This window comes from Uloborus diversus, chromosome 2 (genome assembly GCF_026930045.1).
Source record: "Uloborus diversus isolate 005 chromosome 2, Udiv.v.3.1, whole genome shotgun sequence".
In the NCBI taxonomy this organism is placed as follows: Eukaryota; Metazoa; Arthropoda; class Arachnida; order Araneae; family Uloboridae; genus Uloborus; species Uloborus diversus.
Window position 1 is genome coordinate 149,847,378 of NC_072732.1, and position 123,261 is coordinate 149,970,638.

Genomic DNA, 123,261 nt, shown 5'->3' on the forward strand with positions numbered 1-123,261 from the left:
AAATGTTTAAAAACGAGATGAATCTAGATTATTTCTATTAGCTTGGTTCGGGTTAAAAAGTAGAAAATAAAAAAGACTTCTGTTTATAATACCCGAAAATTGCTGTTGCTCTCTTAAATAGATATTTATGTAAATTCTAAAGCAACTAATAAAATTAAAAATAAATATCTTTATAGATATATCTTTATAAATATAATATCTTTATAGTCTGACCACCGATGAGATTGAAAGTCAAACATCCAGTTTACAGGCGGAAATGGAAGTATCTATTAGCTTTCAGGGATACCAGCTTTTGTAGATGTGTGTTAGCCTCTAAATTAAGCAGTATATATATATATATATATATATATATATATATATATATATATATATATATATATATATATATATATATATATATATATATATAAAAGAAGACCCCCCCCCCCCCCGAAAGTCGGGTCTAGCTACGCCTCTGCCTAAATGCCAACAAGACCAGGCATCACCACAGCATATCTCGAGCTGCCTGGGATTGAACTGGAACGACATATTCGACAGTCCACTGCTAGTGTCAGATTTCATAAGGGTCAACAGCTTCATCGATTTGGTGTGACTCCGTCAGACTAGAGCCGCTATATAGACAGGCCGGCGCATCAGCTTAAGTTTAGCCATTTTGGATCGGATTTTTCATTGTTGCACTGCTTGGGTTACCACAGCAGTTTCGGGTTTTGCCAAATTTGCCGAAAATAATACTTTATTTAATAAACATTTCACGTGTCGCTAATAATCGCTCGCATTGAACAATCACTAAACGCAAACAATCGCCAGAAAAGACAACCACTCAAACTCGCGCTCCGATCCAAAAAGGCTGATCTTAAGCTGATGCGCCGGCTCGTATATATAGGGGCCTTACGTCAGACCAATGGGAGATTAAAAACAACAACAACAACACGGTTCAGTTTTCTGTTATGTGGGCACTTCCCACTAGAGCCGTTGTAAATATATATAGGGTCCTTACTTCCCACTAAACATCAAATGAAAAAAAATTTCAAATGAAATTGGCAACAGCAACCATTTTAATATTTTCATCGTTTGTTTTCATTCATTATTCAAATCAATAATAAATTGAATCTGAAGAGCATATACGACTAAATATTTTCTAAATTGTTTCTTAGAAGATTAACTTTTCAATCTAAATTGTTGTATTTTTAACTAGATGGCAATTTGAAGCATACAAGTATGTATCAATTATGCTTAATTTTAGTTTTGTTTTGAGAATGTAAACTAAATAAGCGTACAGTCGATCTCTTTACCGAACGCTACAGGAACACGGTAATAGCGTAATAAACTTAACGTACTAACCAAGTAACTATGATTTCCTCGTTAAATCAGTGTTCTTTATAAGTGAATTCAGTTGTATTAAAGATTTATAAAAGTTTTGTGGAAATTGATAGACACTCACATCTAGAAAATATTTCGGAAATTAACTTTACGTGGAACAGGTCAAGTTGGCGAAAACAATTCCTATTGCTGAAGCAACCCTTAATGGCTTAATTTAATTATTTGGTGTATTTTTCTTTTACACTTTAATGTAACTTTTAGTCATTAATTAGTCAATTAATGGCTTGTTTTATTTAAAAAATAATTATAAATTTCAGCAATATTGATTTCGGTAAACGCTTGACATGCAGCGAAGCGCTTTATTTTGAACAATTTGGAGCAACATTTTCAAAACTTGCGTATTGTTCTACATAGTTAAACTAATTAAATAAGATTTAGTTTTACCATCATTATAGCCGGGAAAAGATAGTTTGTACAGTGAAGGAATTTTACATTGCAATGAGCATAGCGTAGGAAGGATAGCAAATTTTCCTGTTTTTAGCCTATTTAGCAGGATAAAATAACTGAACCAAGTAAATAAAAGGTTTTTTTTAGATCATAAATTTTCAATCCGAAATGAAAAATGCTTAAAGATTGAAATATAAACTGATGTTAAAAGCTGGGGGAAATTTTTTTCTGGACGTCATTCAGTCAATGCAAATATTCTGCGCTTTATTTTATGACTTCATGCATTTTTTCAAACCTGAATTAGCCCAATAATGGTTAATTTTCAATAAAAGGAAAAGAAAGGTATGATAATTTAGTTTATAGCGAGGTACATGTTCTTTTTGAAAAAACTATTAACTTTTTTAGATTCAACTATTTTGGAAATTGATTCAAAGATATTTTGAGAAGAATGGCAGGAAAAGAAAAGAAGGGAACTTTTAAACAGCTTTATGGTTTGTATGTTTTTACTTTTCTAAAGCATTGCTTTCTGTTTTATAGCATAAAAATGTTTCACTTACAAATACGTTAAAATGTTTTAATTAAATTTGATTTAAATAAATCGAAAATTTAAAACCTTTTTCTCTTTGAATAAACTACCAGTGAAGTTCCTACAGTTTCAAAATATGTTTTAAGCAGTTTTTCAATGGAATTAGAATAATCTTCGTATAATGTTGCAACATTTTCTTGAAATAAAAATTTCAAGATTAATATTTCCATTATTCTGGTATATAAAAGTTGTTTCTAATTCAAAAACCAAGAATTTGACTATATGAAATTCGTGAGCATATACTTTACTTTAAAAACAGATTTTGGTCTATCAGCAGTATTAAATTAGCATTCTACATCTCATTAGTTAAAAAATAAAGGAAAGTCCGCGGGGGTTTCTTTTTAAGGAGAGAAACCAGTTTAGGCACGTCAAAAAATTCATTTTTTTTTTAAATATCACAAAATGTTGGTGAAACTGTTCAGAAAAATGCTGCTAAACTTTCAGTGAAAAATTCCGATTTGTTCCGATGCTGTGAGCACTTTAGTGACTAGAGATTCGAAAACGTTCACAGTATTTTTTTTTCAAACACGTTTTTCTCGAAACAACTTTTTTTTCAACTGGTGAGCATGCTAGCTGAAAGAGCTATTGACTAATTGTTCTGAAAATTGCTGTGAATATTTTTTATTCTATTATACTATATATGAACCTAACTCTAGGATGATATTAGTAATAAAAATATTTTTTTTAATGCAAGGAATGTGAAGAAAAATGGGAGAAAAACATGACTTTGTAGTCAAAAACTTCAGAAACATGCAATTCTCAACTTATTTGATTACAATTAGGTTCATATTCTGAGGAAGTATGTAGTTTACGAGAAGGAAAAATTGTAATGATTACAGATAAAAATTGTGGCTTCGGTAATGCCCACCAGTAACAAGCTCTGATGGCAGCAGCCCATGAGCAGCATCTTCTAACTCCACTATTTTTGGTGGAAATGACTTGAAAAAAAAATTACAAGGTGATCAAAAGATGAGTAATATATCCTCCAAGTTCAAACAAATTCTGATTGTTATTATTTTCCAGTTAAAAAAAACACTAAAAGCACAAACATTTCGGCCTCCCTTTTAAACTGGTTTCTTCCTTAAGCTTCCTAAAATGAACAAAAATACTTAATTTCCTTTAGGATATGATCATTGTATTAAGAAAACATGAAAATGATACTGACAGGATAGCGCTTAATTTTCAACTCCTTGCTGAGCAGTCAAATTGCTATTGTCCTCACTTGATTGAAGTAGGCTTTCCGGGTTACTTTTGAGGTCCACCGAGCCTCTGAACGCGGTTCCTCCTCCGGGGCGGTGGCATCCATCTCACCCGGAGTCGACTTTATTTACACCCGATCGTCTCGATTTTACACAGTCATCTCTAGACAAAAACAGCGTTTAGCATTAAACATCCAGCCTCTGGCATTCATTTGAATTTTGACGTCTTGAATTCAAGTTATGTTTTCGCGATCACGAATTGAGATAGGATCCATTTGCAGAAACAGGAAGCCTAACGAGTAGAGTCTAATCGCAACTCGTGATTGCGAAAAACATAATTTGAAGTCAAGATGTCAAAATTGAAATGAATGCCAGGGGCTGGTTGCTTAGAGCTAGATGCTAGAGTTAGTGTGCTTGATGTTTTTTATTTATTTTAAACATAGTTTTAAGAACTATGTATTTTCAATTTCGTGAAGATTCCTTGTTGATTTCAATAGCTCTACCTTTTATGATATGACCACATATAAGACAGTGAGAAGCAAAGGGATGTAAGTGGGTTTAAGTTTTGAGTAAAACGAGTGTTTAAAGATAAGGTCCTAGGTAGGCTTTCGTTGAATTTTTTTCTTAATCATGCTGTGTAGCATCACCTTCCAGAGCTACTAATACTACCTCTGGCGCCCGAAACAGAGGAGAGGTTCACTTACCATTTGTACTGGTTATCTACAAATTTTTAATTTTGTCACTTACTTCCCTTTGCTTCTCTCTGTCTCATATAATGCTCTAAGATTCTCAGCTGATAAAAGAGTGATTCTCCGTAAACGTGACATTTTCAAATCACAAATTCTTTAAAAATAAAAATGCTTTAATTTTTTCAAATGCTTACTGAGTCTTTATAAGGAGCTTAATAAGAGAAAAATAAAGGGAACTAACTCACTTTAACCATATTACATTTTAGCTTTACTGGTATATAAAATGCCTGGGGAGAGACATTTTACTTACACAGAGCCTGTTACCGAGCTCCAGAATTTTGTTTAAGGTTAGAGATGTTATTTTTTTTCATTCGTATCCCGTAATTAAATTGCACATAACAGAAACAATCAGAAAAAAAGTACTTAGTATATAAAACAGAAATAGTGAAATATTGTGCAGGAGAGTAACAGAGAAAATGTTACATATCTCAGTTTTGATTTTCCGAGTTAAAAAAGGCCATCAGGCAAATCAGAACTACAAAATATTTTAGGAATGCAATAAAATGGTGAGAATAAACATTGTTTCTATACTGCAGATTCAAAATTCCTTCCTTTTTGTTGAACTCAATCCTAGGCCAGTAGAGTGTCATGAAGACCTTGTTGCAAGATGTACCTTTATTACCTACTAGTGGCACCCGCACGGCTTTGCCCGTAGTAGAAATCTAAAAGGTCTTTTGGTTCGCCTGTATATTTACAAATAATGTATGATGAATTTCTCGCCAATTGGCTTGTCCATGTTACGGTTCCACGCTATGATAACTTGGTAATTTACTCGTCCATCTTATGATAATTTTTCTGGGGAAAATGTTCTTAAAATTTGAATAGAAAAAGAACAAAATCGAATTTTCGAAAAATCGCTTCGAGGCGCACACCCCCATGCTACAAACTAATTCTTTGCCGATTTTCATGAAAATAGGCTGAACAGTGTAGGCGCTATGCGCGTCACAGAGATCCTGACAGACAGAGATCCGGACAGATATCCAGACAGAGAGACTTTCAGCTTTATTATCACACTGTTAAAAAATTTTCGGAAAATTTACGGTAATTGTTACTGGCATCCATGTTGCCAGTAACTATTACCGTAAAAATCAAATGTTACTGTAAAATTTTACGGTTTCCTCGGTAGGCCACAGCAACCAGTTGGCGCTGGGATCGCTTATTTCTCCGGTATAAATTACCGTAAAAATCAGCGATGCCTTAGCGATGCAATTTTACAGTAACAATTACCAGAAAATCTTCCTGAATTTTTAACAGTGTAGTAAAGAAATAATTAGATATGTTCAAATAATATTACTTTACAACTTTAAGTGTGCAGAGTTTGATAAAAAAATTTTATTTGTGAAATTTTAATGTAAATTTTTAAAATAATTTAGCACATTTAAGAAAACGATTCGAAAGGTCAGGAAAATAATTTTTTGATTTTTTACAAAATTTTTCTTTTGAAAAATAAATGAGTTCTTGTTTTCAAATAAGTGGAAATGCACTGGAAAATTTATAAATGTTAAAAAATAAAACATGGATATATCTTGTGTTTTTCTACTCGGTCACGATATTGCTAAGAGTTTAGAGAATGCGCCATAATCAATGTCTTATATCGATTAATAAATGGATAATAGGAATCTGTTCAGTTGTAGAAATTTTTGGAATATTATATAGGGTATTCCGACTGGCGAATAAAAAGTTTGTTTTGGTGTTTATTTCCTTTTATTTTTATTTTTTTTTTTAACAAGGTTTCAAAAGCTTTTTCTTTGGTGAATTGGCTGCTGTGACTTCATTCTATACAATTCAAAAGAAAACGATACGAAATTGTGGTTTTCCCCCATTTGTTAGGCATGTTCATTTAGCATGGCATGACTAGTTAGGCATGTGTTGTTGCATTTTTAAAACTTTGAGCCTCCAACTTTCTAAACCCCCAAAAAAAACCTGAAGCAGAAATATAAAAGTTCTTTCAGATTTTTCTCATGATAAACGCATATCAACAAAAGCATTTCTTGATGGCGTTTACTCAATGCTAGTTTGCGAAGGTATTATAAATTTTTGAAAGTGAAATGATGCTTAAGAGTTCATTCTCTTATTAGACTAGATAACAAACATCAGAGCCGGCCTTAACAAAAGTGGGGCCCGGTTGGAGAATCTTGGCGGGATCCTTTATGAATAATTGCCTTTAATTTGAGACACAAAAACAAGAATGAGAGCGAACTTTTAAAAAAGTTAGACAAGTTTAACACTGAGAAATTCTTGATGCGCAATTTAGTGCTTTAAAAGAAAAGTTATGTACCAAATGCTGAAACTTTAAAATGAAATTCTAAACTATCTTTTTTGGTGATGTCAGCAATAGGAAAGAGGTGGGGAAACGGGCGACCTTCCCTGGAAAAGTTTATAAATTGAAGTCTTAAAAACTCAGTTTTAGTCAAAAGAAGTTCGAGAAGGGAGAGGGGTTCAAATTCCACTCCCAGAAGAATTTTGAAAACTGACCCCAAAATAAGAAATTTAGGCAAAGAGCAAATTAAGGGAAAGAGAATAGAAATTATCGACTGCGGGTGAGGGGAATTAGTTCAAAACTGAAGTCAATTTTAAGCTAACTTTGACAACGTTAGGGGATCGGTGATCCTCCGGAATTTTTTCAATATTGAAGTGAAAACGCAGTTTTAGGGTATTTTGACAACGACAGTGGAAAAGGGGAACTGACTTTTCGAAACTCACGTCAATTTGTCTATTTTCAGGAAAGTTTTGCAGAGCTGTTCCGTGGAATTGTCTTAAAGCTAAATTTCAAGCTATCAATTGGAATCGTAGGGAAAGGGATAAAAGATTCGGGGCCGCTTTCCTAGAAATTTATCGAAGTTAGAGCTTTAAAATCGCAACTTGAGGCTGCGTTTGGAGAGAGGAATCTTCCTCGTTAGGATATCCCTTGGGAATGTTTTTAAATTGAAAACTTTAAGGCATAGGTTGAGGCAATCTTTGGAGAATTGCTAACGATCACGTTAGATGAAAGAGTAGAGTTTGGAGACGTTCCTTGACAATTTTTTGACATTGAAGTTTTAAAAACCAAGTTTCAGGCTAAATGTTGAGACTTTTCTTTCTCAATTGCATAATAATAAGAGTACTGGTGGTATTTGGAGCAAGTGGAATCCAAGATTATGCAGTACATTGTTGTAAATTGTATATAACAGAAAATTTCATCGTTGTTGAATCTTTGCACTTCTTCCTCCAAAAATAAATAAAACAAATATATACACTGAATTAAAAAAACAGCTTTGGGGCCCACAAAATTTAAATGCTTCAGGACATTTTGCTCATGCGATAGTTAGCGCCGGAGATGAGGCCTTTATTTTATTACTCACCGTACTGTAAATTTGTTCTTTGAAGTCCCAGCCCCATTACATTTACATAGTTCCCTTTTTTCCTGACCGGTTATAGGGATAAGGTATAGTCGGTATGGCCATTGATCTCAGCTGTCCAATTGTGTGAACTGATAGTTTACCTTTTTTTTCCGGAAATTTATTTGCCACAAGTAGTTTTAGAATATAACTCCTGATGCTTTTAGTGAATTTAAAATCAGCTAAAAGCGTTAGGGACCTTACAACTTGCGCACATGGGAGATGTTTCGATTTTCATGCGATGTAGTTTGTAGTTCACGAGATAGCAGTTCGTTACCAGTCTATTTATGAGAACTTTCTCTCTTCTATTTCTACATTTGATATAATTTTTTGAGGGTAGTTTTCTTTGCTTGAACTTATCATAATATTTGCTTTCTTTCCATTTGTTTTCTCTTTTATTTTGACGGTCTGCTTTACTTTTGTATTGGCTGTCTTTCCATGTTGTGCATTGTATGCTCGGAATATTGTCATTAGTCACTGCTTCTTTAGCGAGCATGTCTGCTTTTTCGTTCAGTTTTATTCCAGTATGGCTGGGTAACAAGCTCCTTTGCCCCATTAATTATTGAACTAAAAGCAGCTCCACTCTGCCAGATTAGGCGTCAGTTAAATATTAAATTTGAACTTATTTTTTCATACATTTTTTTCTCGTTTATCTAAAGGAAAAAAAATCTTTTAGCGCGGGGCCCCAGCTAACGCGGGGCCCGATTAGACTCTTTTGCTCTAATCGGCTTAAGGCCGGCTCTGACAAACATGAAGCAAGGATAAACAAACGCATAAAATTATGCATTTTTTATCGACCAGGATTTTCCAACTGTTTTCGAAGAAATAACATACAAACATACATATATTTGCGTGTCTCACGAGACTCTCCATTATCTATCACGACGTAAACAGATCTGTAGTCAAACTACGGGGAAAGAAAAATCGATAGACACTACACTGTTAAAACCAGGGGTTCCAGACGAGAGAATATATTCCCCCTAAGGTGAAGGCATGGTACCGAAGGGTGCCATACTAGCCAAGAAACGCAACAGGGGTGCGAAAACAGCAGGCAATCGCAGAATGAATCGTTACGCATGCGCATTAACTTCGACATTCATTCAACCACTTCAATATGGCGGACGCAGGATAAGTAGCTCGATGTTACGTTTTCACATTGAATTAAGTAAAATATTGGATTAAAACTCTTCTAGGATTAAAAGTTTCGAGGATTCATCTCCAAAATAGCAAGTAAGTACAGCTTTTGATCACTTTGTAGCTTTCAGGGCTTTCAAAAACATAGTTAAAAGTGTTTTTAAAAGTACGTTTACTGGTTTTTATTGTTTAACGGTTACTGTAGTGCTGTCTCCAACATTCAAACCGATACTAAAAATATCTATCATTATTTTCTTGAGTACTCGATAAGCAACGTTTAACCACCACATTATTGACCACATAAGATAATAATCAACAAGTGAGATGAAATAATGAAAAAAAATGATTCTTGTACATCGTAGATTATAAAGCAGAATAGCAAGCGGGAAAAAATGAACTAAAAAATAAAACTCGTTCCGGCTAGTTTTTTTTTTTTTTTTTTTCATTCAAGTGTTTGAATCATTTCCTGTTAGCCGTTATCTAATTAGTGTTATTTTGTGAAGCCGATAATATAGCGTTAGAAATCTCTTTTGGTTTTTAAAAGTGGCGAAAAACTTCTAGTCTTTAAATTTAAATACATTTGTAACAGCTCTTTGATACCAAGTAAAGGGGGTAGATATTTATTGTTTTATTTATTTTTAATATTACTGAAAAAAAAATCATCAATACGTAGAATTTTTGACACGTTTTTAACGGCCCCAGAGTTGTTATTTTCATTATTATTATTTAATTTATTAATTTAAAGAAAAGGATAAAAATTTCACTGGTCCGTAATTCTTTTCATTTGCTTTTATCTGTCGGGGGTCAAAAGAGGATGAGAAACACCGAGTTAGAGCACGATCAGATGAATTAAAGCAACGCTTCTTAACTATGTTGAAAACTCTGAAATATGATCAAATGCTGTAATTACAAGTTTTAATCTTTTCCAGTGCTTAATTCAACGTGAAAAATGTCTAAAACGTAGAATATCATGAATCAAAACTAGATATATGTAAAAAAAAGAACAACTACACAACTGTATTCAAAAACACACACAATACAGAAGAGGGGGGAGTAGGATCTACAGTAGAAATCAGTAAGGGTGCCATTTTTCTCTTAGAAGATTCTTTCCGGTCACCCCAGCTGCCTATCTTTTAGAAGGTGCCTGTTTTTCACCCAAATAAGAGGTGCCATTTCGGCTCCATATTGGGTGTCGCTGGTGAACAAGCTTTTCACCCCTGAAAGGTACCAAACGCAACCTGTAGTTTTAACAGTGTAGTGCTAGGTGAAAAAACCCCTCTTAAAATACAATTATAGTTTTCACTTTCCATAAATATAAGATATGTATTTGCTTTTAAACTGCATATTGAACTTCCATAATCAATTCTTAAACAGTTTGTAGGTGTTTATATTTCTAATAATTATTCATGCCTGAAATCTTTAGCTGTATAAATGACATTTGCTGATAGAGCTAATGTAAACTCTTTGCTTTCAGAAATATTTCGTCCTTGCATTAGTAAAGCTAAAAAAGGAGGAAATGATGAAGTCAAGACAAAACCATGTAGAGAGAAAGAGGATGAAGAAAGTAAAGAGAGTAACAAAGACAAAGATACACGAAAAGCAGAAAAAATGAAGAAAGGAGAGAGACGGAAAGAAAAAGAAATCCAGAAAGAAGAAGATAAAAAAAGAAAAGATGAACAAAAAAGGAAAGAAGCCGATGAGAAAAAATTAGCGAAAATTAGAGAGGAGGAAACTAAAAAAGAGGAAAAAAAGCAGAAAGAGGAAGAACAAAAGCAGAAAGAAGAGAGAAAGAAAGAAGAGGAGAGAAGAAAAAAGGAAGAGAAAAGCAGAAAAAAGGAGGAGAAAAGCAGAAAGAAAGAAGAAAAAACGAACGAGATATATAGAAAGAAGGAAGAGAAAAGCAAAGATGAGGAAAGAAAAAGGGCTGAAGAGGAAGTTCAAGAAAAAATAAACGAACAACAAAGGAAGGAAGAAGAACAAAGACGAAAAGAAGAAGAATTAAAAAAAGAACAAGAGAGACGAAAAGAAGAATTAAGACGAGAACTAGAAAGATTAAGAGGACCGTGGACCTTTAAACATCCAAAAAACGGAATCGAAGGGGCAAGCCAAAATGTGCCAGTATGAGGCTGAAGACGTGGGCCATGTTTTGGATAGAAAAAGTTGTAGAGCAATTTTAAAATGATAACAACTTAGTATAAAAGCATCTCAATAAGTTGATAACATAATCCTTTGCACATAAATATTTTATGGAAAGACGCGTTGTGACTTTTTTGAAAATATTTTTTATTGTGGAAATAAAAGTTAGTTAAGAAAAAAATGCATTTTCAACTTCATTGATGATGCTATGAAATTTTTGGGGAACATTTTCGCTTTGCCAGTTTAAACCTAAAATAAGATTGGGGTAGACCAACCACAGTAAGTGAGCACTTACATACAATTTCTTTTTCAATAAATTTTTAAATATATGTTTTCACTGAAAAAATCGGGAAAAGCTTTTAAGAGGTTTTTAATTAATATATTCCTTAATTAACGTCATTCGAAGACGCAACCCAGCTAAGAACACTCTCGATCAATTCTCCTTTCGAACATTTTTTTTTTTAAATCGGTACATCTATTTAGGTGCTAGAGTGCCACTGGCAGATACACAGACATGTCAAACTTATATAGCACCTCCTTTGTGTGTCGGGGGTTAAAATTTTTTTATTTTTAAATCGGTCCATCCGTTTAGGCGGTAGAGGATCACATACACATACATACACTCCTGTTTGTGAAAATTGCAACACCATGAAGGAAGCATCATAGTTGAATGAAATTTAATACACAAATAATATTATTAGTAATAAAATTTAATACAATAGAGTGGTAATGGATACAAATAAATGATTACATTTTCAAACCAAACAAACAATAAAAAGAGGTAGAAATTAGCATTTTGTGTGGCCACCACGCGCCGCAATAAGAGCTGCTACACGAATCGACATGGAGTGAAACGAAGTTGGAAAATCTGCCTGCGGAAGAGTATTCCACATTATTTGTATGCGCAACCAAAGTTCGTCTGTCAAAGCAACAGGACGAGGATCACGAGCGAGACGCCGCCCAACACATGTTCAATCGGTGACATATCAGGGGAATATGCAGGCCAAGGAAGAGGCTGTATTGTCCGTTTTTCACTAGTTGAGACTTGGCCACGCCCCCAACACGTGGTATCGGAAGATTCTAAATGCGTCTTTTGGGGATGAGGCTTCAGACCAACACTGAGAAAGGTTGCAATTGGCCATCGTTATCGCGCTGTAAGAAGACAAGTGTTCTATAATTTTCTAAGAAATTACCTCCCACCTTCTTTCCCGAAAAAAAGGTGTGCTACTAAGACATTTGTTCGACTTAAAAGTATTTTAAGATTTGCAGTGTATTTCTATACGTTTTGGGTTAATTTATCATTGATTTTGCGAAGGAAATCCTAAACTTTCTGTCTTTCACGCTAAGTAAACATTTTCTGAAAACACGGTGAACAGTTTCAGGTGAAATTGGAAGGGAAATTTTTCCTTCTATTCTGCTGAAACTTTCACAGCTCTCAAACGTGGGTTTTTCATAGGTATTCTAATTATAAATCTCTAATCGCATATTGTTAACTTTGCTGGTCAACCATTTCTCACCTTATTTTCGATCCGATTTTCTTCTTTAAAGCGTTTATTAAATATTACACAGTGCTTAGGGATAAATGAACTACTTTTGCAATATTTCGAACTGTTTTACTTCGAATATAATGAAGAATTAATGCGGTTTCGAATTTTATTTGTTGTTACTTTGCGAATACGAGTCATTTTTAAAATAATACGTAGATTTGTAAAGTGAACAAGCAAAAATTAATGCCAAAAGATTTTTTAACTATCACCGTATTGAAAAAATAAAATAATAAAAAAAAAATTAATTTGAATTTTGTCATCTTGAATTCAAATTATGTTTTTCGCAATCACGAGTGTGTGTTTGTATGTGTGTGTGTGGGGGCATGTGTGTGTGTCTGTGTGCAGTCATGAGTGTGTGGGTAGTTGTGTGTATGAGTGTTTGTGTGCGTGGGGGCGGGGTATGTGTATGTGTGTGTAAGCATATGTGTTTGTGTCTGTGTGCAGGCATGAATGTGTGGGCAGTTGTGTGTATGTGTAGGTGTCTGTATGCATGCGTGTGTGTATGTGTTTGTGTATGTGTGTAGGGGTATGTGTGTGTATGCTGGTGTTTGTGTATGTGTTTGTGTGTGCGTGTGTGTTGGTGCGTGTATGTATGCGTGTGTGTGTAGGATATGGACGCAACCTGGAGACGGTTTTCGCTAGAGGAGCAGCATCGTGAGGCCGGCCGACGCGACGGGTGGTGCTGGCAGAGAGTGGTGCCGCGCCGGTGGGAAAAATGATAGCACGTCAAAAACAGTCAAATGAAAGCAATAAGCAATCGGGATTGCTCAAAAAAAAAAAAAAAAAGAAAGAAAGAAAACGAGAGACGATAACTTTAATTTCGAATTTTTCTGAAAATATTTCTCTGTCACCTCATTTTTGGCCAGTCAATATTTTGTTTAAAAAAATGTTTAATTGATGTAATCATGTAGAGATAGTATGAAAAAGTATTGAACTACTTATGAAAAAGTATTGAACTACTATTTCGATTCCTAGGCACTTCATTTTTAACCATACACATTTAAAGCCAACGAACAATTTTGGAAGCCTCAGTAGGTAAGTTGCACTCTGTGTGACACATTTCAATACTTTAGTACTATTTTTTTTTTCCAATATGGCTTTTATTCTTCAGAAATGAAAAAAGGAACAAAACAAAAATTAAAGCTTTTCACATGCCAATATGGTTATCTACAGAATAATTGAATAAGTGCCTGAAACAACGTTTTATGTTACTGTTTTAACCTATTTATTTTTGTAAATACGAAAAAATATACATGCTTTTTTTATTCAAGTTTTTTCGATTACTCTAAAAGTAATTCAGTTCTTCCAGTACTTTTACAGAACAGCGTCACGTGTGGGGATCATAAAATGGGCAAAAGTTTGTTGCCCGTATTCTAATACAGATCCTAACAAGGGAGGGGCGATGGGGCGACCGCCCCTTCCTTGAGTCGAGATGCAGAACTCTTCCACGGCATGTCTTTGATACTGAAGTTGAAAATTGTTTTAGCCTATCTTCAATAGTTTGACGAAGCTCTTGCTGTCTGGAAAATGAAAGTGTAGCACATATCGTATTCTTAACACATTACTGATAGAGATCTGAACTTTGTATAGGAAGTATTTCAAAGTTCCAAAAACTCAATTTTAGAAGATTTTAGATGATATTAAATAGAGTTATAGGGTTCAATGGCTCTTCTCAGGAAAGTTTGGAAAATTGAAGTCCCCCCCCCCCAAAAAAAAAGAGGAACTTTAATGGGACACCTTTGATGGCGTTAAGGTAAGGAATGGGGTTTGGTACACTCCTCCGGCAATTTTGTAGAAAAGGAAGTCCCTCCCCTTCCCAAAATAACTGAAATGAGACGATCTTTCATAGTGTTTGGAAAGGGGGGGGGGGCGGAGGTTTGCGAATTTATAAAAGGGTAAGGGTGTGAAATCAATCGCCCCCTCCTTGAATAGTTTCTGGATCCGTCCTTGGCTCTGAATGTAAAGTGCGTTATTTTTATCAAGAAACGTTGCTATAGTCAACTTATTCAGTTGTTCAACATATCCCACACTGGCAAGGAAACTGACTCAACCACAAGAAAAAAAACAGCAATGGAGAAAATTAAGGTTTGACGCAATAGTAATTTTCAGTGATTTAGTCTCAAACATTACAATATGCGCAGTCAACTTATTATGTGATGTTTATTAATTACTTTTTGAAGTATAGATACATATAATGCATACTTTAAGCTCGAAAAATATTCTTCCAAATTATGAAATTTTAATGATGTGTCATTATTGATGAAATCGTTTCTACGCCCCCCCCCCGCACCATTTAGGTGAGCTAACTTTGCGGTTTTTGTGTCGAGAAAAAGCACTAAATTTAGATTTTAAATCAATAGCCGGTACGGTTTTCCCAGATTTTGAATTGTGTCACTTTCCTTGCCGGAGTGCGATATGATTCTTTATTAAAAACATACATGATCATAAACAAATTGTGACTAGAGCTATCCGGGAAGGAGGGGGGGGGAGCCGGTCTTCTCCCTTAAAACAATTGTTACTGCGATTTTGGTGACTTAAAGCAAACCTAAGGCGTCGTTCACAAATGATGTCACGCTTGAAAGGGGTAGGGAGAGAGGGTTCGGGGTTCATGAACTTCGGACAGTTAGTCTCAAGGGGGAAGGAGGGGATTATAAGAAATATGACTTCACATATTTTGGTCCAAATAAAAGCGTTCGTTATAGCAGTATGTTCATCGAACATTGCGTGAGACGTGACGAGGGGCCGAGAGGCTAAGGTGAAGTGTAACGTCCTTTATGGACAATCCGTGTTTACGTTAGGCTACTGTGTTCTGAAGTGTTATAACTAACTTCGTTTCTGCCTCCCCCCCCGAAACAAAGTTGGTTACCCCCCCCCCCTGCCTTGAAAATACTCGCCCTGGGGGTAGTCGTCATCTCTTAAGCCGGACCCAACCGATGAACCTATAATTTTAAAACAGTATTCAAACCAAAGACACTTTTTATAACGCATCGCAAATTATTACATATTTCTAAACATTAATATTCATGCAATACTTAGAGAAATAGCTTTGATTTTAATAGTCAATTGCTTTAAATATTTCAGATTGATTTTTTATTGTTTTCTCATTTACTTTTATTTCTCACATGTGTAAATCCTTTCTGGAACAATTGCCCAGTCCCCGCCTTTGGTTCAACCAAGTTTTTTTTTTTGGGGGGGGGGGAAGGGGGGGGCAACTTTTGTTCGAATAATGTTTTCATAATTTTTCAAAAATAACTGCTACTGTAGATCTACTGACTGTATATCCGCTCTATATGATCTGAAATTTTGTACAATCCATACAGATGCATCAAAAAGACCCAACCCGTAAGAACTACTGAGTCACCCCCCCCCCTCAAGAAAAGGGAGAGGGAAATGGAGAGAGATATTCAGTCTTCAAAACGAACGCAACCCTTAAGCATTTCAATGCCACAGTCTGTGTGGCAATGAAGTTTCCTGCCCCCCCCCCCTTTTTTTTCATCAGCGCACTTGCAATTTCGAATATAGAACGTTAGTGTTTAAAAGGATATCGTTCAAAATTCGGAAAGCTTATCCTTAATAGAAATGTTTCATTCGGAAAACAAAATACCTTACTTTTTTTTGTAAATACAATATTTTTGTTCTGAAATTTTCAGTTTAAAAAGTATAGATTCCCCGTAGGCGACAATTACGCGAAGCTAGAAACGAAAGGAAAGAACACAAAGACATTTTTACAAATTTAAATGCTCGCCAAATTTTGGGTTGTCTCAATTGAAAGCGGTAGCGATCACCCCAGCGCTAAACTTAGCTTTGCTTTCGGGAAGGCGTTCCAAAGTCTCTTCTCCTCATGAACGCACAATACCTGCTGCGAATCAAGGTAGGATTTGACATCCTGGCGACATGTGGACGGGCATTATCCTTCTGGGATACAGCCTCTGGCAATCCTTGCAGGAAAGAAATAGCTTGGGGCTGTAAAACTTCGTTTATGTATCGGGTACTGTTCAAATTGCCCACAATTCGTAGCAATTGTGATCGTCCATGATATGCTATTGCACCCCAGACCATAACTCCGGGTTTTCGTTCACTGTGGCGTTCGATAGTGCACTCCGGAATGTTCGGCGCTATGCCGTTCACTGGCATAGCGCCAGACACGAATTCGGCCATCATGGTGCCACAAATTGAAGCGGGATTCGTCAGAAAAGACGATCTGCTGCCAATCAGCACGCCAGCTCCTATGCACATTGGCCAATTGTAGCCGCAGGCGGCGATGGTTTTGCGTGAGAGGAATCCTGTATAAAGGAATTCTTACGCGCAGCCCACGCTAGACGTCTCCGAATTGATGAAGCACACGATGAAACACCTGTAGCTGTTGACCACTGTGCTGCCCATTGTCTAGTAGAAGCTGTGCGGTTCGTTAGCCCCATACGCACCAGGTGTCTGTCATCGCGAGCTGACGTCACATTTCGGGATCCACTCCCGGATTTCCGAGCTGTCCGATCCTCGTCCGTCCAGTTTCCAAACACGCATAATTGTGCTGCTGTTACGTGCACACGAGCTTCCCGGCTACTGCACGATAAAACAATCCAGCTTCACGGAGACTGACGATTCTTCCCCGTTCAAACTCCGAAACTTGCTCAAATTTCGCTTTCTTTCGTCGAAGAGGCATAATAAGGATTCAGTTAACGTTTACTCTAGATTTAACCACCGATAATCATACACGCTTCGGTACAGCCGTCTATTTATATTCGGTTCGATCCGCCGTTCAGAGGGCGCACTCAGCATACGCATGCGCTACTGGTCTGCAATTCTTATCCTTTGCATGTCATGCCCTACTTTACATTTTCTGCAATTTTCTGCTCACTCGAGTAAGTCCTTCGTTGTGTTGCAATTTTCACAGACATGAGTGTAGATACACAGACATGTCAAACTTATAGCCCCCTACCTTTGTGTGTCGGGGGTTAAAAATTCATGACATTACTTGAAACAGTAGCATTTGTCGCTTGGCTGTGAAAGCAATTGACCTTTTTTTCCCACACAAATCACAGCAGACCTGACGCATGCGCAAATTGGCACTAAGTCTCGGCTTAGGAAGACGAACAGTACACTTATACCAGTAAATCTTAATATATAAAAATTTTTTGTGCGAACGTTTGTCACCATAAGGCGTTTAAACGGCTGGACTGATTTTGATCAAATTTTTTGTGTGTAATTAAGTTGTGGCGAGCATGGTTTCAAAGCGCGATGGATCGAATCGGAAAAGTTTTTGTTAATTAATTAATTAATTTAAACATTGGATGGTTATATCTGCCAAATGATTCATATTTCTTCTTCTTCTTCTTCTTCTCTATCTTGAGGTATATGCTTCACTCTAACACAGTGGCTTCACCTCTATTGCTCCAAAATATTTCCTGTTTCTACTTGAAACAAAAGGAAGGACAAGCTTCAATAATCAGAAAATTCGACAAACCAATAAAGAACGAGAGGCTGAGAGCAGAGTGCAAGAAAGATGCAAAAAGGAACAAAGCTTAACCCCAACTAGGGGAAAGCCTAGGAAGGAGAACACCAAAAGGAAAAGGAAATTATGAATCAATAGCATTGAGCAAACCAATGAGAAGGGACATCAAGCGGCGAGAAGCATGAGCGGCCGAGAAAACAAGAGAAAAGGACAAGGGGACACATCCCATATAGGCACGAATTCTGTCTCTTTCCTTATTATATTTATTGCAAACTAGAATGGCATGGTCTACTGTATCAGGAGTATTACATGTTAAGCACAGAGGGGAGTTACTATGTTTGATTCGGTGCTGGTTGAATTGAGTGAGAGTGGTACGGGTCTGAGCTCTTGATAGCAGGACATCTTCATATCGATTTTTTGTTAAATTGTGTTTGCTGTTTCCTTGACCATTTAAGTGGCTGTATCCGGTATAGTATTTAGATCTGTTCCAGGAAGTTGTAGCTTTATCTCTGTACTTTTGTTTCAGGTTTTGTATTATGTCTTCAGGGGCAATCCAGTGGAGAATAATATTTTCCCCGTATCCCATGCTAGCCAGTCTGTCTGCAGTTTCATTTGCTTTGATACCCACGTGGGCAGGGGTCCAAACGAATTCGAGTGCATGACCGTTTGAAGTGTGATTGGCAATACTTTTTGTAATCATCGTGATGATGTGGGGAGACTTATTGTTAGCTCTTTCGAGGGCAGAAAGGACTGACAGACTGTCCGAGCAGAATACTATCTTTGGACCTGTGTTTCCGAAACGAACAATAGCGAGTCATAGAGCGAGCCCTTCAGCGCCGAAGATGGAGTTCATGTTTGAAATTTTTCCCTTTATATTTTCGTTTGAACTCGAATTGTGGACCCCTATTGCTGTAGAGTATTGGGGTTTTTGATGCATCAGTTGCTACAATATGGCAGTCTTTCCAGTGAGTGGAACAGTAGTCGTCGAAAGCTTTGCTAATTAGTTGCCTTGGAATATCTTCTTTTTGGAAAGGAAGGGACTTGAGGGAAATTGTAGTTCTGTTTGGATTAATATTTGAACGAATACAAATAGGTATGCATTGGCTGGGATAGATGTTTAGGTCTGTCAGTAAATTTTTGTTCCGAATTCCTAAAGGAGTTTTTTCTAATTTGGTGGGAATTTTTTTAATCTCATAAGAGAGAAGTGTTTTCCTGATTGGTGAGAGCTTGTTCAAGGCAACTTGTCTGATAAAAAACATCTCAGATTTGAGATCATGTGTTTGGCTGCAGGATGTCTCATTTGCTTCTCTAAGCAGGATAGGGATGGGTTAAATTTTGGGAGACCAGTTGCTACTCGTAGAGCAGCATGGTATATTATTTCAATTTTATTTTTATTTGTCTGGGAAGAAGATGAGTAAATGTGACTGCTAAAATTAATCTTGCTCTTGATGCAGCTGTTCGCAATTTTTAGAAGATCTTTTGTTCTTGCTCCCCATCTGTTCGAGGCGACAACTTTTAGAATGTTAGTATTGTAACGGATTCGGTGCGACTTCCACTTTCTTGAAACGAAGACACAGTTCTTGATAAAAACACAGGAGCTTTATTTACACTCTGTACAGGAGAAATCGTTAACAACTGCTAAAATAATCACCAGCAATTAAGCAAATATCACTCAACACCGTAAACTCAACGGTTACACTCGTATTTACTTCCAAATACGAAAACAACACAGCGAAATGCCTCGCTATAAACAGAGCTAATACACACTCTCAGTACAAATTCTCAATCGAAACTAAACTGTTTATCCATCGCTAACGGCTTATATACACCGAAAAGAAATCTCTCAAATATTCCAGAAAATGCTACAACGTTCTACAACTACACTTTCATTGATAAAATTAGTGAATGAAATAAGAAAAAAAAAGAATAGGGGGTTGTATACTTTAGCCATATGTTAAGGGGTTGTATATTCATTACGGGAAACTATTTACAGGTTACGTTACTACAATAATTACAATTTACAGGATTTGTAACATTGCCCCCTTCCTAAGGAATGCACGTCCCGGGCAGTACAATCCCCAGAAAGGGTGCCTAACTTCTATCACAAGTTTACAAATATACACATTAATTAATAACTAACAGATACAGAAAACACAATAATAACAAGAAATATTACTAAACATTAAAAGCAAAAATTATCTACAACTTTTATGTTATCAACCATGGTTGTTTACGTAATACTCATGAACTATGGCCATAGTATGGGGCTAACCGATCATAATGTACAAACCTAGGTTTTGCATTAGGTGATTTTTGGATCCTCACTACGACGTCATTTAGTCGGTTAAGGACTTTGTAGGGTCCATCCCAATGCGACTGTAATTTGGGTGACAGACCTTTCCGTCGGATGGGATTCCATAACCAAACCTTGTCGCCTTCGTTGAATTCATGTCCAGTAGACCTTGTGTCGTATCGGGTCTTCATCTTCTCCGCCGCGATGTTGATTCGCTCTCGTGCGAAGTTATGAACGTCTTCCAACCGGGCCTGGAGATCCTGGATGTACTCCTCAGGCGATGCAGGCGCATCCGGAGGACGACCGAAGACGAGATCACAAGGTAGCCGAAGCTCTCGTCCGAAGAGCATCTGAGATGGGGCAAATCCGGTAGTCTCGTGGACAGCACTGCGGTAGGCCAGCAGGAACAAAGGTAGCTTCCTGTCCCAATCCTGTTGATTTCTGGAGACCATAAGTGAGAGATTATTCAGGATTGTGAGGTTAAATCTCTCCACCATGCCGTCCGATTGTGGGTGTAGTGGTGTTGTCCTAGTTTTCTCAATTCCGAAAATTTGACATAGGCCCTTAAACACAGCAGAGATGAAATTCCTCCCTTGATCGGAATGAATCTGCAAAGGTGTTCCGTATCTCGAGATCCAATGTTGGACTAGAGTCTCTGCTACGGTGGTAGCTTCTTGATCTGGAATGGGATATGCTTCTGGCCATTTGGTGAAGTAGTCGATGGAAACAAGAATGTATTTGTTCCCATCAGCAGTTCTTGGTAGAGGACCCAGGATGTCGATCCCAATTCGTTCGAAAGGAGCTCCAACGTTGTACAGATGTAGCTTCCCTCTGCTTCTCTTCTTCGGTCCTTTACGAGCAGCACAGGCGTCACAAGAATGGCACCACTTCTCCACGTCATCCTTCGCCTTGCTCCAGAAGAAGCGCTCCCGAACTTTATTGAGGGTTTTCAAGACACCAAAATGTCCTCCAGTCGCACTACTATGTATTTCTTTCAGAACATCTGAAATCCTTGATCGGGGAAGTAGTAACTGCCACCTAGATGTTTTGCCGTCGTCAGATTCCCATTTCCGGTGTAGCACGCCGTTCCGTAAATGGAGTGAGTTCCATAAAGCCCAGTATCTTTTTGTTGCAGGACTGAAGATGGAAACGTCCTGCCAGCTAGGGCGTCGACTGTCACTTTCCATGAACTCTAAAATTGGTTTTATGTCGGGGTCTTCAAGTTGATCTTTTCGAACTTGGTCATCACTCCATGGATCAAGTTCTGATGATGTTGGAGTCACTGTCACCTGATAGGCGGTAGGGCTAGTCGTTCCATACTCTTTCTCGATTCGAGAACAATAGTGGCAGTTCTCAGGACAGGGTCTCCTTGATAAAGCGTCAGCATTACCGTGAGATAACCCTTTTCGATGCTTGATCTCCATGTCATATTCCTGGAGTCGCTGTATCCATCTGGCTATCTGGCCTTCCGGATTTTTGAAGTGCAAAAGCCAAGTTAATGAGGCATGATCTGTCCGAAGCAGAAATTTTCGGCCGTAGAGGTAATGATGGAAGTGTTCTACAGCTTTCACTATGGCCAGTAACTCCTTTCTGGTGACGCAGTAATTTCGCTCCGACTTTGATAAGCATTTGCTCCAGTAAAAGATGACATGTTCATTTCCGTCAATTTCTTGGGATAAAACAGCTCCGATGCCCTCGTTGCTCGCATCAGTGTCCAGGATGAAGGATTTTTCAGGCTGAGGATAGGCGTTGATGTTAAAGCCTCCTTCAGTCGTAAAAATGCATCTTCGCATTCTTTGAAACATTCGAACTTTTGCTTGCTCTCCGTCAGCTTATGCAAAGGTCGTGCAATGTCGGAAAAACCCTTTACAAACTTCCTGTAGTACGTGCAGAGCCCCAGGAAACTTCGCAGCTGATGGATGTTTTCGGGACGACTCCAACTCTTGACCGCAGATATCTTCTCTGGATCGGTTTGTACACCCTCAGAAGAGATGATATGACCAAGGTAGTTCACTTCCCGGCGGAACAAATTACATTTGGACGGGCTTAACTTCAGATTGGCTTCCTTAAGCTTTTGCAGCACCTTTTTAAGATTTGCCAGATGTTCTTCGAAACTGCGTCCCACGATGATGATATCGTCTAAGTAGACTAGACAGGATTCGTAGGAAAGTCCTCTTAACACTGTCTCCATAAGACGCTCGAACGTAGCTGGTGCATTGCAGAGGCCGAAGGGCATCACTTTAAACTGCCATAAGCCTTGTCCAGTTGTAAACGCTGTCTTCTCTTGGTCATCAGGGTGTATCTCAACCTGCCAATAGCCGCTCTTCAAGTTCAGGGTCGAAAACCACTTGTGTCCAGAAAGAGTGTCCAAGGTGTCGTCTATCCGTGGAAGAGGGTAACTGTCTTTCTTGGTGATTTCATTCAGCCGCCGGTAAACGACACAAAATCTGGTGGAGCCATCTTTCTTTCGGACCAAGACGATAGGAGAGTCCCAAGGACTGGACGAGGGTTCGATGACATCATTCTCCTGCATCTCTTTCAGGAGGGTCTCAACCTCTTCCTTCTTGGCGAACGGTAGTCGTCTTGGATGCTGTTTAATAGGGGGGTGTTCTCCAGTGTAGATCCTATGCTGCGTTAAATTCGTACGGCCAACATCCTCCGATGTAGATGAAAACAGATGCTTGAAATCGTCCACCAATTGTTCCGCAGCAGTTCTTTGATCTTTCGATAATGGCGCACCCCCAATTAACTTCGATTTCAAGGACAGAAGACACAGTCTCGGGGGAATTGATTCTTCTAATGATGCAGTTTACTGGAGTACAAGTTGCCAGCACTTCACCTTTCCGGATATTCCTTGGCCTTTCACTCACGTTGACGACTCGCACAGGAATTACATCTTTAGAAAGGTCCACCAGCGTAGATGCTACCAGCACTCCTTTTGGGCTATTGCTTAAGTTGGGGTATTCAATGAGTCCAAATCGAAAACTATTGCTTTCTTCAATGGAGCCAGGTATTAATGATTCTGACCTTGAGGGAATTGATAAATCTGTTTGGGCAATTATTTGATGAGCGGATTTTACATCACTTTCTGCGGGAAAGACTGCTATGTCTTCTCTCGTCGAGTGCAGCTCGTTAGTCTTGAAGTCGAGGTTGAAGTCATACTTCTTTAAAAAGTCCAATCCGAGAATGAAGGGGTCTATGATAGCAGCAACGAATGCGGTATGATGGTAAATGGCATTTCCAAACACAATTTCTAAGTTCACTTTACCTTCAATCTCGATCTTGTCACCTGTCACAGTTTGGAGGGTAACGCAGGGCGGCGTCCACAGAATGTTGAGTCCAAATTGACGAGCCACATCTGTTCTAATGATTGTAACATTGGCTCCGGTGTCAATAATCAGTTCGCAGGGAAACCCGTTTACATATGCGTAAACAAACAGTCCATTACTGCCGCCACTCGTCGATGAAATCTGGAAAACTTTAAGATGGGGCTCATTCCAATTTGGCGACCTCCGCCCCGCGAGATTGCCATGGCTTAGTTTTCCTGGACCTGAGAGGGAGAGGTGCTCTTCCCTCTGGTATCTTGGCGAGCTTCACAGTTTCTTCGTACGTGACCCTCGCCGCCGCATTTCCAGCACTTAAGTGGTTGTCGATTTTGGTCCTTGGGCGTCGAAATCCTTTTCAGGGTTCCTGCAATTTCTTTTATTTGCTTTTCAAGTTCAGCAAAACGTGACGAAACCGGATCAAGCTCATCAGTTTTCACGCCGCGGATTGAATGGCGATCCTTGAGGGTTGCTTGCTGGGCGGCCTCCAACTTCAACGCATACACAACAGCAGAATTCAGGTCTTTGACATCCGCCATCCGTAGAACTTTCTGGATTTCCGAATCTCGAACCCCGTCGATGTAGCAGTTGAGTGCCAGGTTGTCTCGAACATCCGCAGGACAGTCGCAAAAAGCAAGATGAGACAGTCTCTCGATGTCCGCCGCAAGCTCTTGCAGGGTTTCCCCGGTTTTCTGGAAACGGGACTTCAACTGGAGTCGGCTGAAATCTTTCTGGCACTTCTCACCGAAGCGAAGCTCCAACGCAGATGTGAGGGCGGCGAAATCCAGGCGCTGGCCGTCCGGAAGGGTCTGAAGAATGTCCGCTGCGTCACCTCTCAGGGATGCTGCAAGATGGCAGGCCTTGTCAGCAGAGTCCCATCCGTTCGCTTCCGCCACTATCATGAACTGAGTTTTGTAAACCTGCCACGAAGTTTTCCCATCAAATGTGGCAAGTTTAATGGACGGTCGAGCAACCGATGTGGGAGCGCCAAACTGTACAGAGCTGCTTTCCGCGGTTGCCAATCTCCTTTCCAGGTCTTTAAAGATGTCTTCTTTAAGTTGATGAAATTTTCTATCTTCTTCTTCCAGTTTATTTTCTACAGCATTGCATCGGCCTTCAACGGAACTTAATTTTTCTTCAAATTTCTCTTCGATTTTATTTTCCACTGCGATGAATCGGCCTTCAACTGCCTCAAACTTTCCTTCAATAGCATCAACTCGATGCTCTATCTCATTAAATTTATTCTCCATCAGAGTCTTTAACGAAGTAAGATCGTTTTTAATTTCCTCTTGGTTAGAAACTAGGTCATTTTTCAGCACCGTTAAATCACTTTTCAATTGGTTTTGATTAGCCGCCATATAATTTTTTAATTGTTCTTGATTAGCCGCCATATCACTCTTCACAGAGGTGATTGCGTCAAGAAGTTGTTTTAATTGTTCATCCATTGCGCTAGTAATCACCATAAAAATATAGTCCTAATTCAAAAAAAGTCTTTATGAAAAAATGTCCAAAGTCACACTTACTCCAAGAAAGTCCAGAAGAAGCCCCACGATGGACGCCAAATTGTAACGGATTCGGTGCGACTTCCACTTTCTTGAAATGAAGACACAGTTCTTGATAAAAACACAGGAGCTTTATTTACACTATGTACAGGAGAAATCGTTAACAACTGCTAAAATAATCACCAGCAATTAAGCAAATATCACTCAACACCGTAAACTCAACGGTTACACTCGTATTTACTTCCAAATACGAAAACAACACAGCGAAATGTCTCGCTATAAACAGAGCTAATACACACTCTCAGTACAAATTCTCAATCGAAACTAAACTGTTTATCCTTCGCTAACGGCTTATATACACCGAAAAGAAATCTCTCAAATATTCCAGAAAATGCTACACCGTTCTACAACTACACTTTCATTGATAAAATCAGTGAATGAAATAAGAAAAAAAAGAATAGGGGGTTGTATACTTTAGCCATATGTTAAGGGGTTGTATATTCATTACGGGAAACTATTTACTGGTTACGTTACTACAATAATTACTATTTACAGGATTTGTAACAGTATATTTAAAAACTTTTTTGGCTAAGTAGTGTATGTGTGATTTGAAGGTGAGGTTATTATTGAAGTAAATGCCTAATATTCTGATATCTTCCCTCCATTCGATGGTTTATAGATAAATTACGATCTGTCTTCTTTCTTTTATTTGAAAAATTAACTGCCACACATTTCTCCGGTACAATCGTCATGTGCCAAGTTTTACACCAGGAATATACTTTATTTAGCGAATTTTGAACATCATTAAGTGTGTTGTCAATGTCCACACCTGAGCCTAAGATAAAAATATCATCAGCGTAAGTGATTATTTTTACATTTTTAAGATGTAGCAGGCAAAGATCTTTGATGTAAATTTGGAAAAGAAACGGGCTCAATACCGCGCCTTGGGGAACTCCTCTTTGTGATGTTATATTAGTTGAGAAATGTTCTCAACTAATATAACATCACAACCTGAGCAGATCTGTGGCTGATGAAATTGTGTATCCATTGTGCAGTTTTGCCTTGTATTCCGTTTTGTAGCAATTTCCATATTAGACCATCATGCCAAACTGCATCATAGGCTCCCTTAAGATCCAATGCGACGAGGAAGGTGAATCGACCTTCATTTCTTGCTCGGAACAACTCATGATGGATTTCTGCCGAAATTACATCGCAGCCCCTAAAAGGTATAAAGTCGTATTGATTGGGAGGGAAAAGATTCTGTTGAATACTATGGTTTGTCAGCCTGGTCAAGATCATGCGTTCGACAGTTTTAGCGAGAGTAGATGTGAGTGAAATTGGTCTGTACGAGTTAATGTCTTCTTTATTCTTCCCTTTTTTGTGAATTGGAACTATATATGCATTTTTAAAGGAGTTTGGGACCTTTCCGGTGTTTCAGAGATGGTTAATTGTATTCAGAATTTTATTCTGGTTATTTGCTGAAATAATTTTTAATGCTTTTGCAGATATTTTATCAGGTCCGGGGGCAGAATTCCTGTTTTTATTGATTGCTTCCTTTAGATCGTTTAAAGTGAAAGGTGCATCTAAGTCACAGTTTCCACTGAGGTCTAGGGGAATAAATTCGTTGATTTTCTGATGCATAAAAAATTTACTGAACGCATTCACTTGGGCAACAGGTGAATGGAGCTCTCCCGTAGGCGTATTTAGGATAAAGTGAGATTTTGTTTCTTCTTACGTTCTGTTATTAAGACTCTTTAGAATTTTATATATGCTGTGATTTTCCTTTGCCATGTTCATGGTCTTATTCCAATAAATTCTTCTTAAACAATTACATAATCTTCTTAGTTTTGCCCCTATTTGTTTGTATTTTTCCCATGCATCACGGTTTAGAGAGTTTCTTGAAAGTCGATGATATTTTCTTTTTTGGCCAAGGAGAAAGCTGCATTCTCTATTCCAACAGGGATTATTGCCGCTTGTTTTTATAATTTCATTCTTGCTATTTTTAAAAAGGGTTTTTTATATGATATTATTAAATTCGTTGATATTAATGTTGTTGGCATCATTAAGGTATTTGTTTAAGTCAGAGTTGAAATTCTTCCAGTTTATTTTCCATCTGTTTTGGTAATGACTCCCAAGATGCGGAATATTTATTTTGATAGGGTCGCTGTCAAAGGTATCGGCAATTACTTCATATGATAGATGATTGTAGAGGTCCAATGATGGGATTGTTAAGTCCAGAAGAGCAGGTTTATTGTTGTTTGAGTAGTATTGCAGTTTAAAAGAACCAAGTTGTTGTTAATTATCCAGTCGATTACTGTTTCAGCATCCCGGGAGTCATTATCACTGCCGAGGGAAGTGTGGTGGATATTGAAGTCCCCCATAATTAAAAAAGGAGGGGTCAAATATTGTTGAAAGGCAGAGAGCCAGTTTTTGTTCCAAGAGCCGGATGGAGAGTAGATATTAAAAATTTTTAGGTTTTTTTTTTTTTTTTTTTGTAAAAAATTTAAATTCCAAGTACTTCAATATTGGAGATAGGTAGGGTGATGTTAATAATTTTAGCAGAATATTTTGTACTGACAGCGATAATGAGCCCGCCCCCAGGACGGTTTCCTCTGTCCTTACAAAAGATGGTCTTATCTTTTAGATTAAAATTAATTTGATTATTTAAAAAAGTTTCTTGAATGGCGATAACATCAGCGCCCAAAAAAAATTCCGTGTTCAGCCAGGTGCGCTTGTTAGTGACGCTTCTAGCATTCCACTGTAAGAAGTAGCAACCTGCCATGGTAAGCAAAAGGGAAAACAGGACGAAAAAAGGAAAAGTACAAGCGCACCAGAAAGCGGCCGAGAAAACTAACATTCCACAAGAGTAGAAACAGCAGGGACCGGCCCAAGAGCCTCGTGATCCATCGGATTTTCGTCTTCTAAACAATCCGTGTCTCCTCTTCGCTTCTTAAAGGCGTTCCAGTCGATCATGGAATCAGTGTTTTGAAAGGATATTTTTTTTTATTACCAGAGTTGGTAACTAAATTTTGTAGCATTTTCGCCACGTTGGTGTTTATTTGAAGTATACAGTTTTTCATCACCATTTCAATTGATGTTTGTAGCTGGCTGATTTGGCTGATGAATTCATCCCTAATTTTGGATTCGAATTTTTCCATTCTTTCTTGAATGGCTTTGTCCATAACCTCTTTGGTTACGAATTTATTTTCCTCGCCCTTAGCAGTAATCTTAGCATAAGTGGTGTTGTTACTTTTCATTCTTCTTCTAGCTTCACTTAAACTTAAATGATTGATGCATTTGAATGCCATGATTTCAGCTTCTTTTATCCTCTTTGGGCATAAATTGAAATTAGCTGGATATGCATTTTCGCAATTGATACATTTTGGAGGGAAAGTACATATCTCTTTGTGTCTATCTCCGCAATTTATGCACTTACTTGCCTCTGTGCATTTGCTGGTGATATGGAAGAAAGAGAAACAGTTGCTGCATTGTCTTGGCTTGTCAATGAATAGAGATATTTTTTTTTTCATCATGAACAATTTTATATACTCAGGCACTTTGTGCCCTATGATTGTGATTAATATCATTTCTGTCGGTATCTGCCCTTGAGGGGTATTTTTCTGAAAGCGACGTGCTTCCAATATGATAATTTTATTTTCTAGTTCCAGTTCAGATGTCAGGTCGGTTAGTCCTATGTCATTATTGATGTCCCTAAGGAGGAAGCGAGAGGTGTAGTTTTCAATGATTAGATGGGCTTGGACTTTTATATTAAATATGGTGGTTATGTATGTGATTTCTCTAGCACATTCAAAGCTATCAGTGATAATCAAAAGGCTGTCAGTTCTGGTGAAGTTGATACTAGTTATCTCATTGAAGCATTTGATTTTTGCCATTAATTCAGCCTTGATAAGCTTCGGTTTGTTACGGGGGATTTTTTGTGTCGATACCCGATAAAAATATGGGGAACGAGGTGACACCATTTTCAAATGCTGTTTTTACAATGTCCGCATTTGGTACTTCTTTAGTGTACTTGTGGGGCTCCATGAGGATGGGAGAGCATGCATAAAAAAAGGATAAAGCAAGCAAAAAGCAAAAGGCACCTTACCTAGGAAACGAAAACATGAAGTGGCAAACTCACCACCGAAAAGAGACTTGCTTGCTCCCCAGAGCAAGTAGAAAATTCATTCGTGAAAAACAGTCCTGTACTCGAGAACTACGAAGCCAATAGGAGCGAAAGACCAAGGCCGAGTAGAGTCTTATATACAATAGGCGGACATACAACGGGACCACCTCGCTCGGCAGCCAATTTACTAAACAAAATTTCCGAGTTAGGCCTAGCTCGGATGCATTCCAAAGTCCAGAGTGTTATTTAACCAAATGAACTAGCTAACAAATACCGTAAAACAAAAAGAAAAAGAAACGACGAAGTGCGGTCGCACTCCTATCCTATTTACATTCCTCTCAAACAACCCAAGAACAGTCAAACACTCAAAATACGCAGGTTTCTTTTCACATTCCACTTTTTTTTTCGCCGTCATATTAAAATCCCATTCTTCTTAAATCATTCATATTTATTTTAACCTATTGTTGAGCGAGAACTGAAATAGTTAACTCGTTGCCAAAGGACAATAAGAAAGCCAGCTCTGCTTTTCGTAATGAAATTTCCTATTGTGCTGATAACGAGAGAGAGTGAAGCCTTTATTTCTCGATAGCAACGATTTTAGGTCCAGTGATATATTTTAAAGTAAAGTACCGGAAGAAATCGGGTTTCTTTCACTAGATTCTCGCCAAACGAGTATTTTTCGTCGTAGTGAAACCATGTGACCGGATCGGTGCTTTAATTTTTCCTAACCAAATGATCGGAAATTACCGTACATAACAACATTTGTTTCTCGGTTCAAATCCATCTGAGTTTTGGCACCAATGGCAAGAATACTTTAGGGATTATCATACTAATCAGTACATTATTAAAGGAAAAGATGGTGGAATTTGAAGGCGAAACATTTTATTTTCGTCCAGATAAATTATTACAGGGTAGTTCTGTACACACAAGATCAGTGCTGTGGAAGATTTTTATTTTTGGTGGAAAGAACAAATTATGAAGTTTTCGTTCAAAAGATGGGACTCCTAATCGGTCGGAGTTCGCTTCGCTCACTGATCGGTTGGATTACAGGAACGTGGTGACTTGGCGACATTGGCCATAATAATACAGTTGCGTGATTATTTGTTTACTACTGTTAATGTAGTTTATTGTATTTTTTGTTCATTTGGTGAAATATTTTAAATTGCAAAGATTTGTTTTTTGGTTCTTAAAGAGTGTTTAGACATTTTAGTTGAAGAACGTATTTATTTTACATCGGAAGGGGGAGGGGTGATTTTCGTTTATTCAGGGAACTGTTTTTACATTTATCATTTTTTAAAACGATATCCATTCGATTGTTTTATTCTTTTTCACATGGGGGACGTTGCAGCGGGATTTCCCGTTTTTACTAGATGAGTAGTTAGTTTTTTATATTTAATATCTGAGAATGATTTTTATCCTTTGAGTATGTCTGAAGGAACAAACCATACAATCTATGACGATCTTTCAAGTACGCGAGAAAAAGTAGTTGATAAAACAATTGCTCAGTGGGCATTAGATAAATCAAGTTGTAATAAACATACGCATTCTGACACCAAGCAGCTTAAAACATTTTCTATTTACTTATTTTTTTCAACAAAACGGTTCAAATACTTGATAGTTTATTGAAATTTTTCAACATTTCAATTTACAAAGTTTGAACAGAACAACGGCTGTCGGGTCCTCTAGTAAACAGTAAATGTTTGTCCCCTAATCACAAGTCTAATCATTTTCTTTTGGAATCAAAGGCTCCTTTTTTGCAAGAAAGTTACTATTGCCAATTCATCCAAGGGAAAACTTTTGGAACCTTATTTCCAAAATAGAAGTAACCGAGCTATTCATTAACTGATCGCTTTACACCACAGGGGAGGGAGAGGGAAGACATTCAGCATCTTGCCTCTGGCATTCACTTGAATTTTGATGTCTTGAATTCAAATTATGTTTTTCGCTATCACGAATTGCGATAGGATCCTACTCGTTGGGTTTCTTGTTTCTACAAATGGAACGGAAAAGAAATGAAGATTTGCACGCGCCGCACTGTGTTTCGATTAGTACAAGCTAGGTGGACAAAAGTCATGTTCAGAATTCTAAACTTTGGTATTGGGATAAGGTAAACAATAAACCAAAACAAGGGACTTCATTATTTGTTTATGTCTCACTCACCTACGCCAGGTGAAAATGAGGTTCAAAGTGTGAATTCGTTTGTAATAGCATAAATTAGTTGAGTTCTAGACATCATTTCAATCACATAAAATTAAAGTGTTCATTATTTTTTTATGATCTAATTGTTCAAAATGAATATTATTTGTATTGGTAAGTGCTACTTTTTTCTAATTTAGTTAATCTATCTGTTAATTAAACAATATTAAAAAAATATTTTAAGATGAGCGAAGGATTTTCTGCTCGTTTCGAAACTTTAGTGATGGAAATGACTTGTACCCTTGTGTACCCGGGCAAATTTTTTTGTATATCATAGCTACACTTCCCCTGTTAATAATAAGACGTATTATAGCCTGCACACTCGAGTACATCATTGTTTTTTCTAGAGTACTTTCTTTCGAGGAGGGATTTCTTTAAAGAATGGTTGAAACACCCAAAGGGGGGGGGGAGAAAAAAACTATTTTCTCTTCGAGTTGCTTTCGTCCAAATTTAATTTTGAAAATCTTACAGAGGATTCTGAAAGGAAAATCAGATTGAGGTTGGCTAACTATGCCACCAAAGTTCTGATGTATGGGTTTCTGCAGGAAAATCAAAGCAACGTTTTATGGAAACTAATGCAAACTGGTTGAATAAAGACATCAAGTTCGAAATTGAATGTACTCGGCAGCGACCTTCCACATTATTTCAAGGCTCCACTAATGTAGGAAGACCACGGAAAACTTTTGAAGAGACATCACTTAAAACAAAAAGAGTAGTAACTGAGGACCTCGTTCAATCACGCAGTGTTGCGGAGTTGGTAACTGCTTCAGAAGTGGCTGCTCGTGCAGAAGGGAAAAGAAACATTGCTAAAGCAATTAGAAACATAAATGATTGCCCAGTAGCTGCTACTTCTTCCATTTTTAAGAAATCGAGTTCCTCAGAGAATGCTAGGCAATTAAGTGGAAATGAAGCATTAGCCTTATTACATAGACTCTAAAACTACAACGCACTCGTACAAGCAGACTAGGATGTAGTCTATAAAGATCGTATTAATGTTTAAGTAAAGCAAAACAGGCCTGCTATCCACCAAAGGAATATATTGTCGTCACAGAGACACGTACTGAAATAAAGTTACAAGCCATTTTGGACAAAACAATTGAGCGCTTGGTAGAAGTTCAAAAAGATGTGATAAATAGTGTACTTCCGGATTCTTCGTTTACCCTAATAAGCAAATGGGGTTGTGAAGGAAGCTCTGGTCACAGTGTATACAAACAGAAATTTGAAAACAGTGAGGAATACTGATGACTTTCTATTTGTATTTTCTTTTATTCCCATTAGATTGCTTAGCAGTACCGACACCAACATTTGGCAAAATCCACGATTATCATCTACGATGTTTTGTAGTCCAATCAAATTCATTTTCGCGAAGGAAAACTCTGAATTGACGGTAGTAGAAACCACCAAGATCTTGGAAGAAATAGAAAAATTACTTCCAGCAACAATAATGTGTAGCAGTCAGGAGATTCAAATTTCAGTAAAGCACGATCTTCTGCTGACTAAGACCGATGGAAAAATATGCAACGCTTTGACGGAAAATCGTTCCTCACAGAAATGTTTTATTTATGGTGCTACTCCTACCATGATGAACGTTGCATCTAGGCACTTTGACAGCAATCAAGATCATTTTGGATTTGGTCTGTCAACACTTCATGCGTGGATTCGTTGTTTCGAATGTTTTCTACACATTAGTTACAAGCTGGACATAAAAAAGTGGCAGGCTAGAAGCGCTGAAGAAAAAACAAGTGTAAAACAGCGATCCGAGGAAATAAAACGAAGATTTAAAGATGAAATGGAACTTATTGTGGACAAACCAAAGCCTGGATTCGGCTCAACAAATGATGGGAACACCTCTCGCCGGTTTTTTTTAGCAACCCTGAATTGAGTGCAAAAATCACAGGATTGGATATTCAGCTGATCAAAAAAAAATTTGATGTAATACTCAGAACATTGTCCTCCGGCTATGAAATAAATACTGATGAATTCGAAAAATTCTGTCTAGAATCCAGAGAACTTTATCTCAATCTGTATTCATGGTACTATATGCCAGCTACAGTACATAAAATTCTTATCCATAGTTCAGAAGTAATCAAATCTGCGATTGTTCTAATCGGGCAGCGTTCGGAAGAAGCTCAAGAAGCAAGGAATAAAGACTGCCGCAGGTTCCGAGAGCACAACAGTAGAAAGTGTTCACGTATTGCCACCACTACAGATTTGATTTCAATGTTGATCATAACATCTGATCCACTAATCAATAGGTCAGAGAAATTCCAAAAAAAGAAAGCGGGTCAATTGTGCCCAGGGGTTTTAAAGTTGATTGTAGCATATACAATACAGTATCAACCTCTGTCGACTCTGCTTCAAAATGAAGGAGACTTATCTGATTCATCGTCATCAGACGAATAGTTTTTTTTTTTTTCAATAATTTAACATCATTTATACTATTTTTAGTCTTTTATACTAGTTTTTACTTTGTAGTAAAAAGTTTTTGTTTGTATCTGTGAAATAATTGTATATTTGTATTTATTTAATATCTTCCTTATAAGTGTTTTTTCGTATTAAATATTGATAGGCTTTCCTTTTTAATTAGGCCTATTCTTTTTATTCTCCAGGCAATTCTCTTCAATTCAACTTTTAATTAATAAAAATATTTTATTTTATAGTTACATTGTTAAGTTGATCGATATATATGCAAAAATGACAAAAAAATAATTTTGTCCACCTAGCTTATACTAATCGAAACACTGTGCGCCGTATTACGACTGGTGGTTTTTTAGATTAGGTAATACGAGGCATGTCGATAAAAAAGAAATATTAATCAGAATGTGGTAATGAAGAATGGTTATTATGACCTGTTTGCGCCCGTGCACTTCTACTGAAGGTTATATTTACAGCGTATACCGTTGTAGAATGTTTATTTCTTATCAATCTTAAATTACTAGAAAATTAGTCCGTCAAAATATGACGGGAAAAAATTGCTGCTACATTTGAAGGAAGCCATTGTCTGTTTGATGATATTTTGACTGTTGAAATTTTAACCCTAATTTAAGTGGATTAACTTTAAACTCCAGGAGATAGCGTTCATTGTTAACCCCTTTTTTCGTTTCTTCATTCCCCTGAAATGAGTCTTACCAGTAAAACAGTTAAATGACCGGATCCAGTTCAGCCTCGTCACAATAAAGCCTTTCCCCGCATTTTAAACATTACCAAAAATATTTTATCAAATTATCATGCCGTGGCACAAGTTTCATTGTTGATGACATCAGGAGCGTTACTCGATCATTGGCTATTATATATAAGAGGATGTTTATTAGCAACCTCGAAATTTTGTATTTAGATGAAGTTTTGCTACTTAAATCATTTATATCGGTGCTTTTCTTGGAAAAAAAAAGATTTTACACACACACATACAAATGAATTTTGACATCAACTCAAATTATGTGTATCGCAGTTCCAAGTTGCAATAGGACCCTACTCGTTGCATTTCTTGTTGCTACAAATAGTTCCTGTTCCCTGACTTAATTTATACCCAACCCTCTCGACTTTACACAACCCTTTTTGACAAAAACAACATCCACTACACAACAAACCTCTCCAAGCTTGTCCCTCCTCCTAAACGGTGGCGTGCGTGTGTGTGTAGGTATGTGTTCGTGAAGGTGTATTTTCGATTAAACGGAACCGAGAATTAAAGTATTAAGCCATACAAATCGTACAGATGAAAATACAGTGATGTTACATGTTCACTTTTCATGTTTGAACGTGGACGTTGTTGTTTAAGCACGGTGGCCGTTTATGGTAAGAAAAATATCGGAAAGCTTATGCAGTTATCAGCACATAGTTAGGGCCGTGGTGACCTGACCAGTAAGGCGTTGGACTGGTAACCGAAGGGTCCCGGATTTAATCCCAACCGATAGAAGCTCCTCCGTGTTCGTTAATGGAGACTGGGACGCGTTAAATATGTCCTGGTTACTAAGTCCTCCAAGTGAATCAATACTTCTGGGAGTGCTGAACCAGAGAGAGCTTGACTTCTGGTCTGGATCAAAAAATCAAAGCTGTTTTGAGGGTCCCATTCAACCGGTTAAACCACGAAAATTGCCAAGTACGGAGGACCATGGAGTGTGAATCACACGTTTGGTTGTTTTTTTGATTGACTTCATAGCTTCTCATTTGGTTACCCTGAGGAAAGAAGAAGTTTGCTGAGTAAATGATCTCAACGTGATATTTATGTTAAAAAAAATCGAATTTTTCGGTAATCGTTCTGAAATGCGGACAGAGGGTCGAAAACCAATAACTAGGACTGAATTCGAACGTGTCAGGGATGCCCACAGGGAGGAATTATGGCACAAGTTGCACCATGAATGTTTAGGGGGGGGGAGGGATTTTAATCATTTAAAAATTTATGTATTAAATATATTTATTGATTTATTTTTAATTTAAATTATTTTATTTCATTCTGCTTACATTTTATTTTATTACTTCATTTAGTTTGTGTGTGTGTGTTTGTGCTTATATGTCATTGGCGAAGCACAGACCTTTTCTAATAAAATAATAATAATTATTATTATTATAAATAAATATATTTTTAAAAATATAAATAAAATAAAAAAGAGAGCTAAAACATAAAAAAGAGAAAAAGAGTTGAGAAAAATGGGGGGCGAGGGATTTGCTTCGTTGCCTTTGGGGGGGGGCACTCCTGGGACTCCTAGTGTTACTTCACCTATATGCCTAAATAAATAAAACTAAGAAAACTAAATAATTTAAGCGAATAAATAAATAAAAAAAGAAAATAGATGACATAAGGGCTATTAAAACATACGGAGGACGGAATGGAGCTTAAACGCAGTTGGAACTACTCAGAGCGGAGCGATTCGAAAGAGCGGTAGTTGAGTCATTTCACAGTATTTTGGACAGTTATATCGAGTCCGTAACGTTACTTTTTTCGCAATAATTATTCAACGTACTTTTCGATTAGCACATTATTTCATTTTGAGTTAGTTTGCCCGACCAGTACTCAGGTTACGGACTGTACATTTGTCCAAAATACTGTGAAATGACCCTGTTCCAGTTCTGTGGTTATGATAAATGTTTGCAGGGTCATAAAGCAAATGACCTAATCCTCATGTATATAATAGCCGATGATCGAGTAACGTAAGAGTTTCAACAATGAAACTCGCGCCACGGCATGATAATTTGATAACATGTTTTGCTAATATTTGACATGCAGGGAAAGGCTTTATTGTGACAAGGTTGAACTCGATCAGGTAGCTTAACAGTTTTACTGGTAAGACTGTGTCATTTCAGGGGAATGAAGAAACGAAAACAATTAACGCTTTCTACTGGAGTTTAGGGTTAATCCACTGGTGTTCGAGTTAAAATTTCAGCTATCAAAGTATCACCAAACAAGCAATTGCTTCGTTCAAATGTAGAAGAGTAGAAGCAATTTTCACCCTTCATACCGCCACTTTCTAGTTTTTAATAATTTTGACGAAAGAAAAATGCCTTCGTTATGAAATATAATATATAATAAATGCCTTTGTTTATAATTTAAATAATAGCATATATATATATGATAAACGCCTTCGTTATGAAATGTACTCAATTTTCATTTATTTTAAGCTACACATAGCTTCATTTTGGTTTAAAAAAATCATATTTTAAGTACCAATGTATAAAAATAACTTAGATTCAAAAGTACAACTCAGTTTTTCTTTCGTCAAATTAAAAATTAGGTCATTTGCTTTACGACCCTGCAAACATTCACGCATCATCAATGTATATCTTTTCATCTAGTAGTTGAGGAACGTAAAGTAGTCAGATAACGATAAGATAGTAAGAGATAATTCTAAAATATACAATCATGATCACTTGTAAAAGTCGATTATCTTTAAAACAAAATTCAATTGAAAACTATCTTGCTGCTTCAAAGTCAACACACGCGTTGATCTTTGAATATCAAATTCATAATAAAACTTTCCCTAAAATTAATTTTCAATTTCTATTTCAAAATATCTGTACGTAAAGAAAACATCGAAAATGGTAAGATTATAGAATTTGTTTTTATGTTTGAATGACGCGTTTTTTCTCAAAATTCAGAAAATAGTAGTTAGTAGAAGTGTAATGCATTCGCAAAATTTGTGTGAAACGGAAACTGAAATCGAGCTACTGAGTAGTTTAAGACTAGGCTTTGTCAGACGTCCCGGTTTTTAGACAAAATCCCGGTGTCCCGGCCGGTTTGTTTCATGTCCCGGTAAAAGATACATTTGACCACAGATGACCTAAACAGTCTTAACAATAATTAACTGGAAAGGATTATCAAGGATAATTACTTTGTCATTTGTAACATTGACTTGTAAAAGTTGGACTGGATTAGCTTGTAAGGATTTTTACTAAAAGAGTAAAACCAAAATGGACTTTCTAAAAATATCCTTGCCAATGAAAAGTATATAATAAATATTTTTCAATTTTTTATTAATCATTCAATTTTTTTCTTTTTTCTAAAATAACTTGTAAATATTCATGCAAGATGTAAATTTTTTTTTTATCTGCTTGTGTCATTTCTTCCCTTGTTTTAGGTTCATAAATAGTAACCATTTACTCATAGCATTGAGAATGAACTGCTCTGCAAAATATTTTAAAAGCCAGCCAGGTGTGTGTACACTTTTGAATACTCGAGACGGTGGGAGGGGGGGGGGGCAATCCGGTTGGACATTTCAGAAATTTGGCTAGCCTATTTAAGACTAACAACGATGTTTTTGTATTTCAGAAGGCCTTTTCGGTTTTCGCGTAGTATGGTGTTTCTTTGACAAGAACAGCGGCACGATCGTCTGAACTCAAGCCTTCTTTTCCGTGTTATTGTCTCTTTAGTTATACAGTGGAACCTCGATTATCCAAGCTAATTGGGACCGTTAGTGCTTCGTATATCAGAAATATCGGTTAAAGAAACTTTATGTAAAAATTTGCCAGGACTGCAAGTTTTTTTTTTTTTTAATGCATTAACTAAATGACAACTGGAATATTTTTTTAAAGATGAAAATGAACATTCAAAAAGTGATTTTTATTGTTCTTAAACTAAAATTGGAAAATGACTTGTGCAAATTTTCACAAGTCAATTGAAGTTTTTTACAATGACAAGTTAAACATTTAAAGATACATAAAAAAAAATCCAGCAAAAATTTTGATTTTAAAATTGAAAATTCCTCATGTCATTAAATTTAAGTTATTTTTCAAAAATGTCTGTTACCTTTTTCGTAAATTATTGGCTCGGTTAACAGAAACCTCGGTTAATCGAAGCTTGGTTAATAGAGGTTGTAACTGTACTTATAACTACTTAAAATTGTATGTTAGGTATCATAAGTACCGATTTTGTTTTTTTAATACACACAGTTGTTTCACTCGTTTGAAAATAGATTTGCGACACAAACTATCACCATTAGAAGAGCATTATTCAATTTGAATCTGCAAATTTTGTGACGATTTTGCTTTTTGAATTTTCTGGTGAAAACGGCAATTTTTGTAAAGTGTGAGAAATATAAGTAATCCAAACTTAAGAGTCAAATTACATGCATGCTTTTCATTAACAAATCAATTGTAATTCTAAGAAAAAACCCCCTATTTATTTATTTAAAAAAATTTTAAATAACGATTTTTAAGTATTTCAACAACTGATCATCATATCATTCTACACTTCAAGAAAAATCTGTCAAGGTAATCTTTTTGGAAACAGTAACAGTCAACACAAGTGCACAATAAAAATAATTAGCCCTCTTCACTGTTTAAAGTATCTCGGTAACATTTTTTGCAGGGGCGGATACAGAAAAATCTTTTGGAGGGGGCACGGGAAATTGAATACCCCTCCTCCCCGCCTTCGATGTATCATAACAAAGTTTTGACGACTTTATTTTTAAATGTGCGTGTTTTTTTATTTATTGTTATTATTTTTTTTTAGGATTCCTTAAGATCAATGAATCTACTTCTAAATACATGAATATTATGCACTAATATACTTTGAATATGGACAGAATACATCTTTAACGTTTCAAGCCATTTAAATACAAAACCCAATATAATGTCACCAAGATGCTAGACAATGAGCGGCTTTACCTAGGAACATTGTCATAATGATTATAACACGAGGGCAAGGTTATTAAGTAAACCCATACCTCTCTTGAGTTTTTTAAAATTAATTTAATCATAACTTCATAACATATATAAGGTTCACTGAAGAATTCAGAAACTATTTCTGTGTGAATTTCAAAACAATTGCTGATTTGTTCTTAAAGCCATGATACAGTTGAGAGTTGAGATAACATATTGATACTACATGTCGTTTCTATTAGAAATCATGGTTTTTCTAAGAAACTACCACATGATTTTTTTCATTTTGCATATTTTATTAGCTGAAAAAGAAATCTATTACTTCGCAAATAGGTTCCTAGATCAAAATGACTCTTTCAGGTGCGCCTACACATTAAAAAAAAAATGTTAATTATTGATTCCATCAAAGAAGAATTAATGGACGAATCGCGATAATGCGGTCTCTTGAATTTGAAGTCAATGAGTTAAATCTATTCTGCAACTCTGGGCCTCTGACTCCAGTAATACTTCTTTAGCACACAAAAATGCTTTTATTCAAAATATGCTGTGTGTGTGTTTTGTGTTCTTTTTGATTAGCTATGTAAAAAAAGTGCAAAGGAAAAATCAGTTAAAAAGTAATAAATAAAATAGTGAAATTAATTAATCCTTTTGGGGGGGGGGGGGCACGTGCCCCCTGTGCACACCCTAAAATCCGCTACTGATTTTTTGAATAAATATAATCTGTCGAAGTAGTGGAAACACTTGAGCAACCGTAAAACAATTTGAAAACAAATAAAAAGGTAAATAAAAAATAAATAAATAAATAAAACGAACGCGTTCGAAACGTTTACTCGCGGCGGTAGAGGGGCCCTTTTTTGTGCATTGGCAACGATATACCTGATATTTAATAATTTATTTATTCAGCTGCTGGAAATTATCAAAATTCGAAAAAGAAGAAAGTTATAAAAAATATATATGTATTCAATTTTTCGTTTTTTTTAAAAAAAATACTGAATACTCAGTATTCAGATACTGAAACTCAGCTGTATAACTCAAAACAGTGGTATGTTATCAAAATGGGCTGACTTGGGCTTGGAACTTCATGCGAATGTCAGTGCATCCCTTATGCAAAAAAAGATCCTTGCATCAGAATATTCTTTCGGGACAGTTGTAAATCATAGCGATAAAGCAACAACTTGCTTGAGAAAAATAGAAAAGTTATAATTCTCTTTGTTCAACAGGAAACAGAAAGCTTAAAAACTTTTGCCAATGTTCCTGTCGTATGGGAACCTGGACCAGGTCCTGGAAGAATGCTCAGGAATATCAGGGAGAGGATTGAATCAAAATATGCTATTAAGTTCAGTAAGTACATGTTTTAAAGCTATCGTCTCAATAAAATTATTTAGTTTCAAATATGTTTGCTTACGATACAGAAATTTAGGGAGAGTTTCAACCTTTTTGACGAAATTATCATTCGTAGAAATTACATATTTGTCTTTGTTTTATTTATATAGATTGATGGTTGTGATACGGGAATTCCACTTGACCAGTTTTATGTTCAGCGCTTGGGTTTTTTTTTTTTTTTTAAATTTCTTCAACTTTTCTTCTTTATTCTTCAACTTCATCTTTCAACTTTTCTTTCAACTTTTTCAATTCTTACTACTCCCCGTACATGGGTACAAGTTTTTGAAAAACTTCGAAAAAGGGTCATTCGTGTGAGACCAAACATCAAGAACAAGTGGGTGTTGCATCACGATAATGCTCCTTGTCTCACAACAATTTTAATAAACGAGTTTTTGGCCAGTAAAAACATTCCTATGGGTCCTCAGCCTCCTTATTCGCCTGACTTGAGTCCTTGTGACTTTTTTCTCTTCCCAAAGTTGAAAAATCACCTCAAGGGAAATAATTTTGGGACAGTCGAAAACATTTAAACGGCTGTAACCGACCAGCTGAAGGTTATTCCAGTATCGGAGTTCCAGCACTGCTATGAGGAGTGGAAGAAACGTCTCCAGCACTGTGTGGCCTCAGAAGGAAGTTATTTTAAAGGTGACAGTATAGAATTGTAATTCGTTTTGAATACAAAATTAAAAAAAAATCAGTCTCATTACTTAATTTACAGACCTCGTATATGCTTCGAATTTTTATTCTGTGCATACTGAGTATTGCGAACAATTACACGTTTCACAAGTGGAGAATATGATTTAGAGTGGACACACACATGTTATACAACCTATTTATATTTTGAACATAGAATTTTGAAGGGTAATTATAATTATCAAGGTACATTTTCAATGTCATTGATGTGAGAAATTTTTCCATAATGTAAATAATGTGTTATTGTATGTATATATATTTTTCGGTGTAAATAGGTTTTATTGTATATTTGTATGTGTGTGTATATTTTAAATTAAAATGCCGTACCTATACCAATATAAATATTATTTTCGACTAAAATTTAAACTAATTCGAGAACTTGTGAAAATTAATTTTATTCTTTTCATTTTTTAATTTAATATTTGTGATGGGTACATAGACACAATAATTTATTACATCAAGAAAAAAAAATTTTTTTTTGTTAAGGATTTTCGAAGTGGAAGTTGCGTTGCTGCACTTATAATTTTTAACACTTCTAGGATCCTTTTTATCATTTGATTTCGTCATAATGTTTTATTTCAGCATATTCTAAAATTTAAATTCAATTTTCTAAATTTATCTGCATTGGTATGCATATTGCATCGGCATATTAATCAAAAAAAAAAAAAAAAAGTTTATGGGGTGTATTGTTTTAACACATTGGGCTGGATGGTGGGGCCATCAACTTAAAAATATAATTTATTTTCTAAGTCCGAAATTCACGAAAAACCGTGGTCGGGAGGGGGATCGGCAGGTGGCCATGAGCCACCTGCTGTCGGTGAAGTCCTTTTTCCCCTACTTTCAACGCCCCCCCCCCCCCGTATCTTGTCCAAATCTTCAATTGTTAATAAAACACTTTTTATTTATCCAATAAGTTCAAATAGTTTTTTCAAATATTAATTCATTAACGAAATTGAATTTATATTTTGCTATTTAACAATGGGATTATACATTATTTTATAACCACTGGATTATGTGGTTATAAAATAACGTGAGGTGTTCAGAGCCCTCTAGCAAGTGAAGTATTGGTCGAAACATTGCCAAATTTCATGGGCGCACATAGCAGACCATGGGATTTCGATATCTACAATAAAATAGTACCAAAAGTCAACACCAGAGGGAATTTTGGCGCTGCAAGCATGTACTACTCGCGAATACTGAAGAATTAAATACCAAAAAATGCAGCACACATCAAGGTTTTTACTACAAATGATTGTTGCTTACAAATTAGGTTCAATAAAACCAACAGGAAATTAAAATTTATTACAAGAGAAGAATTTTACCAAAAGTCGTCAGGAAGAAATTTTGGCGTGGCAGCAAGGATTTTTTCTGAATAATATTCATGCAAGATGGTGCACCACCCCATATTGGGCTTTTGGTACTGAGTGTATGGCAGCAACATTTCTTTGATAGCAGTTTTTAACCGACTTCAAAAAAGGTGGTTATGATTTCGTATTGCGGCTTTTTATGAGTGTTTTCGAATTATTCCAACACTGCGGGACCGATTTGAATTTTTTTTTTTTTTGTTTGGAAGGGTATATTTCCCAGATGGTCCCATTGTAATTTGGTCTGGATCTGATAAGGGGTCCCGAAGAAATCCAAGAAACTTTAAATTTCATACTTCATGGTCACGTGGTGTTGCTGTGATCGGTGTATTTTCACACCTGAGGTTTTGGCTTTCTCTTGAACGATATTTAATTTTCGCGGCACATAGATGATTAATTTTCTCAACGCTGCGCCGCATGGTAATTTTTTATTATAGGTGTTACTAATGTATTTATTACTGCGTAGCAAAGCAGTAAATTAAATATATTTTGCTTCTTTAATAGTTGAATCAATTACTTTAATATTTTATTTACTAATAAATAACTTTATTTAGGCACTAAAATATAAAGTTCTTTATATAATATTCCAATTTTTAAATATATTTAGTGTTCAATTGAGGGGGAATTAAATACAGAACACCCCTCCTCTACGATTTAATTTATATTCTTTAATAATGTACATTATAACTGTGTATGATTTCTGAAGTTTGACCAATATTCTAGTTTTACTATTTCACGATGCCGCCAGTTCAATTTGAAATTAGGGTTACATTAATTAGCAGGCTTCAAAAAAAGGAGGAGGTTCTGAACTCGTCGGATTAGTTTTTTCTTTGTACAATGTTCCATAAATACTCGAAAACACCTGTACCCAGGGGCGTGCACAGGGAGGGGGGAGGGACACGTGTTGGCTTGGGCCCGAGTATGGAGGGGGCCCAATATTTTTGTAACTAACGGTGAAATATAGGGGTAAACAATATGGAGAGGGGCACGGAAAAGTCATTTGTGATGGGCTACAAAATTTCTGTGCACGCCCCTGCCTGTACCGATAAGGAAAAGTCTTTTTTTGTTTGAAACAGTATAGTTCCTCGGCGGTCTAATGTTAATCAAGTTCAGGTTTGATGAAATTGAAGGAACTCTTCAAATATCGTACTCACATTTAAATCGATTTGTAATTTATTAACTTTGTATATCGTCTCACTTAATGAACCGTTTTTTATGCTTTTTAGTGGTGGTTTTGTTTAGGGGTGGTCTAACTTAGGTTCCAAATCTTTGATTTACCCTACTTGTTCTTAAGGGAAAAGTTAAGGGTAAAACAATAAATTTCATGCAATTTCCCTCAGAAACGATTAAATATAAAACCCATTGATAAACAAAGGCCATAAAACAAAGGTTTATACTTTCTTTACCTATAGTTAAAGAAAGTACTGAAAATATATATTATTACGAGTAATGATAATGAAAATTTTGAATTAAGGATTCTCTGAAGCAAACATAAAATTCATTCTAGTGAAATTTTTAATCTTCATCTATAGTGTGCTATGTGAAGAAACATGCGACTTTTATCGCGAGTTACATGACACTAATTGCGAAACATAAATTATAATTAACAAAACACTGATTTAAATTACTATGCGATGAATTATTTTAAATACCTAACTAATTGTATACAATCTCTTAATTTTTAATAACCTTTTGAAGTCAGGGCCTCCTATAAACAACTACATAACATAACTAAGTAGGTTTAATTTTAAAGACTAATTTCGCGTAAAGTTAAATTAGTGTTTGATTCAGGATTCGGTGGGTTGTCAGTTACGTTATGTAGTTGTTTATAGGAGGCCCCGACTTCAAAAGGTTATTAAAAGTTAAGAGATCGTATATGATTAGTTAGGTATTTAAAATAATTCATCGTATAGTAATTTAAATCAGTGTTTATTTTATAATTCGGTGTTTAGTTGATTTTTGTACTGGAATTGTTAAATAAATTTCATTTCTATGTTTGGGTAGGAAATAGAATGTAAGTGTAATCAGTTATTTTTTGCTTTTTAGTTCCTGGGTATTTTTTGAATGCGGTTTTTTTTTTAAATTTTATTTAAAAAGTAATTTATATTAGTCATGCATTTCCTACGGTATGGCCCGTGATCGCTCAATCTTTCACCTTGTGACTTTTGGCCATGTGGATTTCTTAACGGTGTTGTGTATCTACGACATGTTCCCGATTTCTCAACTTTGAAAACTAGAAAAATGTTACAGGTAGATGAAATAATCCCCCCCCCCCACCACCCAGATGTGTGGAAAATATTGTGCATTGTGTGCAGTACCTGGAAAATCTCGAAGATGGTCAAATTGAACCTCATTTGTTAGTAAAAATCATATTTTTCGAATAAAATTAATGCATATTTTATCAGTTAGCATTTAATCCTTCAATATTCCCAGTAATACACTTTTTCAACGCTAAAATTTCCCCTGATGACGATTTTCGGTATTAATTTTTTTTTTTTCAGAAATCGAAATTCCATGATTTACTGTGTATACCCTTGAAATTTGGTAATGTTTCGTCCAATACTCGCTAGAATGCTCTGAACAACTCACGTTATTTTATAACCATATATACAGTACCATATTTTATAACCATATATACATAACCATATATAAATTATATTATACATACAGGGTGTTTCTGAACTCTTGGGCAAAACTCATAGTACACATCAGGACAAACAATATAATGGCAAAAATAAGGGTTCCAAACGTCTTCCGAAGGATATAGGCGCAATTAAAATTTAGGGTCCAAAATTTCAAATGACCATAAAAAAACGGAAAAATTAGTCGATTCGTTTGCGGTTTTCATTGAAATTCTTCTTTTTATCAGTATTTTCTTGAAGATAAATTTTGAAGGTAAATTTTTTGGCAATGTTTTAAAAAATGCCGATAGAGGGTACTTTAGACTTAGGAGTAACGAACAACTATTTTTACCGCTATTTTTGAATTTCATTAGATTTTTTCTAATGCTTGGATTTAAACTTAAATTTTAAGCTCAAAATTAGAATCATTGGGCGTGATTGAGTCGCTCAAACTGAACTGTGTTCAGAAGTTGAAATACAATCTGTCACAAAAAAAAAAAAAAAGAATGCATTAACTGGGAAGGAAATGGGCGGTCTTCACGAAACTTAAAATGGATGTGGCCTGTGACAAGATAAGGAAATGATTACAAACTAAGAACAAAATATTGTTTTATTAAGAAGTTATGACACAGTAAAGAGAACAAAACAATACGTTTTATAGCCTTTTTAGTTAAAAGGTAGATCTTAATTTGACAACAAGGGCAGTTTATTCAAATTATAATCCTTATAAAAGTTACTTTACGCTTTACAATTTTTAAACTAAATTTAAACTGACATTTCTTTTTGCTCCTTTCCACAGACGACTATTGGACATTTCACAAATGGTCGGTGGATCACCTTCCTGAGTTTTGGGCTGAAATTTGGGATGCTATTGGAATCGTACATTCAAATCCTTTTGACCAGGTAACCTGCAGCAGTCACTGTACTTCATTGTGGTAATATGCTTCTTTTTAATAAATTTTGAAAAGCACTCGATTCGCATGTGTGTGTGTGTGTGTGTTTTAAGCAATAGATCAGTGAATGAGTCTTCATCTCTGAGTTTTTGATATGAACAAGTTTTTCCCATTTTTGTTGAATTTTAAGTACGTAAAATAAAATTTAAAAATGAAAGAAAGCTAAATGATGGAAATGATAGAGAAAAAGTCACTTTGTAGAGAGAGGAAGTTTTTTTCGTCAAACTGATGGATTTGACTTGGAAAGAATAATTTTCGACAGCATAACGATATTTTGAATTCTTATGTAAAGGTTTTTTTTTTTTTTTGAACAATTCAAAAATGTTTAGCGAAAATGCTTACTACCGAACTTTGATAATTGCCATAACTTGACTGGTGTATTACCAGATTTAAGAAATTCTACGTATTTCAAACATTCTGCACTCTAAGAGCTCTAAACACGAAATTATCTTGCTATGAAAGTAGCTGCAAGCGATTCTATTTTCGCTACACATAATTATTTTAATTCAAAACACTTTTTTCTTATTCTTAGTTTTCAAAATTTATGCTTTGCGATTTATGGAAGAGAGGGTGGAGAGATCCCGATCCCTAGAAAGATATCTAGGGATCGGGAGAGGTAACTGTACCCTTTGCTTTGGAAACATACTACTGTATTTATACATGTGTGTGTATTTTGCTACATCTTTTTACAAAATGCATTTATTATACGTATAGTCATTGCCTTCCCTTACAAAACTATATGAAATGTAATGCCTGTTCGGTAACGGTTAAAACTTGCGTTTTTCATGATGAAATAAATTAAAAAGAAAGACAGTTAAGGGAAAAAAAAGAAGAAAAAAAGAAAAAGAAAATTAATTTAAAAAAAATTAATTTGAATTTTGACATCTTGAATTCAAATTATGTTTTTCGCAATCACGAGTGTGTGTGTGTGTGTGTATGTAGGCGTGTGTGGGGGGCATGTGTGTTTGTGTGTAGGGGGTATGTGTATGTGTGTGGGCATGTGTGTTTATGTCTGCGTGCAGGTATGAGTGAGTGGATAGTTGTGTGTATGAGTGTTTGTGTATGGGGGGGGGAATGTGTATGTGTGTGTAGGCATATGTGTTTGTGTGCAGGCACGAGTGTGTGGGTAGTTGTGTACAGGTGTGTGTGTGTGTATGTGTAGGTGTCTGTATGTGTATGTGTTTGTGTGTGTATGTAGGCGTGTGTGGGGGGGTATGTGTTTTTGTATGTAGGGGGTATGTGTATGTGTGTAGGCATGTGTTTTTGTGTCTGCTTGCAGGTATGAGTGTGTGGATGCTGGGGGGAATGTGTATGTGTGTGTAGGCATATGTGTTTGTGTCTGTGTGCAGGCATGAGCGTGTGGGTAGTTGTCTGTAGGTGTGTGTATGTGTAAGTATCGTGATGTGTGTGTACGTGTTTGAGTGTGTGTATGTGTTTGTGCATGTGTGTATAGGTGTATGTATGTGTGTGTATGTGTGAGTACGTGCGTGTATGTGTGTGTGTACGTGTGTGTGTGTGTGTGCGTGTGTGTACGTGCGTGTATGTATGCGTGTAAGTGTAGGATATGGACACAACCTGGAGATGAATTTCGCTAGAGGAGCAGCATCGTGAGCAGCCGGTCGACGTTGATGCTGCAGAGGGTGCTGACTGGAAAATAAAATGATAGGACCTCAAAACAGTCAAATGAAAGCAATAAGCAATCGTGATTCCTCAATAAGGAGAAACAAAAAGCAGTCATTTTCTGGTTATTTTTAAACAACAGTGCCCACAGATGTGTAAATTGTTTCTACAACATTATTTTTACAATTAGAATTATTTTATGTTGAAATCTTCCTATCTATACATAACTATTGCATTACAACTTCGTATTTTATTTTTTCTACGTTTGTCTGCGGGGGAGGTCGGGATACATTTAAAATACCTTTACTCTGATAGAGACTATATAAAAATGTGAAGACTGCTGATTGGCTATCTTTTAGAAGTGTTATCTGCCTTCTCAGTATCATGTTTTACATACTCCATATATTGTAAAACCGTTTTGAAAAAATAATGCACCAATGCAATGTGACGCAATTGTTTATCTTTTCAAATCTGCCTAACTTTATTTTCTGAAGTTGTTGTATGTTATTCATTTAAAAAAGAAAAAGAGAGAAAGGATCTTATGTGCTTCCATCTATATATACATTGTATAATTTAATACGCAATCTTACTAATTAAACATTTCCGATTAACTTATATCGTTGTAAACTTAAAATACTTAAATTTAAGATAAATGTAACTCCTAAATATTTTGCTGGCCTTTCATTCTAAACTGCCTCCGTCTCTGCCTCCGTTCTAAAAGTAAAAGAGGAAATTATATTTCGAGAAATTATTTTGAATTTTTATTAGGGAAAATGAAATATAAATTAAATTTTCCCTGAAATATCAAACTGAAAACAACTTAGAAGTTTTGTCTTTTAAGTTGCACGCAATTTGCTATTATGTGTAAGTAACTATTAAGCTGCATTAAGTTTTTAATTTGCTGCTTCTACTGAAGATTTTCTTCAGTAAAATAATTTTGAATTAATACTCATATTGTTTGGTAATAGTGTTGCACGGTTTAAATATGATAAAATTAAAATAATAATAATAATATGTATGCACTTAAGCATGCTTAAGTAAGCTTAAATTTCAAAATGTGTAATTCTAAATTTAGATGTGTCATTGTATTTAATGATTAAAGATGTTTCTTTTAATCAAGAAAGAAATTCACCTCAAAAATAATAATTTTGTTACTTTTTAGAGGATCTAAAAATGATTTCCATTTTCAAAAATAAATTAAAATATTAAGAGATTTGAAAATGAGCTGTTTTTTTTTTTTTTTAACGCCAATTTCTAATTAGAATGTGACATTTTGCGTTTAGCAAAATGCTAAACTTTTCTCGAGAATATATTTTGAGGAATTTAAAAAAATTATGCTTCATTTTGATTTTTCATATTGTAATTACATGATTATTAGCATTTTTTGATCAGATTACGAAATATCTTATATGTGTCCAAGAGTCTTTAAATCAGCTTTTATTTTATTTACATTTAAAATATGTAATTTATGTTAAAGAATCCATTACACCTCCAGTATTATTAGACACAATGTGCTACATTTTTTAATGGAAAGCTTGTATATATACTAAATTCATAGATAGATGGCAGCACTGCAGAATGAATAAATGAATTGCACTTGGGAGAAAGCACAAACCAGGAGAATAGCACCAAACAAGTTTTATTAGAATTAAATATTAATACGGGGAAAAAATAACAACAAAAGAACTACGAGGAACTGAAGAACTTGCATTCCATTTTGTGTTTGTCTGTACTCCAAAATATTTCACCCATTTATTGTACCGCTTTAAAAAAAATAAAAATAAAAAAAAGCTGTTATTGTTGCTGTATTGTTGTCATGTAAAAAACTTAGAATGTAAGTCATGTAATTGAACAAATATTAGAATGATGCAATTTTTTCAAGTGCTATAAGATCATTGTGGAGCATATTTGCTAGGAGATGTAACGGACGAAATTTTTTTGATTTTTAGGTGATTGACTTAAGCATACCATTGGAGCAGTGTCCTGAGTGGTTTCGGGGAGCAAAACTGAATTTTGCAGAAAATTTACTCCGATTTAGAGATAACCATCCAGCAATTATATCTGCAGGTAAGTAATTTTTCATTAAGAAAATTCCGAAACGTCTCACATCATTTCCGGACAACGTTTCAAGATTTCACGGATTTTACAAGTTTCCTGTGGGAAACAAGAGTATGCTTCTAAAAATTTTCTTGAATTGCTACAAGTTTCATGAATGTAGACTTTTTGAAGTGAAAAACATTTGTAGCTATCAGTGTAAAAATATACTGTCCACTTCCAACAAGTAGAGCTATAGCCTTGAAAAAGTCCATTTCTTTCAAGGGAGAGCAATCAGTAAGAAGATGAATTGTTAAGCGCAGAGTTGGACTACCATTGCAACCCTTTTATTGGCGAGAAAATCCTGTACCACTTGCTACTTCTTACCTAATAAGTAATATTGTTCCCCAAATGGGCTATACACTGCCAACTAAATCCGCAACTTCTTAAGCCGTTTTCCTCACCCCTATTTCAACTAATGGAATCGTTGAATCTGTCGGGCAGCGGAGCTCAACTTGCCAGAGGTGGACAGTACTGAGCTTGATATCATTGTTAGGTGTTTGCCTTCAGCTCTGTTATGGGTCTTCTAGGTTTACTAAGCCACAAACAAGGGCCAAATGCTGTTTCAGGATATTGAAACCGAGCAAGAATTGCAAACAAATTTGCTGTTCGCCATTTTCCCCCCAGGGATGGAGGTAGGTCTTCCCAGGTATGAAGTGCATAAGAGTTGGTTAAACCAACGGGCTAGGTGTATGAACCTGATACTCAAGGAAATTTGCATTAAGCGTAGTATCAGATTTATTGATGTGTGGAGTAAATGTAAACGCGATTGGATTGCTAGGGATGGCCTGCATCTGAGCTCTACAGGGGTCAAAATGGTTAGTAGTTTGATTTTAGAGGCGTCAGAATCAAAAAACTAAGTTGGAATGGGGGGCATGGTTTTAGGAGCAGAATTCGAAAGGGTATTAACTATTTGGTTTTTAGTAGAAACGGAAATATTGTGGCTAATAAGAGAAAAGATTTTAACAGTTGGGATTCAAATAATCGTGCAGCATTAAATAAAAGTAAGATGGGCTTACTTAAGGTTTTTTATATAAATGCTCGTAGTATTAGGAAAAAGATGGAAGAATTGAAAAGCATAATTATAGATGAGAGGTTGGATACTATTGGAGTTACTGAGACATGGGCTACCAAAAGTGATGATGATTTATTATATATTGCTGGGTATAATTTGTTTAGACAAGATAGAGTAGGTGAAAGAGGTGGTGGGGTTTTATTTTATGTCAGAGACACTTTAACTTGCAATGAATTGGTAATTAATGATAAACCTAATGAGATTGATATGATTTGGCTGGAGTTGATGAGCAATAAGGGAAATAAACTACGTTTAGGGAACATTTATAGGCCACCCAACTTAAGCCAGGGTCAAGATGAATAGATGTTCAGTATTATTAGTGACATTTCAAGCAAGGGGTCAGTCATCATAATGGAAGATTTTAATTTTCCAGGAATTGATTGGAATAATTTTTACCATAGTAATAGCAGAGAAGAGGAATTTTTGAAAGTAATTGGTGACTGTTTTTTAGATCAAATTGTAACTCAGGGTACTCGACAGGACGTGATTTTGGATCTAGTTTTCTGTGATATGGAAGGTTCTGTTCAGGGGTTATGTGTAGGGGAACACATTGGAGACAGTGACCACAACAGTATTAGGTTTGGGATTAAATTTGATACGCACAAAGTAGACAATTTTAGGTTTGTGCTCAATTTCAGAAATACTGATTTTGTGGCACTTAGGCAGAGTTTGAAAGCAGTTTTTTCCTTCTGGATTGGACAATAGCGATGTGAATCTTCAGTGGGCAGAGTTTAAGGAAAAGCTAGCGAAAACGGTTGGGGATCATGTTCCTTTTAGGAGAAAGGGTGTCAACACTAAAATTTGGCCAATGTGGTACTCCAGGGAAACTAAAGACGCTCTAAATTACAAGCAAGCTGCTTTTCATAGGTTTAGAGAAACTGGTCACAGTGCAGATAGGCTCCAATATTGTAAGGCAAGGCGTAAATTTAAGTATTTGGTACGGATTCAGAAAAGAGAGTTGGAGCAAAGACTGGCAGATAACATAAACAGGAATCCCAAGAGGTTTTTTTGCATACGCTAATTCGGGGAAAGTTCGAAATAGTCATATTGGACCACTGGTTGATGAGCACGGAATTTTAATTCAGGGCGATAGTGATATTGCTAATGTTCTTAATAACTTTTTTTCGAGTGTTTTTAACGATAACTGTATCTTAACAGTTGACACCAACAAGACACAAGCTATAGTACAGCTTGAGGACTTTGTATTTTCCAGGGATGACGTTTTACTTCATTTGAAAAAAATTAAAGAGACTAAGGCTCCGGGACCTGATAATATTTATCCAAAAATTTTAGTTGAATGTGCGGAGGAATTAGCAGGTGTAATCGTAAATATTTTCAATGCTTCTTATAACTCGGGGACAGTGCCAGAGGACTGGAAACTGGCTAACATTACACCACTCTTCAAGAAAGGGTCTAAAGGGAGTGTGGGAAATTATAGACCTGTGAGTCTAACTTCGGTGGTTTGCAAAATTTTTGAAACATTGATAAAAATTAAGATAGTAAATTTTCTAGAGACTAATAATCTATTGACTAGTTTTCAGTACGGTTTCAGGAAAGGCAAATCTTGTGCAACTAATTTATTACATTTCTATGACAAAGTTACCATGGCTTTGGACAATAAGAAGCCTGTAGATGTTGTTTACATTGATTTTAAAAAAGCTTTCGATAAGGTACTGCATGTTGCTCTACTTAGCAAATTAGCTGATATAGGAATAGGAGGGAAAACTTTCATTTGGGTAAAAAACTGGCTGACCGGAAGGAAACAAAGGGTAGTTGTAAGGGGAAATTATTCTAATTGGAGTGAGGTTTTAAGCGGGGTTCCTCAAGGATCAGTGTTAGGGCCTGTTTTGTTCATTGTTTTTATGAACGATATTCACAAAAATATTTCTGGGAACATGAATTGTTTTGCTGATGATGTCAAAGTTATGGGGCCTGTAGAAAATGAAAAACAAGCAAATCAGCTGCAAGAGGATCTAGATCATATTACGGAGTGGGCTGATGAATGGGGTATGGCTGTTAATGTTGGGAAATGTCAAGTGCTACATTTAGGGCATGGAAATAAGTGTACAAGTTATTATTTGCAAGGTTCAGTCATTAGTCAGGCAAAGTTACTGATCTGGGGGTCTTAATAAGTCAGGATTTAAAGTTTAGCCAACAGTGCAGCATTGCTAGTAACAAGGCCAATAAGATGCTTGGGTTTATCAATAGATCTATTTCAAACAAATCTAAAGAAGTTCTTCTGCCCTTATATAGAAGTTTGGTAAGACCTCAATTGGAGTATGCTGTTCAGTTTTGGTCTAATTATCTTAAGAAAGACATTAATGTATTGGAAAGGGTTCAAAGGCGAGCTACAAGGCTAATAAATGGACTTTCTCACTTAGACTATGATTCCAGGCTTAGAAGGTTAAAAATGTACAGTCTTGAGCAAAGAAGAGACCGAGGGGACATGATTCAGTTGTTTAAATTTATTAAAATGAAAGATGTTACGGGGCTGAAGTTTAGCACTGAAAACAGGACAAGGGGTCATTGTTTTAAGCTATTTAAATCTCAGGCTAACATGGATATTAGGAAAAATTATTATTATAGCAGGGTAGTGGAACCTTGGAACAGTTTACCGGAAGAGGTGGTAATGAGCAAGGGAGTAGATAGTTTTAAGAGGGCCATTGATCTTCACTGGGGATTGTAAATTGACTAGGACCAGTCTAGCTGGGCCCAGAGCCTGTTGCTGGTCGCCACTGTTGTATTTGTATTTGTATTTGTATTTGTATTTTCTTGCAGTTCTGTCTTAGCAGCTTTGACCATATTTGCTTTAGGAGCTTTCATGGTTAATCAGGAATTAGTCAAGCTATTACTATAAACATATCTAAGTTTTCTTGGTAACTTTCTGATTTATTCCGAAAACATAACAGATATTATTAGAAAGGTTTCTGACTTTTTTTTTTATTTATTAGTTTCAAGAAGGGTACACTGTTAAAAATTCAGGAAGATTTTCTGGTAACTGTTACGGTAAAATTGCATCGCCGACGCATCGCTGACTTTTACGGTAATTTATACCGGAGAAATAAGCGATCCCAGCGCCAACTGGTTGCTGTGGCCTACCGAGGAAACCGTAAAATTTTACAGTAACATTTGATTTTTACGGTAATAGTTACTGGCAACATGGATGCCAGTAACAATTACCGTAAATTTTCCGGAAATTTTTTAACAGTGTACTGACCTTTAATTTGAAATGTTCTTGTTCTTTGCCTGTTATATTACTCAAAGAAACTAGATACCTTAGCTGCTTATTATTTTTTAGAAACGTTCCTGAATTATTTGTTCACTGTATTCTGGTTTAAAATGAAAGTCACCATTCACGCTCTTTAATATAACACCGGGATTAATTGTTCTTTCACGTATTTCTATCTTTGTAACGTCTCGTTAACTGAATATTGGATGAGTAGATTTTGTGCATGAGGAACGTTTTTAATTTGTCGGCTATTTAAAAGGTTCTGTTTTTTTTTCCCTAATTTTTTGAATTGCTTTATCCAACGAAAAAAATTGGACAGGTATGACTGTTTTTTCTCTGATCGTCTGTCTCACAATGGCAGCAAACAATAAGCAGCTAAATACAGTACATTATTAAAACTTGTTTCAGGTTTTATTTATTTATTTTTTCAAGTAATTATTTCTTTTTCTCATAAAAATTTTATCATGTTATTCACAAAGGTTTTTTTTGCAACTCGAGCGCAGTTTTAAATATTTGAAACCTATAATTTGCTTTAATCACCGTACGTAGCACATTTTAAGGAATTTTCCTAATAAATTCTTGTTTTCTTTCTTTTTTTTTTTGTTTCCCAGGAGAAGATAAGGAAACGGAGACAGTTACTTACGCTGAAATGTATGAAGAGGTGCAATTGTATGCAGCTGCTCTGAAGAAGTGTGAACTGAAGAAAGGGGATAGAGCTGTTTGTAAGTTGGACTATCGGGGGGGGGGGGGTTTCTGAGACCTTACTGAAGTATATTGTGCTCTTGTTCTTTCTTTGTGTGAATGTGTTGTTATGCTGTGAATGGTTACCTACTTTATAAATGGGTCCTTGTGGCATGTGCGTACTGTGGAAGCCGGACTTCACACCGAATTACGGTACATTTGGAAAAGTGAAGCAGCGTATCCGAAATTGGAGGCCTTGTAGACAACAATAACAACAACAACAAGAATGCAAAAATTACCATGGCTTCAGTTTGTTTTTTATTTTACCTCATTGGCAGTTCTTTAATATTAAATAAAAACTCTTAGTTAATGGCAAAAATAAAACTCTATTTTAATTATGCAAATGGTTGCCTACTGTATAAACGGGTCCTTATGGCATTTGTGTATTGTGGAAGTCGGATTTCATACCAAATTACGGTACAGTTGGAAAAGTGATGCATTGTATCCGAAATTGGAGGCCTGGTTGACACACGACAACAACAACAATTCAAAAGTTACCTTGGCTTCAATTTCGTTTTATTTTACCTCATTGATAGTTCTTTAACATTAAATAAAAACTCCATGGACAAATTACACGATACATTTCTCTATCCGTTTTTTTCAACCCTATAATTAAGCCAATACCAGGTCGGGGCAAACCTAACCTGGCAGAATTGTGAAGGCTACGTAGATCCTAATCACAGCATTGCGGTGCTGCCGGTTTAGGCTTGTTCCAACTATAGTTTATTACCAAGGATCCTGGTTGTTACAAGCAGTTTGTTGTTGCATATTCATAGTATTTTTTAATCTATAGTTACAACTTATTCTACTATACTTAACTGGAACACTTTATTTTTTTAGGTTATATGTCTAACAGACAAGAGCCTGTGTTTGCATGCATTGGTGTTACTAGTATAGGCGCTATTTGGACTGGAGCCTTACCTTTATTAGGAGCACAAGTACTGTATTTACTTATTTATTTATTTATTTACATGGGGCTTGAGTGTGTCAGCATAAAACGTCTGTTGCTGATTCGCAAATGGTTCTTTAGATTAATTTGTACTGTAAAACCTGTAAAGTTGGCCACTCTTGCAAGTTGACCACCTGTCTAAGTTGACCGCTATTTTCAGGCACAGAATTAGATCCACATCATCTTTTTCAACCTCTATAAGTTGACCACCTGTTTAAGTTGACCACTAAAGTAGTGCACCTCAAGTGGTCAACTCACACAGGTTTCACTGTATAACGTTTGTGAAATTTCGGGTTAATTTAGACACAATTTCGGTGTTTTTGAAACCAGTGGCGCAGCTAGATATGGGTTTTCCAGTTGTCTTTCAAAAAAATTGCAACACTATTTTATTTTTCATTTTCGGGTTTTGCCAAATTATTTGCTAAACAAATTAAACCACACTTTTCATCCATACAGTCAGATAGTCCTTTTCAATCAGTGGGATAGCTGTTAGAATTGAGAAAAACCGTGGAAAAACAAATTGATTTCTTTTTCACAAGCAAAAAAAAAAAAAAAAAAACCGTAAAATAAATGACTGCTTCTGAATAATATCGGAATAGGTTTGACCTACGTATTGAAAATTCGCACCAAGAGATAAAAAAATTATATAATAGGAAGAAAAAAACCCCTAAATAACGAGCACATTCTTGGCAATGCTAAAAACACTTAACAATTAATTGCGTTGATTTTAAACATTTTTGTTGTTTTTCATATTCAGAATTTAACTTTTAATAAAAGTGGTGAATATAATAAGTATTTCTTTTTCAGGCGGTGCTCAATAGATTTGTACAGGTGGAACCTAAAATCCTGTTCACAATTGATAGGTTTCGTAACGATGGCGAAGAAATCGAAATGCTACAAAAAGTGAAAGAAATTGTTGATGGTAAGAAAAAGTTAGTGAATGAAAAAAACAGAAAACAAGAAAGAAATAACGTCAACCTAGAGTTTATTTTAAACTTATGATAACAAATAGGTTCTTTTTTTTTTTAAAGTTAATAAATATCGTCTTAAGCAACAAGTATCATCGAAATGGTCAATACCGTCCAATCGATCGACCGGCGGGTCGATCCAGTAGAGTATCGTAGGACTCGACCGATGCATCGGCCTGTCCGATGGTTCAACAATTTAGCCATCGGCATCGGCATCAGCGGCCGATGCTAACTTGCAGGAAACATCGGCCCATCGGCCTTAAAAAACATCGAAAAGCCGATGGAATTGGCCGATGTTTTTGAAAAAGAAAGGACTTTTGCTGTTTTATTTTTTAGTACAAAGTAAAGGGAGTTATTGTTATTATATAAAATTGTTTACTTAAATTTCAGTATGAATTTCTATTTTAGTCACCCCTAAAAGAGTTTTTAATACTGCATTCAGGTACCAAACAAGTTAATTATTGCGTTGTTTCTTGCAGCTGGATGTACGTATGCATCTCTCCTAAGTCATAACTTAAAAATGGTAAGCTGTAGAAGGATAAATTTTCGCATGTGGGGTGTGCGTACGTTCCAGTTGTGCACTTCCCCTTTTGTTTTCGCTCGGGTGTTCTGAAAAGCCTGTTTACTCATTTTTTGTGGCTATTTATTACTTATTTCAATGCAAAACTAATATAGCATCTCAGACCATGGAAACAAATATGAGATGGCGAAACCGGTTTTTGTGTCATTTTATTAGAGTCCCTTTGAACCGACGGCAATTTGTAATTTTTCGGTATTTGTTATATGAATCACAGTTATGTCTTTTCTGATCGCTTTGGCGGAGTTACAAGTTTGGGGCCCGTCGAAATACATTTTGTGGCCCTATTTCTCTATCACAGAAGTTGTAAAACATTTATCGTAAGCATTTTTGTAACTCCTAAGGTGCCCCTATGGTTATGGGGCCTCTCGCGCAATTGCAACATTTGCTATATTTTAATTCCGCCACTGCACGTCAAAACAAACTCGGGTGCAAGTTTTGAAAGGGTTTTTCTGCTGAATGTTTATGATTATTATGAACTCTATTTTTTACGACTATTTTTTGAATTTCCGAGAACATTTGCGTGCCCCTCCTTCCACTCCCTATATTTCTGAAATTAAACTCTAGTTGTACTTCTGAGTTGTTTAAAACTAACACCGTTCATAAAATTAAAGATATTTTTTTTTTCAAACTTTATCTATTGTTTAGAAAGAATTTAAAGCATTAATGTAAGAAATTGATTAAAGACGTTTTCAATGGTGACATAATTCGGAAATCAAAGGGACTTCTGAATTTTTTCAGTGCTGAAGTAGATTCAGAAACTCTTCCAAGGCGTTGGGGGTAGCGGTTCTGTACTAAAAAATGAGGCCGAGGTTGGGGCCGAAGTGTGAGTTACTCCAAAATCAGAGGGTGATCCCCTAACCCTACCTCGTCGTTTCAAGCATTTTTTAAATATTTAGCGATTATTTGTTTTGGTCAAGGAGTGCCATTTTGCGTATTTCTCATACTTGTTTCACTTATATTTCGTAATGCGCCGTCTTTTTTGCATTATTAATAGCAATCGATTTTTTTTTTCTGTTGTAACTATTTTTACGTATTTATATAAAATCAATGAATAAGTTATTTTAGTTTTTTTACTAAAAGTTTCAAGGATTTTCTATTATGCAATTTTTTTAAATTTCCGAAAATTATTGTTAAATTGAAAAAATTAATTTGAACTTGTTTGTAAAGCTTCATAAAAGATTAAACAGTCCAACTGCTCAATATTGTGCAAACATCAGATCACGTAGTATATGTATTCAGTTATTAACTTGGTGTAAATATTGAGTTTTTTTTATTGTAGTTGCATTTTAAGAATCTCGCTCTTTTCATGGCTACTTCTTTTTCCAGCAAAATTTATGTCACTGTTATAGGATTTTTTGAAAAATGCAAACTTTTCTATTCATAAATTTTAAATAAGTATAAAAATATTCCTGTTTCATAGTTTTATTCTTAATTTTTTTTTTGAATGATTAAACAACATAATTTAATGTTTTTTAATTATGTTTAATGTACCTAAATCCATACATTCTTACAATATTACTGAAATCTAAGCTATATGTTCAATTAAAAAAAAAGACAAATCAATTGGTTATTAAACACTCTTTTTTTTTTGCCGTTGTTCTTTCTTTTTAATCACAGCAGTCAAAAAAGGAGAAGCACAACTACACACTATACAGATTGTACGTAGTGCAATCCAAAAGTTCGATGACCAGCTGTACAGCTGTATAAAACCTTACCCAGAATAGTTCACATTACCGAAGCACATCCACCTTCAAAAGGTCGTCTTATGACTGTGTACTTCTGCCAGTGTTCATATAACTTTTGGAAACACTCCTGGAAACATTTTTCGCTACCTTCTATGATGCATCTTTATCTTCTCCTCACGGAAGAAAGCGGCGCGCATTTTTTTTTTTTTTTTTTGCTGGGAACAGGTAAAAATCACACGGAACTAAGTCCGACGAAACGTTATGTTATTTGTTTGTCATATCAGAGTATTGACCAATCGAAACGTGCATCCTCAACATGAAAGTCGCCTTCTTCCCCACGATGAAATTAAAAGCAGCAGCGGAAGAGGCCTTACAGGAGGTTACGAAAAATGTCTTCCAGGAGTGCTTCTAAAAGCTATACGAACGTTGGCAGAAGTGCATAGTCGTTCAAGGTGACTATTTTGTAGATAGATGTGCATCAGCAATGTGAACTATTCAGGGTAAGCTTTTATAGAATTTGTCCTCGAACTTTTAGATCATACTACCTACATACGTATGAGTTTTCAACTTACTATTTCATAACGTTTTTGAGGGACGCAAGTTTACGCGCATGAAGACATCACAAGAGTATATGTATAAATATGGTGATCGTAAAATCGAAATTTAAGTCGAAATCTATTTTTTTTTTGTGTTTGCAATTCCTTATTCGTAAAAAGGAAGTAAAGTGAAATGAATTAATGATACTTTAAATCCCTGACAATCTCATCAATTTATTTCTGTTTGATTTTTTTTTTCTTTTTCTTTTTTTTTTTTTGCCATCGGTCATCGGCAATCGGCCATTTGGAGGAAAACAATCGGCCATCGGCCATCGGCTATCTTTGAACAATCGGCCAACAATCGGCATCGGCCCATCGGCCAAAAAATGCCATCGGTCGAGCCCTAGAGTATCGATCTGATAAAGAAGGCCGATGAATACTATGTACCTGGCATTACGTAATATTTACTGCGTATAGCACAGAATTCGTTCAGTATATCAGAGGTTCTTAAAGTTCAGACCACTACAGACCCTCTCCTAAAAACGCAGCAACTTTGCAGACCCCCCCCCCAGCAAAAAAAAAACATTATATGACACATTCTATTCTTATTTTCTAACGTGTATTGACGTATTTTTCGTCTTATTTATTCATTTTTCAGTACATCCAAACCTGTGTTTGTGCGGTCTTTTCTTGTGCGACTTTTTTGTGCGGTCTATGGAAATTTCACACAAATTGGAACTCAATTGATTAGCCTATCGTTAAAAAGAGTGCTTAATAGGGTAATTCTGAGCGATTTTTTTTAATGCGATTTTGTTTATGTGGCCCCTATCTACCGCACAAAAGCAGGTTTGAGTCTATACTTTTTAGAACTAATGTCTAGTTTTCATGACTTAACATCATTATTAAGGACTATGGTAGCAAAAATAAAGTTAGAAATGAATTTTTAAGAATAAATATTATTAAATTATTTCTATTACAAGTTTATTAGTAATAATGCATTTATTGCAGTTTGCGAACAACATGCGGAACGGTACAACTGTGTTTAATTATGTGTTAGGTACTCAATGTCGGTCCTCATATAACAGTCGTTATAAGTGTACAATATACTCTATCAGGATTGGCAATGGGTGTTAAAACCATGTGTTTAAGGGGTTCGTTGAGCCCCTGTGTTTGCAAAACAGGTACTATTTTTTTCTCCCAAAATATGCGTACATAATTCTTATAAGTGTTTCTTTTTTGAGCAAAAATAAGACTACTCAACGTGTGCAACTATTTTTACTTACTTCATTCGTTTCAGCTGCCGACCACCGCAGACCTCCTAAAATGAGCTGGCGGATCCACAGCGGTTCGTGGACCATACTTAGAGAAACTATGCGGTAGATCTTCATAACACATTACAGTTGTGCTCGAAATAAATTGTTCAAATTTGAGAGCAATTTTCTGGAATTACGACGATTTACTTAGCTTTTATTGGTTTGATAAAATATCAAACGAATGATTTTTACACACCCAAAAGCTCGATGTTTGCCAAAAATTGATTGATTGCAAATGTATCAGACAGTTACAGAATTTCTTACAGAAATTATTCCAGTTTTACAAGAAGAATTGTCCAAGAAGGAAAAAAGATGCCAATTTTACCTGGAAGACGTAGTTGAAAAGTTCAATGACATACAATGTTCAATGGTATCCGTTAGTTTCATCTTACTTTGAAAGCAAAAAAAGGAGTTTTTCGCATTCGATCAAACGAATTTTGAGGTCAAAAATTTTGTTCTATTCGTGTATAAATGAAGTAAACTAAATCGAAGTAGTATGCAGTGTTCGATTTTCAAAATCTTCGTTTCGTCGAAATATTTGCGACGCTTTTTTTGCTGAGTTCACTAGTTATTTTTCTAGACTGCTAAATGTCATATTTACGCAGCAATGGCGTAGCAAAACAGGGTCATATTCCCATGAAACAATGAAGTTTTATGTAAGTACGGATGCGTGTACTATATAGATGCAATGCCAAAAATAGCGTTTCTAGGCCTTTAACCTCCATCCTTTCCCTAATTTTACATCAAAGATAAAAAGATAACTTAAAATTCCATTTCTAGGATTCTCCCCTTTTTGAGCTCCTAACCTCGAAACTATACCAATCATAGCCTAAAATGGGTTTTTGGGACTTCAATTTCAAACAAGTTTCAAGGCGCCAAATGTAGCTTGGAAATGTGTTTTTAGGGAAGAGAGTTCCACAACTTGCCACTCCTTCATTCACAATCACCAAAGATAGCTTTAAATTGCGTTTTTATAACCTCATTAAAAAAAAAAACTCAGGGGAGAAACTTCAAGCCTTTTCCGTTCCTGACGTCCCGAAACGTGGCCTAAGTGTAAAAGTGCATTTTCAGGCTTTCAATCTAAACAAATATCTGAGAGAGAGAGCATCCACCACCTAATCTAATTGTTACAACATACAGCCAGAAATAGCTTAAAACTTCAATGACGAAACATTTCTGGAGTACGCCTGTGAACCTTGACTCTCCTTCAAACGTCATCAAGGATATAGCGTGGAAATATTTTAAAACTGAGGTCATTGTTTTAGGCTATCTTTGATGACGCAATATTTCCCCTTGCTTTGGTTTTTTAGTTGAAAAATGAAATGTGGTCATTCGTTTTAGCTTACATTTCAACAGTATTGTATAAGAATCCAATATGAATCGTGTGGATTTTAAAGTAAAAATTAATCACTGTTTCTTACATTTATTTCATTTAGGGTTGCCTTCGCTGACAAATGTTGTAGTAGTGCCATCAAAACGTGACTCAAAGTCAAAAGATATTAGCTGTATTAGAAACAGGTATAGTATAATTTATAGACAGAACATACAGGTTAAACAATCAAACAATTGTATTTTTTATTTCAAGAGTGTCCATGCCTAGCTCCATCAAGTGCAATGGCCCACCCCATTCAAACGCAGCGGAGCACTCTCCCATGAGCGGAAACAACCCCCCCAAAAAAGAGACCCTTTAATACAACCACCAAAAATTTTTAACTCTAAGCCATGATACCCCCCCCCCCCCTCTTCCCTTGAGCATCCCTGCATATTTAGTCAGAGAATTTCATCGCATGCGTCTCATTAGGGCCGAATTTAGCTTCATGCCGCCCTTAGGCAGATTTGAAATCTGCCGCCCCCTTCCACTTACGCGATTTATTCTAGGTCAATTGAAATACTGAAAAGCACTTCTTTTCAGGAGGCTTTAATTTTCACGAGCCCGTTGTAATAGAGAAAATTTAAGATTCGTGAAATATACCTAAACTTTATTTATTGTAATCAAATTTTGATTCTGTTAATAGTAAATTCACAAAATATTCAAAACGCGAAATCATCGATAGTTTTTTTTTCGTGAAAATATGTATATGTATGTACTCTTTATACTTTTTATATCCATGTCGTGCATGCACCCCATGTTTTTCTTTTTGAATTTTGTAAGTACAGTAGGCGCCGCTTATTGTGATCACTTTGGGACAAATACAATTTGATAACAATAACCGAAAAGAATCCAGGGGACATAAAATAATGATTCTTTCCAATTAAGGTGCATTTATTTTGGCAACCTCAAATTAAAATCACAATGACTCAACTAAGCGCAGTTTTAAATTATAAATTATTAAATTAACAGAATGGGAATATCTGAATTATAAAAAGTTAAAGGTAAATTATGCAATTTTTAATCACATGGTAATAGGTGAAGTAAAATATGACCGTTTTCCCTGACATCCGTAAACCAGTTTTAATGCACATTCAGCTTTTCTATCTTTTCCAGCATGGTTTTGCTTGTTGTTTAAATTTTGATTTAACTTCGCTTTGTTTTCAATCTCGACACAATTCTTTAATAGTTTACAAAGTAATGGCAACAATGGAGGTCCTACATCAATGCCTTTAACATGTCCAGCGACTGAATTTTTTTAGGTGCAAAATAAAGTCTTCTTAGGGGGAGTCTGTGGTCACTGGGGGCGAACTTTCTGTAGCTTCATTCCTAGAAAAAATTTGAACTGCTATTGAAAACCACAAAATGCTACACAGAAAGTTAGTCTAGTCAGGCTTTGCCTATGTATTTCTGTTTATTGGGGAACAAAAACGGGGGGAAAAGTGAAAGTTTATGAAAAAGTGATAACAATAAACGAAGACGCTGATTACAATATTCGACTTTTGTAAAGTGTGTTAACATACAAGTGTTCCGGGACTTCGTGATTCTGATAACATTAAGCGAATGATAACATTAACCGTGATCACATTAAGCGGCGTCTACTGTATTTTGATTGCTATTAAAATTCACAAACACAAACTTTTCAGGCAATCTGTAAGGCATGTTAGATCTATATGGGGCTTTAAATCTGCACAAGAGGCTTAAAGAGTTTTTTTAAATTCTCTTTAGTTCGTTTCCAAAGCGTGATGATTTGTCAATTCTAAAGCAAAATAATTCGCAACTCCAACGAACTATGGGGGGCACTGTAGCCACTTTCTAATGGCGGACGAAAAAGGTAAAACAAACGCACGTGGTAACGAAGAAAATGATAAGAAGCCTAGTAAATTTTGTTCGTATGCATGATTTTTTGGCTTTATTCATTTTAAATTAATTTTCAAAGTCTTGTTGATATTCTGGCCCACGTAGAAAGAAATGAGAATTTAAGAAGCATTACTAAACGTTAGAAATTAATGAAATTACGCAGTTCGTAGTTCTAAGCAGCCATTTCCACGATGTTGAATTCGGTATTTATCAATTCTTGACAAAATTAAATAATAATTGTGCCCTGACAAGAATAACAATTAATGCTAGAAAATTTAATATGATATTACGAATTATTATAAAAAGAAGATGATACTTCTTTGCTTTGTTTGGCTAGCGCTTACTGTTTTGCAATTAATGCTAGAAAATTTAATATGACATTACGAATTATTATCAAAAGAAGATGATACTTCTTTGCCTTGCTTGGCTAGCGCTTATTGTTTGGCATTTGTAGCTGCGTTATTTTTCTAAAATTCCCGAATCGGTTGATTTAAAAATTTTCTGTTTCGAATGTTTCTAATTTCTGAGTTATGATTTAATTATATCATGCTATGCAAATCATCAACAAAATTCTCACGGACATATGGTAGTAGTTTTCTTTTCAGTTGATCTACCATTATTTCTTTTTACTTATCGAATTCTGTAATCTTTCTACCATTTTATTCCACTCATGATAAAAATTAAAAATGGTTTAACTAACATGCGGAATCTTGCCAAGGGTACTTTGCTCGCACAATACTAAAACTATAACCCTAAACAAATTTGGCGAAACCTTTCAGCTGAGAATAAAAGCAATAGAGTAAATTCTTTCTCGGTTAAACATTTTTCATTTCGTTCTACGTTAATATATTCAAGAAAATATTTTGCATACTCCCTATTCCAACTAAACACTGCTGTAAAATATGGTTAGTTAAATTAATTTAAGATTAAAAAAAAACTTATATTCTTACAAATTCATACAAAACAATAAAATTTTTTACCTGGTATAACGTTATCCAATTTTGTTAATCCAGAGTTTTCTTGTTTACGCTTCCACCATTTAATACTTTTTTGAAGGAAAACTAACATTATTTTGAGAAGCTCGAGAATACTACTAAGGGACGAATTAATTTCTGTAGCTGAAAGCAAACTAAGAACATCGATTGCGTTAATAAATACTTAGAACAAACTGCCTGTGTTTACGTCAACAGACACACGTGGAACGCAACGTGGCAATGTTTTAGTTTCTTTTGCCGTTTTGTAAATCACCGCAAGGTAGCGTATTCGAGCGCTGGAGTTGCGAATAAGGGTGTCATATTTCTGAAAATTGCCTTTATTATCATAAGCTTTATTCTTTAGCGGTATTTTTTTTCCTGATTTTATTTAGAGTTGATAATGAAACATAAGTTAAATTTGGCAGACGATCAATAAAAAAATGCAGCAACAGAATAGATCGATTTATTTTGTTTACTTGATAATTTTTGTTGCTGTCTAGACGAATATTTCAACCGTGATTTTTCAGTTTCATATTTTTGAATTTTCATGTTGCTCGAATTGGTAAGTTGAAATTTGATTATATTGTAAGACTTGTTTTTTAAAAATATGTTTGAAACCTTTTTTGTTTATATTCCTGAAAATAATGAATTTGATAGCATGAAACATCACTTTCTCTGAGTATGGCCGTAACTAAGCTAGTATGAGTATAACTGGCCAAACCAGTGCATTCCAGTTTATGTCAAAAAATATTTTTTAAATCATAGTTGAAAACTAATAAAAATTTCAGAGCGATAAAAGTGCAACATTTTTAACAACTTGAGAGTTGGTTACTTCTATGAACTAGAACTGAAACAAATCCAATAACAAAGCAATTAAAAAAAAAAAGAAACTGAACTACGCCCTTAACTACTCATTTACCCTCTAGTGATTGTCCACCTATTTCGACCACATTCAGAAAGAAATCACAGATTCAATGCATCCCAAGTCTCTGGGATCTCTCCAACACTCTAGTCTAAACATCCTGTTGTCCTTTGCCTCAACTAACCCTAAAATGAGAACAGGGAAATTATTAATTTCCTTTAAACACCCTGCTTCCCTGCATCCAATTGACCCTACACCAGTACACCCACATTTTTTTTTCTCTCCCTTGAATATAGTGTTTCTCTTTTTCATAACTGTGCCTAATGAGTACATGTACAATTTTTTTCCCTTTAAACACTCTGTATCCCTACACCCCAAATGACCTTACACAAGTGTACCTACAAATTATTTTTTCCCCTTTTAAAAACAGTGGTTCCCTTTACCCCAACTGTCCCAATAAGTACACGCACAAAATATTTTTTCCTTTAAACACCCTATTTCCTTTTTTTCCCCAACTGTCCCTCATGAGTGCACAAATTAAACCACATGAGTAGTGGACAAATTATTTTTTTCTTTTCAAGTAATGTTGTGCAGAATCGCTAAATGATTACTTTATTTCTAGCTGCTGGTTGGATGAATTCCTTGCGCTGGGGAGAAATCCTGATGGTTCTGTTCCTCCTATAAAGTTCGAGCAAGTGTCAGTAAATCATCCAATTTTTATAAGTTATACGTCTGGTACTACAGGACTTCCGAAGGCTTTAGTGCATGGGTCAGGGGTGAGATATTCAATGACTTTTCTAGTATTTACATAGTTGAAAAGATTTAAAAATAAAGAGTAATTATGAAAAAACTAATAAACGTATTAATTATTATCTATACTATTAGTTTTTGAGCGCATCTGTCTGTGTATGTCTGTAAATCTATCTCCTCCGAACTGACAATGTCTGCTACCAGGTGAATACTGGTATCGTTGGATACAATGGACGAGCGTAGTGAACAGTGGGTGGAGCCCCCTAGTTTTTCTATTAAACTTTGACACTTTAAAAGTATTTATTGTAAAAATGTAACAGTCATTTAAGTGATAGTAAAAAAAATGTTAAGAGATAGGTAGAATCGGAGGTCGTTGGACCTAAGGTACGTGAGATCGGCCTCATTCATTTTAATATTTTCATATTTTTCGATATAATTTATAATGAAAAAATAGCGTAATTCGCTATGCTAAAAATTTAAAGGTGTTTATTTCCTCAAAACCCTTGAAGATCTAGAGAGAATTTTGAACTTTTTATGTCTGAAAATAGGGCTGCATTTTCTATTAATTTTAACATATAAATCAAGGTTGTAAAGATCAAAAGAGGTCATCAAAAGATGGTATCAAAAGAGTAAAAAAAGAATAAAACATTCAAAAATTTTGAATGTTCGAAAATATTTCGAGTTTGTTTCGGTGCAATAAAATAGCTAAAGTTTTAGCTTCGCTCTGAAGTAATTTAAAATGAGTGAGAAGTTTAGAATAATTTTTTATACTGTTCTGCCGGCGCTGCACGAGTTTTTAATACACCTCACTCCGAATACAGGAACAAAAAATAACAAAAAAGACCTAACCTAACAGTACCCAACCTTTTTCTATTCCTTTTGAAGTCATATGTGCACAACTATATCAAAGCCGTAACGCCATGAAAATTTGAGCACGTTAGAATCGAATCTTTCTTGCCGATCTGCGCTGATATCTTTAAAAGTAACATAAACGTGTCTTATAAATTTTACGAATGAAATATATGCTGTGTCGTTTTTCTTCTTTTTCACGGTTAATCCTCCAGAACTTTCGTCAAAAATTAATCTGCGATTTCGCGCGTGAGAATTTTTATCACAGCCCCTATTTCTCTCAAATCAACAGATAAAATATGTAATTGATTTCTTTATTTATTTTAGTACACTTAGGTTTGGTTTAATGTTTGAAGAAACAGAAAAATATATAAATTTTCCGCAAATCATAAGAACATTTGCTCAATGAGAAAAACACCTACGTTAATCCAACTAGCAAACCGTCCCCTCCCTCTCCCCCTGCGATAATCAGACAAAAAACAATCATTACGAAATACAATGGTTATCATAAATTAAGGAAAAATCACAAAAAATGCGATAACTCTCTCAAAAATAAGCCAAACCGTGTAAAAATTAAATATTTTGCTGAGTAAGAGTTGCTCAATAAAACTGCAATATCCAAATTAGTGGCGCTGAAATCGGAGTGCGTCATCTGTGAGAAGCATAATAACTCCACGTTTGAGAGCAAGCCTATAAACTGCGCTGCGATACTGCCATAAGAAATCCGAGATAGCCATTTTGTAGCAATGACTTCCAGGCATCATTTGCCTACAGAACTTCGATGGAGAGCAATTGGGAGACTAGAGGTAGGGCAATGTCAAACAGAAGTAGCCGATAGCTAAAGTAAGTTCTTTTGTGGTACATAGACTTTGGGGTTAATTTCAAACGACAGATTCGGCCTCCAAGAGGTTCAGTCAATTACGGCCAACGGCTACGACGTGCGCCAATGACCAATTTTTGAGGTTATGTGCACGTAGGAATAGAGCCGCTACTCCGACTAATCTCAGATCCTTCCTTTCTGCATCCACTGGAAGGTTGGTGTCAACGTCAAAAGTACGTAGGAGGCTTTACGAAAGTAGTCTGTATGCGAGGCAACCAGCCATTTGTGTGCCACTCACACTTTACTATGGAAGGGACCGTTTACAGTGGGCACGAAAACATATCCACGGGACGCCTGATCAATGGTGGGCTTTTCTCTTTACGGATGAGTCTAGATTTAGTCTATTAAGCCATAGTAGCTGTTATTCGATATGGAGATATCTGGAACCCGTTATCATCCGTCAAACATCCGCGAAAGAGATGGTTACGAAAGAAGCTGTGTCTGGGTTTGGGGTGGTATGTCTTTAGGTGGACGTACAGACCTCCATTTGTTTTCCAAAGGGAACCATGAATGCTCAGGTTTATATAGATGACATCCTTGATGATTATGTGCGCCATATGCCGGAGCAATTGGTTATGCTTTCATGTTACAGGACGATATCGCAAGACCACACAGAGCTCGCATCGTAGCTGATTATCTTTAACAGCCTACAATTCTCCGCATGGAGGACCCATCTCGATCCCCGAACTTGAATCCTATCGAGCACGTTTGGGATGTTTTAGGCCTAGCGTGACGTCTAGCTGCTCTCAACCCGCCTCTCAGATCCTTGCCGCGTTTGATACTGCTTTGCAAGAACAATGGCTCCCGCTTCCTGTGGAACTGATAGACCGCATAATTGACAGCATCACACATCGCTGCATATGCTGTATTGCATCTAGAGGGGAACACATTCCACATTTAAGGCACTTTTCCTATAGCAAACTGACACTTTTGATTTTTTCATTTTATGGATTTCTATACTGCCATAATTGTCTGATAATTTCTTGTTATGTTATTTATATATCTTACTATGTGTTGCATATTGCGTGTAAGTTACATAAAATTCTACGTGTAACTTTTTGAGTAATCGTCATTTTTGTGATTTTTCCTTAATTCATGATAACCAGTGTACTTTGGACGGCAAGTGAATGTTACAAGTTTTTGTTTTCTCTTGGTATCCAAGGGACCGGCTAAAACGTTCGAGTTATTTTTAGTTCGAGTTATGGGAAGTTCCCACGACAGTCTCAAGAATTTGAAACCAGATAAAAACTTCGAGATACAGAAATATTCGAGTTATAAACTTCGAGTTATCGAGATTCGACTGTATTTTGTTCCGGGCGCGGCTTGAGTTTTGGAGGATTAAAAATGAAGACATACACATATTGTAGTATTAAAGGTTGAATAAAAGTTCGTTTTAAATTTGATAGTATCTTAGTTTTAGACATCATGTGTAATGAACATTTTTTTTTACTTTATAGCTTCTTCTAACTGCTGCTAGAGATTTTGGATTGCATACCGAATTGAACAGAAAAGGAGCACGGCTTTCAATGTCACCGGTAATTTTTTTTTTTATCAATGCTATTAATAATATGGGAAAACAATTTGAAGCTTAGAAGTCCTGCTAGGGTTTTACGACAAGAACTTAAGAAAACTTATGACCGAGAACTTCTATTAGTAAACAAAGTGTTAATATAGCTTACAGTTTACAATTTAGTTCTGACGACTGTTTGTTCTAACTTTAAATCATTCAGATTATTTTCCCTTAGATGTGATGTTGTGTAGATATCTTTCTTTAATGTTTCTGTAGTTAAAGAAAGCAAAAGCGCATGAAACTATTTTTCAAATCTTCTTTTTTGATGATCAGTAGTATCATTTGTGTGTTTTCTGCATAAAAATATAATATTAGGTTTGTCACGCGTAAAATCAAGAACAATCTTATGTGTAACTTGAAATATCAGAAAATAAGTGAAACAGTCACATCAACAAACAGTAACAAGCGAACTTATCTTTAAAAAAAAAGTGATACTATTTTGCCGTTAATTATAATTCAAAAATCTATATTGCTTAGTTTTCTAAAAGGTGAAAAATAAAAATATTGAGCATTATGCTCGTATATGGGTCATTCCGGTGAACATGGTACATTTCAGTTTTCAAAACCTTTTTTTTTCAAAGTCATCTAATCCAACAAAAATTAATGCCAAATAATGGCAAAAGGGTTTAATTTATCTGAACTGTAAAAATTAATTAGCTCAACTTGGTATTAATGTCCAATTTTCTCGGTGTTTCTTATCAGAAATGAAAGATTTTGTCCACTCTGTTACACATTTAAAAACAACAACAAATTCAAAATTTTCAATTATTTTTTGATTTTTTTTTTGTTTAATATAAACAAATGAAACATATCTTTCATACAAATGCTTAAAATGCCATTGTAAAAGGCACATTTAAGTTTTATTGCTAATTATCTTACTCAAAAATACAAAATTTTAAAAAACCATTTGCAAAAGTTAGATTATTATATGAAAAAAACTTGAAAAAAGATTGAAGTTGGATTATTCTGTTGAGTAATTGTGTAGTTCTATGCAAATTAACCTTCAAATTAAATATTTAAAAAAAAATTACAATCAAATCAGTTAAAATATTCCTGTAACAGAGTGGATATACCTGTAACAGAGTGGATAAACCTGTAACAAAGTGGACACTATTATTGAAGACAGAAGTAATCTCTATGTTTAAGCAGAGAAAATAGATAGACAATATTTCATTTTTTTTAAACTTTGCATTTAATTCAATTTTTCTATAAATTTGTTAAGCTAAGCTTTTTGAAAAACATCAATAGCATATGGGAATTGTTTACTATTTCCATAAATATAGTCCATTCTGTTACGCAAGAAGTGTAACAGAGTGGACATGTAACAGAGTGGACAAAAAAGTAGGGTCACACGGGGCAATTATGGGTCACTCTCTTTCCGGGGTAAATAGTGATCACCAACCTTTTACGTAGTAATTCCTGGTCACTTATTTAATTTAAAATAAAATAAATAATAATGTAATTTTAGGTAAAGGGATTATTTGAATAATTTCTAAATTGTGTAAGCTTACTCCTTGCCAAATTAAATCATTTTATCTTTTATACTTAAGAAAATATTACGATGTTATGGTATTTTGACCCATAATTGCCCCGTCTGACCCTAGTTAAATTTTTTTTTCTAAACCTAAACATAAAGTAACAGTTAAAATAGTGACACAAAAGCAAAGAGTAACTCTAAAATTACTACTTTATATGTAATTTAGATTTTTTTCTAAATTTTAATTAGTAAAATTAATGTAAAATAATGGACATTTTGTTACTCAAATTTACTATCGGAGACATAGAATGAATCTTACCTTGCTTGTTGACTGTTGAATCCACTAGAATTAGCTATACATGGAGTTTTTACTAGGACTCGACCGATGCATCGGCTTGGCCGATGCATCGGCGCCAATGGTTCAACAATTTAGCCATCGGCATCGGCATCGGCGGCCGATGCTAACTTGCAGGAAACATCGGACCATCGGCCTCAAAAAACATCGAAAAGCCGATGGAATTGGCCGATGTTTTTGAAAAAAAAAGGACCTTTGTTGTTTTACTTTTTTAATACAAAGTAAAGGGAGATATTGTTTTCATATAAAATTGTTTACTTAAAATTCAGCATAAATTTCTATTTTAGTCACCGCCGAAAGAGTTTTTGGAGCGTTCCGGTACCAAACAAGTTAATTATTGCGTTGTTTCTTGCGGCTGGATGTACGTATATATCTCTTATATGTAAGTCATAACTCAAAAATGATAAGCTGTAGAAGGCTAAATTTTCGCATGTGGGGTGTGCGTACGTTCCAGTTGCGCACTTCCCTTTTTGTTTTCGATCGGGTGTTCTGAAAAGCCTGTTTACTCATTTTTTGTGGCTATTGATTACTGATTTTAATACAAAACTAATATAGCGTCTCAGACTGACGATCATTTGGTGATACAGTGCCGAATTGGAGACGGTGGAAACAAATATGAGATGTCGAAACCGTTTTTTTTTTTTTTTTTTCATTTTGTTAGATTCTTGTTGAACCGATGGTAATTTTTCGATACTTGTAATATGAATCACAGTAATGCAGTCTTTTCTGTATCGCTTCGGTGGAGCAGCAAGTTTGGGGCCCGTTTTCTTTATCGCAGAAGTTGTAAAACATTTATCATAACCATTTTTGTAACTTCTACGGTGCCCCTATGTTATGGGGCCTCTCGTGCAATCGCAAGATTTGCTATATTTTAAATCCGCCAGTGCACGTCAAAACAAACTCGGGTGCAAGTTTTAAAAGGGTTTTTCTGCTCAATGTTTATGATTATTTTGAACTCTATTTTTTACGACTATTTTTATACTTTCGAGAACACATACGTGCCCCTCCTCCAACTCCCTCAATTTCTGAAATTAAACTCTAGTTGTACTTCTGAGTTGTTTAAAAGTAACACCATTCATAAAATTAGAGATTTTTTTTTTCCAAGCTTTATCTATTGTTTAGGAAGAATTTAGAGCATTAATGTAAGAAATTGATTAAAGACGTTTTGAATGGTGACATTATTCGGAAATCAAAGGGACTTTTGAATTTTTTCTTCGGAAATGCTGAAGTAGATTCAGAAACTATTCCGAGGCGTTGGTGGTAGCGATTCTGTATTAAAAAGATTGTCAATATTACGTGTGCAAACATTAGATCAAGTAGTATATGTATTCAGTTATTAACTTTGTGTAAATATTGAGTTTGTTTATTGTAGATGCGTTTTAAGAACTTCGCTCTTTTCATGGCTATTTCTGTTTTTCGCAAAATTGTTGTCACTGTTATAACTTTTTTATAAAAATGCAAACTCTTCTATTCATAAATTTTAAATAAGTATAAAAATATTCTTATTATGATTTAATATTGTAATTTATCTGTTACCTTTTTTGTTTAATTTGATGACTAAAAAAATGTCTACGAGCGATCTTTCCACTTGAATTGCGTAATTTGTCGACGGTTTCATAGTTTTATTCTTAATTTGTTTTTTGAATGATTAAACAACATAATTTAATGTTTTTTAACTATGTTTAGTGTATCTAAATCCATACATTATTACGATATTACTGAAATCTTAGTTATGTGTTCAATTAAAAAAAACAATTGGTTATTTAAACAGTCTCTTTGTTTTTCTTCCTTCCTTTTTTTTTTTTTTTTTTGGCTGTTGTTCTTTGTCATCCATCATACATCAGTCAAAAAAGGAGAAGCATAACTACAGATTGTACGTAGTACGATCCAAAAGTTCGGGGGACAAGCTGTATAAAACATTCCACAGAATAGTTCACATTACCGAAGCACATCCACCTTCAAAATGTCACCTTGAGGAACTACACTTCTGCCTGTGTTCATATAACTTTTGGAAACACTCCTGAAAGCCATTTTTCGCTACCTTCTGTGATGCAGCTTTATCTTCTCCTGACCGAAGAAAGCGGCGTAAATGCAAATGATTTTTTTTCTGCTGGGAACAGATTAAAGACGTTTTGGTAAAAGTCAGACGGAACTAAGTCTGACGAAACGTTATGTTATTTGTTTGTCTTTTTAGAGTACTGAGCAATCAAACCGTGCATCCTCAACATGAAAGTCGCCTTCTTCTCCACGATGAAGTTAAAGCAGCAACGCAAGAGGCTTTACAGGAGGTTGCGATAAATGTCTTCCAGGAGTCTTTCTAAAAGCTATACGAACGTTGGCAGAAGTGCATAGTCGTTCAAGGTGACTATTTTGTAGATAGATGTACTTCGGTAATGTGAACTATTCAGGGTAAGGTTTTATACAACTTGTCCTCGAACTTTTAGATCATACTACGTACGTATGAGTTTTCAACTTACTATTTCATAACGTTTTTGAGTGACGCTAGTTTACGCGCATGAAGACATCACAAGAGAATTTGCGATAATTAACTAAGGAGGAGTTCAAAATGAATATTTCGGTCATCTCTATGTTCTTAGGTACATATGCATGTACAGATGTGCCGAAAAAACTTGTGAAGTTTAAATTGGGTGATTGTAAAATAGAAATTTAGGTCGAAATCTGTTTTTTTTTTCTTTTTTTGTGATTACAATTCGTTATTCGTAGAAAGGAAGTAAAGTGAAATGAATCAATGATCCTTTAAATCCCTCACAGTCTTATCAATTTATTTCTGTTACATTTTTATTTATTTATTTATTTTTTTATTTTTTTTTTTTTTTGCCATTGGCCAACGGCATCGGCCATCGGCCATCGGCAATCGGCCATTTGGAGGAAAACAATCGGCCATCGGCAATCGGCCATCTTTGAACAATCGGCCAACAATCGGCATCGGCCCATCGGCCAAAAAATGCCATCGGTCGAGCCCTAGTTTTTACCATCTGGTCATCTCAAAAGTATTGCCAGTTTTTTTGTAAAAATATTCTTTTATTCTTTAATGACTGTAACAGAGTGGACATTTCAAAATTTGTAAACTGTAGGGACAATTGTAAATTCCCGGCATTTTCATTAAAAAAATATTTTTCTAAAAAAAATTTATTGTTTAAATTGTTACAAAAAAGGTGTTGCAATATAATTGGATTTTTTTTTTTTGTTATTGCATGTAAGCAATTACTTAAATCACTCTTTAACTGTCACTGTTTTGAAGCTGGGACATCAAGAGTTTGCCTTTGTGAATAACATATTTTTTTTTTAATTCCTAAATCAAAATATTAAAAACAAGAGATACCTCATGGTACAAAATTGCATGAAGAATAAAGAAAAAAATGTAATTAATTCATATTAACTATCAAATTTTCTGTAAAAAATCCAAAAGTGCCATACATGAAATTAACCATTTTCGTCGGAACGACCCATATACCTCACTAGCAGTATTCGCTCGGCGATGCCCGTGCTAAGAAATTAAAGGATGTCCGTTGAACAGGAAAAAAAAAAAAAAACCGTCCCCCTTCTGATAAATGATTATTTTTCTTCAACTAAAATGCGTGCACATTTTTTCAAAAGACCTAATAAAGTCTCTCTGGAATTTAAAACTATTTAACTGAAAAAGATTTTTTCATTTCGAACCAGTAGTTTCATATATGAGCGCGTTCAAACAAACAAAATCTTCAGCATTTTTAATTAAATAATTAATAAGAAAAATAACACACTGATACGTCTTGTAATTTTTTTTTACAAATCATTTTTAGCATTTTTTAGAATGTTCTCTAAAAAGTACCCTTGAGATTTGCCTCATGGTTGACTCAAAGCTACACTCATTGGATCACGAAGCCCGTACTTTCACCTCGAGCCACAGTGGTTACGCATGTTTTTTGCGTTCCGAGCATTTCATATTATAATATAAATTTTCCCGTCTTCATAGTATTTTTTATTGCTGTTCCACTCCTATTAGTCATAGCGTTATGTTACATATACTATAGCCTTCCTCAATAAATGGATTATTCATTAAAAAAAGAATTTTTCAATTCGAACCCGCAGTTCCCGAGTTCAGCGCGTTCAAACAAACAAACTCTACTGCTTTATATTATATACCTCATTGTAAGAAGCTGGGCTGACTTGAACGGTATCATTGCTTATGAACTATTGCTGCAGTGTTAAATTAATTTTAGCTACCAATTTGAAGCCAATCTCAACTTTAATGAGAAGATAACTGCCTCCAGATCTTGGTTATGACTATTCTAGATTGATGAGTCCATATAAAGGACGAAACTACCGTCTCTAAATCTCGTAATCGGATGTAAATGAGTAAACTTGTCCTCATTGTAAACTACAGCACCAAAAAGGGACTTCATGCAGTTAAATACAGTTTATTCAAAAAACTATCAAAAAACGACAGTCAAGAAACCCTTAAAATTTTTGATATTTAGTTCTTCCTACTTTTGAATTCCCGTTCTGAATTTTATAGACATTTTCAAAGTGCCCAAACATGAAAAGAAATGTTCGCAAAGGTGAAACACAATGAAATTTTAAACAGTTAACAAATATAAACAGACTGATCTCTTTGCATTGTTAAGTATGAAACACGATTCTTACTAATTAACTTTACATTGAGTAGCTTTTTTGCAATCATCTATTACGAAATTAATATTTGAGTTTTAAAAATAATTATCACTTACTTTTAAATTTAGAATTCTAAAGCATGTTTTAACAGAAAAAATCCTTATTCCATCAAACTTTCTGAAAATACAAACAATTTGTTCATTGCCAGATCTTTACACGAGAAAAAACATACTAATTCGGAACTCCAGCGCTCGAATACGCTACCTTGCGGTGATTTACAAAACTGCAAATGAAGCGTTCCACGTGTGTCTGTTGACGTAAACACAGGCAGTTTGTTCTGAGTATTTATTAACGCAATCGATGTGTCTTAGTTTGCTTTCAGCTACAGAAATTAATTCGTCCCTTAGTAGTATTCTCGAGCTCCTCAAAATAATGTTAGTTTTCATTATTTCCTTAATAATTGGTAAAAGCGAAAATACTGGATTAACAAACTTGGATAACGTTATACAAGGTAAAAAATTTTATTGTTTGTATGAATTCGTAAGAATATGGGTTTTTTTTTAATCTTAAATTAATTAAACTTACCATATTTTACAGCAGCATTTAGTTGGAATGGACAGTATGCAAAATATTTTCTTGAATATATTATCGTAGAACAAAATGAATAACCGAGAAAGAATTTACTTTATTCCTTTTATTCTCAGCTGAAAGGTATCGCCAAATTTGTTTAGGGTTATATAGTTTTGGTATTGTGCGAGCAAAGTAGCCTTGGCGAGATTTCGCGTTTTTAGTTAAACCATTTTTAATTTTTATCATGAGTGGAATAAAATGGTAGTAAAGATTACAGAATTCGATAAGTGAAAGGAAATAATGGTCAATCAACTGAAAAGAAAACTACCACCATATATCCGTGAGAATTTTGTTGATGATTTGCATAACATGACACAATTAAATCGTAACTCAGAAATTAGAAAAATCGAAACAGAAAATTTTTAAATTAACCGATTCGGGAATTCAAGAGAAATAACTCAGCTACAAATGGAAAACAAGTGCTAGCCAAAGCAAAGCAAAGAAGTATCATCTTCTTTTGGTAATAATTTGTAATGTCATATTAAATTTTCTAGCATTAATTGTTATCCTTGTCAGGCCACAATTATTATTTAGTTTTATCAAGAATTGATAAATATCGAATTCAACATCGTGAAAATGGCTGCTTAGAACTATGAACTACGTACTTTGCATTAATGTTTGACGTTTAGTAATGCTTCTTGAATTCTCATTTCTTTCTACGTGGGCCAGAATATCCACAAGACTTTGAAAATTAATTTAAAAAGAATAAAGCGAAACAATCATACGTACGAACAAAAATCACAACACTACTAGCATTTTCTTCGTTACCATGTGCGTTTGTTTTAGTTTTCAATTCCGCCATTAGACAGTGACTTCAGTGCCCCCTATAGTTCGTTGGAGTTGCGAATAGCATCATTCTGAATTCTAAAATAATTTTGTTTCATGCACCAATCAGAATGGTCCTAGTTGTAGTGGATCTAAAATATCGTTTGCAGCCATAGACTAATAATAAGAGTAGACCGAGCTATGGCAACCCTTTTGCTGCTCATAAACCAAACCATGTGACTGGTGGATATCCTAGCAACAGTGGGCGTTAATCGTAGCAGACGATCAACGCCAGCGCGAAATAAAATAAATAGAATTGATGGAACACGGAAGAATGATCTTTTATGGAGTCCGATTTGTAAATTTGTTATTCTAAGTTGTAAATATTTTGTTAATATAGTGAGTTTTTCGTTTAGATAGTATTGTGCATTTTCTTTAGTCAATTTCAATAACTCTCTAAGCAATAAAAGATGCAAGCGACCAAGAAGAATTAGCAAACGGTAAGATTTTTACCTACAGTTTCAATTTCAATTTAAGATACCGATTAGTACATTTTTGCGTTAACGCAAAACGTTTACGCCATTTCGTTCACGCCAACGCTGACAGCTCCAAATGAAATAAAAGTTACCGAAAACTGATCGAAAACTATTACTAATGTCAAAATAATGCATAACTAAAAGAAAAACAGTTTAATCTCTGCACCTGGAAGTTTTTTTTAATGAAAACACATTGTCTTAAAATACATGTCGAGTGTCAAACTATAGATAATGCTGCCATCTAGCAACCATGCTGCCAAAGTCTTCGCCAAGCCCTTCCACTAGTCACATGATACATCTATGAACCAATTTTCTTTATCAGCAAGAATGAGAAAGCTCGGTCTACTCTTATTATTAGTCTATGTTTGCAGCCTATTGCATTTTTTCTTTATATTAGACCAAATTTAATTTTTGTGCCACTCAACTCATAAAAAAAGATTTCAAAGGATCGCCTGTAAGCAAATTTTACTGATTTGTATGGAATTTTAATTTAACAAGAATAAAGGAGTCAGAAAATTTAGAATAATGTGATACGTTTATGGAATCGAGCAGATTTTTAGCGAGTAGAATTTATTGCCTGTTTGGTTTTTGCATTGCTTCATATAATCATATCTTCTGACAAAAGGTATTCCTAGTTAAGTTTTTTGTTGTTGTTGTTGTTGTTGTTTTTGAGGTAAAAATGGATGTAAACGCATTTTAGCTTACGCATTGATGCCTTTAAAATTTCTTACATTAAGTTCTTGACATATTCATCAGAAGATACATATTTCGAAAACATCTTTCTTAATTCATTTAGGTTGGCTGGGCATCATGGAATATCATGACCACTCTGCATTTCGTGGGTTTGACGGCCCTCCTTTACGAAGGAGTACCGTACTTTCTTACTCCGACGTATCTCTGGGATATGGTCGATAAATATGAACTTTCAAACCTATTTCTTCCTACAAATGTACTGGATGAGTTACAGGGAAGAGGGTATTTGCCAAGTAAGTACAAAACTAAATTTAATAATAATCAATAATAAGAAAATAAATACATATATTGGCGTCTCAGAGCAACAGTAAGATATCTAATCTCAGAAATGACACTGAGATATCTTACCGTTAATCTATGGCGACGATATCGTTGAAAAAATAATATTTGCAATTATTGGAAAATAGGAGTTTCGAAAAGTACGTTTAAGAAAACGGTGGTTATTATTATTAATTACTATTGTTATGTTTTCTTTTCTTTATCTTTTTTAATAATAAAGCTGAATGTTTGTAAGTCTGTATGTCTCTTACACGAATAGACCGTTCGGCCGATTTTCTTAAAGTTTCGTACAAAATTAGTTCGTAGCATTGGGGGGAGTACCTCAAAGCGATTTTTCGAAAATTCGATTTTGTTCTTTTTCTGTTCCACGTTAAAGCCACCATTGGTGGATTTAATTTTTCTGCAGCAATACCAAGCGAATTACCGTAACATAGACGAGTAAATTACTATAACATGGACGAGCAAATTAATGTAGCATATTGGCGAGAAATTCATCATCCATTATTTGTAAATATACAGGCGAACCAAATGACTTTTTAATTTTCTGCTACGGGTAAAGCTGTGCGGGTACTGCTAGTTATTAATAATAATATTGATTTTTATCATCCTCATTATTATCATTGATTATTATTATTATTATCACCATTATTATTATTGTTATTACTGGTTTATTGAAATGAGGTTTTCAGTAATGTGAAATACTTTTGACTTTTCGTTTTTTTTTTTTCAAAAATCATCTACGTTTTAAATTGAAAACGTTAGTTACAGATAAAGCGTTTCGTAACAAAACCAGCTCCAAAGTTTTTCTTTCGTTTTTTGATACTATCACTCTACAAAGAGCTTTGAAACAAATATGTCTCAATTAGGTCAAAAACTGCTAAATAAATTCTTTTTCATTTAAAACTAGCTAAAACAATGTTTCTGCTGAGACTCTCAACTCCTAATTTCTGACTTTAGTTTTGTGCAGGACATAAAATTAAGAAAGAAAAGGAATGCTGTTGGAATTTGAAACAAAAATGAAGGGGGGGGGGAATTCCGATTCATTTTAAACTAGGTTAGTTCAAATTAAGTTATCTGCAAATATATTGACAGTATCGATAGTCTAAAAAGGAAAGCAGAATTAAGTCATGCACTAAAAGTTATTTAAACGAAATGAATGCCCTTCGAAAAATTAAGTAGACAAAACGTGAAATTTTTTTTAAAATCTCCCTTGTAATATTAATTAAAAAAAAAACGATGTGAGCTAGTTTTAATTATAACCTTTTATAACCTTTCATGCTATTCCGTGGAAGTTAGCTTTCGTAAGCAACTACGTAAGGGGTACAAATATGAAGACTGTTTTTGCTTTAAAGCAAATAACTTAGATTTATAGTTTGGGTAAACCTAACCTGGCAACATTGTGAAGGCTATGCAGATCTTAATCGCAGCATTATGATGCTGCCAGGTTAGGGTTGCTCCAACTATAGTTGCAGGGGCATTTAGAAACTGATGTCAAGCGATAATTGATTTCTGTTGACTATTTTTCTTTTTCTACCAATATTACTATTTCTACCAATTGTATTTCAGTTTGCAACTTAAAACTATTTCAGCTCATTTTTATATTCTTCTCGTGATTTTGCAGCTAAGAAACACAAGTTAACTTCATTGATGACAATTCTTAGTGGAGGAAGTGTTGTAAAGCCACAAAATTACGATTTTGTCTATGAGAAAATAAAGAAGGATGTTATATTTACTTCGATGTATGGTAAGAAGATTTCATTCATTCAACAAGTTTCATAGCAAATGTTAAGTATCTGCACAAAGTGTTCCAAAAATGACTGATACATTTGAAAAACCAATAAAAACTAAACGGGCAGCGATAGAAACATATCGTTTGTGGCATTATGCTGGGGACAACAGTAAATAGTCAAACAAACAAACTTTCAAAATTAGTTACAAGTTCCTCAACAGATGGCGCTGCAGGTGATTTAAAAGGTATTAATGAAAACGCCGTCAGTAAGAAAGCCAAAATGGTTTGTCTTTCTGAAAATTTACTGTTGTCCCAAGCATAATGCAACAAACGGTATATTTCCATCGCTGCCCGTTTAGTTTTTATTGATTTTTCAAATGTATCAGTCTGTAACGGATCCGGTGCGACTTCCAACTTTCTTGAAAGGACGACACAGTTCGTGAGAAAAACACAGGAAATTTATTTACACTATGTACAGGAAAGATCGTCAACAACTGCTAAATTAATGATCAGCAATTAAGAAAATATCACTTAACACCGTAAACTCAGCGGTTACACACGTATTTACTTCCAAATACGCACAAATACAGCTCAAAAGGCTTCACAAAACAGAGCAATAAATGCTCTCCAGCGCTCCGCTGCAACGATTCACAAGCAAAAACTAACTAAAAAACTGACTTTTTATCATGCGGTCCGCTATTTATACACATCGAAAAGTTTCCACAATATTCCAAAAGATTCCCGAAAATCGTAAACCGTTATTTTATTTCTTTCATTCACAAATTTTATCATTCAGAAATGAGGGAACCGTATACTTCAGCCGAATGTACGGGGGCTGTATATTCATGACAAGAAACTATTTACAGGATACGTTACTACAATAATTTTAGATGAAAGATAATTTAATAAACACCGAATTTAGCTAGATAACGACAAATTAATCACAAAAATAATTAATTTACAGAATTTGTAACATTGCCCCCTTCCCAAGGACTGCACGTCCCGGGCAGTACAATCCCCAGAAAGGGTGCCAAACTTATATCACAAATACACACATTAAATAATAACCAACAATACACAGAAAACACAATAATAACAAGAAATATTACTAAACATTAAAAGCAAAAATATTATCTACAACTTTTATGTTATCAACCATGGTTGTTTACGTAATATTCATGAATTATGGCCAAAGTATGGGGCTAACCGATCATAATGTACAACCCTAGGTTTTGCATTAGGTGATTTTTGGATCCTCACTACGACGTCATTCAGTCGGTTACGGACTTTTTAGGGTCCATCCCAATGCGACTGCAATTTGAGTGAAAGACTTTTCCGTCGGATGGTATTCCATAACCAAACCTTGTCGCCTTCGTTGAATTCATGTCCAGTAGACCTTGTGTCGTATCGTGTCTTCATCTTCTCCGCCGTGATGTTGATCCGCTCCTGTGCGAAGTTCTGAACGTCTTCCAACCGGGCCTGGAGATCCTGGATGTACTCCTCAGGCGATGAAGGCGCATCTGGAGGACGACCGAAGACGAGATCACAAGGTACCCGAAGCATCTGAGATGGGGCATATCCGGTAGTCTCGTGGACAGTACTGCGGTAGGCCAGCAGGAACAAAGGTAAGCTTCTTGTCCCAATCCTGTTGATTTCTGGAGACCATAAGCGATAGATTATTCAGGATTGTGTGGTTAAATCTCTCCACCATGCCGTCCAATTGTGGGTGTAGTGGTGTTGTCCTAGTTTTCTTAATTCCGAGAATTTGACATAGGCCCTTAAACACACTAGAGATGAAATTCCTAACTTGATCGGAATGAATCTGCAAAGGTATTCCATATCTCGAGATCCAATGTTGGACTAGAATCTCTGCTACGGTGGTAGCCTCTTGATCTGGAATGGGATATGCTTCGGGTAATTTGGTGACATAGTCGATGGAAACAAGAATGTATTTCTTCCCATCAGCAGTTCTTGGTAGAGGACCCAGGATGTCGATCCCAATTCGTTCGAAAGGAGCTCCTTCGTTGTAGCTTCCGCCTGCTTCTTTTCTTCGGTCCTTTACAAGCAGCACAGGCGTCACAAGAATGGCACCACTTCTCCACGTCATTCTTCGCCTTGCTGCAGAAGAAGCGCTCCCGAACTTTATTAAGGGTTTTCAGGACACCAAAATGTCCTCCAGTCGGACTACTATGTATTTCTTTCAGAACATCTGAAATCCTTTTTCGGGGAAGTAGTAACTGCCACCTAGATGTTTTGCCATCATCAGATTCCCATTTTCGGTACAGTACGCCGTTCCGTAAATGGAGTGAGTTCCATAAAGCCCAGTATCTTTTTGTTGCAAGACTGAAGATGGAAACGTTCTGTCAGCTAGGTCGCCGACTGTCACTTTCCATGAAATCCAAAATTGGTTTTATGTCTGGGTTTTCGAGTTGATCTTTTCGAACTTGGTCGGCACTCCATGGATCAGGTTCTGATGATGTTGGAGTCACTGTCACCTGATAGGCAGTAGGGCTAGTCGTTCCCTACTGTTCCTCGATTCGGGAACAATAATGACAGTTCTCAGGACAGGGTCTCCTTGATAAAGCGTCTGCATTACCGTGAGACAACCCTTTTCGGTGCTTCTTCTCCCTGTCATATTCCTGGAGTCGCTGTATCCACCTGGCTATCTGGCCTTCCGGATTTTTGAAGTTCAAAAGCCAAGTTAACGAGGCATGATCTGTCCGAAGCAGAAATTTCCGGCCGTAGAGGTAATGATGGAAGTGTTCTACAGCTTTCACTATGGCCAGTAATTCCTTTCTGGTGACGCAGTAATTTCGCTCCGGCTTTGATAAGCATTTGCTCCAGTAAGCGATGACATGTTCGTTGCCTTCTATTTCTAGGGATAAAACAGCTCCGATGCCCTGGTTGCTCGCATCAGTGTCCAGGATAAAGGATTTTTCGAGCTGAGGGTATGCAAGGATAGGCGTCGATGCTAAAGCCTCCTCCAGTCGTAAAAACGCATCTTCGCATTCTTTGGACCATTTAAACTTTTGCTTGCTCTCCGTCAGCTTATGCAAAGGTAGTGCAATGTTGGAAAAACCCTTCACAAACTTCCTGTAGTACGTGCAGAGTCCCAGGAAACTTCGCAGCTGATGGATGTTTTCGGGACGACTCCAACTCTTGAACGCAGATACCTTTTCTGGATCGGTTTGTACAGCCTCAAAAGAGATGATGTGACCAAGTCACTTCCCTGCGGAACAAATTACATTTGGACGGGCTTAACTTCAGATTGGCTTCCTTAAGCATTTGTAGCACTTTTCTAAGATATGCCAAATGTTCTTCGAAGCTGCGTCGCACGATGATGATATCGTCTAAATAGACCAGACAGGATTCGTAAGAGAGTCCTCTTAACATTGTCTCCATAAGACGCTCGAACGTATCTGGTGCATTGCAGAGGCCGAAGGGCATCACCTTAAACTGCCATAAGCCTTGTCCAGTTGTAAACGCTGTCTTCTCTCGGTCATCAGGATGTATCTCAACCTGCCAGTAGCTGCTCTTCAAGTCCAGGGTCGGAAACCACTTGTGTCCGGAAAGAGTGTCCAAGGTGTCGTCTATCCGTGGAAGAGGGTAACTGTCTTTCTTGGTGATTTCATTCAGCCGTCGGTAATCGACACAAATTTGGTGGAACCATCTTTCTTTCGGACCAAGACAATGGGAGAAGCCCAAGGACTGGATGAGGGTTCGATGACATCATTTTCCTGCTTCTCTTTCAGGAGGGTCTCAACCTCTTCCTTCTTGGCGAACGGTAGTCGTCTTGCATGCTGTTTAATAGGGGGTGTTCTCCAGTGTAGATCCTATGCTGCGTTAAATTCGTACGGCCAACATCCTCCGATGTAGATGAAAACAGTTGCTTGAAGTCGTCCACCAATTGTTCCGCAGCAGTTCTTTGATCTTTCGATAATGGCGCACTCCCAATTAACTTCGATGTCAAGGGCTCAGAAGACACAGTCTCGAGGGAATTGATTCTTCTAATGATGCAGTTTACTGGAGCACAAATTGCTAACACTTCACCTTTCCGGATATTCCTTGGCCTTTCACTCACGTTAGTGACTCTCACAGGAATTACACCCTTAGAAAGGTCCACAAGCGTAGATGCTACCAGCACTCCTTTTAGGTTATTGCTTAGGTTAGGGTATTCAATGAGGCCGAATCTGAAGCTATTGTTTTCTTAAATGTAGCCAGGTATCAATGATTCTGTTCTAGAGGGTATGGTGAAGTCATTTTATGCTATTATTTGATGAACGGATTTCACGTCATTTTCTGCGTTGAAGATGGCTATGTCTTCTCTCATCGAGTGCAGTTCATTAGTCTTGAAGTCAAGAGTGAAGTCGTATTTCTTTAAAAAGTCCAATCCGAGAATGAAGGGGGTCAGTGATATCAGCAACGAATGCCGTATGATGGTAGGTGGCATTCCCAAACACTATTTCCAAGTCCACTTTACCCTCAATCTCAACTTTGTCACCTGTCACAGTTTGGACACTTACGCGTGGCGATATCCACAACAGTTTCAATCCAAATTCACGAGCCACATCTGTCCTAACGATTGTCACATTGGCTCCAGTGTCGGCAATCAGTTTGCAAGGATTCCCATTTACATGTGCGTAAATGAAAAGTCCATCACTGCCACTACTAATAGAGGAAATCTGCAGAGCTCTGGTGGAGGTGATTTCCTTCCCTCGCGTAGCTTGGCGAGCCGGACAACTCCTTCGCAGGTGCCCTTCACTACCGCATTTCCAGCACTTCTGCTCTTGTTTCTTTTGGGCTGTTATGCTGTTCAGATGTCTTGCCAAGTCACCGAGTTGTCTCTCAAGTTCAGCGTGATGGGACGACCTGGAAGCAGACTCATCAGCTTCCAGAGTCCGGATGGGATGGCGATCCACACGGGTTGCTCCTTGGGCGGCCTCGCATCTCATCGCATACACCAAAGCAGATTTCAGGTCGTTTACATCCGCCATCCGAAGGGCCTTCTGGATTCCGAACTCCGTCGATGAATTAGTTGAGTGCCAAGTTGTCTCGAATATCCGCAGGACAGTCGCAAAAAGCAAGATGAGACAGTCTCTCGACGCCCGTCGCAAGCTCTCGCAGGTTTTCCCCGGTTTTCTGGAAACGGGACTTCAACTGGAGTCGGCTGAAATCACTCTGGCACTTCTAACCGAAGCGAAGCTCCAACGCAGATGTGAGGGCGGCGAAGTCCAGGCGCTGGCTGTCCGGAACGGTCTGAAGAATGTCCGCTGCGTCACCTCTCAGGGATGCTGCAAGATGACAGGCCTTGGTAACCGAGTCCCATCCATTTGCTTCGGAAACTATCACTAACTATGCCTTGTACACTTGCCACGAGGATTTGCCGTCAAATGTGGCGAGCTTAACTGAAGGTCGTGTTGCTGAATGTCCAAAGTCAGCAGAACCGCTTCGAGACATCGCCAATTTCCTTTCTAAGTCTTTAATTTTCTCATCTTCATGATTTTCAACTGTTGCCATACGGTTTTCTATTGTTTCAAATTTTTCATCAATTGCATCAACTCGATCTCAATCTCATTAAATTTATTTTCCATCTCAGTCTTTGCCGAAGTAAGGTCGTTTTTAATTTCCTCTTGTTTAGAAGCTAAATCATTTTTCAGCACCATTAAATCACTTTTCCATCGTTCTTGATTAGCCGCTAATTTATTTTTCAATTGTTCTTGATTAGCCGCCAATTCATTTTTCAATTGTTCTTGATTAGCCGCCAATTCATTTTTCAATTGTACTTGATTTGCAGTCAATTCATTTTTAAATTGGTCTTGATTAGCCGTCAAACTTTCAGTCAAGTCACTTTTCACAGCATTAATTGCTTCCAGAAGTTGTTTTAATTGGTCATCCATTTAATAATGTGTTTTAATAATCACCATAAAAAAAATTAAAGTCCAAATTCAAAGAGTCTTTATGAAAAAAATGTCGAAAGTCACACTTACTCCAAAAAAGTCCAGAAGAAGCCCCACGTTGGGCGCCAAAATTGTAACGGATCCGGTGCGACTTCCAACTTTCTTGAAAGGACGACACAGTTCGTGAGAAAAACATAGGAAATTTATTTGCACTATGTACAGGAAAGATCGTCAGCAACTGCTAAATTAATCATCAGCAATTAAGCAAATATCACTCAACACCGTAAATTCAACGGTTACACACGTATTTACTTCCAAATACGCAAAAATACAGCTCAAAAGGCTTCACAAAACCGAGCAATAAATGCTCTCCAGCGCTCCGCTGCAACGATTCACAAGCAAAAACTAACTCGAAAACTGACTTTTTATCATGCGGGCCGCTATTTATACACATCGAAAAGTTTCCACAATATTCCAAAAGATTCCCGAAAATCGTAGACCGTTATTTTATTTCTTTCATTCACAAATTTTATCATTCAGAAATGAGAGGGCCGTATACTTCAGCCGAATGTACGGGTGCTGTATATTCATGACAAGAAACTATTTACAGGATACGTTACTACAATAATTTTTGATGAAAGATAATTTAATAAACATCGAATTTAGCTAGATAACGACAAATTAATCACAAAAATAATTACAATTTACAGAGTTTGTAACAAGTCATTTTTGGAACACCCTGTATAATGTGGGGACGAGGTAGCCTGATCAGTTAGTCCTCAATATGTTAAGTCTTGACCAGTTAGTATGCAATTGTTTATTTCATGAAATGTATTTGTTCCTCAGCAATTGTCGAGCAGTTTATTAAAACTTTATAGAGAATACGTTCGGATTTTTGACGTTCTATTCTAAATGTTTTCATTGTATCATTAAACAGCTCACTATGTGATTGTTTAAGGTGTAAAAGGTAAATGAAACGGAGTAAATCTTCTGTTTTTGCTGGTGTGGCATTTCAAAACAGTAGGGGAATGTAGGGCAAAGTCAAATGGCTAAGATGACTGATTTTTTTTTTCAAAATGAACCTAGTTGGAAATTTGTTTTGAAAATTAGTGTACAAAAAGAAAGAACATTGTATTTTATAATAATAGTTGCATTAAAACATTACTTTTTATTTTTGGCAGTAATTTTGGGCCTTCAATAAAACGTGGAAACTTTTTCCTTTTTTGTTTCATGGGGCAAAGTGAAAAAAAAAATATTTTTGCAATGAATTACTTTCTACTTGCTTATAAAAAGCTTTTTTGAATAAATGAATCCGTAAATGAAATTTAGAATGAATAAATGAAAAGAAAATGGAACAATGTACGAATAGTTAAATAAGTAAATTAATTAATATATGAAGAAAATCCAATGAGTGAGTGAAAGGGTGAATGAATGAGAAAATTGGTAAATGGATGAATAAATATGTGAATTACTAAATGAAGGAATGTAAATGAATGAATTAATAATGAATACGTAAGTGTTCTAGTAAAAGATTGAGTGAGTAAACGAAACAAGCTATTTCACTTTACCCCATCCACTTAGCCCCGATGTACTCAACTACTTCAGTAAAATACTATCAAAAATACCCGGCGTTGCCTGGGTCAGTAATAATTATTAGAAAAAATCGTTACTTGCTTTTGTTTTCTGTTTTGAGTGAAAGAATTCAAAACACATCTTTTTGACGTGATTAAAAATCGAGTTTCTTCCTTACCCATAAAACTAAAATAGCAATAAGTATAAAGAACAAAGTAGTATTGATTTAGAAACGAATGCACTATATTTAAGCATATACAAATTTAAAAAACATGAAATTAATCTTCTCATATTTAAAAAGATTAATTTGTTGATACTTTTTTTTAACATGGAGTCTAAAACCTTCTCTATATGGCTAATGAAGTACGAAGTGATTAAAAAAAAGTAGCTGCGCTCGTAATCCCCTTATACTTGCTTTAGTTATTTCGGGAAATTTCAATCATTGTGGCTCTTGGTGCGATTTTACCGAATTTGCGAAAGTCGTTTCGGGTTACCTTCGATGATGCTCCCCCATTCTTTCCTTACTTCGTAAAACGATATGATATTAATTTTCGTTACAGAGATGTCGTCGCCAGATGCTGAGATATTTTTGGTCACCATAAAATGGCGCTAAACAGTTTCATCCGAAATGTTACCAAAATAAGTAATACAATTTGGTGATTGTTTGAAATTGTGCAAAAAGGAAAATTAATGAAAGTTTTTGTGCTGCTTATGGATTTGCCTAATTTAGTTGCTGGATTATTTAACACAGTAAAAAAGTCACACAGTCTTTTGAAAATTCTTTGATTGGCGATATTTTGTTTACATGGTGAAAGCTGAGAAACATTATGACGTAGTCTTCGGCTTCAAAAACAGCAACGTTGAAAAAACTGCCAAATGCATCAGCTACGGAAATCTTTCTGCAAAAATTTTGGCGATCTGCTGGTTGTTTGGATAATGAGTAAGTGTTCAATCAGCATAAATAATAATAAAAATCATTAATTACATTAAAGTTCCGTTTAAGTGGAAAATCATCAGCCAAATCATGTATTATTTGCCAATCTTGTGCAAAAATCTTACTTCAAGATTTGACTTGAGAAAAGCCTTGAACAGTCACGAAAAGCAAAGATAGTCAACAATACAACAATTGCCGCTATCGACAGGGAGTTGAGATGATACACTAAATACTGTATTGAGTTGAGGAAAGCCTTCGAACATGGATCTAAAAAGCTCATAACTCGTTTTTTATTCTACCTAGAAATTTCGAACAGGTGCCATCTTCAGCAGAAAAATCAGAGCTTTCGATGGACATATAATGTAAATATGTGCAAGTATTTTTTCATCCCAATATTAGAGAATTTATACAAAAATTGTGTTTTATTGCCCCCCTAAGGGGGTTTTGCCCCCCATAACGGGACGAAAACTACCCTATGTGTTATTCTGATGCATAAGCTATATTATTGTAAAGTTTCATCAAAATCCGTTCAGTAGTTTTTGCGTGAAAGAGTAACAAACATCCATACATCCATCCATACATCCATACATACATCCATACAGACAAACTTTCGCATATATAATATTAGTAAGATTTAAAATACAAATAGGGCAATTCCACGAAAATGTCAGCCTGAGCACCAAAATTTCAATATTAACAAAACTAAGTATTGTGCATCATTTAAAAGCTTGAAATATATATTTTTAAAGTGTATAAAGTTAAATTTCAATTTATAATTTTTCGTTTTGAAAATAAGCCGTAACAGATGTCTATGTCATTTCCGGACTTTTTGGGGAAAATTTGGTCTGTAGTAATCAACCTTTTTCCTAAAAAAAATTCTAACTGAAAGGAAAAAATGTTAGTGTATTTTGTTATACTTATAATATAGTTTATACTGGAAGCTTATATCAAAAACTTGATTTTTAGTGTTTCGTTCAGAAACAATCTCAAAATCAGTTTATGAATGTCAGTCAGTTACCATAAAAAAGAAACTTTTTCCCCTCAGCATGAAAATTATTGATGGAAATATTCCAAATTTCATATTCTCTGCTTACATCAGGAACATTTAAATGCTGAATAAGTAGAATTGGAAGTTTACAACCGGAACACCGAAAATTTCCCGGTAACTGCCTGACATACTTGGTACCGTAATTGACTGACATTATGTTTAACTTTAAAATGGCTGCAATGTTTTTTTATTTTAATACTCCTGAAAACAGAATTATTTTATTTTTAGCCTTTTTAGTGATATCAAACAAGCCAAATCTTTTCATTTTTAAGAATGATTACATATTTTATTGATTTTGTTCACTATTCATTCGTGCGTAATTTAGTAATGCGTGGACCTAAATTTCGAAAATAATTGCCTAATATTCGAAAAATACAAATTCAATTCAAAACAGAAGAGGAAAGCATTTTACAGTCAGACAAATTTACAATATCACAACTTTCACGGGGGGGGGGGGGGGAATTCAGAAATATGGAAAGTGGCAGCTAGTAAAGAACATTTCTGTAGGCTAGGGTTTCTTGTGATCTTTACTAATATTAAAGCTGAAAGTCTCTCTCTCTCTGTCTGGATCTCAGTGACGCGCATAGCACCTAGACCGTTCGACCGATTTTCATGAAATTTGGCACAAAGTTAGTTTGTAGCATGATGGTGTGCACCTTTAAGCGATTTTTCGCAAATTCGATTTTGTTCTTTTTCTATTCCAATTTTAAGAACATTTTCCCGAGCAAAATTATCATAAGATGAACGACTAATTTACCAAGTTATCATAATGTGGAACCGTAACGCAGGCAAGTTAATTGGCGAGAAATTCATCATGCATTATTTGTAAATATACAGGGGAACTAAAATATCTTTTAATTTTCCACTACGGGCAAAACCGTGCGCGTGCCACTAGTCTACAATATTTTGTAGTAAGAGTGATAGGTGATAATAGGGGAAAGGATAAGGTGAAATTCTTGAAAAAAGGATTGTTCAATCATATGGGTGGTTAAGATGATGTAGAGAAAATAGAAATAGTTTACTTTTTAGAGCTTAATAATTTTACAAGGATGTGATCCATTTTAAAATACTGAAGGAAAAAAACTGAGATTTTCAAATCCTCTAGCAATTAAAAAAAAAAACTATGAGGAAAAAGAGGTCGTTATCGATAGAGAAAAATAAAATATTATTTTAATTACTTTTCTTTTGCGTAGAGTTTTATTTACAAACATTAAGGCTGTTAGACATTCGGTCAAACACATTTATAGATGCTACAAAATAAATAAATAAACAAATAAAAGTAAATAATAAAAATAAAAAAAAAAACGAAGAAAGTGCTGCAGAGTTGCAAGCGCCTACAGTTTCTGTTATTTAATATATTACAGATAGGGTACACTGAGGGTGTAGACTACTTGAACAAAATACTAGGTAGCACAAAATTGTTATTTTGGTGTTAAAAATCAATCTTTAATATACGTTTTGTATCGCCTTTGCTTTTTAACATCGTAATTAGCATATTAAAACTAGATTTCGTAGTAATTTTCTATATAGTCTAATTATTTTGGGGGCCCTCTCATAGGCAGAGGGACCTCTGGTCTAGCCCTAATGGGGCAAAGAAAGCTCTGCTTTTGTGTACACTTGTTTGTTTGTTTCATTGCATAATTCTTAATTTTTTATATTAGGATCTATAGGAAAGTTTGAAACGTCAGTGAGTTAGCTCACCATAGTGTTCTAATTACTGTAATTATGTTATTTTAGTAATATTTTTGAAATCAAATGCCATATGCTAAAAGGTTATTTATTATTCCCTAACCCCAATTTAAATTTATGAATAATTCCTTTTGCTTTCAGAGGAGAACCTTTTATTCAATCTATACTACTTTTCCCGTAGGTTGCATTCATGCCAGTCAGTCACCAAGATTTAAAAAAAAAATTTAACGATCTAAAATGCATTTTAAAAATTCAATTATACTATTAAATTCAGCTTGAAGAAATTAATATACTAGGAAATTTTTTTTTTTAAATGGATATTTTGTGTTGCATGTTTGCAACATCAGTCAGTTGCCAATATGTCAGTCAGTTACCAACTTGCCATAAATGATGCAAATAATTATTTTAGCAATACAGTGGCCGCCGCGTATATGAATCACGTTTGCTCTAAACAGTACTGATTCCATAAAGAGGCTGATTCAATAAAGCGGCGTATTCAGAAAGCTGGATTTTGTTCTGTTTTTGGAAATTTGATTCATTAAAGCGGTTGATTCAATTAACCGGCGTTCACTATTAAATTTAACAAATGTACTTTCATTGCTTTTTTTTATGTAAACTTATTTATCTCATCAAAAACAACCCTGTTGTAAAAATTTCCCCGCCAAGAAAACCTTTAACTTTTCCGCACAAAAAAAGAAAACCTGCATCCTAAACCCAAAAAACCTCAGCCATAAAAAGTTATTATATCTAGAGCCTTTTGCTTACCAAGCAACCACTTCACTTTGATAAGCTTCCCGCCAAACAAGATAAACAATTTAAAAGATCTATCCATATTTCTGAGGAGTTGAAAGTGGGAGGAGGTTCTAATGGAAGTAGCTGTGATGAAAAAGGAGAAGAGGGAGGATTTTAGTTTGGCAGATACTTGGCGGGCAAACTAGATATAATAACTTTTTATGGCTGAGGGTTTTTGGGTTTAGGATGCAGGTTTTCTTTTTTGTGCGGAAAAGTTAAAGGTTTTCTTGGCGTGGAAATTTTTACAACAGGGTTGTTTTTGATGAGATATCACATCTTTTTGCATTGTTATTATTACTTTGTCTGTATTTTTAGAATTGAGAACATCAAGTCAAAAAATTTTCAATTGAAACAACGCTGTTTTGTGTTTTTAAGGAACAATAACGGCTAGCCTAATTTTACGTCAAGTTATTTTCTGACTATTAAGATTCTATGTTCATTTTGCGAGAATTGGGCGGTTTAAATTTTATTACAATTCTTGTATCCTCTTTCTGTTGCAAAGAAAATTTCTTGGATAATAAAATACTATATTTTAAATTATATTGCTTTCGAGTATTTTACAACTTTGCAATAAATTTTATTAGTTTCTTTATTTGACAGATTATTCATCATTTTCATGAAGGTTTCTCTAAATGTTTTACAGCTTGAGGGCTATTTTAATCTATCTTTTCACTTTTTGTTTAATTACATTTTTTCTTAAATCGTGGATTATTTTACGTTTTATGGGATAATTTTAATTGTTTGGTGATATATCTTTTTCTTGATAGAAGTCTTTGTCTTGTTTAATACCTAGTTTTGTTTAAAAGTTCATTTAAAAAACGAAATAACGTATACTATCACCAAGCAAAAAAAATAATAATTTGAATTCTGAAACCTTGAATTCAAATTATGTTTTTCGCAATCACGAGTTGCGACAGGACCCTACTCATTGGTTACTACTCTGCTCACTTGTTTCTAGACACGGCTCTCGTCTCTCCAAGTCTACCCTCCTGTTGAACGGAGACGTGTGTATTAGTTGTGTATGTGTAGGCTTTTGTGTGTGCGTAGACCTGTGTGTATGCACGTTGGCGTGTGTGTATGTGTATTAGCGTGCGTGTGTCTAGGACATGGACGCCACCAACCAGGAGCGGCTACCGGAGGACGGAGCCGCGCCTGCAGGTGGCGGTGGTGGTTGAAAAAGGCACGGAACATCAAAGACGGTCAAATGAGAACAATAAGCAATCGTGATTGCTCAAAAAAACTAAGCCATTAAATATTTTAAATTTAAATGTGTCAGATGATCTATAGAACTTTACTCGATGTCAAATCGCGGATATCCCAAATTTGCCATAGCGAATGCGCATGTTGCGCGCGGACTAAGCTCATTAAAAGTCTTGTTTAAATTAATTGCAAAAAATTTTTCAGCTAACAAATTACTGCAAAGCACGGATATCCACACGCGTATTTCATATATTTTCAATTCATTCTGTATTGTTTGTGAAAAATCCATTAATTTAGAAAATAAGCAAACCAATATAAAAGTGCTATTTTTCGCTTTCAATTAAAAAGTTATATGGGCCGTACTAATATGCGTACAGTTTCATATAATTTGTCACGTAAAATATTGTAATGGTTTAACCCCAGTTTCGCGCCGACATTTCAAATTTCTTCCCTCCATAAATATATCAAAACTGAAAAACTGGAAGAAAAGAAATTTTGTATCCGCGAAACTGGGGGGGGGGGGCAGCATTCTAATCTCATTCATTAATTTGTTTCTCTGCTTAAGTATAAACGAACAACATAGAATCTGAAAACAGAAAGCCCAATGAGCTAAGTCTGCGCGCATGCGCAGTCGCTGTGGCAAATTTGTGATATCCGCGATTTAACGTCTAGTTGCGACTGTTGGATATGTTTTTAGTCTTGATTGAATTTCATTTCCTAAGACAACTTTGGAATAACTGTTAGATCTGTTCTAACCTTGCAATTGCAGTCCGAGATAAACAAACCCTATGAGCTGAGAGTAAGTACATAAGAATTTGGGGAAAATTGGTGATTTTCAAACTTTAATTACTCCGGTCCATGATGTCCCTGGGGGTTGAATTTTTGTATATGTACTCAATGGCCTCCCAAGAATATGTATACAAAAAATCATTACCGTAGACCCCGGGGGGCTGTGATAGAATCCCGGGAAGATACAATTTGGGGGGTAAAAACGAGGGGGGAAGGGGAGGGGGGTCAAATGGCACAAAAGGCACATCAGTAGGGCACAAGGAATGTGTGTGCGAAATTTCAGCTTGATTCCTTTTTTCGTCTGGGCTGTAGCCCTGTCAAAGAAAGCGAAAACTTTTTGGAACAGCGATTTTATAACTTTAATACCTCCTCCCCCTGATGGTCTAGGGGATTTTATTTTGGTTTACGGCTTCAGGGGCCACTAGAAATTGAGTGTACCAAAAATCAACTCCGAGGGTCTTCATGGGGCTGAGATACAAAGGGATGAAAAACCCAAAAACCCCCAATTCGTTCTGTCGTGTAATCTTGTTCTTGGTCGCTTTATTTTCTTTCGTCTTTGGCGGTGGATTTGCTTCTGTTGGCTGCTGACGTTTGGTTTCCTTGGCGGGGCGGGACGCTCCCGCGTCCCGTAATATGTTTTGCTGCTTAATTTTGAACATTTGCATTAGTATATTTAGAAAATTTCAGGAATGTCGGTCAGTTACTGGGATGTCAGTCAGTTACCAAGCCGTTCGAATTACTGTAATTCTTTATTGTAGCAATATTTTCCCACTCAAATGCCACTCAAATGTTCTTTGATCCTGATCTGAATTTAATAAAAATTCCTTTTACTTTTAGAAAAATTTCTTATACAGTCAGTATTACTCTTCACACAGGTTGCATTCATGTCAGTCAGTTACCATGTTTTTAACAATTTTTCTAAAATCACCCATTTGGAAATTCAATTACACCATGAAATTCAGCTTAAAAAGTACAATGAGCGAGGCGAAAATTTTTATGGTAATTTTTAAAAGATACTATTTTATGGTTTACGTTTCAAAATACTTATCGTTTTGCTCTGTGAATATCAGTCAGTTACCCGTGGAATTGCCCAATAAGCTTAATATTAACTAAATAAACAGTTCACCACGTATTAGAAGGCCTCAATTTTTGTTTAAAATATTAAAAACAAGAACTTTATTAATTTATAATATCAAAAATAAGTTTTTAATTGCAACAAATATTGCAATTCGCAACTCCAACGAACTATAGGGGGCACTGCAGACACTGTCTAATGGCGGATGAAAAAACTAAAACATACGCACGTGGTAACGAAGAAAATGCTAATAAGTCTAGTAAATTATGTTCGTATGCATGATTTTTTCTCTTTATTCTTTTTAAATTAATTTTCAAAGTCTTGTGGATATTCTGGCCCACGTAGAAAGAAATGAGAATTGAAGAAGCATTACTAAACGTCAAACATTAATGCAAACTACGTAGTTCGTAGTTCTAAGCAGCCATTTCCACGATGTTGAATTCGATATTTATCAATTCTTGATAAAACTAAATAATAATTGTGGCCTGACAAGAATAACAATTAATGCTAGAAAATTTAGTATGACATTACAAATTATTATCAAAAGAAGATGATACTTCTTTGCCTTGCTTGGCTAGCGCTTATTGTTTTGCATTTGTAGCTGAGTTATTTCTCTCGAATTCCCGAATTGGTTAATTTAAATTTTTTCTGTTTCGATGTTTCTAATTTCTGAGTTACGATTTAATTATGTCATGTTATGCAAATCATCAACAAAATTCTCATGGAAATATGGTAGTAGTTTTCTTTTCAGTTGAATGACCATTATTTCTTTTAACTTATTGAATTCTGTAATCTTACTACCATTTTATTCTACTCATGATAAAAATTAAAAATGGTTTAACTAAAAACACGAAATCTCGCCAAGGTTACTTTGCTCGCACAATACTAAAACTATAACCCTAAACAAATTTGGCGAAACCTTTCAGCTGAGAATAAAAGGAATAAAGTAAATTCTTTCTCGGACATTTTTCATTTTGTTGTACGATAATATATTCAAGAAAATATTTTGCATGCTGTCCATTCCAACTGAATGCTGTTGTAAAATATGGTTAGTGAAATTCATTTAAGATCTAAAAAAACCCATATTCTTACAAATTCATACAAAACAATAAAATTTTTTACCTTGTATAACGTTATCCAAGTTTGTTAATCCAGAGTTTTCGCTTTAACCATTCCTCAATCAACTCACATTTTAGAAGGAAATAAGGAACACTACAATTATTCTGAGAAGTTCGAGAATACTACTAAGGGACGATACAATTTCTGTATCTGAAAGCTACAGAAATCGAACTAAGACCCATCGATTGCGTTAATAAATACTAGAACAAACTGCCTGTGTTTACGTCAACAGACACACATGGAACGCAACGTGGCAAAGTTTTAGTTTTTCCGGCAGTTTTGTAAATCACCGCAAGGTAGCGTATTCGAGCGCTGGAGTTGCGAATAAGGGTATCATATTTCTGAAAATTGCCTTTATTATCATAAGCTTTATTCTTTAGCGGTATTTTTTTTCCTGACTAGAATAGACTACATTTGCAATCACATTGTTAAAATATTACCAGATAGGTGACGCTAAACGCAGTGTAGATATTTCACCTTTTCACTTTGCTCCGCTATTTCACTTTGCTCCACATTCCCCTATTTTCATTTTTCTAGCTAGTTGGGTTCAACAATGCAGAAAGGATCTTTGAAACCTTTAAATTCTTCTTTGATTTTTCGCGAAGTGTATCATTTGTGCATTGTTTATTGGTTTAGATTTCGTATTCGGTTACATGAGACAAGTAACTGTAACTGCCACAGAAATTTCAATCTCATTAATTTTTAAAATAAGCTCATAAAAACTTCTGTAAATGTTCAAATCTTTTTTTTTTCTTTAGTGCCGTCATGAATATGAAATTTTTTTTGGTAAACTTGCGCATGTTTTTTCAATCTTAACTCTTTTTTTTTTTTTAATTATGGTGATTTAGGATAAAATATTTTGAAATAAATTCTTTTCCTCCCTTCCTAAAATTAGTGGCGACGGAAATGATGGCAACTATCATGCTTTTCGACGATTCTTTGAAAATCCACCGAGGGGAGTTGACTTGTCCATCTTTAGGGACGGATATCGAAATTATTGATGATACAGGTATGTCTTTAAAAACATTTAAAAACTAGAAATTAAAATTGAATTACTTCGAAGTATTTTATGATGATACTAGCAGTACCTGCACGGCGATGCCCGCGTTAAGAATTTAATGGAAATCCGTTGAATGAAAAAAATCCCCCTCCCCTTCTGATGTGAAATGATCATTTTTCTTCAACTAAAATGCATACACACCTTTTCAAAAAACCTAATAAAGTCTCTTTGGAATTTAAAACTTTTCGCCAAAACACACAAAAAGATTAACAATAGCTTTAAAATTTAAAATAATCCTTCAACTGAATCTTTCATCGCCTAACACTCCAAGCAACCACGCTACCTCAACCTTGCCCTTTAGCGAGTGAAGTGTTTTTTTCTGCAAATTAAAATGTTTCACCAAATAAACATTACTGTAATAAAAACGTTATAAAGAACAATCACAATCGAATAATATGACAAATCAAATTATTTAATAAGATAATTAACTGTCTTCAATTATAAGAACAAAAACTAACGTTGAAGGAATAAGGAAAAAAAACCCAATAGAAAAACTAGCGTAGCCGACCACACGTCTGAGCTCGCTGCATGGTTCCTTGCAGGTATCGACACTGTCGGCCAGCACCCCCTCGATGAGTTAACTTACGCCACCATCTATGAGGATTTCATAGAACTAAACTTACCTCGCCATCTATGAGGAATTCATAGAACTAAACAATTAATTAAACATTTAACTTGCACTTACAAATATTTCGGTCAATCTAGTTTTATAAAACTAAGTCTTTCTCAATAAATGGACTGTTCAAAACAAAAATAATTTTTCAATTCGAACCAGTAGTTCCTGAAATTAGCGCGTTTAAACAAACAAAGAAACAAACTCTTCAGCTTTATATTATTAGTATAGATTAAAATTGATTCTTTCACGTGATACTATGTATACAAAAAGTTAAAAGGTTCAAATGAAGCCAATAAGGAAGAACAGTAGATAGTCGTTTAGATCTAATTGCATAATCTCAGTTTGTTGTATCCGAATATGAATGTCCATTTATTGCGTTAACTTTCTGAAATCTGTAGAAGCACTTATGTTCGCGAGGCTTTGATTTTCGCAAGCTCTTAACAGTCGCGAAAATTTAAGTCTAGCGACTTATTTCAACTTTATGTAGATAATCAACTTCAGGTTCTGTTCACACCCCCAATAAAAAACATTCACAAAATTTACAGCCTGTAAAATCACTGATATCTTCATTTTAGCGAAGAGTACGGTTCGCAAATACGTATAAGTGCTTTTACAGTAACTGAAACATAAAATACTTTCAATCAGTGAAGTTCTTCCAAAATAAAAATACATCATAACTTCAGATAGATAAGTAACAAATTCATGAATCAATAAATAAAGAATATTTTAAACATTTCACGCTTCGATTACAATGAGTTTGTCTTTTTGTAAAACTGTACTTTCAACAAGTAAATAATTAAGAGAAACAAATATATATAAATCAATAATAAATATTATCTAGGAAAGCCTGTTGTCGGCGAAGCTGGAGAAATTGTGATAACTAAGCCCACACCTTCCTTTCCAATTGGAATTTGGGGTGATACAGACGGTTCTCGGTACAGAGAATCTTACTTTTCCAAGGTTCCAGGTATCTCAGTATTGAATGAAATTTCGTTTTATTATTAGATTTTATGCATTGCGTATTTTCAAATGGTATATAAATTGTTTTCTTATTTTTTGGTTCAATCAAGATTGTTTAAAACTCTCTGATTCTCTTCATAATAAAAGAAAGGAAAGTGACGTAACTAAAAAAAAAAAAAAAACAGCATTGGAGGAAACCAAGGTTTTATGCAATTGTAGTTGAGAGCGATTTAGTCTCAAATTAGTCTAATTCGAAAAAAAAAAAAAAGATGTGCACTGATTAGTTTTTGTTTTGTAAATTAACAATGCCATACTTAAAGTTCAATTTTTTTTTCTAAATCATGAAATTTTAATGATGTGTCACTGTTGATTTCTCGTTTCTACGCCTAAACCAGTTATATAAGCCAAGGGTGGCCATATGGGGGAGAGGGCAAGTGGGGGCTCGAGCCCCCTCTTTGAAATTAGAACTTCATTGCTTTTAGTACTTTTTTCCTTGCAAAAATGTAAAAACATTTCTTCTCCAGCAATTAGTGAATAAGTTATTAAAAATGTCAAATTTTAATAACTCCAATCTTTACTGAAATCTGTTTCTATAGGGGAAAATATCCTGCTAAAACATGGGGAAAATATCTGTGCCCCCCCCTTAAAATTTTGCATATGGGCGCACTTGATATAAACTCACTTGTGGCAGTTTTATGGCAAGAAAGAGCACTAAACTTATATATATACATTATCAATCGATAGTTAGGACGTTTTTTCTAAAATTGAGTTGTATCACTTTACTTCCCGTGGCGCGATATAGTTTGTGACTGGCTTGTAATACGGTGCGAAAAATACCGTTTGATAGTTAAAAGTAACTTTATTTTAGAAAACTAAATAAATAGCTGCATTGTCATGCTATCTTATTACTTTTTTCAGACAGTTAATCTCATTCTATTATTGATGCTGTTTTAACATCCCAATTTCACACGTTTCTTACTGCATAGGTAATTCATGTTTTGGCGATCGTTTCATGTATTATGGTTTAAATTTTAAAATATTATTATTTATGAGTTCTTTTATGTGATATTTAGTTTGAACAAAAAAGCTGAAATGATGGGCTTAAATGTATGCAGAAATATAACTTGTAGAAACACGATGTAATCTATACAGCATGAAATTTCGAAAAAAAAAAAACTTAACTAAAATATAAACAACTAGAGTTCAAACGTGGCAGCAATAAGGCAAGTGTGCATTACTATAAAATAAGATCAGGAAGTTTTGAAAACACTCATCTGCAATAACTTTTGCTGCACTGATTCCTGGTGATAATAAACTGCTAGTTGATAACGCTTTATCATTAGTTCGGCAGTTCTGTTGAGGATAAAATCGTGGATCTAGCGAAGTTTTGTGTCCCAACTTCAAAAATGGGGAAAGGGACTTATTTTGTCTACATGGCCTAATTTGGCGTACCCTCCTTACTTTATTGCAAAAACTTCAATTTGTCAGAAAGAGACTCAATTGTGATTTTTTTCCCTTACAATAGAAGACATTGATGCGTTTAAGGAAACCAACTTTTTATATATAGAGGTAACATACCTGTACATTCTGAGGGTGGACACGAAAAGGAAATGGAGCACTTTAAGCAAATAATCATGATTACTATTTCTGTTTTTATTTTGTAAAAACCGAATAAATAAATTATTAAAAAAAGAAAAAAGAAAAAAAAAATAAGTAAAGGAGGAAAAAAAAGCAACTAAGAAGACCACAGCAAAACGTATTTTGGAGCTTTTTTTATTCGATTATTCAAAACTAGTTTCTTGTCTTTCAAATATCTATTGAAACAATTTGATGACTTGCATAAAAACTTAAAATAAACGATTCTGTCTCTATTTCAGGAAAATTTGCCATGGGAGACTTGGGCCTGATTAATCCTGTGACGAAAGGATATATAATTTATGGCAGAAGGTAAAAAATGTCGTTTAACAAAATAAGTTTCATAAAGCACTAAAGTTCATCAATAATTTTGAAAAAGCCATAGGGTCATTCCATGTCAAGTGATCCAAAATTTGGGAAATTTTTCCCCTCACCCTTTTGTATTTCTTTGAAATTTGGCTCATCGATTGTACCCTTTGAGGTAATCAAAAGTCCAAATTTTTAGATTTTTATCTCTATTATTTTTTTATTTATGACACTTTGATTTTTCGAAAAACCCGCTTTTTTTCATGGATGCTTGAACATAAAATGGACGATAACTCATTATCAAATATAGATAGAAAGATTTGGTAAAAAGCATTTTAAAGTACATTAGTTGCTGTTTAATGGGATATGCAACATGACTAATTTCAAAAAAAATTTAATTTTTAAAAAATGAAATTTAAATTTTAAATTTAAATTTATCAAAAAAGGTATAATGAATTTTTTTAAAAAAATTCTCAAAAATTTGTGTGTATTTTATTTTCATTTGTGCAAAGTTTCAAGTTGGGATCTCAATGGGATCATATTTTTATGAATTTTTAAATAAAATTTGACGTATGAAATAATGACATTTTTCAGATTCCAACTAGTTAAATATGGGGTTCTCTCACTGGGGATGGTCTAGTAAGTAGTAATTGATCATAACTATGCTTGAAATGAGCTGACGTGAATTTGTAAATTGGCAAGCACCCCCCCCCCCCGCACCACCACTTTTATTTATTTTATTTATTTATTTTTTTCAAAACTATTTTCAAAATGTAAAAAATAAATAAATGAATAAAAAACCAAAATGAATAGTAAACTTATTAAAAATTGGTAAATATTCTTCTTTAAAGTAAAAAAAAGACCCCTTCCCCCGGGCCACCACTTTTATTATTTTTTTCCAAAACTATTTTTAAAATGTAAAAAATAAATAAATAAATAGAATAAAACAAAATGAATAGAGAACATAATAAAAGTTGGTAAATGTTCTTCTTTAAAGCAAGACAAAGTACATTACCCCCCCCCCTCACATTCACTCACACATACGATTAACACTATACTAATATCACGCTTCACCTGATGCTTTTTTTTTCAGACCAAGTGTTTCTTTTTCAGTCCGAACTTCACAAAGTGTACTTGATTATTTCACTATCTGATAAGGAAAGTTATGATTCATTTCGTCCCTTACCTCTGCACCAACTTTCAAATTTGGATGGAGGAAAGAAATAGTTTTCCCCAAGATCACAGCAAAATAGGAGTGTTTCCCCCCGTGTTGTTTCATTCTTTTTACACCAAACCAAAAATAAATCTAAGTATCATGTCATATGTCTGTCCACATAAAACTCTTTCAACAACATTTGGAGTGCAGCTGTTTTTTCTTTTCTTTAATGCTAGTTTTCTTTTAATTTCACTTGTAAACGAGAGCAATGCAGCGAGATCTATTTATACATATATTAAAAGCAGTTATATATCAAACAAATTTTGCTAATTTGAGCATAACCTTCCATGTTGTTATGTTTCATTCCAGATTGCCCCCCTCCCCCTACCGTCTCACTTTCCGAAAGAAAAAAAAGCTGCAAATGAGTTCAGTTTTTCTGACTTTTATTTTTTATGACCCCCCCCCCCCCCATTTATAAGCTTTAGTCACTACTGATGTTTAGCAGCGTGCGTCCCAGTTTATTATGGTTATAACTCTTACGTGCCAGCTTTTTTTTAAATACAGTTTTGGAAAAAAAAAAAAAGATAAAAAGTGGTTGTGTGGCGGAGGGGGGGGGGGGTACTAATCTACAAAGTCATGTCAGTTCATTTCAAGCATAGTCATGATCAATTACTACTTACTAGACCATCCCCAGTAAAAGAACCCCATATTTAACTAGTTAAAATCTGAAAAATGTCATTATTTCATAAGTCAAATTTTATTTAAAAATTCATAAAAATATGATCCCATTGAGATCCCAACTTGAAAATTTGCACAAATAAAGATAAAATACACACAAATTTTTGAGAATTTTTCTAAAAAAATTCATTATACCTTTTCTGAGAAATATAAATTTAAAATTTAAATTTCATTTTTTAAAAATTAAATTTATTTTGAAATTAGTCATGTTGCATATCCCATTAAACAGCAACTAATGTACTTTAAAATGCTTTTTACCAAATCTTTCTATCTATATATTTGGTGCTGAGTTATCGTCCATTTTATGTTCAAGCATCCATGAAAAAAAGCGGGTTTTTCGAAAAATCAAAGTGTCATAAATAAAAAAATAATAGAGATAAAAATCTAAAAATTTGGACTTTTGATTACCTCAAAGGGTACAATCAATCGATGAGCCAAATTTCAAAGAAATACAAAAAGGTGAGGGAAAAAACTTTGGATCACTTGACATGGAATGACCCCATAGCAACATGAAATAATTAAAAGTTTTTCTAAACAATTGCAAGTTGCTTCTTAAATTTATAAACGCGTAACATCTTGAAGCCATTTTATTAATGTCAGCTGAAAAGATCTTGTAAACGGGACAGATTTCTGTATTTGTGAGCGCAATAAGTTTCTCTATTCTTACAGCTTCATGCAAGTGAACTTCACTCAAAGTGTGGGAAGTGTATAATATCCCACTGATTTGGGAAATTATTCAGAACGTAAGGGAAAAATTGTACGTATTTAAAAAGAGCCTGGATTTTACTTTTTAAGTAATAATAATAAAACTGGAGACCTCATTACCCAAAATATACTTCATAGTCCTTATCGTTAAAATATTCTGGCATAAAAACAAGAAATGCTTTTGAAACAGCAGAGTAAATAGTGTCCCAACTGTAGGGCTGCGCCGTGGGAGCGCAAGCCCACAGTGCGGGGGAGACGGCGAGCTATGTTTGAGGGCGCCCTATTCAGAAGGGAAAAAAAAACCACTGGGAGTTACAATGAAAAAAATAGTTTTTTAAAAGCTAAATACATATTTTTTGGTTCTGGGGACACTTAAGTCTGTCTATGCACGTCAATCTTAAAAGCTAAGGTCTCATAAAACTTGTATGGTCGAAATCTTTAACGTTGTGATAGAGTCACACTTGATATGGCCTTTAAGTATACAGAAAAATAGAATAGGAAAAAATGCAACCACACTATAAACTTTTTTAACAAATATATTTGTGTAATTTTACAAAAGAAAGTTGTTTTAAAATGCATTCTTTTCTAGTGATGCTACATTAAAACCTGGGGGTTGCAGATTTGGAAGTTCAGAAATTTATAATATAGGTATTATATCTTTAACTATTTTTCTGTTATTCTGTGACTTTTGTGTGCCGAAAGAGGAAATAATAATAATATTAACGAAAATAATACTGATAAACAATAAATTAACAATTAAAATTATATAATTAATAAAATTATAATAATAATTTTTAATTAATAAATAAAATGATACTACTTACTAATAATAAAATAACAATAACAATAATAATCACAAATAAATAGAATAAACATGTAATAAAGTTATTCAAAGCTTCAGCATTAAGAAAAGTTCCTTTTGAAGACTTTCTCAGCGCTTAAATCATCAGAATCATATTTTCGATATCGACGGAAATCTGGTGTGCCATGACTAAATGCAATACCAAGTATGAAGCAAGGCCCACAATGCTGTTCGGTCATTATCACGAAAGGGGGAATAGAATGACTATTGTAACGCTAAAAGAATTGTGATTTAAAAGTGAAATCATAGCCCATATGAATCGATTATTTCAGAAAAGGTATAAAGTAACATTTTTTTCAAAATTGAGTTAGCTCTGGTTTTCCTATAAGGTAAACGCACCAGTAGTGACCGCTTTAAGGTTTATATTTGAAAAACAAGGATTCCAGGTCTCCCAATGGATTCAAACTTGCAGGACGTAGAGTTCAGGCTATATTGTAGTGAGCAGTTTAAAAAGGAGTAGGTAGAGCATCATGGAAATTTGTTATGAACTATTCAGTAAGGTCGTATGGATTCTTCATGTTTTTTCAGCTGTCTTCTAATGCTTCTCCATAACGAGGTATATAAGCATTGTGTTGTATTATGAATCAAACAATGCTCAAAAATAATATTTTTAGAGCTTTACTCATGTTGTGAAATGAGAAAGATCATGTTTAGAACATTTTCAACTCAAAGTAGTTGCTTTCTTTGCTCACAGTTAATCTGGCCACTACTAGTACCAAAAAAGTTGGGAAATTCAAAAGTGGCCACCGAGTAGCTACTACTGAATCAGGGAGATTTTTCATAAATCATCTCGATTTTCCTTTTAATACGTTGTAATCTCTTTACATAATAACCTGCCTCGTTTCTGATATAATATTCTTGTGTGATCTAGTAGTGGCCACCCGGTGGCCATTTCTAAACAACAATATGGCCACTATACTGATTCATGTACAATGACCACTGATGAATCAAATTTGAGGTTTAGGAAAAAAAATTGTACAAATTGACATTCTGGCATTTTAAAAAATGGGACGATTAAGGAAGAGTAGGGCTATAATATGCTCATTGAGTTTCAAATGTAGTAATTGATATTGTAGGCCCATTGTTTAAAAAAGCCACAAAATATGCTTCACTCTGGCCACTGACGTTTACCTCTTGTATGGACAAGCCCGGATTACCCATCAGACCATCTTAGACCCTGGCCTAGGGGCACATATCACGGAGGAAAAAATATTAAATAGCTTGTTGGTTTAAAAAAAATAAAAAAAATAAAAAAAAAAAACAGAAATTCGGCGCGTTAGTATATAGAGGAGAAAAATTCAACTAGAACCGATTGCGAATCCCTTTTCTAATCAAAGCAGATAATTTTTAATTTCTTAGATTTAAGTAATCATTTCTTGAAAATACAGATTTTCTCAAGGTAAAAACTTATTAGAAGTAAGTCAAACACAATAAAATTAGTAAAAGCCAAATATATAAAATTTTTAGTTATAAAACTTATTTATGTAGCAATGTTCCTCTTAGAAGTCTTTAATTCATGTCAATAAGTATGTGTGTTGCAATTAAATAATCTATTGACTCATATTTATTCATGACTGTCAATAGTCAGGGGCACCCAAAGTTCACTTTTTTGAGAAGTGGGAAATTTTTAGTTTACCGAATAAAACTTCAAAGTTTACCGAATAACAAAATACGAGCATTGTACTAGTAGTTTTCTAAAATATCTGTGATTAGCAATAATTTAGTAGTTGGGTCATTCCACGAAAATGCCAACCTGCATGCCAAAATTTCAAACTCAATCAAAATTAATGTATTATACATAATTTTAGAGATAACATTCTTAATTTTCGAATCTCGTAAAAGGTTTTTCAAGATGGATGCCCTGCATGGAATAATTACTGCTTGAAGATCTTCAACAACAATAGAAAAATTTTCACTATAAAGCATTCAAGAAACACGATCTGTAATTTTTTAAGCATACATTCGACATAAATAATTTTTTGTTCAGTTATTTCTTATATTTTGAGATTTCAGTTTCTTTAATTTTTTTATTGAAATTTAATTTTTTTTCTCGTTGAGCCTAATCTGAATTCTGTCTTGAAGGACTGTTACGTTCGTTACAGAACATCGTGTTTTTCCTTCCACACTTTTTATAAGACTGTAAAAAGAAAACTTTTGCTTTTCCCAACAGTTTCCTAGAATGCATTTAAATTGTTGAATTTTTATTAAATTATTTACACAATTAGCTATCAGCGTGACGAACGTAATAGATTGATTGAGACGAACGTAACCGCTTGAAACAAACACTGCATCTTTCGAACGTTTAGTTCAATAAAAAACGAATGAAATGTATATTTCGAAACAGTTGTTTTTTCAATGTCACTGTACAATATTTGCAGCAATTAACTCGATTTTCAACACATATTTGTGGAATTTTCTCCGGTTGCATTTTATGGAAAAATCGGCAGCTCAAAAAGAGAGAGAGAGAGAGAGTTATAGCAGAGCAAGAATGGCAGGTAAACAAAAAGAAAATGACAGAAAATAAACCAGCAGAGCGTATGCGAATATTACGCAAAAAAAAAAAAAAAAAAAAAAAAAAAAAAAAACACACACACACACACACACACACATAATGATAAAATTAAAAAAAAAATCAAGAAGACTGAGGAATCAAAAATGAGAAGTCAGGAGATGAGAATCAATTGTAGAGAAGCTAGTAAGCTGGCTTTGTATAGAGTTGTAAAGCAATGCAACTTCGCCTTTCTCAACATGCTAAATTTTCGGAAAGATTCCAAAAGCATGCTCTTCCATGTAGTGCTAGAAAAAAATAGACTTTTATATGTTATCATCTTGCCAAAAAATAATAATAATATTGGAATTACTGCAAAAGAAATGAAAGTCAAAAAAATCCTGGAAGAAGTATTCTTGAAAAAACAATCCTTACAATGGATATTGTTTCCGTAAAGAAGATTACATTTCTTGATAGCTTTTTGGGGGAAAAAAAAGTTCCGCTGTGTTTGATTTAAAAAAAAAGTGTGCTGTAAAGACCCAAGACAGAAGAAAAACTTTTATATTTTCTTCTTCATTACATTCTAAACTGCCATTTCAACCGTCCGTTTCCTCTCACGCCAAGCTCTTGTTCTTTCTGAGTCTGACTCAAGCATATTCACAACATGATTGTATATTTTAATGAAGAAAATAGATTACAAACAGTGAGAAAACTAAAACTTACTCGAAATCCGACTTTAAGCTGTTGCCAAAAACAATAAAAAATAATAGTAATAATAAAGTTAATTTTGGTTAAAAATTAACAAACTATATTCAAGGCTAAACCTTAGCAATGTAGATTACGCTCTTGAACTTGAATCAAAGAAATCCTCGAAATCCTGCATTATTTGAAACGTTTAAAGTGACCAAAATCCACAAAAATATGTTTACTTAAGCATTGAAATCAAACTGATAATTTTACTAACAAAATTAAATTTAAACGCTATCATTTTTCTTTTTTTCTCGCAAGAATTAAGTCACTTCCGTCACACAAAAAAATGTTGGGGATCGAAAATCAAAGCTCTCGCATAAAAAGTTTTACTTCAAAACAGAGAAAAAAATAAATTTGCACAGACCAATAAAAAAGCATTTATTTAATCCATGTTGTAAAATTGTTGATATAAACGTTACTTTTAAGACAAAGTATCAGTGCTTACTTATTAACTAATAATTCGACACGTAACGATCTAAAAAACTACACGAGACTTCAACGTGACGAACGTAACTTCAGAGTTACGCTCTTCAATGTTACGTTCGTCACACGTCATGTTTTTAAGAAATATTCATTTCTGTTACATTATAAGAAAAATGAGTATTATTCTGCATGAAAAATAAAGTTAAGGAATACAAATAATACATTACACTGTTTTTACAATAATATCTAGCTAAACTTCAGAGAAATTGAGAGCTGTATTTCATTTTGCAAATTCAATGTTGCAAAAATGTTACGTTCGTCACACTACAGTAATTTAGTTTCAAAAACCGATTTATGTGATTTATACTGTGTTTTATTACATGAATATTACACAGAAGTTTTTTCTTTCACAAAATTCCAATAAACCACAAGTAAATGATTAATAGACGTTTTAAACTCATGTTATGCAACAAAACAGAGTCTCAGAATGTTACGTTCGTCACAATGGAATGACTCAATTACTAAAATTATGCTTACAATAAATAACATAAATAATCAGAGAAAAATAAAATATTAAATTAAAATACTTAAAAACTAATTTACCAGACATTACCAGATATTCCTGATATATACCGCCAGAGTTTTAGGACAAGTGAAAAGAATATTGCAAAAATTTCCGAATTTGTGAAATATGTAAAAAATTTACCTTTGAAAATTGCATGATTTCTGTATTTATCGATGTCCAAAACGTCCATAATTAATTCTTCAGACCAATTTTATTTTCTAACTCCTTCGTTAACTTAAGACACAGCTGAGAATTAATGATAACTTTATGAGTCTCTTGAATCAACACGGATGACCTGAAATTTTCGCATTGAATGAAATCGGCAAAATTAGAAGTCCTCAGCTACACAATTAGACATATAAAAAGGGTTTAAAATAATGCTAAATACATAATTATAGATATCCAAATGGTAAAATGACTTAGAAAAGAAAAACGAGCGAGTATTAAAGGAGAGGATGCAATCGGATTTCGAAATGTGTGAAAAATTGGGATTGGCGCGTAGTAGAGTAAAAAATGGCCAAGATGCATGCATTTAATCTAATCTGTAGTATTCGATAAATGTGCATGTTCTTGAACTCAAAATCCATGATCAATTTCCATTATTTTTTGCCGACAATCATGACTTTCCTTGACCATTTTCAATCATAGCCGACATCCATGACTTTCCAGGTGTGCAAGCACCCTACCTTTAGTAATATTGAAAACTTATGCTACCAATTTCCTGTATCCAGTGATGTGCCTTGGTAAGTTATAGGAAACAAAATGTCCTAGAATTACATTGAATGGTGTGTGCTTACCTTACTATTTTATTATAAACAAGATAATTGTACGTAGCAAAAATACCCGGTTTTGCCTGGGTCTGTAATAATTATGAGAAACAATCGCTACACTGTTATAACCAGGGATTCCAGACGAGTGAATATATTCCCTCTAAGGTGAAAGCATGGAGCCCTAAGGTGCAATACTAGCCAGGAAATAGAGCAGAGGAGCCAAAACAACATGCAATCACAGAAAGACTTGCTGCGCATGCGCGTTTGCTTTAGACATGCATTCAACCACTTCAATATATCTGACAAATGATAGTTGCATCTCTGTGTCTTTCACATTGAATGAAGTGCACTATTGGATTAAAACACAACTTTTCTAGGATTAATTATCCGAAATAACAAGTAAGTACAGCTTTTGATCACTTTGTAGCTTTTAGGGCTTTCAAACATAGTTACAAGTATTTAAAAGTGCATTTACTGCTTTCAGTTACCGTTACTGTCGTTTAGTTTCAATTTATTGTTACTGTTGTGAAATTTCCATCATTCAAAACGCTACCAAAAATATCTATCATTTTTTTCTTGAGTACTCGATAAGAAGCATTTAATCACCAAAATAACCAGCTAAGATTATCAATAATCAACAAGTGAGGACCAGAACAAAAATGATTCTTGTGCTTCGTAGGAATTGCATGCGAAAACGTAAACAGCAAAAAAAAAAAAAAAAATCTTCCTCCGTCTGGCTTTTTTTTTTTTTTTTCCTTTTCCATTCAAGTGTTTGAATCATTTCCTTTTAACGGTCTCGATAGCGTTAGAAGTTTCTTTTGGTTTTTAAACTGTGGGAAAAACTTCATGTGCTCTTGAAGCTATTTTGTTACTCTTGAATAACGTTTATGAAACGATTTTGTCTTGGCGTAGCTGCAATATCCCAGAATATTTTTGGCTCTTCATGTAAAAAATCCTTAAGTACCTCTATACTTCATTTTCGACAAGGTTCATGTTTTAGTAAATGTATAATTTCTCACATTATTTAAATAATTACTCGTCTTTAAATTATAACATATTTGTGACAGCTCTTTGATACCAAGTGAAGGATAGATATTTATTGTTTTATTAACTTTTAACGTTACTTTGTAAAAAAAAAAACTCATCAGAACGCCGAATGTTTTCACTAGTTTTAACGGCCCCTGAGTTATTATTATTATTGATTTTATGAATTTTTAAGAAAACGATTAAGATTTCACTGTTTCGAAAAGTTTTTAATTTGTTTTTACTGGCCCGTGGGTCAAAAGAGGTTGAGAAACACTGAGTTAAAGCACGATCAGGTGAATTAAAGCAATGAGCACTTCTTAACTATGTTGAAAACTCTGAAACATGATCAAATGCTGTAATTACAAGTTTTAATCATTTCCAGTACTGAGTTCAATGTGAAAAATGTCCAAAATGTAGAATATCATGAATCAAGAGAAAACTATTAAAAAAAAAAGAAAAACAAAATACAGAACCGTATTCAAAAACGCACACAATACGGGGAAGGGGGGGGGGAGGAGGTTCTACAGTAAGGGGTGCCATTTCTCTCTCTGAAGGTTCCTTTTTTTTTTCGCCCCGGCTGCCTATTTTTTAAAAGGTGCCTATTTTTCACCCTATTTAGAGGTGCCAATTCGGCTCCGTATTGGGTGCCGCTGGTGAACAAGCGTTTCTCCCCTTAAAGATGCCGAATGCATCCTGTAGTTTTAACAGTGTACTTTTATTCGTTCTCTGCTGTAACTGAAATAACTTAAAACACACCGCTTTGACGTGATTAAAAATAGAGCTTCTTCCTAATCCATAAAAGTAAAATGGCAATAATTATGAAGAACAAAATTGTACTCTTTTAGAAACGAAAAAACGATACTTAAGCATATACAAATTTGAGGAATTTCCAAAATATGAAATTAAACTTCACTTGTTTAAAAAGTTTTATCTTTTTTTTTTCGAACATAGTCTAAAACCTTCTCTATATTGCTATTGAAGTACAAACTTTTAAAAAACGTAGCCGCCCATAATCCCTTACTGCGATTTTAAATGTTGTTAAATTTGCATTAATCGTATTGGGATACCGTAAATGAGACTCCCCCTCCCTGCTGTGTAAAACTGTGTGTTACAAATTTTCATCGAAGAGATAGTGTCGCCATATACTGAGATACTTCTGGTGATTATAATCCCGAAATGTTTCCAATAAATAGTAAAAATTTGGCAGACGTTTGAAATTGTGCGCAAAGATAGATAAATGGAACTTTTCGTGCTGTTTATGGATTTGCTTGATTTACTTGGCGAATAATTTTACGTGTTAACAAATTTAAAAAAAGAAATATTAAAGAAAAGGCAATATTTGGTTATATGGTGAAAACCGAGAAACAGTATTGCGTACTCTTTAGTTTCACAAACAGCGACAGTTGAAAAAATTGCCAAATGCCTTAGCTATTGAAATGACTCCACAAAAAAAGTTCGGCTAGATTCCTGCTGATCAATTAAATACCCAGTCAACACAAATAAATAAAAAAACGCATTAATTGCCTCACAGTTGCATTTAAATGGAAAATGATCAGCCAAATGCATGTATTATTTGCCAATCTTGTGCAAAAATCTTACTTCAAGATTTGACTTGAGAAAAGCCTCGAACAGTCATGAAAAGCAAAGATAGTCAACAATACAACAATTGTCGCTATCGACAGGGAGTTGACATGATGCACTAAATACTGTATTGAGTTGAGAAAAGCCTTCGAACATGAAACTAAAAAGCTCATAACTCGTTTTTTATTCTACTTAGAAATTTCGAACAGGTGCCATCTTCAGCAGAAAAATCAGAGCTTTCGATGGACACATAATTTTAATATGTGCAAGTATTTTTTCATCCCCATATTAGAGAATTTATACGAAAATTGTGTTTTATTGCCCCATAAGGGGGTTTCCCCCCCCCCCCCCCATAACGGGACGAAAACTACCCTATGTGTTATTCTGATGCATAAGCTATATTATTGTAAAGTTTCATCAAAATCCGTTCAGTAGTTTTTGCGTGAAAGAGTAACAAACATCCACACATACATCTATACAGACAAACTTTCGCATATATAATAGTAGTAAGATAATTTTGAAGTGATAGTAATTATTCAGTTCATACTTACCATAGTTTATATGTATGATCTTACTACTATTATATATGCGAAAGTTTGTCTGTATGGATGTATGGATGTATGGATGTTTGTTACTCTTTCACGCAAAAACTACTGAACGGATTTTGATGAAACTTTACAATAATATAGCTTATGCATCAGAATAACACATAGGGTAGTTTTCGCCCCGTTATGGGGGGCAAAACCCCCTTAGGGGGAGAATAAAACAGAATTTTCATATGAATTCTCTAATATGGGGATTAAAAAATACTTGCACACATTTACATTATATATCCATCGAAAGCTCTGATTTTTCTGCTAAAGATGGCACCTATTCGAAATTTCTAAGTAGAATAAAAGACGAGTTATGAGCTTTTTAGTTCCATCTTCGAAGGCTTTCCTCAACTCAATACAGTATTTAGTGTATCATCTCAACTCCCTGTCGATTGCGGCAATTGTTGTATTGTTGACTATCTTTGCTTTTCGTGACTGTTCAAGGCTTTTCTCAAGTCAAATCTTGAAGTAAGATTCTTGCACAAGATTGGCAAATAATACATGATTTGGCTGATCATTTTCCATTTAAACGGAACTTTAGTGTAATTAATGGTTTTTATTATTATTTATGCTGATTGAACATTTACTCATTATCCAAACAACCAGCAGATCGCCAAAATTTTTGCAGAAAGATTTCCGTATCTGATGCATTTGGCAGTTTTTTTCAATGTCGCTGTTTTTGAAGCCGAAGACTACGTCATAATGTTTCTCAGTTTTCACCATGTAAACAAAATATCGCCAATCAAAGAATCTTTAAAAAACTTTTTTTACTGTGTTAAATAATCCAGCAACTAAATTAGGCAAATCCATAAACAGCACAAAAACTTCCATTAATTTTCCTTTTTGCACAATGTCAAACAATTGCCAAATTTTACTACTTATTTTGGAAACATTTCGGATGAAACTCTTTAGCCCCATTTTATGGTGACCAAAATTATCTCAGCACCTGTCAATAATATCTCAACGAAAATTAATATCATATTGTTTTACGAAGTAAGGAAAGAAGGGGGGGGGGCATCATCGAAGGTGTCCCAAAACGATTCAAGCAAATTCGGTAAAATCGCACCAAGAGCGCACAATGATTGAAATTTCCCAAAATAACTAAAGCAAGTGTAAGGATATTATGATCGCGGCTATATATTTTTTTAAACTTCGTACTTCAGTAGTCATACAGAGAAGGTTTTAGACTCCATGTTAAAAAAAAACTATCAAGAGATTAATCTTTTAAAACATGAGAAGATTAATTTCATGTTTTGGAAATTTGTATATGCTTAAATATAGTGCTTTCGTTTCTAAATCAATACTATTTTGTTCTTATTACTTATTACTATTTTAGTTTTATGGGTAAGGAAGAAACTCGATTTTTAATCACGTCAAAAAGATGTGTTTTAAATTCTTTCACTTAAAACAGAAAACAAAAGCAAGTAACGATTTTTTCTCATAACTATTACTGACCCAGGCAACGCCGGGTATTTTTGCTAGTACTTATAATAAGTACATACATTTTCTTTTACTTTACTTTTAACATTAGCGAACAAAACATACAAATACAAATTTTCTACTAAAAACTTTTTATTTTGTCCTAAGTACTTATGTACTTAGAAGAAAGAAATGTACAATAAAAATGTGATTAATATATTGGTACTTAATGTAACTATCATATTGAATCAATTTTATTCATCACTTATTTGAATTTAAATTACGTAATGTAAATTCTAGGGAAAGGATGTCAGATGCCCTCTACTGACTCATGCATGTGGCCACTACTGAAAATTTCAGATTTTGGGGTGGTCACTAATGGATCAAAATTGAAATTGGGGGGGGGGGAGTGGATAAAAAAATTGAAAAAATTGAAAATCGGGCATTTTTGGAAATTCGACGATTAAGGATGAGTTGTGCGCGCTCATTGAGTTTTGAAATTGGAATTAATATTGTAGACCCAAAGTTTAAAAAACACAAAAAATATGCATAACTGTGGTTACTACTAATGCGTTTACCTTATTTGTATGTAGAAACATTGACTAGTGTAGCAGAGAAGTCGATCCTTGTACAACAGAGCACTTTATTTAGGATATTATTTTTCATTTAGTGCAGAAAGAGCATAACGGAGCAGAAAGGGCATGAGTCCCGGACTTACGCCCTTCATGATGTTTAAATATTCCATATAACATCAAAGGAATGGTTTCAGGCTCTATTTTATATACAGTTTTCAAGATAATATTGCAAAGTAACGCTTGTCGGCTGAACTACCTTTGCCAATATTGAGTATACATAAAGGGAAAATTTTCAGTGTTGGAACAAATAACAAATATTAAGATGATTATTCAGTGCAATTTTGAACCTAGTCATACTTTCATGTACATCGAACTTGGTACACAAAACTAGACAAGAGAAGGTTAGAAAAAAAAATTCCATGGAGGATGTATTTGATGAATAGGAATATGAATATAGTTTCATACACATGTAAAACTCTTGCTTTTTATCTCAGTTTGTTAGTTTTTTTAATTTTTTTTACACCAGACTTTATTATTTCACTAAAACAAGACGAGAGAAAGTAGAAAATACACGATGTATTATCTTAAGATAACAAATTTATGAATACGGACTTCACTAATTATTTTTGTCACTTTGTTGTATTATTTTTTATTATCATAAATCAGTCTGAAACAAATCTGTTTCACTTGATTTACATTTTCATCATTTAAACTAGTGTTTCTGGATATTTATTGCAGAAAGGGTATGAGGCCCCCCAAATTAAAAAAATAAAATAATTAATTTCAGTGACGAAATGAAACGTAATTTTAGGTGAGGTAATGATCCTACTTGTGGCTAGATTAGTCATAAAAAATTTCGTAGAATTTAGTTCATTTCTGAATGAAATAATCACTTTTTATTGATTCCTGAAAAGTTGCATTAGTTGGACTTATGCCTTTTCTGAAATAATCAAATCATTTAAAGTAATTTCCTGTTACATTCGTGATTCACACACATATGACACCTCCCCCCCAGGCTAACTTTAATGTTAACATCCTCTAGTGTTTTAGTATACCATACGTTATTTTATCCTGACATGTAATGTTTCCTCATTATTTTTCAGTTGAAACGTTTTTTGAGATACAGGATAGCATTTGTGTTTCCCAGTACTCTCCAAAAGGCATTGAAAGAGCTGTTCTTTTCCTGAAAATGAAAAGTGGCCAAAACTTTAGTGAAGATCTTATTTCCAAGATTCGATCTACCATTACAAGAGAACTCTCATCCAGTCATGTGCCCGAGATCATACTTAGCGTCCCAGACATTCCGGTATGCTTCTTTTAGTATTCTAAAAATTAAAAAATAAACTTTAGTCTATTTTTTACACAGGTTGTTGTTGTTGCACGTCCCCGTTTACCAGCAATGCTAGACCAGATCCATAACATCGTACACCTCAAAAAATCCAACACCGTTAGATAATCGTCAGCTAAATCTTGGTTTGGAGAGTCCCAGGCACGCTAGGAGGTGTTCAGGTGTAGCCTTCTAAGAAAAACAGTTGGAACAAATTTTAAAGCTCTTGGATACCTCAGTAAATTTCATTGATTTATGGTGATCACTTCGAAAGTGGGCAAGAATAGTGTGATCCTGCCTATTAAAACCAAGAGCCAGGAACCATCAAGGATAAGGACACTGATACCAATGGTGCTCTGAGCTAGATGGGGACAATCTAAGCGGGCAAGAATAGTTTGATCCTGCCTATTTAAATCGAGACCCAGGTTGACCCTCGAGGACAAGAACACTGATAGCAGTGGTGCTCTGGGGGAAAATTCCAAGTAGTCTTATTCCTGTGTTTGATTTTTTAGAAAATCTTCAAAAAGGCGAGGGGCGCTGATGGCACAGAGGCCTCACAAGCACCAGCCTTGGTCAAAGTGTCCGAAATCTCATTTCCCTCGCGATCGACGTGGGAAGGGATTCACTGCAGATGAATCACTTTTTATATGTTTTATCTTTAACTCATTGATTGTAAATCAAAGAGAGAAAAACAAGTCGTTCTCTAATTTGCAGTGGAAAACAACCTTTAGAGCTCATGTGCAAAAAATGATGAAACTTGGTAACGACATATAGTAACGTGACGTTTATCATAACATGTTGGTGACAATACATTCAGGAATATGTTTAGATACAGACTAGAAGAGAAGAAAATTGTCTCCCGAGAGATGACCTATTATCTGAATTATTTGCTGCAGTTCGTCAGCTGAAAGCTGCGGTTGTCAACTTACGCGAAAGACATTCATAAAAGTCCCGAACGTTTGATCACAGGATAAATCTGGAAACATATAGGCGGCTAAGATACCATCCAGAGCAGGATGGACATTGTGGTCTTGCTTTCTCTTACATTCCAATGGTACTCGGCATCCCCTGAAGAAAATATAGTCTTACCGAATGGAGCATTTCATCAACTTGTCATTGAGCTGTGTTACTACAAACGATTCGATCCGCATAGTAGGCGATGGTGCGCCAAGCCATGATGCCAAGCGACATAGCGTTTCTTAGCGCAACCGGATTAAGTTCACAATTGCGTATGGTACATGAGACGACGCCACCGGCAGCGCTTTTACAAAGCCAAACTCACCCGAAAACAACAGATCAAGTTACATAGATATCTACGTGGTTCTATCTCTCGCACTATATTAAAAAGAGGTGCCCGTGATTTTGATGTACGAAGACAGCTACTTCTATTCTATTCAAGAGTCACAACTGACTACAACTGTGTTTATGTCGAGGACTGCATACAAAGTGCCTTGCCTCCATTATTTTATATACCGATAGATGGCAGCACCATCACCGGATCGAACAGTTAATGAGAATTTAGAACTAGTCCAAGAGCTAATAGCTACCTGGTACTAGCACCCCCAGAGGTATAGACAGCTACTTATTAAAAGCATGAATAAGGGATCCCGGATGCCAATCGACAATAAATAGTCCTTTTCGGTATGGTGGAATCAAGATTGCCCTCTCCCGTCGAAAAGTTTTCGATTTGACTTGTAGGGTCACTAGAACAGTTCTGCGGCGACATCGGTTGCTGACACCACTCATGTGGTACTTGTACCCTTTGAAGAACGCGCCACATTGCCTTCTTCCAACCAGCCGCTTTTAGTAAAACGGTGTGTACGCTTGAAAGTGAATTTCCAAATTTAGAATTACCGATTACTTCTGTTGAGTTACGATGGGATGCAGTGCGGATACAATTAAAACATACACTTGTTGAAACGAAAGTTCGTGCGATGTTTACAAATTTCAAATAAAAGTTGTATTTAAATCATAAAAAATAAAAAAAAAACTCCTTAAGATACATTTTAATTGACTGACACAACATTAAAAACAGGCATAAAATGAAAACTAATAGATGATAGCACCGAAATATATTTCATCTTCAAAAAAATAGGCAGCTAACAAAAATAGTTATAAAATGAAAACAAGTTATTGAAACGCAATGAGAAAGTTTCACAGATCGTAGAATATAAGAAAAGGCAGGGAGAGGAGAAAAACGGCAATTAGTTTTTAAAGATGCTGTGTGTGGATAAATAATAATGTCTCTAATTTGTGCTATTTTTTTTTTTTTCGTTTCTAGCAGCATTTGATTAATACACTATTCGCCGGAGTGGAAAAGAAGTCGTACAAAAATACATGGAGTGTATTAAAAACACTAAAACAGTAAAATGAAATTGGCAACCCCAAAAACAATAAAAGCATATACAGAAGTTAAAATCATTTCCGTCGGCAGTATTTGAACTGTTCTCTTTCCATCCAGTACCGCTCGTATATGTTTTCAGTGTAGTTGTGCCACGGAGAAATAGCGGATGCACTGGAAGCCCTTTATTTTGTAGAGAGTTCGATAAGCGAAAGCGTAGGAGTAGTCAAAACTTAACTGCTCATGTGTTCTCGCTGATTATACCTATTTCAAGATGATGGGACCCGTTTCCACCTCCAGCTAATCCGTCATTTCTCCGTGCCACAACTATAACTGCAGGGCAATTTCTCAGCTGGACAGAATTCATCAGAATATTGTCTTCGCACATCACACAAGTTGGAGCGGAAAGGATCTATGAAGGGTGACTGCCAAAACAGTAATGCTCATTTTCTATCCTGAAGGCAGCAACCGCTGGCCGACTAGGTTTGGATAATCAGGGATCCCATTCTCAATATCTCTCCAGGGCTTACCATCAATTTGTTCTTGTGATTGCTAAGCGGTCAAGTCGCATCTCGGCATTACCTTTTCTAACGTATCTCGAGATTAAAGATGTTTACTTATATTTACTTTCATTATTCTAGCAGTTATGGTTATGGTGTGTGATCATATGTACTGAAATTAGAAATTTTAGAAATTTGAACAATGTTAAATAACGGAATGGGCGCCAAACAAACGTAAATTCCAACGCAACAAAAGGATTAGCAATAGCAACTGCTGAAATGAGCCTGTTCTTATCTTGATCATAATACACATGTTGTGGTTACGCAGATATTTTACTATCGAGCTGCTCTCGCATTTAACTGCAGGATGCATATACATACAAATGTTGTTTCTGCGACGTTTCTTCTCTAGTTATGCAGTTTTTTTTTGGGGGGGGGTCTTATTTTTTGAGATAAAAGGGTATCTTCAGGTTCTTATTCCAAGTATCATGTGTCCAGACAAAACTTAAGATACAAATGACTAACTGAATCAATCCAACTAAAAACTAACTGCAGTCAAGGTGAAAGTTATTCAGGCTTGGAATATTTGAAACACATGTAATTAGAAAATTTCATTTACAAGAGAAATATCGTCAGTTGAGTACCACAACTATCTACAAATTTGGAAAGTGTCGAATTTTTCACTTTTGGCTGAAAATGTTTTTTCGAAAGAAGACATAAATACTTCTAAAGGCATTTCAATCAAGACTTCTCATTTCCCAGAAATCGCCAAAAAACATAAATTTTTAGAGTTTTCTTGGAAGCAGTATGAAAAAAATTAAAAAAGAATTTTAGTTAAAGCTTGACCACGGATAGACAGCGGATGACTTTGAAGCAAAACATCATCTGTATCATTCGTAATAGGTAGAATCTGCCAAAAAATACCTAACAGTAGGAGGTACGGTCTCGCTAATCCTATCGATTCCAAATTAATTCCAAAAAACCTATTACAAATGATACAAACGATGTTTTTGCTTCAAAAGTCATCCGCCTTCTTTTCTTGGTCGAGCTATACCTGTTTGTAGCATTCCCTTTACGATATGTTATTACCAGTGAAGCAGCCAGGGGAATATTTTGCGGTCAATCCAAAGAACTTTTGGTTTTAAAACATTTTGCCAATCCTTATATGGTAGTTTTTATACAGTACAATGGCGATATGACCAAAAACCCCAGGTAGGTTTTCGATGCGCTGCTGGTAATTAGAAACCTGTATTACTATTGTATCTATTGTTTCTTGATTATTATTTTTTTCTCTTCATCTTTTAGTATAGCGTCAACGGGAAGAAGTTGGAAGTTGTTGTGAAGAACATAATCAACAACAGAAAGTACAATCCAGAGACTGTTATTAATCCAGAGTGCTTGAAACATTTTTCAAACATTTCGGAGTTATCAGGGTACTGATTCAGAAATAAAAATTGTAATTGGATCAACCGAGCTTCATCGTATTCCGAATTGATTAGTTTAACATAAATTTCTTCCGAATTCATCAAGTATGTCCCTTTTATGTCACTGGTTGGTGGTTTTTTCTTAAGTAAATTGTATTACCCACAATATAGCATGAATTACTTAGAGTGTGGAAGTAGTATACTCTCATTTTATAGTGAATTGATTGTATTTAAGCGAGGGTACTGGGGGGTAAACAAATTTCTCCTAAAAAGTCCAAACATGCTTTATTTTCAGATCCTAGTGAACTGATATGAAATTTTAGCGCAATTATTCCAGCTAAATTACGTTACGTAAACAATAAAGAAAAAGTGTTAGATGTGTTACAAAAACAAGTTGTGGCACTTTATTTGTGGTGTTTCTAGAGCGGGTGTCGCTGGGGGGGGGGGCGGCAGTTTGAACAGTACCCCCTACCCGCCTCTCAGCCAAAAAAAGTAGAATGCAAAGTTTAATGTTAAAATAAAGTTCCTACCTACAGAAACAACTCATTTTTGTGTTTGTGATTTAACGAAAGTTTAAACTAAAAGACAAGTACAAATTACAAATGCATTAAATGTAAAATTTTCCCTAGACACATATGTATCCGTCTTTTCTCCACAAGGTTTCACTATATTTTCGTCAAAATTGAACAGATTATGTAAAAACTAAGAAATATTGGGGAGTAAATTCAGATTCAAAGTATTTATACATGTTATAAACTCATGTTTCCCCTTTGAGTGTCACATCCCAGATGGGTGTCACCCGGAGGGACCACCTCCTCTACCCGCCCCCCTAGTGACGCTACTGACTTGATCACGTTCGACTGTTTGAGCAACCAGTTCAGCACACATTTGGTGATTTTTAAAACTGGATTACTTCAGTCAAATTAACATTGATTCTCAAAATTTTAAAAATGAATGAAATTACAAGTAAATTAATTCATGAAACACAAAAATGTTTTTTTTTTTTCTTTTCGTAACAGATTCTAAAGTGAAGAAACTAATTAACGACTTTCTTTTGGCTTACAAGAGTAATGGGGGAAAAAATGAAAAACGTTTTGTTAACTCAAGTAAAATAAATCGCTTTCGGTTCATCACGAAATAGTTTTCTCCCTTTACTTATCAACATTAGACATATTTTACTTTTGTAGCTTGTCTTTCTTTTCATTCGATTGCTAAAAACCTTCTTGCAATTGGAAGGTCAATACAACTGTCAGGCATTTGGAGTTACAATAATCAATTTATATATTGTACGATCGAAGCTTGTCTTTCTTTGAATTAAGTTCAATACCTAAAAACCTTTATTCATTTGGAGTGTCATTTTCTGAGGGTAGTGATTTATCCTCTTATTGGAAGTGAACTGTTTTATTTTTTAGAAAATGTTTTAAAAATAAAGCAACAAAGTTTGTAATAATTGCCAATATATTAAAACGTGAGTTTTGCTTGCTGTAACGTAAGTTTGGCACACTATTGCAAAGTTAGCAACTGATATAGATGAAGTAAAATTCCTATCCGAAGTCAAGTTTCGCGGATTTTTCAGAGAAATATTGATCATCTTGGCTCTAATCGGATAGACCAGAAACACCAACAGCATAATACTCTGCAACGAGAGGCTTTTCGCCTTTTTTACTATTTTACAATATTAGGGTCAAAAGGTTTTTAGCAGTGTTTTGCTTAAATTTGTGCTCCATAAATTAATATCATATGTTTGCAACTAAATGTATTTGGTTTGAGAAACATTGAAAAATATGAAAAACTTTCAGTG

The 123,261-nt window shown here is 35.0% G+C and overlaps 1 protein-coding gene across 1 annotated transcript; it reads left to right on the forward strand.

Annotated features, from left to right (window-relative positions):
* The first annotated feature begins 37,314 nt into the window (after window positions 1-37,314).
* Window positions 37,315-121,573, forward strand: LOC129217409 (acetoacetyl-CoA synthetase-like). Its single transcript, XM_054851705.1, has 18 exons — window positions 37,315-37,414; window positions 40,693-40,813; window positions 46,330-46,433; window positions 50,053-50,170; window positions 55,113-55,223; window positions 56,083-56,180; window positions 56,999-57,113; window positions 62,710-62,791; window positions 66,961-67,114; window positions 70,275-70,352; window positions 79,561-79,750; window positions 81,418-81,540; window positions 98,536-98,649; window positions 100,158-100,283; window positions 102,154-102,223; window positions 105,406-105,464; window positions 116,972-117,174; window positions 121,342-121,573. Exons 1-18 carry the CDS (start codon window positions 37,412-37,414, stop codon window positions 121,474-121,476), a joined length of 2,004 nt encoding a protein of 667 aa, XP_054707680.1. The 5' UTR covers window positions 37,315-37,411; the 3' UTR covers window positions 121,477-121,573.
* The last annotated feature ends 1,688 nt before the right edge of the window (window positions 121,574-123,261 follow it).

What these genes read in the sequence shown, in the direction of transcription:
- LOC129217409 (XM_054851705.1), top strand. An exon ending in TCCAGCAATTATATCTGCAG is followed by an intron (nt 50,171 to 55,112) that starts GTAAGTAATTTT and finishes TTTGTTTCCCAG; the next exon opens with GAGAAGATAAGGAAACGGAG. An exon ending in ATTAGCTGTATTAGAAACAG is followed by an intron (nt 62,792 to 66,960) that starts GTATAGTATAAT and finishes CTTTATTTCTAG; the next exon opens with CTGCTGGTTGGATGAATTCC.